Source organism: Moschus berezovskii, chromosome 25, assembly GCF_049115385.1.
Source record: "Moschus berezovskii isolate FMDL1 chromosome 25, NW_MosBer_1.0, whole genome shotgun sequence".
Classification (NCBI taxonomy): Eukaryota; Metazoa; Chordata; class Mammalia; order Artiodactyla; family Moschidae; genus Moschus; species Moschus berezovskii.
Genome location: NC_142484.1, coordinates 8,799,885 through 8,935,050, shown reverse-complemented (window position 1 = coordinate 8,935,050; position 135,166 = coordinate 8,799,885). Strand labels below are relative to the sequence as shown.

The following is a 135,166-nucleotide window of genomic DNA, read 5'->3' as shown; positions in this document are numbered from 1 at the left end:
AAAAACCATATGAAGTTAACAAAAGAAGGGATGCTGAACAACAGAAGTGACAGATGTCTAGTCACTCATGTTGAGAATACATTGTCATTCCCGCTACTAGCAAGACAAGGATGAGGTACATTTGGGGGGCGAGGCACATGCAGGGGTCATGTCTCCCATTCTATCCATCAGTCCTGCTGGAGCTGGCTCTCCAATGGCTATCTGCACAGCTCACCCCTCCCCACCTAGAGTGGGAGCTCCCAGCAGCCATCTTTCCTCCACACATTCCAGCTTAAGAGCCTAGAAGTAGCAGTCCAGCAGAAGTGTCACCCTGACCCATGCGAGGCCAATCAGTTTCTCTCTTCTAACACTTTTCAGGATTTCCAGGCAGCTGGATGATGTCAGAGGATGCATTGATCAGGACCAGCCCTCTCACACTCTGAGGAGCAGAGTGAGGAGACCTCAACTGTGGAAAGGGGGGAAGAGACCATGAACCCTTCCCATTTCCGACCCTGAAGAAGCCTCATTACTTTCCCACTTGGGTTTCCTGGGACACATTTTTCATTTCCTTAAATTAGTTTCTGGTTCTTAGAACAAAAAGCACCTATGATGTGCCAGCAGTGACTGTAAGACATAACCCCTCCCCTCACAAAAGTAGAATTTTCTTACAATTCAGTAAGAAAAACTCATCATACAGTTTAAAGAAGAAAAAAAAAAGGCTCAAAGGTTAAGAATAGGCAATTCACAGTCGAGGAATGACAGGTGGCCAGCTAAGAGTAGCTTGACTTTACTCGTGTTCAGGGAATTTCTGATTAAACAGCAAAAGGACGTCCCTGGCGGTCCAATGATTGAGACTCTGCACTTCCACCTGCAGGGGGCACAGGTTTGATCCTTGGTTGTGGAAGTTCCACATACTGTGCAGTGTAGCAAAAAAAATAAATAAGCAACAAGATACTATTAGCCACCTATCTGATTGGCAAATATTTTAAAGTTTGATACTATCAGAAATGGGAAGCATATAAAGAAAGGGGGACACCCAGCTGAGAATGTGTCAACTAGTAGGGCCACTTTGGAAAGCAATTTGGCCAAATTGATTTATTAATAAATCTAAAAATGCACATACTCCCAAAGGCAATGTGGTATCCTGGATCAGATGCTGGAACAGGTAAAGGACATTAGTGGAAAAGCCAGCACTATAGACTGAATTGTGTCCCCTCCTAAATTCATATGTTGAAGACCTAACCTCCAATGTGACTGTGTGGATACAACCTTGAGAGAGGTAATTAAGGTTAAACGAGGTCATAAGGATGGAGTCCTAATCCCATAGCACTCGTGTCCTCTAAGAGCAAGAGACACCAAAGCACTCGCTCACTCTCCCCGTGCAGGTGTGCACAGAAGAACAGCCGTGTGAGGACACAGTGAGAAGGTGGCTGTCTGCAAGCCAAGGAGAGAGACCTCACCAAACACCAACCCTGATCTTGGATTTCCAGCCCTCAGAACTGTGAGAAAATAAATTTACATTGCTTTCAGTTCAGTTCAATTCATTCGCTCAGTCATGTCCGACTCTTTGCGACCCCATGAATCACAGCACGCCAGGCCTCCCTGTCCATCACCAACTCCCAGAGCTCACTCAAACTCATGTCCATCGAGCCATCTCGTTCTCTGTCGTCCCTGTCTCCTCCCACCCCCAATCCCTCCCAGCATCAGAGTCTTTTCCAGTGAGTCAACTCGTCGCATGAGGTGGCCAAAGTATTGGAGTTTCAGCTTTAGCATCAGTCCTTCCAATGAACACCCAGGACTGATCTCCCTTATGGTTGGATCTCCTTGCAGTCCAAGGGACTCTCAAGAGTCTTCTCCAGCACCACAGTTCAAAAGCATCAATTCTTCGGTGATCAGCTTTCTTCACAGTCCAACTCTCATATCCATACATGACCTTAAGTCACCTAAATCTATGATATTCTGTTGTGGCAGCCTGAGAAGATAATACAACTAATGGAATCCAAATTGGGACCTCCCTGGTGGTCCAGTGGCTAAGACTCCACACTCCCAATGCAAGGGACCCAGGTTCCATCCCTAGTCAGGGGACTAGATCCCACATGCTGCAACTAACAGTTTGCATGCCCCAACTGAAGAGCCTGCATGCCACAACTAAAAAGATCCTGAGTGCTACAGCTAAGACCTGGTGCAGCCACATAAATAAACATTAAAAAAAAAGAAATCCAACTAAAGCCTGGAGTTTAGTTCACAGTAATATGCAAATGTTGGGTTTCTTAGTCTTGACCCGTGTACCATGATAATGTAAGATAACAGCATTAGAGGAAACTGGGTGAAGGATATATGGGGACTGTCAGTACTCTTACAACTTTTCTGTAAATCTAAAATTGTCCCAAAGTTTTTTTTGCAAAATGCCCATACCCTCTGATCCAGCAGTTGTATACTAGAGAAACGTACATATACAGGAATCGTGAATAAAGTGTGTTCCTTGCAGCGTGGCAGGTAATGACAACTCGGGAATTATCTAACTGTCCGTTAGTAGGAAAAGAGTTAAATAAGCCAGAGAATGTTCATGCTATAAATATTATGTGGCAGTAAAAATGAATGAGGTAGAGCTATGTGTATAAAAGTAATAAAAGTAAGACGCAGAAGGATTAAGTTATTCAATAAAATATTATTACGAGACAAATGGGAAGAGTAGGAGGAGCTGGAGCTGCCCGGAGGCTTCTGGGGCTGACTTGTGGGCAGGTGGGCAACTCTACCCCTTGGGCACTCAGCACTCTCTGCCCATTGTACATGCTTCCTCCTTTCTATTTATCTATTTTCTTTCTTCTCCTTAACTGTTCACTAAAAAAGTCATTATATCTCATCAGGTTATATCGCCCAACTCTTAGGGAAAGAGACACTTTTCTGACTATCTCTCCACTTACTCCTGTGGTGTATACCCAATTGCTATTACTTGTATGTGGCTTTCAAGAAGTTCTATGAAACAACAGCCCTCCAATGTCATTTTCTCTATAATTGAGGACTCACCCAGTGTGCAAAGCTGACGGCAGTGCAGAGATACCGAGAAGCTGCCACTTGAACTATTGGGACATTCACATCCTTTGAGGGGGAGAGGTCCTACCGGTTTTATAATGTTGGGGAATGTCAATTGTCCCCAACATTCGATCACACAAATGCTTTTAGATTCTAACTCCTAAGCTTTTTTTCCCTACTGACCAAACCCATTGCACAGTCCATTGTTAAAAGATACTGAGGCGTATTAAAATTTTAGAAATTTATTTGAGCAAAAATCCATTTGAATTGGTCATCATCAAGTGGAAGTGGTTAGAAGCACTCCATAGATGGGAACTGGGGAAAACTTTTATAGGGAAAAGGTGGAAGCAAAGTAAAGAAATTATTGATTGACTCTAGTTGAAACGCGAGTTGTCTATTAATGATTGGTTGTTAGGTTTTGTTTACATAACCTTGAGGTATTTACAGGTTTATATTTTGGTTTGCTTGCATAGGTGCTGAGACATTGGAGCCACCTCAGTCCAATGGCCTCCTTGTTTAACAATTCCCCCTTTTGGTCATTCAGAGGATGAACAAGAGTTTGCTGTTAGCCCCAATCTCAGTCACTATGAGAGTTAAATTACTCTTATCAGGTAATGATGCCAGATCCATAGGTGAATTGCCTTTGCTGTTTATCCCATTGTATATCTTGTTTCTGTTTCTCCAAGCTCAGTGAGACCATCTGATTTGCTGCTGTTGGTTGCAAATGTGCATTTGAGATCTTTAACACAACATAGCCCACCAGAGAGACTTGACTGTGTCTATGTGTGCGTGCATCAACCAGTCGTGTCCAACTCTCTGTGACCCCATGGACTGTAGCCTGCAAGGTTCCTCTGTCCACGGCATTCTCCAGGCAAGAATACTGGAGTGGATTGCCATTCCCTTCTACAAATAACGATGACTACTGGGGTTAATACCAAAAGACTGAGGTATACTTCTTAGGCAGGACCCCATGAACCCAGTATCAAATAAATCAAAGAATGTACCTGATGTGGTACCAATCCATTTTAACCAAGTAGCTTGTTTGTTAATTTCTTATATTTAAGTTTTTACAATACCAGAGGTGTTAATTCAGGTAGAGCGGGAGGTATTAGCTATGGCGCAGACCCTTTGTTCAGTCAACAGATAATCTAAAATAGTTCTTACTATCTGAAATCACCTTAGCTAGAGAGCCCAGGTACTTTTATTGTGCAACCAAGTCCTTAGCGGTGGTAGGCTCAGCTATCACAGCCAGAGTTAAAGATAAGCCTCTAATCATATGTTTGTTTGTACTAACTCTGAGCCGTGGAAGAAGGGACTGTCCAAATGATCCCCATCTGGAGATATTAACATCTGCTGACAAACTTCTTTTTCATCTGTAGTATAAATTCAAGGGAGTGGGCCAATGTTGAGTTTCTGAGGTATTATAAAGGGATAATGAAACAGTAAATGCAGCAAGAGCATGGTGCCGTTTCATTCTCCAGCTGTCAAGACAATGAGCTGCTCAAGCATGAGGGCTAATACCAAAACTTCTGCACACAAAGTCAGGAAGAATACCTAGGACTGCTTCGTAAGTATTATCATTTGTGGACTCATTGGTTGGTTAGCATTATTTTACCAAGACCCAGCGTAGTAAAAGACCACGTAAATGTATAGGCCCATCAGAAACTTACACAAATGATTTTATTTACATTGACTGTTTTGCAGTGTCTTTTATATATATATTCAGTGAATCTCATTTTCCATTCCAGGATTGGGTTAAATTGTGGCAAGAAACAGGGATATGTGGAATTAGTATTTTAACTTTATAAAAAGGACCTGTGGAACAAGTTAGGTACACAGTGGCATTTGGAATTCCAGTGAAATTACTTATAGGGTAAACTGAAGGGTCTCTCCCTTCATGGGCTGATTTTGGTTTAACATGAAGAATCCAGCAGTTAGTTCAGTTTCCTGCAGTAGCTATTGTTGGTGAAATCCTAATTATAGTGTTATCTTCCCATGCATTAGCAAAGAGAAAGCAGACAGCAAATAGGCAAAAGAGATAAAGACCTCATATTGGAGATATAGATTTTGATCTGTAATCTAGAGAGAGCTGTTTACCTCAAAATGTCATTTGCTTCTGGGGAGGGATCTCCCTGGTCAATTTTAGCTTTTGATCTCTGGCTAGGATGTAGTTTCAAGACTCTGGAAGACCACTTTACAACTGGGAGATGTGGACCTAGTGTTCGAGTCTTTGAAGTTTGACTACTATCTGGGTAGTGAGGCGAATATAGATGGTCTCTTCTAACGAGGTTCAAGGGCAGTCTTCAGATGTTTCCAGAATACCCACCCTCCAGGTTCTAAAATGTAGAAGCCTCAACCATCTGTAGAAAAGTCATGGAAAGCTTCTTTTACCTGGTGGAAATTTGCGTTAAAGCTTTACAATACTGAATCATATCAGAATTTGAGTCCAGGAGACAGATGTGATTCTATCATCAAGGGTATCAGTCTTCGCTTTACTATTTCATAATGCATTCCTTTATCCTTTCCCATAGGTGTTGATCTAATTGCCATGCCCAGAAGATTCCTCCCCAGAGGCAAATGACATCTTGAGGTGGTAGATAGCTCTCCCAAGATCACAGATCAAGTTCTTTATCTCCAATACTGGAATTCTAGGCAAGGGCAGTCCAATTGATTCTGTTAATTTAGCTAGCTTTAGTATTTTTTTAATATTTATTTTATTTATTTAGCTGTGTTGGGGCTTAGTTGCAGCACATGGGATCTTTTTGTTACAGCACCCAGACTCTCTAGTTGTGGCTGAGGGGTTTAATTGCTCCCCAGCGTGTGGGATCTTAGTTCCCTGACTAGGGATTGAACCCTTGTCCCCTGCATTGCACGGCAAATTCTCAACCACTGGACCACCAGCAAAGCCCTAGCTAGCTTTAGGTTGTTTTGTTTTTTTTTTAGCTTTAGTTTTAAGATACAGTTTATTTGTTCAACTTCACCAGGTCACTAAGGACAATGATAATGCCTTTGAGTCAGCAGTGCTTTATTTGCTTAATTATTTGTCCAATGAAATGAGTTCCCCTCTCATTGGAGATTTCTCTGGGGAAGCCCCATGAAGAAAATATATTTTCTAAAAGTTTCTCACCTACAGTGGTGGCATCAGCTTTTCTGCATAGGAAGGCTTCAATCCATCTTGAGAACATACAAGCAATTACAAGAACATATTGATAACTGTCCATATAGTCAAAGCTATGGTCTTTCCAGCAGTCATGCATGAATGTGAGAGCAGGAACATAAAGAAGGCTGAGTGCCAAAGAATTGATGCTTTCGAATTGTGCTGAAGAAGACTCCTGAGAGTCCCTTGGATAGCAGGAAGATCAAACCAGTCAATCCTAAAGGAAATCAGTCCTAAATATTCATTGGAAGGACCGATGCTAAAGTTGAAGCTCCCGTACTTTGGCCACTGGATGTGAAGAGCCGACTCATTGGAAAAGATTCTCATGCTGGGAAATAGTGAAGTCAAAAGGAGAAGGGGATGGCAGAGGAGAGGGTTAGACAGCATCACCGACTCAATGGACACAAATGTGAGCAAACTCCAGGAAATAGCAAAGGACAGAGGAGCCTGGAATGCTCAATCTGTGGGGTCGCAAAGAATCGGACATGACTTAGCAACTGAACAACAATTGATAACGCGTTGAGAGAGGCAATTGAATTAAATCCATTTGTAAGTGTTCAAATGGCCTGCTCAGTAGATGATAGGAATGCCCCATCTAATACCTTAATAGTCTTGCCAGGATCATGGATTTGACAAATCAGACATTGGTGGTTAACCAGATTTGTAACCTTGGAGTGATTATGATTTCAGTGTGTCTGCCCTCTGATGCCCCCTAGCAATACCTACCGTCTTATTTGGGTTTCTCTTACCTTGGTTGTGGAAAATCTCTTCACAGCCGCTCCAGCTCCTTGGAAGGAAAGTTATGACCAACCTTGATAGTATATTAAAAAGCAGAGACATTACTTTGCCAACCAAGGTCCGTCTAGTCAAGGCAATGGTTTTTCCCTTGGTCATGTATGGCTGTGAGAGTTGGACTGTGAAGAAAGCTGATCGCCGAAGAATCGATGCTTTTGAACTGTGGTGTTGGAGAAGACTCTTGAGAGTCCCTTATACTGCAAGGAGATCCAACCAGTCTATTCCAAAGGAGATCAGTCCTGGATGTTCATTGGAGGGACTGATGCTAAAGCTGAAACTCCAATACTTTGGCCACCTCATGCGACGAGTTGACTCACTGGAAAAGACTCTGATGCTGGGAAATGTTGGGGGCGGGAGGAGAAGGGGACGACAGAGAATGAGATGGCTGGATGGCATCACCGACTCTGTGGACATGAGTTTGAGTGTACTCTGGGAGTTGGTGATGGACAGGGAGGCCTGGCGTGCTGTGATTCATGGGGTCGTGGAGAGTCGGACACGACTGAGCGACTGAACTGAACTGAACTGAACCTTGGAGTAGTCATTCCACCAATTCTTTTTCATAATTCGGATCATTTTGTCTGTGCCATGATGAGATGCAGAATGTAGGGCTTTTAGTAATGGCATTTTCAAGGATTCAGGAAGAATGAAGCAACTGTCCAGGCCCTCAGTAAATTCTCGTGTAATGTCAGATTTGCACCCTTGTTGGTCCCAAAATTGTTGCTCTAGCTCAGATGCCTGATTTTGTCTTTTATATAAATTATCATAAATAATTTGGTTAGAGTCGATTTTACAGAGTTCATTCAGGTTGTGTCTTGGTACAGTTTTAGCACTGGCTGGTTTAGCATGGAAGTCTGCCACAGCATTTGCCTGATAATCATGTTCTGTCTTTCTAGTATGAGCTTCAGTTTTAATAGTTGCAATTCATGTACACAATAGAATGATAGAGAGCAGTTTCATTTATAAGGGGTGCATTTTTCATCAGCCTTCTACTAGTAGTGAGGAACCTGTTTCCATAATAAACCAGTCATGCACCACCCCAAAGGCATATTTGCTGTTGGTATAAAGGTTTACTGATTTTCCTTTGGATAACTGACAACTCCAAGTGAGAGCATATAGTTCTGCTGGTTGAACAGACTTAAATTGGGAAAGGCTTCCCCTTTGCTGTAAATCCTATTGAGCTGTCATGGCATATCCTGCTTGATTTTCCCCCTCTGCATTCCTAGCATCGGACCCAGCGACAAGTATCAAATCTTGGTTTTTTAATAATGTATCCTGTATGTCAATGCAAGGGGTCAATAACCACACCACCATGTCTATAAGTTACGATGGTCTGTACCATCATCTGCAAGGGCGGCAGAGCTGAGAAAGTTGCAGTGCTCAAGATGCTTAGATAGTGAAAGGAGAAGGGCCTCATGTGAGTCTGCTTGCTGAAAACTGTTGAGTCTGATGGGAGTTTAATAGACTGAAGAGCATGAGGTACTTGAAAGTATAAGTCATATGCTAATACCAACTCACCTAAGTCTTCCACTAATATAGCTGCTATGGCTGCTGCTTTCAAACAGTTTGAATATGCTCTGGCTACTGGGTCTAACTGTAAGTTACAGGAAACAATAACTCTGTTTTCCTCCATGTTCTTGAGTTAGAGTTTCTGGATCCTGGTTATCACTCATGGACAAATAAGATGAAAGGTTTGGGGGCCCTAGGGCTGGAGTTCATTGCACGGCTAATTTTAGTTTGTGACGAACTTGCTCATGATTATCTTCCCAGTGTTAAGTTCTGGCATTGAGATCCTTGCAAGCTCATACAGGGGACTTGGTGATCAGACAAAAATTTGGAACCCAAGATCTACAATATCCTGCAAATCCTAGGAAACTCTTATTTGTTGTTTAGTCATTGGTCTGGGCAAGTTGTGGATAGTCTCTCTTTTTTCAAGTGAAAAGGAAATGCCTTCTGCACTCTAGTTGTGTTCTAGGTAGTAGAACACTTCCTTTGAGAATCGGAGATTTTCCTTGAGGTCTTAGGGCCTTTACAAGCTAATTATTGTAACAGATAAATCAAATCTATTTCTGAGTTCTCCTTTGTAGTGGAACATAGCAATAAGTTATCTACATAGTGAATGAGTGTAGAGTTCTTAAGGAATTGAAAGATGGCCAAGTCTTGATGTAAAACCTGTGAAAAATAAGATGGAGCTCCAGTGAATCTTTGTGGTATTACAGTCCAGGTATGGTGTTGTTTTTTTCCGAGTGAAGACAGGCAAATATTGATTATCCTTGTCAACTGGAATACTAAATAAAGCAGAGCTAAGATCCACTTCTGTGAACCATTTTGAGCGTGTAGGTACATTAGATAACAAGGTCTTGGGATTTGGAATGACATGGAAACTTGGCATCATAATTTTATTAATTGCATGCAGACCCTGGACAGATCTCCAGCCTCATCCATTTGGTTTTCTGATGAGCAAGATCAGAGTGTTACAGAGACTACTGCATGGAATTGTAAGTTCTTCCTTAATTAAGTCTGTATTTGGTGAGAGCCCTAGGATAGCTTCTGGTTTTAGCAGATAGTGAGGCAATTTAGGCAGGAGTTTGGAATGTTCTGTTTGGATTTTTTTATTGATTCAGTGCTCTTCATTTTGCCTGTGTCACTTGAGGAAGAAGCATACAGTCATTCAGGCACTTCTGAGAGTTAAGGGTTTTCATACTTTAGAGTCTCAGTTGCATCAGTTCTTGCTTACAGAGAGCAAGACACCTCAGGTTCAGGGGGATCAGAAAATTCTAAGATCATTTAACCTTCTGAGTTAAATTTTATATAACTCTTCATTTTTAGAAAGCAAACCTCATCCTAACAGGCTTATGGGGGCCATGTCACTCAGAAGGAAAGTATGGTTTCCCAAAAATGTCATCTGGTTCAATTTAGGTTAGACACAAATACCCTTTGCACTTGGTTAGAAACCCCCAATATGGAAATATTCTCTTTACTCCAAGGGAGCTGCTGTTTTATGAAAGGAAGTTTTAATAGCGATAAAGTGGCAATGGTAAACCCCAATACTGTGCAGTATTCTCCACTGTTTATCTTAGGTTCCATTTGCTCATTTAGAGGAATCCTGGGGAGCAACTTACAGGAGGACCCCTCAGAGCCCCATCAGTGTTTATTACTACTTCAGTAATCAAAGTTTTTTAATTCCCCCACTAGAAAAGCCGTCCGGATTAATAAATGGAGGTCTGTGAAACAGTGGGTTCTGCAGGGGGCATTGCTTTTTTCAGTGCCCCAGTGTACAGTGAAGGCAGACACTTCAGAGCAGAGTGTTCCTGAATGGGGGATCTCTAGGTTCTGGCTTGAAATGTGTTTGTGGAGGTCCCCTTGGCCCTTGGAGCTGTTATAACTTCAGGACCATAAATTGGTTGGCTTTTTGAATTTTATCTTTCTCCAAGGTTTTTTCAAAATGCTTAGCTAGGTCTATTAATTCAGCAAGAAAGGTAGCTTCCCAGCCCCGCTCGTGTCTCTTAACTAGGCTACTTGGTTCAGCCAGAGCTTCCTAATGAATAAGGAAGTAAGAGTGTTTTCTGAACCTGCGTTTAATGAAGAATGTTTCACACACAGGGTTTCCAATTTTTGTCTTATAATCTGAGACTGCTTCATTCTTTTCTTGTTTGTTTGCAAGATTGATAGACTAGTCAGTCTCTCTGGGAAATGCCTTATCCATACTTTCAAGTAGGTCTTCAGCTATTTTTCTAGTGCCTTTCAGGCCATCTGTGGCAAATCACAGTTTCTATGTAGGTCTTTATCATCAGTCTCAGGATCTTACCATTTGGCTTCAGTCATCCGTTTTGGGACATTGCCACATCCTGATTCATTTAAATAAACTGGCAGATGTCCAGGAGCCCCATATGGTAGGCTCTAGTTAGACTTCTAAATTCCTCATAAAAAAATTTGAGGATTCTCTTGAGGGTCTCGAGAACTTTGATGATGGCCCGGATTCAGCCTTCGACCAGGAGAAAAGATGGTTACATTTGGTATTCCAGGCTTAGCAAAGGGCCTCAATTTAAAAGGTAATTGAGGGGACCTTCATGGTGGCTCAGCAGTAAAGAATCCACCTGCCAACACAGGAGACACAGGTTTGATCCTTGATCTGGAAAGATCCCACTTGACCAAGAGCAACTAAGCCCATGCACCATAACTACTGAGCCTATGCTGTAGAGCCTGAGAGCTGCAAGTCCTGACGTCCACGCACGCTAGACCCTGTGCTCCACAGCAGGAGAAACTACCGCAATGAGAAGTCCATGCACCGCAACTAGAGAGCAGCCCCCGCAGCTAGGGAAAAGCCCGCGCAGCAGCAAAGACCCAGCACAGCCAAAAATAAATAAAGTTATTTTAAAAAAAAAAGACCACTGAGGGACTTCCCTGGTGATCCAGTGGTTAAAACTCCATGCTCCCAATGCAGGGGGCCTGAGTTCAAACCTTGGTCAGGGAACTAGATCCTCCATGCCACAACTAAAGATCCCATGTGCCGCAACTAAGGCCTGGCGCACCAAATAAATATATGCATGTGTGCTCAGTTACGTCTAACTCTTTGCGACCCCATGAACTGCAACCTACCCTGCTCCTCTGTCCATGGAATTCTCCAGCCAAGAATACTGGAGTGGGTTGCCATGCCCTCCTCCAGGGGATTTTCCCAACCCAAGAATCAAGCCCACATCTCCTGTTTGGCAGGCAGATTCTTTACCGCTGGGCCACCTGGGAAGCCCAAAAGATAGACACAGCCCTTGCTCCCAAGGAGGCTATAGACTACTGGGCATAAATGTGTCATAATCCTGGACCATTCCCTGCAAGGTATTGATGCTGATGTTGTTTAGTCTCTAAATTGTGTCTGAGTCTTTTTGTGACCCCATGGACTATAGCCCACAAGACTCTGCTGTCCATGGGATTTCCCAGGCAAGAATACTGAAGTGCGTTGCCATTTCATTCTCCAGGAATCTTCCAGACCATCTCCTGTGTTGGCAGGTGGATTTTTTACCACTGAGCCACCAGGGAAGCCGTCTAATAAATAAATATATTTAGAAAATAGAAGGCAATTGAGGAAAGGGATTAGTAGGTTCAGGAAATTTAGGAAGGGGAGGGATACCAGAAGGAACAGTTGGAGTCAAGTCAAGCAGTATGCACTTCTTTTTAGATTCACCATCAACTTGTTGCTTAAAGTTTTCAATTGTGTATTGTAAAGAACCTTTTAAAAAGGTAATTTTGATTCCTTTCATTTCTAAGAAGCTTCTGAATACCAGTAAAAAAAAAAAAAATGTACCACACTGTTTTGGGGGAGATTTGGAACTCTTTTTTCTCTGGAGCACCTTGTAAAGATATGCTTATCTAGGTTAAAAATTTCCAGCTATAGCCACTGTAATTCAAGGTTGTCTTTGATAAGATAATACAGGGCCCATAATTTTATACATATAGTTAGCCAGGACCGCAGGTGGAGGAATCCAAGATTTTTTGGACTCAAGGAAAATTTTTGTTCTCTCTCTCTCTCTTTTTTTTCTTTTATGTTTTGTCCATGACATGTAGCATGCAGAATCTTAGTTCTCCAACCAGGGATCAAACTTGTGCCCCTTGCAGTGGAAGCAAGGAATCTTAACCACTGGACTACCAGGGAAGACTCCCCCAGTCCAGTTCCTTTTAAGTCAGCTGATCCCCAGGACGAGTCCAGAGAAAGAAATCCTCAAATAAATTCAGAGAGTTCTTTCAAACACAAAAACTGCAAAGCTCAAATAGGAAAGTAACTTACCTACAACTTCCAAAGGTAACAAGAAAGCAGTGAGCCCAATGGGCTCAGTGGGTAACTGCCTGGTTGTTTGCTCCTGGGGCAATTTGGCATCTCCTTTGGATCCCACTTCTGACATCATAACAGTTAAAAGATAAACTGAGGCATACTAAATTTTTAGGGAATTTATTTCAGTAAAAATATATTCAAATAAGGCCATGCCAAACTGGAAGCAGTTAGAAGTGCTCTGCTGATAGGTGTTGAAGAAAAGCTGTTATAGAGAAAAACTGTAAGGAAAGTATCGATTGGCTATAATTTTAAATGTAGTTGGCTGTTTGTCCTTAGGTTCTGCTTTCATAACCTTGATGTATTCACAGGCTTAGATTTGGCTTTGCTTCCATAGATGATGTGGGCTTCCCTTGTGGCTCAACTGGTAAAGAATCCACTTGCAATGTGGGAGACCTGGGTTGGGAAGATCCCCTGGAGAAGGGAAAGGCTACCCACTCCAGTATTCTGGCCTGGAGAATTCCATGGACTATATAGTCCATGGGGTCACAAAGAGTTGGATACAACTGAGTGGCTTTCACTTTCACTTTCTGTAGACGATGTAGCATTAGAGCCCCCTCAGTCTAATGACCTCCTTGTTGAATTAATTTAACGCCATCATCTGTCCTCCTCTATCTCCCTACCCCAGTGTTGTCCCCTGCAACCCACTCTCCACGCAACACTGGAATGATCTTTCTAAAGCAAATCTGGTGCAGTATCTCCCTTGCTTAAAGCCCCCCGCCCCCCGCCACTGGCTTCCCATTGCCCTCAGATTCAGAATCCATTCCTTCACAGCCCACCTTACCCCTTATTCTTGTCTCTCACCACCAGCACTCCAGGACCCCTCAAGGAGGAGGCTGTGCATATACAGCGCCCTCTGCCTGGAGTGCATTTCTCTCTTAGTTCCTGGTTCCAACTTCCTCATTCTTTAGGTTACCTGTAGGGCTTCCCAGGTGACTCTGGTAAAAAATCCGCCTGCCAATTCAGGAGAGAGTTGTAGGTTTGATCCTTGTGTCTGGAAGATCCCCTGGAGAGGGAACTGGCAACCCATTCCAGTATTCTTGCCTGGGAAATCCCATGGACAGGGGAGCCTGGTGGGCTACAGTCCATGGAGTAAAAGAGTTGGACTCAACTGAGTAACTAAGCAAGGCATTTCAAGGACCTCCCATATCCGGGATGGTCTCCACGTGCGTGTGCGTGCTCAGTCCTGAGTCCTGGCTGACTGACGCTTTCACTTCTTTCAATCGCCTTCTTATTCGTATGTCAAAATAATGTACTGCAATGTTCATTTGTCTTTTGTTCTCACTGCTATGGGAGAATTAGCAGGTCATTGATTTGAAAACGGGTTCACAGATGCAAGGTGACAGGATTGTTCCAGAGGGGAGGGGTGTCAACTGTTGAAGGGAATCCTGGGGGGATTCCAGGGGAAGCAGGGAAGAAATCAGTTCATCATCAGTTCAGTATCTCAGTTGTATCCGACTCTTTGTGACCCCATGGACTGCAGCACACCAGGCCTCCCTATCCATCACCAACTCCCAGAGTTTACTCAAACTTACGTCCATTGAGTCGGTGATGCCATCCAACCATCTCATCCTCTGTCGTTCCCTTCTCCTCCTGCCTTCAATCTTTCCCAGCCTCAGAGTCTTTTCCAATGTGTCAGCTCTTCACATCAGGTACCAAGGTATTAGAACTTTAGCTTCAGCATCAGTCTTTCCAATGAATATTCAGGACTGATTTCCTTTAGGATGGACTGGTTAGATCTCCCTGCAGTTCAAGGGACTCTCAAGAGTCTTCTCCAACACCACAGTTCAAAAGCATCAATTCTTCAGTGCTCTCCTTTCTTGATGGTACAACTCTCACATCCATACCTGACTACCCGTGGGCATCTCCTAGGTGTTGAGAGCAATGGGAGGGTCTCTGAGGACAGGAAAAGACTCACCTGAAAAGCAAGGGTAATGGAGAGATCTGAAGGCAGGGCAGGAGTGGGTAAGGCAAGGGGAAGGGAGGTGGAGAAGATCATTCTAGGCATCCCAGCATGTACAAAGGTTCTGTAGTAGAAGGGGACAGACACATATAAGAGGGAAGCAGCATGGGTGAGGTATGGCTTGAGGCACGCTCAGGCACGCAGGGTCTTAAAGGCTTTGTTAAGGGTTTTAGTCATTTTTCTAAGAGCAAGAGTGTTAGGGGAAATACACAGACTGAAATTGCCCACCCAGGCTGGGCACCATGGTAACCACCTGTAAGTTACTTTATGACAGGAGGTCCTGGTAAGGGACTCCGAACTGCTAGGAACCAAACCGCCACCACCGACTGGAAGAATCCGGGAAAAGTCAAAAGGAAACTCCACGCGTCCTACCCTCCTCCCAGAATCCGTCTCACTGGCATCCATCTTGTCTGAGCAATGTGCGGGCCACCAAGAAGGACCCTGGGTCAGCATGCTTGGCCAGAGCCAGCCCGGAAACTAATCCTGTCAATATAAAACCTGAGACTGAACCACGCGGCAGAGCAGTTCTTCTGGGTTCCCTTGCTCTCCTGCTCTCTGCCCGGGGACCCCTTCCCAATAAAGTCTCTTGGTTGGTCACCATGTGTATCTCCTTGGACAATCCATTTCCCAGTGGAAATGAGCCCCCTTTCAGATCCTGGAAGAGATCCCCCTTGCTGCAACAAGAGGAGGTTTTAAACACTTGCAGGGGGTCAGGGTGGGGCAGGGGTTGACATTATCAGATTTATATTTTGAAAAGATGACTATGAACATGTATTGCAGGGAAAAAAGAGTAGAGGCAGGAGGTAGATAGGAAGCCTTTGAAGTGGACCAGGAGAGAACTGAGGCATTGCCAGCAATACAGCAGCGTACGTGGAAATGTAAAAAGGAGGCAGAGTCCACAGTCCCTGAGGATACTCAACAGAAATGCGGGAGGGACGGCGGGAGGAGAGGGAGGCTCCAGCGATGACACTGAAATTTTGGTTTGCAGGAAAGGAAAGGTGCTGGTATTATTCACTGAGCCCTGGGACATCAGGAGAAAAGCAGGCTGGGGCTGGGGAGGGGGCCGGGGAGGAGCAGATCAACTGGGGAGCACGTGTCTGCAAGCACCAGAAGGCAGAGGCTGAACTGTAAGACCGGCTATTGTTTACAGAAGAAGCCCAGAGATTAGCGTTTCCTGAGTTTTCCCAGATTCTTCCCACTATTCAGCTCCGTCCCCTCTTGTGGGCTGGTTTTTTAGTCCCATGTTTGTTGTCTCATGACTGACATTAGCTCTAAATATCATGCGCTCACACCAGCATTACAAGCAAGCAGTGAGGTGCAGGGGCTCTGTCTTTTTATCTGGAAGGCAAGATCTTCAAAAATTTCCCATGGCCTCTCATGGGCCAGAGTTGGCTGCCTGACCATCACTGAACACAAAGGGAGCTAGGAAGATTTGTATCGGTGACAAAAAGTCTTCCTTGACAGACTCTAATCAAGCTCCTTGGAAGCCTCTTCTCAGCTGGTGCCCTGAATTTTGGACTTCTGTGTTCATCTCTGCGTCGTTCAGTTTTAACAAGAATCTGTTGCGTTGGTCTAGCCAGAATCTTGCCCTTACCCCCTGAGTTTTCCACTTAGTAATTTTCCATCCACTGACTGCTGCCCTGATCCTTGGCTATAAATCCCTACTTTTCTTTATTGTGTTTGAAGTTGACCCCTAATACGAGCCCTCATTGTAGTAGCTCCTTGGAAAAGTTCACCTGATGATCATCAACAAATGTAATGAATGATTTTTCCTTTAACATCAATCATTTGGCAAAAAAAATATATATATATATATATCATTGGTAGTTTAGAGTAATCATAATTTATCCCCCAGGGCAGAGGGCAGAGCCTGTATTCCTAAAATCAAGGGAGCCCATGAAGGAGCTGGAGGAGGGCTAATGGGGTGCAATGAACCGGATGTGCACAGTGTCAAGGTCAGCTCTCATCTGTGCAGCTCACAACCACGCTTCTTTCTGGAAACAGCACTTCCTCTTTTTCTTTTGCAATTGTGCTTCCCACATCCAAACTAAGTGGTTGGGCGTGGCTGATCTCATCCCCCACATTGTGGGGTTGGTGTGTGACCCAGGTGAGGTCGCCAGTACAGGATGCAAACTTGGGACACATGGATCTTCACATTTTATTTATTATTCATCTAAAATTCAAATGCAGCTGAAAGTCTCATTTTAAAATTTTTTTAATTGACATGTACACAGTACTTTATTTATCTATTATTTTTTGTCTGTGCTGGGTCTGCATTGCTGCATGTGGGCTTTCTTGGTGAACAGCAGGGGCTATTCTCTACTTGCGGTGCACGGGATTCTCATTGCGGTGGCCTCTCTTGTTGCGGAGCATGGGCTCGAGGTGCATGGGTTTCAGTAGTTGTGGCACAGATGCTCATCAGTTGTGGCTCCCAGGCCCTCAAGTGCAGGCTTCAGTTGTTGAGGCACATGGGCTTGGTTGCTTGGCTGCATGTGGAACCCTTCTGGACAGGGGATCAAATCCATGTCCCCAGCATTGATAGGCTGATTCTTATCCACTGCGCCATCAGGGAAGTCCTGAATGTCTCATTTTTGTTAACTTTTCTTGTTATACTAGAGTGTGCCCAATTACTAATATCGTGATAGTTTCAGGTGGACAGCAGAGCAACTCAGTCACACACACACATGTATCTATTCTCCCCCAAAACCCGCTCTCATCCAGGCTGCCACCTAACACTGAGCTCCCTCTGCTCTACAGTACGTTCTTATTGGTTACCCATTTTAAATATAGCAGTGTGTACACTGTCTGTCCCAAACTCTCTAACTATCCATTCCCCCCATCCTTACCCCCAGCAACCATAAATTCCTTCTGGAAGACTGTGAGTCTATCTTGTAAATAAGTTCATTTGCATCATTTCTTTTTAGAATCCGCATAGAAGAGATATCATACGATATTTCTCTTTCTCTGTCTGACTTACTCCACTCAGTATGACGATCTCTAGGTCCATCCATGTTGCTGCAAATGTTATTTCATTCTTTTTATGGCTGAGCAATATTCCACTGTATATATGTACCAGATCTTCCTTATACTCATATTTTTATTCATTAAATCTGGCAACTCCAGATCCAGGCCTACCAATAGGACACAGACATTGGTTTGGAAAAGACCGTGAGTCCTAAGCCAGGCTGATGAGAGTCCCTCTTCAAACATTTGATGGAGCGCTCAGGGAGTAGGCTTTTTTAATTGTACTGGGTTGCAAAGCTAGCAGAACATAACTTCAGCTGCAAGAGTGAGCGTCAGACCTAGATCTGGCTCATCCAAAAATTCCTTCTCCAAATTACAATGATTGGGTCATAACTAGGCACAAAACCCAAGCAGAATCAATGAGACGCAAGCCTGGAGCTGATGATGGAATTACTGCGACAGAGAAATCTCTGTTTGTCTGCTGGAGATGCTGAGCTGGAAGCATAGAAGCCTGTTGGTGCTGGCAATTATCTCACCCCCATGTGAGGGAGGGTAAGCGTAGACGTTAAGTCAGCAGAGGGGATTCCCTGGCATTCCAGTGGTTAGGACTCTGCATTTCACTGCAGAGGAACTATGTTCAATCTCTGGTCCAGGACAGAAGATCCCACAAGTGAAGTCAGCAGAGAAAAAAGCAGAAGCAAGAGATGGAAAAACAGATACTGAGACCTGTCAATATCATTGAACTTTTAATATCAATCAGCCAGGCCTCAAGCCATTCTTCCTCTGGACTTTTCAGTTAACTGAGCCATTAACTTTGGTTTATGGCTTAAACTAGTGTGATCTGGAGTTCTGTGACTTGCCACCAAGGGAATACTGATTAGGGGTTCACTTTTGGACATGTTGAGTTGCCTCTGATGTCAAGTAGCTGGTTGGACATGTGAATCTGAGCTAGAGGTTTAAATTAGTAAGTCTACTTTGCATAGATGGCGACTGAATTCCTCATGCCTAGATCCAAGCCTGGTATAAGGTAGGCATTCAGTGAATATTTGATGAATATGTGAATGAATGAATATAGCAATCATTAATTCTTAGCAGCCCTTCAAAAGAAGAAGTGCTCATCAGTCCAGGTAGTTGGGATAAATAGAATGAATACTGCTGAAGAAAAGGACAGTGAGCAGGAAGACCAGATTGAATAACTTCCCCAGATGGGAGAGATTTTAAAAATTGAAAATATTTTTTTTTAAAAATTAGTAAAAGTAGAAGTAAAAATATCCAGATAATAGGATTTCAGGAAGAGAAATATAAAGTTGGAGAAAAAATATTTGAAGAGATAATGAAAGTAAATTTACAGAATATAAGAAAATATCAAAAGACTTCTGTTTGCAGCCAGGATATAGAAATTTTCAGCAGGCCAATGCTCCCACTGCAGAAATTAGAAGAAAAACAAAACAAAAAAACAAGAAAATTGCAAGAATCATCTTTTTGAAATCAGCAGAGTTATGAATGCAAAGCTATGAATGAATGAGATAAAGATTCCAGACATGAACCTTCATTCCCGAATAGGCTGAGAGTCACAGGTCAAATATTTTTCTTTGGAGGGATTTGCCAATTCTGGGCACAAAAGCTTAGCTCAGGCAAAGGAACACTTCTGGGAGGAAGAGAAGCCAGCAGAGCTTTTGGTGGTCATGAGGAACTGGAGATTCCTGGAAGTCCCTAAACTTGGGAGTGAAGTCTTCTGCAGTCTCGGTGTTTGGGAGGCCATGAGACTCCTAAATTAGAGAAAGTGGGACTGCCTGAAACAAAGGGCACTTGCTATGTTGTAAAGATGTGTGGGGTGGGAGATGGGAGTTGTTGTTGGAGGTGGGAAAGTTAAAGCTCCAAACTTCCAAATGGCAGAATAAAACATCCCACAGCCCAAAGACCAAGACAGAGACCTTCTAGGCTCCCATTCAAAAGCCCCAGAATGGAAAATTCCCTGGTGGTCCAATGGTTAATAATCTACCTTCCAATGCAGAGGGTGCTGGTCAGGGAATTAGATCCCACCTGTTGTGGGGCAACGAACTCAGTGTGGGCAACTAGAGAACCCACACGCTGCAACTAAGACTCAACACAGTCAAATAAATAGTTTTTTTTTTTAAAATTAAGTCTTTAAAAATAAAAATAATAAACAGAAACAAAAGCCAGAATGCTCATGCCTAAGAAATGAGGATGAAACAAAAGTAGATAGAATATTCATAAAACTGAAATGTATCCCCAATTCGGTTAATCCTTAACTAACTAAATGTGATCTGTAGTGCAGGAGCCCTACAGAGTGAATGAAGAACATCCTCTAGTGGAGGATAAGATCATCTATATAAAAGCTCATGGTCCTTTGGGAAGTTGCTAGCCTGTCCTAACAGCAAATAGAAAGCTGAGCAAACTGAGAAATCAGCAACTCTTCTTAGATGTGTAAAAGAAGTGAGGTCACAGCAAGTGACGGAAGGTCACAGAGGGCCAGGGACCTGTGACAGTGAGGGCAGCAAAATGCCACACCCCAAGTTGGAGAGACAGACAGGTGAATATAGAGAATCAGATCTACCTGAGCAGAAACCCACAAGCTAAAACCTCCATGGGAGCCCATGCCAGGTAGGGAAACCTGAAGTGTAGCTGATGAATTGCTAGGAGTTCAGTGTGAATGGCCATGGCATCACCGACTCAATGGACATGAGTTTGAGCAAGCTCCAGGAGTTGGTGATAGACAGGGAAGCCTGGCGTGCTACAGTCCATGGGGTTGCAAAGAGTCGGACAAGACTGAGCAACTGAACTGAATGGGACTATTAGAAAAAGGAGAAAGAGTGAAAGGAGCAGAATAAATACTGGAGACAGCAATGACTTTCCCCGACTGAATGTCAGATACCAAACCAGGAGACTTGACATTTCTAAGAAACGTTAAAAGAAGTTCTTCAGAGAAAAGGAAAATAATATAGCTCAGAAAGTTGGATCTACATAAGGAAAGGAAGAATATGGAAGAAAGAATAATGAAGGTAAAATTAAAACCTTCATTTTTCTTTTTCTTAATTGATCTAACAGATAACAGTTTGTTCAAATAGTATACACACACACACACACATAATGTATGTTCATATATAAGTGACACGAATGACAATGAAGGAACAAAATAGAGGAATAATTCCTATATTTTGGTATTATAGGAAACTCGTTACCGAGACTTCCTGGTGGTCCAACAGTTAGGATTCCAGGCTCCTAAGGCAGGGGGCCTGGGTTCCAATCCTTAGTCAGGGAACTAGATACCACATGCCTCAAGGAAGATTGAAGATCCCGAATGCTGCAACTAAAACTGGCAGAACCAAATAAAAAAATACCAAAAAAAAAAAGAGACAAACTTATTACCCATGAGGTTGTACAGTGTTATTAGAAAGTGGACCTGGACTTCCCTGGTGGTACAGTGGATAAGAATCTGACCGCTAATGCAGGGGACACGGGTTCAATCCTTGGTCCGGGAAGAGTCCCCATGCCGCGTAGCAACTAAGGCCGTTCGCCACAACTAGAGTCCAAATGCTGCAACTACTGAAGCCCTTGCGACTGGGCCTGTGCTCCACAGCAAGAGAAGCCACTGCAAAGAGAAGCCCGCGCTGCAGTGAAGACTAGGCCCCTCCCACCACAACTAGAGAAAGCCCGCACCCAGCAACCAGGACCCAGTGCAACTAAAAATAAAACCAACTAAACGAAATTTTTAAAAAAGAAAATGGACCTGGGTTAGTTGTATTGCAAACTCTAGGGCAACCACTAAAAAAAGATTTTTTCTTTATGCTGGGAAAGGAGAGAAACTGGAATCATAAAATGCTCAGTTAAAATCATGAAAGGTAGGAGAAGAATGGAATATAAAACTAGGAATAAAGAAGAAGGGCAATAAGCAGGAAACAGTAACAAATATGGTACATCCGAATACAACGGTACCAGTAACCGCTTTTGCATGTCGGTGGTCTAAAGGAGCTAATCAAAGGACAGATAGGGTGAGAGTGGCTCACACCACTGATGAGTAGGGAAATGCAAATAAAAGCTACATTGAGACACCACCTCACATCCATTAGGATGGCTACTAACAAAAAAGGAAATAAGTGTTGATGAGGACATGGAGAACTGGAACCTTTGTGTGCTATTGATAAAAATGTAAATGGTACGTCTGCTGTGGAAAACAGTATCGCATTTCCTCAAAAAATTAAATTAAATTTCCTCAAAAAATTAAATATAGAAATACCATATGACCCAGCAATTCCATTTCTGGGTATACACCCAAAAGAATTGAAAGCAGAGTCTTGAAGAGATATTTGCACACCTATGTTCATAGTAGCATTATTTACAATATGTGGAAGTAACACAAGTGTTTATGGACAGAAGAATAAGTGAGTGGGGTGTATACATACAATGGAATATTATTCAGTCTTTTAAAAAAAATTAATTGATGTGTAATTGACATATAATATTATGTTAGTTTCTGGTATACAACATAATGATTCAATGTTTGTGTACACTGAGAAATAATCACCACAATAAGTCTAGTTAGCATCTTTTCAGTCTTTAAAAGGAAGGAAATAATATATACTACATGGTTGAGCCTTGAAGATCTTATGCTAAGTAAAATAAGTCAGTCACAAAGGGCAAATACTATTAATATATGATTCCCTTCTGTTTATATGAGAGTAGAAGGGGTAGTCAAGTCCATAGTGACACAAAGTAAGATGGTGATTGCTAGGGGCTGGGCAGAAGAGAAAATAAGGGGACTTCATTTAATAAGTACAGGGATTCCATTTTATAAGATGAAAAGATTTATGGAGATGAATGGTGCTGATGGTTGTATAACATTATGAGTGTATTTAATACCACTGAACCATAAACATAAAATGGTTAACATGATAAGCTTTATGTGTATTTGACCACAATAAAATAATTGGAAAAAAAAGGTCTATGAGAGGAAAACAACCTGATGAAAGAAATCAAAGAGCTAAATAAATGGAGAGATATTCCATGTTTGTGGATAGGAAGACTCAGTATTGTAAAACTGCAGTAATCAAGACAGCGCATTATTGATGAAGGAATAGACAAATAGGTCAGTAGATCAGAACAGAGAGCATATAAATAGACCCACATAAATGTGGTCAATTCATCTCTGATAAAGGGGCAAAGGCAATACAATGGATGGAAGATAGTCTCTTCAATAAATAGAACAACTGGACATCCACAAACAAAAAAAGAAAGACACAAACCTTATGCCCTTCACAAAAGTTAACTCAAAATGGATCACTAACCTCAATGTAAAATACAAAGCTATAAAACTCCAAGAAGATAATATAAGAGATCTAAATGGCCTTAGGTTTCTAAATGACTTTGGCTATGACCCCAAGGGCACAATCCATGAGGAAAAAGTTGAAATCCTGGACATAATTAAAGTTAAAAATTTCTTCTAAGTAGAAGACACTGCTTGGGACTTCCCTAGTAGTCCAGTGGCTTAGATTCTGTGCTCCCAGTGTGGAAGGTGGGCAGAGGCTTCTCCGACTAGGCTCCAACCTGCGCCCCCTGCAGAAGTGCAGAGTGTTAACCACTGGACCGCCGGGGAGGTACCATCACTTATTTCCTCAGGGAGGAAAATATTTCCCAAGAGTCCTCCAGCAGCCTACCCTTTATGTTCTCACTGGCTAAATCCAAGTCACAACCCACAAATCAATCACTGCAGTAGGGATGGGATTCCAGGGCTTTGTTGTTGTTGATATTCAGTCGCTAAGTTGTATCTGACTTTGTGACCCCATGGACTGCAGCACACCAGGCTCCCCTGTCCTTCACTATCTCCCAGAGCTTGCTCAAATTCACGTCCACTGAGTCAGTGATTCAAGGCTTGGGTTAAACCAATTATGATTCATGCCCTGCAGCTGAGTGAGGCTTGCTACCCAACAAAATTTGGATTCTATTAGCAAAGAAGAGGAACACAGCTATTTGTTCAGTTCAGTTCAGTTCAGTCGCTCAGTCGTGTCCGACTCTTTGCGACCCCATGAATCACAGCACGCCAGGCCTCCCTGTCCATCACCAACTCCTGGAATTCACTCAAACTCATGTCCATCGAGTCGGTGATGCCATCCAGCCATCTCCTGTCATCCCCGTCTCCTCCCACCCCTAATCCCTCCCAGCATCAGACTCTTTTTCAGTGAGTCAACTCGTCGCATGAGGTGGCCAAAGCATTGGAGTTTCAGCTTTAGCATCAGTCCTTCCAAGGAACACCCAGAATTGATCTCCTTCAGAATGGAAAAAAAAGCTATTTGTTAGGTGATGGTAAATGCCATATCCTCCTCTTATAATAATGTCATCCCAGATGTTCTCTGTAAATATTCATACATCACTCTCAAAAAGGTCATTCAACTGGGGTGACCCCACCCCCAAGCATCAGGAGTGGACAGTAAGCCACAAGGGTGGTCCAAGGATGAGCATATGACCTATTCTCACTGATAACAGGCATCTTCTGAACTTTCCTGGAACTTTTGGACAAGTTGCATTCACTCCCCATTGAGCTTGCTTAACTACCAGATTATAAACCTGAAGTCACTATGGTGTTCATCTCTGCCACACAGTTGATTCTCCCTGAAAAGGAAGCCAATACAGAGGACAGAGCCTGGAGATGGAGAGAAAAGGCATTCCCCAAAACATGTGCACTCCTGAATCCAGCTGTGCCTGAAGTCAGTGTTGCTCAGGACTTTTCAAATACTTTTTCACCTGACCCAGTGAAAAAGAGAAAATCAGCTTCTATCATGTACAACTGAAGAGTCCTAAATAAACAGAAGACAAGCAGGGGCCAGATCATAAAACGCCTGAATGTGAGGCTAATATTCATTGGAAGGACTGATGCTGATGTTGAAGCTGCAATACTTTGACCACCTGATGCAAACAAATCAACTCATGAAAAAAAGACCCTGATGCTGGAAAAGGTTGAGAGCAGAAGAAGAAGGGCGTGACAGAGGATGAGATGGTTGGATGGCATCATCGACTCAACGGACACGGGTTTGAGCAAACTCTGGGAGATAGTGAAGGACAAGCATGCCTGACATGCTGCAGTCCATGGGGGTCACAAAGAGTCAGACACAACTTAGCGACTGAACAACTGGGAAACATGGATGAATTTTAAGTAAGGGAAAGACACGACCAGATACGTGAGACATGGTCCCTGTTGTAGACACTGGGGAGCCTCTCCCTCTACCAAAGTCAGATCTGCCACATGTTATCCTGTTTCAATCAGGAAAGTAAAAATGTCAGTTGCTCTGTCGTGTCTGACTCTTTGTGACCCCATGAACTATCCAGACTCCTCTGTCCATGGGATTTCCCAGGCAAGAATACTGTAGTGGGTTGCCATTTTCTTCTCCAGATCTTCCCGATCCAGTGATCGAACCTAGGTCTTCCACACGGCAGACAGACTCTTTACCGTCTGAACCAAATCAGGAAGAGGTACCAAATTCCCCAACCCAACCCCTATCGACTTCATCAAAAGAAGACCCTAAATCAAAAGAATTTAATGAAAACCACTCCCTGAGTCATAAGCCAAGTAGCTGTTGAAAGTGGGTATGGATTGGGACTTCACTGATGGTCCAGTGGTTGGGACTCTGAGCTTCCAACGCAGGGGGAACAGGTTCAATCCCTGGTCAGGGAACTCAGATCTTGCATGCTGTGCAGTGTGGCCATAAACAAACAAAAGAAAGTGGATGTGGATTAATGATGTCCCCAAGACCCAGGCAGTGTAGGAAGGAATACTTTCTGAGAAGAGAGCTAGACATGCAAATGGGGAAAACATCTCTTTAGACATTTATCTTTACTGCCTCTAGAAACTTTTTTTGGGGGGGTCTTTGGAAGATGTACTTACTTAGGAAGAAATCTAATAAGGGAGCCATCAGGCCCTGCAGCTTTCACTCTTCCAACTAAGCTAAAATTGGTTGGTCCACTGAGGCATCCTTGCTCTGGGTCCTGGAAGCCATTCATCACCTGGGTTGGGCTGGTAGGAAGCAAACATCAGTGCCCTTCCGGCTCAAGTCCAGGACCCTGCTCTCTTTAGATCGCAGGATACAGGAAGGAACCCAGAAGCAAAACCTTCTCCTGTGGAAAAGGAGTGGAGCCTTCCTTAGGAAGAGAGCATTCATCTTACTGAGACGCTAGGAAGGAAGTTCATGTACGCATGCTGGGCGTACCTAGGATGGGGATGCCAAGTCAGAAGAGATGAATGACATAGAGATGGAGACAGACAGTCATATAATGCTTTTTCGTGTGACACAAGGGAATGTTCAAGTGTGCCAGAACTGTAATCTCTGCTGCTGCTAAGTTGCTCAGTCATATCTAACTCTGTGCAACCCCATAGATGGTAGCCCACCAGGCTCCTCTGTCCCTGGGATTCTCCAGGCAAGAATACTGGAGTGGGTGGCCATTTCCTTCTCCACTGTAATCTCTGCTCCTCTCATTATGTAAATTCCTTCAGAAAATGCCCTAATTCTGTGTTTTGCAAACTTTTTCTAGACTGCATAGGAGTCCCCTACAGGGTTTATTACACATCTAGATTCCTGGGATCCTTCTAAAGATTCTTTTTGAGTAAAAAACATGGGTAGCTGTTGTTTATACCTGTTTAGCATCCTTCACCCCTTCCTTTGGTATCTTTGGGGAAACGACGTGAAGGACAAATGTGTAAGCACTTATTCACTAGTTTCCATCCCTGTTGGTCAGTCATGGCTCCAGGGGCATCCGTTCCACCCACTTCTAGGGTGGGCAAAGTGGTAGTGCTAAAGAGGGCTCCAAGAATCCCACACTGAGGGGTCAGAGAAGCCCCAGAGCAAGAAGCGAGAGGTGCAAAGTGTGGGCAGGGTGCAGTCAGGCTGCTTCTGTATGAAGGGAAGCTGGCAACAGTGACTGGAAAAGAGGCATAGCTGATAAGATGCGAAGTCATGTGCCAGAGTTTCCTGTATGGTCCAAATCCTGAACTCTCAGATCTGTTCAGGCCCTCCATTAAGTCCAATCCATTACGAGGATACACAGAAGAAGCTATATTAATTGTCCTCGTGGTCTATCTTCATCCTTTTTTAAAAACTTATGTATTTATTTCTTTTTGGCTGTGCTGGGTCTTTGTTGCTGTGTGTGGGCTTTCTCTCATTGCGGTAGGCAGGCTTCTGATTGTGGTGGCTTCTCTTGTTTCAGAGCACGTGCTCTAGAGCACAGGCTCAGTAGCTGTGGCACACAGGCTTAGTTGCTCCACGGCATGTGGAATCTTCCCGGACCAGGGATCAAACCCATGACCCTTGAATTGGCAGGCGGATTCTAAACCTCTAGACCACCGGGGAAGTCCCATCTATCCCTGTTCTTGATTTCTCTCACCTACAGCCAGCATTGGTATGGAATTGATGCTTTTGAACTGTGATGTTGGAGAAGATTTGAAAGTCCCCTGGACTGCAAGGAGATCCAACTAGTCCATCCTAAAGGAAATCAGTCCTGAATATGCACTGGAAGGATGGATGTTGAAGCTGAAGCCCCAATACTTTGGCCACCTGATGTGAAGTACTGACTCATTGGAAAATACCCTGATGCCGGGAAAGATTGAAGGCAGGAGGAGAAGGGGAGACAGAGGATGAGATGGTTGGATGGCATCACCGACTCAATGGACGTGAGCTTGAGCAAGCTCCGGGAGTTGGTGATGGAGAGGGAGGCCTGGCGTGCTGCAGTCCATGGGCTCGCAGAGACTTGGACACAACTGAGCGACTGAACTGAACACGCAGCACTGTGCTCACCTGGCAGTGACCCAAGGGCAGAGAAAAACCGTCACTAGGTGGTGGCTCTAGTGGGGATCTGAACCCACGCAGCTTGTCTCCAGAGCAGGGCCTTTTAACCACTACAGTGCCTGTGGCACAATGTTGAGGAAAGTTGCAAAGTAGGTGGCATCCAGTTTCAGTGATTAAAAAGCCCACCATAGCTACTTAGGCACTAGACTACGAACAAGGCTGCTGGTAGACACACCACCAAAAGCAAATGACCAAAGGAAAACAGATTCATTGGACCACATCAAAATTTAAAACTTTCTCGCTGCAAATTAAGATAGTAAAAAGACACCCCCACAGACGAGAAAATATTTACAAATTGTATATCAGAGAAAGGTCTAGTTTCCAGAATATATAACAAACCCTTACAACTCAAACGTACAAAGACTAATAACCTAATTTTAAAATGAGCAAAGGATTTGCATAGTCATTTTTCCAAAGAAAGTATACAGATGGGGAATGGGCACACGAAAAGATGTTCAACATCATCAGTCATTTAGGGAAATGAAAATCAAAACTGTGATATGCCACTGTGTGCCCACTAGGATAGCTGTAATAGAAAAGATGGACAATAACAAGTGTTGGCAAGGATGTGGAGAAATTGGATCCCTCTTACACTGCTGGTAGGAATGTACCTCAGAGCAGCTGTAGGAAAGAGTTTGGCAGCTCCTCAATCAGTTAAACATAAAATTACCATATCACTCAGCAATTCCACTCCTAGGCATACACCCAAAACAACTGAAAACAGATGTGCAAACAAAGACTCGTACATAAATGTTCATAGCAGCGCTATTCACAGCAGCCCAAGGTGGAGACACCCAAATGTCCACAACTGATAGATGAGTAAAATGTGGTCTGTACATACAACTGAATTTTTCCCAGCAATAAAAAGGAATGAATACTGATACATGTTACAGCAGGGATGAACCTGGGAAACATTATGTTAGTTAAGAAAAAAACAGCCACAAAAGGCTGTACTGTCAGATTCCATTTATATGAAATATCCAAAATATACAAATTGACAGAGACAGGAAGTAGTTTAGTGGTTGCTGTGGGATTGCAGGGGAACAATAGGGAGTGACTGCTGATGAGTCTGGAATTTCTTTTAGGAGGGACAAAAATGTTCTCAAATTAGTTTTTTGTGATGGTTGTACAACTCTGTGACTATACTAAAAAAACATTGAATAGTCCACTGTCAAGAGTGAATTGTATGGGATGTAAATTATATCTCAATAAAGCTATTTCTGAAAATCTGAACGCCCCATGTCCTAGGAAACCCCTAAGTCATTCAGGAAAACCAAGAAGGCTGTTCCCCCTTATGCCACTCTCAGCCATATAAAATTTTATTCAAAAAAGAACAAGGGGCTTGGGGAGAAAAGGCAAGGTCTGGAGTATTAGTCAGCTTCTTGCTGTGGCAAGGCTGTGTAACGAACAACCCCAAAATGTAGCTGTTTAGAAAAGCAAACATTCATTTCTCGCTCACAGGTCTTTGGGTCACCTGCGCCTCTATCAGGCCTGCTGTGCTCAACTGGACTTGGGTGTCTCCCATTCTAGGACCCAGGCTGAAGAAGCAGCATTTCCCTGGGGCATGCTCTTCTCATGGTGGGTGGCACAGGCAGAAAAGGCCAAGGCATGCCACACACAAATGCAGGAATCCTCAGCTGGAATATAGATTATCTCATGCCTGCTCACATTTCATTGGCCAAGGCAAGTCCCTCTGCCAAGCTCAAAGTCAGTGGGATGGGTAAATATTCACTAATGAAAGGCGCTAAAAAGTATCCAGGCATAGGGGCTAGGCCTGTAATCTTATTATAGGGGGAGTGGAATAGTTGGAATTAAGCCAATCTACCACAGTTACTGGGCCAAATTCTTGTCATTCCTGCATTATGAGACATTTGTCTAATATCTGCTGCATTGGGAGTCTTTTTTCTTTAATAGAAGTGACTATATTTTAAATTTTGATTACAAAAGTAAATCAAAGAATACAGAAAATGTTAAAATATAAAAACTATAATCCCATCATTCAGGCTTAACCAATATTAAGTGTTTATTTTTATACAATTTCTTACATATACATAATCACACTGATGTTTTAACAAAATTATGATGTACACTGTGTTGCAATTCTCAGTTAAAATTTCATGAATACCTTTTTATATGAAAATGTATATCACCACTATTTTTTTTATCACTGCTATTTTTAATGTTCATGTGAATTTCATGGTACTTACATATTTTGAATGTTTATATATTTCTTCACCAATAATTCTGCCATCATAACAGATTTATTTCCATTTCTCAGGTTTACCTCCAATCTGTATTAATATTATTCAATGTTTTGCTTCAACATAATCATAGTATACGGACTTCCCAGGTAGCATTAGTGGTAAAGAACCTGCCTGCCAATGCAGATGTAAGAGACGCTGGTTCAATCCCTGGGTCAGGAAGATCCCCTGGAGGAGGGCATGCCAACCCACTCCAGTATTCTTGCCTGGAGAATCCCATGGACAGAGGAGCCTAGATGGCTATGGTCCACAGGGTCGCAAAAAGTCAGACTCAACTGAAGCAAGACTTAGCACGCACGCATGTAATCGTAGTGTACAGGTGGTCCCCAGCTCACAATGGTTTGAGTGAAGATATTCAACTTTATGATGGTTGGAAAACAATATGCATTCAGTAGAAACCATACTTTGAGTTTTGACTTTTGATCTTTTCCCAGACTAGCAATATGCAGCCTCTGTCATGATGCTGGGCAGTGGCAGCCACCGCTTCCAGTCAATCATGTGATCACAAGGGTAAAAAACTGATACACTTCCAAGCATTCTGCACCCAGACAACCATTCTGATTTTCACTTTCAGTACAGTATTCAATAAATTACATGAGATACTCAACACTTTGTTAGAAAATAGTTGTTATTGTTGTTTAGTCACTAAGTTGTGTCCAACTCTTGCGACCCCATGGACTGTAGCCCGCGAGGCTCCTCTGTCCATGGGATTTCCCAGGCAAGAATACTGGAGTGGGTTGCCATCTCCTTATCCAGGGATCTTCTTCACCCAGGAATCGAACGTGCATCTCTTGCAAGTCTCCTGCATTGCAGGTGGATTCTTTATCTCTGAGCCACTGGGGATGCTCTTGACATGGCTATAAGACATGACAAAAACTGGTTAGAACCAGTTAGGTCCAAGATGGCAGACAAGTTGACTTCCAGTAGACCTTGAGCCTCAAATGACACCATCAGGACCAGGACAGTTCAGAGGCTAACCATAAAAGGCCAAAAAGTGGGTGATGGCCCAGTCCCTGGCAATCTCCATCCCCTTCCTAAAATAGCCAAAATAATCCTCCCATTTGTTAGCCTATGAAATTATGCAGCCCGTAAAACCAAGCACGTTGTATTTTGGGGCCTCTCGCCTTTTGAGATAGCCGACTCTCTGTCTATGGAATGTGTATCTCTCTGAATAAGTCCACTTCTTAATAAACCGCTTTGTCTCTCACTGAATTCTTTCTGTGATGAGACATGAGCAACCTGAGCTTCATTAAGTCCTGAGAGCAGGTGTGTTATCTCAATTAAAAGATTAAAAAACTATCTGAGTCGTACTATTTTGAACTTATTATAGGTCTATGGGAATAAACCTGTAAGTCAAGGAATATCTGTGCATGTTTGTGGGTTTGCACAGTTAACATTATTCCATAAATGCTTTTCTATGTTGTTACAGTCTGGAAATTTGTTCTTCGTGGTGTTATCACACCATCATTTAATTAGCCAATTCCTGTTACTGGCTGTTGTGATTTTTTGTATTTACTATTATATTAATTTATTCCAAAAATTCCTGTTGCATTCGATTGGCTGTTTGTTTTTTAATATTTATGTATTTATTTGGCTGCATCGGGTCTTTGTGGCACGGGGAACCTTCGTTGAGTCACGTGGGATCTGTGCCAGACTCTCTAGTTGCCCTTTGGCATGTGGGATCTTAGTTCCCTGACCAGGGATCAAACCTGTGTCCCCTACATTGCAAGGCGGATTCTTAACCCCTGGACCACCAGGGAAGTCCCTGGCTGAGTTTTTCTGCCACCTTTTCCACCATTCTTCCCCTCACGTCAAGTGGAAGAGGGATGGCCATTGGCAGTTCTGACTGTTGAGTTCAGCAGCTGTGTAGATCAGTGGGAGGAGTTGTATAAATACACGGCTATAGATGTGTATCGTTCGTAGCCACTTCCTTGTCTAGTTACTAAGAACGGTCCTGAGTGGGCATGGCTTCCAGAAATTCTCCGAATGCCCACTGAGCAGATTCAGCTCACTTTGTGACACCAAAGTGCAGGATCAGAAGTCTTCTGCTGATAGGAGTGTGTTTTACAGTGCCTGGCACACGTGGACGGTGGAGGAGAAACAAGGTTTGAAATGTACCCAGTCCCTGGTCGCTCAGACGGTAAAGAGACCAACTGCAATGTGGGAGACCTGGGTTTGATCCCCGAGTTGGGAAGATCCCCTGGAGGAGGGCATAGCAACCCACTCCAATATTTTTGCCTGCAGAATCCCCATGGACAGAGGTGCCTGGTGGGCTACAGTGCATGCGGTTGCAAAGAGGCGGACACGACTGAGCAACTAAGCACAGAAGCTAGTAGATGGGAAATGGTGGGAAATCTGCTATGTGGGAAAAAGCCATCTACAGGGAGAGAATAAGGCTGACGCACAGAAAAAGGCAAGAATGGAAAGATCAGACTGATGGCATTCGCATCCTGACTGTCTCCCTGCCCTTCGCATGATCAAGTGCTCAACCCTTCCCTGAATTCCATGAGCCAGTAGATCCCCCATTTTGGTGTTTATTTCCTTATTTGCCTGTGCTAGGTGTTCGCTGCTGCCTGGGCTTTTCTCCAGTTGTCCTGAGCGGGGGCTACTCTCCAGTTGCAGTGCTCAGGGTCCCCATTGCGGTAACATCTCTTGTTGCAGAGCACAGGCTCTAGGGCGTACAGGCCTCAGTAGCTGCAGCTCGAGGGCTCAGCCCTTGCAGCTTCTGGGCTCCACAGCGCAGGCTCGGTAGTTGTAGTGCATGGGCTTAGTTCCCGGGCTAGGGATCAAACTCGTGTCTCCTGCATTGGCAGGCGGATTATTTTCCCCTGAGCCACCAGGGAAGCTGCTCCCCGACGCCCCCACCCTGCCCCCTGCCCATTTTGTTTGAACAAGACCCTTGCAGTATAGACACCCAGCTGGTGCTAACACCACAGCTCCTGGGCCAGGGTTGGAACTAGAAAGATGGATGAGAAATGGACCTGCCCTCTGGCAACCCACAGACCAAGAGACTGGAAGATGCTGACAACTGATTAGAGCACAAGTTTCACAATAGAAGTGTTGCTATGAGTACAGAATGCCAAGTAAGTTAAAGTGCAGCCCCACACACCCACTCTTAGCCTTCAAACAGCCCTCTCTTCACTTGGAGCTCTGGCTGGCTTTTATTTCCCACAGCAGCCCACTCCTTGTCCCCTCTCATCACCAAGCCCCCAAATGCCAACAGTGAGAGCTGGATCAAAAGGAAATGCTTCTATTCAATGTCTTATAGTAACCTATCATGGAAAAGAATCTGAAAAAGTATATATGCAAATGGAATAATATAATTTGAAAAAGCTATATATATATATATATATATATAAACTGAATCGGGGCTTCCCAGGTGGCTCAGTGGTAAAAAATCCACCTGCAATGCAGGAGACTTCCCGGAGACATGGGTTTGATCCCTGGGTCAGGAAGATCCCCTGGAGGAGGGCATGGCAACCCACTCCAGTATTCTTGCCTGGAGAATTCCAGAGACAGGGGAGCCTAGCGGGCTACAGTCCGTGGGGGTCACAAAACAGTTGGACAGGACTTTGTGAGTAAACAACAACATAACTGAATCACTTTGCTGTACACCCGAAGCTAACACAACATTGTAAATTAACTATACTTTAATCTTTTCAAAAAGTTAAAAATAAAAAAGGCAATGCTTCATCCCAGCTTGGGCCTCCAGCCCCGGGGATGACGTGGGGAATGGCCTGGAACAGCTAACTACTGGGAAAGAGGCCACTGTTTTCATGTCTCTAATCTCCAGTCTGTCCTTCCCCTGCTCTAGGAATCTCAGAATCCAAGGCCAAATTCACGAGTTGCAGACATATTTGCCTAGTATATCTCTACCCTCTCTCCTCCACACAGGCCAACTCAGCAATTAAAGTCCCAATTCCTTCAGAAAGGACTCAGCACGGACTATGTGTCCGACAGATGGGAACTGGTAACAACTTCCTTTAAGCTGGTCCTGGAGTTTCCCTTGGATGCTCTGTGCAGGGAGGGCTCCCTCAGCAGCAGGTACGATGGAAAAGAGCCCTGGCTTTGCAGTCAGAATCGCTCTGTGACTTGCAAGCTGTTTGATCTCAAGTGACTTATTTCTCTTGGATTCAGTTTCTTTGTATGCATGTATTGGAGCTAATAATATCTACCCTTTCATTCATTTAACACCTATTTAAAGTTCCCAGTGAGGCAGCGTGGTACTGTAGTAGATAGAGCAAGGCCAGTGGATGGGTAGAATGCGCAGAACGGGAGTTGAGTCCTGCTTTTGCAACTGACTGGATTTCACTCAATAGAGCACAAGATGTAAGATGAACCATTATTTTAGGCAACCCTAAAAAAAAAATGCTGCCAAGTTCTGACACAATGATTTATCTCTTGGAATTGTATAGTTATTTAAAGAGCTCTTTGAGACTGACATAGTGACACAGATTGTTAATATGTATCACTCTTTATATGTATAAAAATGGAAAATGTAAGCAAAATAAATTGGTTAAGGTTGTCAAAGCCCTGACCAAAGACCACCAGAAACATACCTGTAGTCAAAAAAAGTCAGGTTTATTTAACTTGCAGGCAGTTAGGAGAGCTTATCCTGAGAACACCCTGTGTGTGTGTCCTTAAATGTGGGCTTTTCCCCCTGGTTCTGTGGAGGGATTAGGGAAGTGGGGACCAGGTCTGGATTGAAGGCTATCAAGAGGCAGGGGCAATTCAGAGACTGGGTATCTTCACAATGCTTACCTAGGAGGCAGGAAGATTCAAACAGGGCTAGATTTGTATCTTCAGTAAAGAAGCACCAATTGGGAATTGTGGCCTAGTGGTTAGGATTCTGGGGGCCCAGGTTCAATCCCTAGTTGGGGAACATCCCACAAGCCACGTGGTGTGGCAAAAGCAAAACAAACCAAAACCAAACCAAAAAAAAAAAAACAAAAACCACCAAAAATCACTCAGAGAAAGGCCAAGTCATTTTTGTGGTCACAAAGTGGCCCCATGTGAGCATCTAAGCATGTCTCATTGTAAGCACTGACAAATAACAAAATTCAACTGAGTAAATTTGAATCTTTAATTGGCTTTATCTAATGATTCAACATCCCATCTAGGGAACAGAAAAGTGCTCCAAGGAACTGTACAAAAAGGAAGGGTTTTACAAAAGGAAGGAGGGGTGAGTGGGGAAATTAGCAAAGAAAGAACTTTTTCAGTCCAGGTTATCTTCTTTTCAGGAGAAAGGGGGCAGAAGGTGTCTTTTATGCAGATTACCTGACTAGTACTGATCAGGAAATTTCAGATTTTCTATTTATAGATCACACTCCTGGGAAAGGATGAAACTGCAATTAAGCCTTGATTTGCTGTCCTGAGAGCAAATGGCTCCATTTTGGGCCTATTTCTTCCTCTTCTTCTTCAAATAGCAATGGTTTATGTTCTGCTGGAAAACATCACTATCCGAATATCAGAAGGGCCATCTTATACTTTCTTGAGTCCTAAAACTTCACACTGGTGTCCATTAGAGAAAAAAGTACCCCCACTTCAAGATGTTAAAATGCAGGGGGAAATGCTCATGCTAGATTTGATGAAATAGGATTCATGCTGATTGACTTGGGCAAGTAATAAAACCTTGTAAGGCTCAACTTCCTGCTAGGTAAAATAGGAACAATACAATCTATCACATAAGACTTGTGAGGTCTAAGAAATAATGTCTACAAAGTGCCTGGTATAATATTGGGTGTATCACTCAAGGTCCAACCAGGCAAACAAGAACCACTCTAAGTATGTAAACCAGAAAATCCAGTGCCCCGTATTGGTGACACAATGACGGGGTGATGGAAGGGCTGAGAAACCCAACAGGGGACAATGAGGCGACCCAAAGATTAGCAAAAACAAGAAGCTGCCCACACACCTAAACTGGAGGGACAAACGGAGGGAGTGGAATTAATGGAGAGTGGGGGAGAGGGTCATCCTTGAGAAGCTGGAACCGCGGGCAAGAGAAATAACCTGGCTTTTTCCTGCCTCCTACCTTCCAGTCTCCTGCCTCTGTCTCCGTTTAGCCAAAGCCAAGGCTGAATGAAGGCAGCTGTCCTGGAAGCCTGAAAAACTGCACCCTGCAGGGCAATACAGAGCAGAGCAAAAAGGCAAGGAAGGGGTCTGCAGCAAAGGGAGCCAACAACCTTAAGATAGAATTAGGGTAAACACACTTAGTAATACCTTTATTCTGATCTGGTACTGTGGCATTTTAAGAGGGATTTTCAGTGTCAGGCCTGAATTCTCCAGCAGACGGAGATGCCCATTCTCTGTCGCAGAGTTCAGAGCTCAGCCAGACCGGAATCATGATGCAGCAGCGTCATGGCAACTGGACTCTGGTCCGGGGCTCTCAAGGGCTTCCGAGTGATCTTAGTGGGGAGGAGCACGATGTCTGGACTCGCGTTTAAAAGATGGAAATCACAACCCTGGGCCGGCTGACGCGCGCTCACACACTCGGCATCTTCATCCTTGTCCAGAAGGCTCCGCGATGTTTAATTTTTTTTTTTAAATAAAGGATGAAATAGTCTAAGAAAACAGATAACGTACGCAAGGTCCCAGAGCTGACAAATCCTAAGGAATTCAGTCTCTGCTCTTCCCACGCCAAAGCCCTTTCCGCTCCCCTACGGGTTCTTCCCTCGCCCGGGGGCATCTTCTGGCGGAGCAAGGCTTGTTCAGGGAAAGGCTAGAGTCGGGGTCGATCAAAATCCCTGGGGCGCCTGGTAGCGCTCCGCGTGCAGGCAGCGTGCCAGTGGGGCGTCTCAGATGGCGGGAGACCCGCCAGGCGCAGCTGGCCGGCTCCGGACGCGCCCGGCCGGGAGGAGCGCAGGGTCCTCTCCCGCCGGCCAGCGACCCCCACCTCGGCGCCCCGGGGCGACCGGAAGCCCGCGGCCCCGCCCGCCCCTGGCGGGTCCCGGGGATTCTAACGGAGCCGCGTGCCCGGGGCGGGGCCGCGCGCGATTGGCTGCGCGGGGCAGGGGGCGGGCCCGCGGCGGGCCGGCCGGGCGGGCGCGACAATGAGCCTCCATAAAAGGGAGCGGCGGGGGGCTGGGGCCCCGGATTGAGCCCTCCCCCCCAAGCCCGGGGTCCCGCCGGTCTAGGTCTCGGGGAGGCCCGGGCGCGCCCGTCCACGGGCTGGGCCGGCGAGCGGCGGGCGGCGGGGAGGGGGCTGCGCGGGGCGCGAAGGGGCAGCCGCCCTCGGCGCCCAGGCCTGCGCGCCCGTCCTCGGCGTCCGGTCACCGAGATCCCACCCCACCCACCCGCCCAGCGCGGCCGCGCCATGGCCCTGAAGGCCGAGGGCGCCGCGCTCGACTGCTTCGAGGTGACGCTCAAATGCGAGGAAGGGGAGGATGACGAGGCCATGGTGGTGGCCGTAATTCCGCGGCCCGAGCCGATGCTCAGAGGTGAGGCGGGGAGGGGATCCCACTTCCGCGTCACGGCCCGGGCTCGGCGTCCTCTCCTTGGCCGGGGGTCCGGGTACCCCTCCCCCGCCTCCAGCCGGGTGCCCAGCCGGCTCCAGCCCGAGGCCCGGGCGCCCCCTTCCTCCGGGAGTCTGGGGCCCTGGCGCGCTTTTGCCCCACCCCCACAGCAGGGTTTGGAATCTCGGGCCTCCCCGAACGCCCCGCTCCCCCGCCCCTGCCCGGGGTCTGGATCCTTCGATCCACGCCCGGCGCTCTCCAGATCTTACGGTGCCCGAGAGCCCCCTCGCCCGGGCCCAGCACGACGGCTTCGAGGTGACGCTGGCGGGTACCCCGCCCGGGGAGGCAGAGGCAGGCCCAGGGGCCAGGCTGTGTTCTAGGCCGAGGGGCGTCAAGGCCTCCAAGCCGGAGGCAGGGGCCCTTCTCCTCGGGGGTTCGGAGCGACTCGGTGGGTGGAGGCAGGCTCCGGTGTAGCCCGCCGAGAGGTGGGTTTTAAGGGCGCCCCAAGCCTAAACCTTTCTTGCGCTTCCTCGCCACCATCCCCAGGCCTTGCACACGCAGAAGCCACAGGTGTCAGATTGTGGCGCTAGAGGGGTGAAAAAGATTGCTTATGGCACCCAGTTTTGGATAAGAAACGTTGGCTACAGGCGCCCTCGGCCACTCTAGAGGGAGATGGGCTTCGAGAGGGGGTTTGAAGAGCACTGTGTAAGCACTCACTCCCTTCCTCCACCGATTTTTCCAGCCCTCAGGATGTTGAGGGCCCTAAGAAGACAAAGGGCCACCTTCGTGGAAGACATACTTTTCATCAAAATGCAGATCTTTGCATTCCTGGATACTTCCTGTGTTAGTGGGGACTCTACCCAAATGCTTGAGAGCAAGGCCATTCATTAAACTTCAGCAGAACATAATGACGTCTCCCTGCACTGCCTCTTTTCCTTTTTGGAGGGCTTTAAAATGAGGGAAATAAAGCATTTTCCATCCGAAAGAGGTTCTGTCCCTACCCTTGCTAGCATTTATTGAGTGCTCATTGCCAGACCGTCTCAGTTAACCCTCTCAACAACTGCGAGAGCATTCTTCTTCCCCAGAGAAGTAGATTCATGCAACAGGTATTTGGGGGCACTTCTTATATGTCAGGGCTTCCCACGTGGTGCAGTAGTGAAGAACCCGCTTTCCAGTGCAGGAGACGCAAGAGACCGTGGGTTTGATCATTGGGTTGGGAAGATCCCATGGAGCAGGAAATGGCAATCCACTCCAGTATTGTTGCCTGGGAAATCCCATGGACAGAGGAGCCTGGCAAGCTCCAGTCCATGGGGTCACAAAGGGTCAGACACGACTGAGCACGCATACTTACATGTCAAGCACTGTTTTAGGCTGGGCATGCTAATTAGTGTAAACAAAGTTGAAACCCTGGTCTTCTGGAACTTGTGTGTATATATTAATGACCAGAGATAGATGAATATATATAAACATATTGTTTGTCAGATGGTGACAAGTAGTTCAGAGAACACTGAATCCAAGATAAGAGTGAGATTGGCTTATTTGTAATATCAAGTGGTCAGGAAAGTCTTCTTAATAAGGTGAATTTTGAACACAGACCAAAGGAAGTGAGGAAGGGAACCCTATAGATAATTGGAGGTAAGGCATTTTAGGCAGAGAGAACAGCAGGTGCACGGGGGTAAGAAAAACACAAATTCAACGTTTTTGACTTGAGTGACTGGAAGGATGGACTTCCCATTTGCTGAGATAAGAAGACTGAGGGGCAGGCCTGTAGGAGGTTACAGTTTGAACAAGGCAAGTGTGAGATGTTTATGGCACATTCAAGCACAGACGTCTGATGAGAAATAAGACACATGAATCTAAATTTCCAAGGGGTGTCTGGCTAGAGGTATAGACATGGGAGTTGTCAGCAGGCAGGCTTTGGGGCAAGATCACCAGAGGACGGTGGTGGACAGAGAAGGGGTCCGAAGACTGAGTCGTGGAATGCTGCAGGAGTTCCTTCCAGCTTGGAGACTGAGTCGATCCTTACCAGACATTGCTGAATGCCACGGTGTGCCAGGCACTGTGCCAGTTGCTGGAGATACAGGTGTGAAGATCAAAAAATCCATGCTGTCACGGACCTGCGGCGAAGTGAGGAGACACAGGGAACAAGGAAAGCATGTGTTTGATGAGGCAGCGTTGTGTGCTCTGGAGGAGGTGAAGTGAGGGGAACAGGACGCTCGGGTGGGGCTGATGGCCGCTTTCTCAGGGATGGCAGACAGGCCTTGGTGAGAAGACAGTTCTCTCGTAGAGAAGGAACTGACACAGGTGCCCAAAAGAGCCCCCCTGAAGTAAGAGAAGAACCAACAGAAGGTGGTGCCCTGGAAACCAGGTGACGAAAGTCAAGATGGAAGAAGTGATCTTGCAGGGGATGAAGTTGAAGCGCTGACCGCTGCGTGTAGCTTTGGTGACCTTGACAAAGCTATTTTGGAGGAGTGGTGGGAAAGAACTACAGCCACCCTCACCTGAGGGAGAGGTGCCGCCCAGCCCTGGAGCTAAACCTGAGACCAAGCCAGTTCTCAGACCTGTTTCAAATGCCACCTCTTCCAGGAAGTCCCCAGGTATTAGGACCACCCATGTTTGTATTTTGTCCCATCCTCTCAGGTGGGAGAGAGGTGCACCCACAAAGGATTAAAAGGTCTGAGCTGCCAGACTCCCAAGAATCTGAGCCTGCATCCTTTGCTAAGCTGAGAACGGTTCCCACCCGTCAAACGTTATGGTCCCATGTGCACAGGGAACAGGCGCTGGGTCCACCCTTGGAGATGGACAGGATCACCGCTGCAAAGGCTTTTTGGGGGAGGCCTCTTGACAGGACCCCAATGAGTGGAGGACCAGACCTGGATGCCCTTTGCTGACCCAAGGCTCATCGAGCATCTCCTCCCTTGCATGCCAGGCCCTGCAGGAGAATAAGGTGACAAAGTTTGCTGTTCTTGTCCTTGAGGAAGTGAGCACTGTCAGAAGTCAGACGCGGATACAATCAACTGCCGGGGGTGGGTGGTCAGAAAGGCTTCACGGGGCCGAGGATTTGAGTAGGGCCATGAAAGAAGTCTGACTTCCTGGTGGCTCAGACGGTAAAGTGTCTGCCTACAATGTGGGAGACCTGGGTTCAATCCCTGGGTTGGGAAGATCTCCTCGAGAGGGAAATGGCAACCCACTCCAGTATTCTTGCCTGGAGAATCCCAGGGATGGAGGAACCTGGTAGGCTACAGTCCATGGGGTCGCAAAGAGTCAGACACGACTGAGCAATTTGAAGAACTGGAGAATGAAAGAAGTAGAGGAGTTTGCCGGACTGATGGGGTGGTCTGAACAGGTGTGCCCAGACCGGAGCCATGCTGGAATGCAGTCTTTGGAAAAACCTGTTGAACCTGTGGTCAGAGACTAGATTGGGCTAGCGGGATGTGGTGGCGTGTCAGCTGCTTTTCTCATGGCTAGTGCCTAGTGGGCTCCAGAGGGGGGAGAAAAGAGACTCTGGGTGGGAGCGGTCCTTGCCTGCACACACCACCAAGCTTGGGGAGCCCTGCTCTCTCTTGTGTGGGCACCTCTACTGATAACGCCTCCCCTTCCTCTCCTCCTCAGTGGCCCAGCAAGAAAAGACCCCACCGCCCAGGCCCAGCCTGCTGGAGGCGGGCAGCGATAGCTCTGAGGAGCCCAAGCAGCAGGTGTCTTGGGAGCAGGAGTTTCTGGTGGGTAACAGCCCGGGAGGCAGCGGGCGGGCGCTGTGCATGGTATGTGGGGCCGAGATCCAGGCCCCCTCGGCAGACACGGCGCGCGCCCACATCCTGGAGCAGCATCCTCACACCCTGGACCTGAGCCCTTCCGAGAAGAGCAACATCCTGGAGGCCTGGAGCGAGGGGGCGGCCCTTGTGCAAGACTTCGGAGCGGAGCAGTCGTCCCCACCCCACTCAGGTAGTGGGGGCAGGGATGGGGGCGGAGGGGAGAGTCGGTGCTCATGGTTGATCACTGGTGTCTTCCCGCTTCAGACTCAGGCCAGGACTCCGACCCGGACCCTGCCAGGATGCCAGCAGAGATCGTCGTTCTCCTCGACTCTGAGGACAACCCATCCCTCCCCAGGAGGACCCGGCCCAGGGGACTTCGCCCTCTGGAACTTCCTGGTCAGTCATCCCAAAGCCAGCGAGGCTGAGTTGGGGTGAGGGTATCATGAGCCCCATGAGCTGGGTGGAGACAGGCTGCTCAGCAGGTACCCTGCAGCCCCGAAGTTGCAGGAGTCAGGCCTCTTCAAAAGTTCTTCTCTTCTGCAGCAGCCCCTGTCCCAGAGCCAGTAAGCAAGAAGCCCCGTGGTCAGAGATGCAAGGAGCCCTCTGGGGAGGAGCCGGTCAGGAAGAAAAGAGGCAGACCTATGACCAAAACCCTGGACCTAGACCCAGACCCTGACCCAGGTGAAGGGGAGGAAGGTGTGGGCTCCAAGGGGAAAGCTGGGGCTGGAGGGGTTGGGGTGGGGGTGGCAGGGGTCACGTGCACCTCAGGCAGGCCTTGGGAGTGTGGCCTCACAGTTTGATCCTGTCCTTCCTTCAGACCCCCCATCGCCGGACTCACCCACGGAGACCTTTGCCGCTCCGGCCGAGGTTCGGCACTTCACAGACGGCAGCTTCCCAGCCGGCTTTGCCCTCCAGCTCTTCTCCCATACCCAGCTCAGGGCCTCAGACCGCAGAGACTTGCCCAAAGAGGGGAGAGGGGCCGAAGGAGGTCTTCTCCAGCCGGAAAGCCCCTCCCCAGGTGAGCACCTGAGCGGGGGTGGCAGGTGTGCAGGGTTGGGAAGGCCGCGTCCTCGGGTTGGAGCCCCGGGCAGAGGTGATCAGCGCTCTGGTCCCCGGGCGGCTGGGCTGAGGGCAGGTGGATTTGAATACAGCAGCCGGCCCAGGAGCTGAGGCTTTGACACGCTCTTTGGGAGCATCCTGGTTGTCAGGTTGAGTTAGGCCAGTGTTCCCCAAAGCCCAACACCCATCCCCGCACTCATGGTTGATTCCATCTGGAGCCTGAGGTGCCCACCAGGGGCCTAAATGGGGCTGATAACAGGAGACGGGGGTCAATGCTCCGCAGACCCTCAGCTCAGGGTATGTCTGGTAATAGCAGTGGTTACTTGTGTTTATATGGTGTTCTCTAATTTTAAGAAACTTTTATATGCAGCTCATTTGGTGCTTATAAAAGTGTCTTTTTCCGAACAGACAGGCTGAGTCTTGGAAAGGTGGTTCCTTTTCCATGCCCAAGTGTTTCCTTCCTGTGGCTGCTGTAACAGATTTCCACAAACCCAATGACTGACAGCAACACAGATATACTGTCTTTTAGTTCAGGAGGCCAGAGGCCTGGTACGGGAGGTGTCAGCGGGTGTCACCCTGCAGGGCCAGTTCCTTTCTGGCTCCTAAAGATGGAGTCTTGCCTCTTGCAGCCTCGCGGCTGCTCCTGTTTCCTCAGCTTGTGCTTGCCTTCCATCTTCAGAGCCAGCCGTGGCCAGGCTTTCGTAGGATACAATCTTTGGTTCTGGCTCTTCGACCTCCTCTTTCCCCTTTCAGAACCTTTGTGGTTACACTGAGCCCGCCTTGGTTATCCAAGGCTCCATTTAATTTTAAACTTGGTTGATAAGCAATGTCAGTTCCTTCTGTAGCCTTAATTCTCCCCTGCCGTGACTGTGTGGTGTTCACAGCCCTGGGGTTAGGACGTGGACATCCTGAGGGACCGGTACTCTCACTGGCACAGTCACCTAACGTGGCAGTAGCAGAATTGAGATGAAACTGGTCTGTGTTCAGTGGGGCCCCTAGTTCCTCTCTCCATCCCGCCAGGCTTGGCCCTGCTCGCAGCATCTCAGGTGCAGAAAGTGGTTCTTGAAGGAGTGAATGTGACACGCACAGCACCTCGTCCCAGCCTGCCCGAAACAGGCACTTGGAGTTGAAGCCCCAAGAAAGATAGCACATGGGGTGCTGGAGGCTCCCCAGAGCAGGGCTCCCAAAAAGGAGGCATGCTTTATGCCTGAAAAAAAAGCTTCACTTCCCTTCAGCCCACGTCACTCAGTGGTGACCACTGTCAAAAATTTGGCTCATGTCCGTCCAACCTCTCACAAAGCTCTGCGTGCACATAGGTGCCCATATACTCCCGTCTGTTTATTTTTTACCCAAAGGGGCTCTGCTGTTTCCAGTCTGAAGGTGGGCCTCACCCCTGTGAGGTTTTAACTGTCTCAGGTTTCAGCATGAGTCATCTTGCAGTCTTGCCTGCCCAGGACCACGCTCTGCCTAGACTTGTGTGTTTCCTGGTCCCCCTCGTGTTGTCAGTGGATCCCTGCTGTACATAGCTGACCTCTCCCACTGGCTAGTGGGTCTTCTGGTCTCATTCTAGAAGGCAGGGGCTTCGTCAAGCCTTGGGGTACCCTGTGCCCAAACTCCACCTGTCTGGAGTGACCAGAAGCTGAGAAGAGCATCCTTGAGGTCTCAGGTTCGTTTGGGGTGACTGGGCATAACCTGAGACTTCAGGGCTCAGCCCTCTGAATGATTTGAAAGGGAAGGAGGCGCTGAGCCGTGTTCTGGCAGCGTCAGGGACCTATGGAGGTTGGGGACAGTCCAGAAAGCGCAGGAGATGGCGAGTAACACAGCGTGTCCTGCAGCCTGACCCAGAAACCACCCTGAGAAATGACACAGGCGGCCCAGCTTTGTCCCTAAGAAACTCTGTCTTCTGAGGGGCCCAAGCCAGCAAATGCAGACTAGTAGGGTACCCATCCACTCCAGTCCTCTTGCCTAGAAAATCCCACGGACAGAGGAGCCTGGTGGGCTGCAGTCCATGGGGTCGCTACTAGTCAGACAAGACTGAGCAACTTCACTTTCACTTTTCACTTTCACATGTTGGAGAAGGAAATGGCAGCCCACTCCAGTGTTCTTGCCTGGAGAATCCCAGGGATGGCGGAGCCTGGTGGGCTGCCGTCCATGGGGTCGCACAGAGTCAGACACGACTGAAGTGACTTAGCAGCAACAGGGTGCCCATGATGGTTCTGTGCAGAGCACAGGCTCCAGACTAGTGACTGCAAACTGGTTTTGGGTTTTAAGAACCCAAAGCTCAGATGTCTCAGAAATCTGTGAGGCTTCAACCAGACTGTTCTACTTTGAGTTGTTTAATTTTTTGAAGTTCTCCAATGGTCTTATTGGATTAGAGATCCAACCACTTTAAAAAAGAAAATTAAAAAATCAAAGATTTAGAAGTTTGGAGGGGGCAGGAAGTCACTGTGGTCAGCTGAGCTGATGGACATGTGTGTGAAGCCATCAGGGAAGACTTGGTGAACATTCTGGGGCCTTACAGGATGAGGGTGTCCAGGCCAGGAGAGGCGGTGACCCCGAGGGCCCACTTGCAAATAGTGGAGAAAAGCCTTGCTGGTGTTTAATTAGAATAAGACCTTGAGACCTGGCTTAGGATACCTCAGCTAGACCAGTGTGTTCCTGAATGGACCAAGGAGAAGACAAGGGGTATGTGTGTGTGTGTGTGTGTGTCTGGACCAAGGAGAAAAATGTGTGTGTGTGTGAGCTTCATGAGTGGCAGGCTTTGTTCACTGCTTGTCCTCCGTACCTGAAACAGGACATGCACAAAGAAAGCCCTTGGAAAAGATTTACTGACAGATTAGTGGATGGCAACTGCCTTCACTTGTCACTCTGGTGGTGACATTTCCAGAGTCTGCTCAGAGATGAGCCTTAGTGAGAAACGAGAGATGGGTCCCAGCCACCCCCCAGAGGCAGTGCTCACATTTGCACACACATGCACAAGTGTGGAGGAAGAGAAGGGGGCTAAGGCTGAGGAAGCAGAGGGATTTGGGCCGGGCCAGGAGGCAAGTGGGGGCGGCTCTGGGCTTGGGGTGCTGAGCCCCCGTTTTACAGAAGAGGAAACAGCCTCGGGCGGTCCAACTGTGTTTCGCCCATGTAGCGCCCAGCCTGCCGTGAGTGCAAGGGATCAAGTCTCCTCTGTTGGACCATGAGCTATTCTTTCCTGCAGGTCTTCCCCATCAGCTTCCACAGAGATGTTATTTCTCCCTCTTAGCCCTCATCCATCATAGCCTCTGTCACATTTGTCCCCAAACCTTTTCAGCAAAGCTGGAGAGCTTTTCTCTATCTTCTGTAGTCTGTCTTTGGAAGCCACTAGATTCAACCTCATGCTTACCACCTACATGTCTTGTTTGGCAAGATTGCCACTGACGTCCATAAAGTTAGACCTGGAGGTCAGTTCTCAGTCCCTGTCTTTGCTGATCCGGAGAAACCAGGAGCCTGTCCCGCCCTCCTTCCTGGAGGCTCATTCTGCCCTTGGCTTCTCGGGCCGCACTGTGAGGGGTTTCCAGTTCTCAAAGTTGGATCCTATGGTGGTTTTACTTCCTGTTTCTAGAGTATTATGCTTCCTTGGGTCTGGAAGTTTGCCTGTTTCATTCACTGTAATATCCCCAGTACCCAGCCCAGAATGGGTGCCGTCTGTGTATTTGGCAAATGAATGAATGACCCAACCATGCATCAGGATCTGTACCCACACCCTTTGTGATCCCAGGCTCGAAGCTTGTCATGGTCCCACCTTCCCCTCCGCCCCCGGGCATGTCCCTTCGGTTCCAGCCTCTCTCTTGCACAGACAGATGTGTCTGGTTGGTTGTATAAAAGATCCCCCAAACTCGGTGTTTCTGAAAGGAACCCCCAGCCTCCTCCCCTGACCCCAGCCCCTTTACTCCCCCGTCCCCGAGCTTCATTCCCCAGGAAGCTGGTGCCAACCTTCTTCAGTTTGCTTGGACCGAAGCCTCAGAGTCGTCATCTCTCTCTCTCTCAGACCCCACTTCAGTCTGTCAGCAAATCCTGTTAGCCCCACCTCCAAGCTGTTAGCTCCACCTCCAAGATGTTAGCCCCACCTCCAAGATGCTCAGGTGTGACACACGCTCACACTCACTCACTCTACTGCTGCTGCCTTCACCCAAGGTTCCTTAACAGCCTGTCTCCTGGCTTCTGATCATTGCCCGCTGTGGTCAGTCTCCTATAGCAGCCAGAGCTCCCGTTGAAAACACAAGTGGGATCCTATCACTGCTCTTCTCAGAGCCCTCCAGCGCTGTCACGGTCACATTCCGAGGAAAGTCAGAGTCCTTGTGGGACCGGTGGTCCTCGCCTTTCCCGCTCACCAGGGCATCCACGTGTCCTCTTCCTCCCACCAGGAATGCTGTTCCCCAGCTAGACACTGCGGACTCCTCACTTCCTGTACACCTTTGCTCACGGGTCAGTTCCAGGTCACCTCTGTGAGATCCTCCCTGATATCCTGTCCCCGACTCTGGTGTGCTTTTTTACTTTGCTTCCATCTGTGTATATCACATTGTGTTTTTAATTTGTTTATCGGCTGTCACTGCTGGAACATAAATTCCAGAAAGGCCACTTGATCTGCCTCATGTTCTGGGGAACCCCCAGCAGCTAGACTAGCGTTGGGCACAGTGTGGTTGCCCAGTAAGTTATTGTTGAATTAAGGAGCCCAACGAGTGGGCCCCACCTGTCCTCAAGCAGCGTAGAGTGTGTCAGGAAGGCAAACCAGCTCATGTGAATACAAAGTAGAGTTTGTTCAGTTGCACAACCCAGTGGCAGCCATTGAGTCGGTTTACATCCCAGCAAACGGTTCAGCAAAATTCTACCCCTTTTCCCTGCCACATTTTCCCTGCCAAATCACTAAGTCTCTGGAAACAGTAAAGGCAAAAAACACAAGTAACGCAGACACTGCAACAGCTGCAGTCACCATTTTCTGTTTTCTGGTTTGGCTTTTTGATGTAACTTTTGTACTTGCTTATGCAATGCACAGGGTGGGGTTGGTCCCTGATATGGCTGTCAGCAGTCCACTTTCCCATCTTGAGATCTGATTTTGCCCATTGTGAGTAGCCTCTCCATGCTGGTAACATGGACATGTGACCCCTGCATGGTCGGTACTGACTCGGGAGATAAAGAGCCTGGTCAGGGTTGCAAAGCAGAACTGGATGTTAACCCCAGCACCCCGTGCAGTTCTCCCTCCTCCCCCCTGCATGTTCACCTGGGAGCTCTTTTGTGGGCAGAGCCCTGTCTCTTTCTCCTTCGGGGTGTTCTCCATCCCACCACCTCTGCCCATGCAGGGCAAAACCCGTCAGGCTAGGATGCCCAGTAAGTTTTAGGTGAAACAGAGTCAGCTGAAGATTGAGGGGAGCGGAGGATAGCACCAAGCATCTGTGTGTGAAATACACACAGGAGGAAGTCTGCAGAGGGCCGGTGGCTGATGCCCCAGGAGGCGTGATGCCCCTGTGGTCAGCACTGGTCCTTGGGTGGACCAGGAGCGAGGCCTCCCACTGTCCTTGGGCTTCCCCTGTGACTGCAGGTCCAGGGCTGTGGAATGGAAGGCCTGGAAAGGGGGGGTGTGCTTTACAGAGACCTTCCAGGAACATCCCTGAGGTGGATGGCCTGGAGGGCCCTGACTCTGCTCTCTGCCCTCACTCCTGCCCAGCTCCCCCTCCAGGGCTTCGTGGGACATTGGATCTCCAGGTCATCCGTGTGCGACTGGAGGAGCCCCCAGAAGTCAGCCTCCTGCAAGACTGGTCCAAGCACCCCCAGGGCGCCAAGGGAGTGGGAGCAGGTGACACCCCAGACTGGCCCGCGGTGCTTTCGGAATCCAGCAGCACTGTGGGGGCACAGCCAGAGGCGGGGAGTGGCCTGTAGGTTCTTGCTTTTCTGGGGTGGGTGGGAGGGAGGGAGGGAGGGAGGAGGCAGTGTCCCCCTTGGGCTCATCACGCAGAGCCCCCCAGCTCGGCCGCCTAATAGAATAGAACCAGGTGCCAAAGTGGGATGGAGGAGAGGAAGGTGGGTAGCATCTGCCATGACTCGGGGTGCTGGGAAAACGTCTCCTCGGGGTGAGGCGTGAGGCTGGGGCTGGGGGGCTGCCAATGGCTGTCATGCGGTAGGGCATTGGGCCTGTGGAGAACACCCTCCTGATCCTTTTGCTGACCCCGACCTCTGCTGTCCCTCCGACCTCCTCCCGCCCTCTCAGCCCCCCCATTCTCCCTCGGCACAGTGCCTTACACAGGAGGTGGTCATGAACTGAGCCCCACTACCTCGGGGGATGCCTCTCCTCCCCCACGCAGGCCCCCAGAGCAGGAGGCCTCCATTACCTCTTCCCGCTCCATCCCCACAGGTGGCCAACTGGTCACTCACTCTCCTGTTCACCTCTTTTCCTGTTGTATATATCTCCTTTGTTGACAATAAATTATTTTTTTTTATTAAGAGAGTTCCGTCTGGGCCATCATTGTGGGGAGGGGTTTGCTAGCAGGCTGTCCGGCCCCCTAGAGTGACCCTGAGAAGCAGGAGAGCTGAGAGGGGGTCCTGGGTGTGGGCCGGAAAGCTGCGGCCTAGAGGCTGGCACAGGGTGGGGGCAGGCCTAGTCAGGCACCTCAGCCCTTCCCCTGACCCCTGCCCTCCAGATGGGGTTAGGAGCGCCTTTTACACATACCTTCTGACTCACTTGGTGAACCTCCGTCTGAGACAGGCTGCACTGGGGCGCCCAGGGAGGAACTGAGACCTAAATCATCTTCCCGGAGCGCCCTGGCTGTGGCCAGCAGGCAGGCGCACCGATGCCTCTCCCCCACCCCACCCGCCCCAGGACAGGAAGGAAGGCAGGCAGGCCGCCTCCAACCTTTCAGCCTCCCGGCCAGCCCCCATCTCCTTCACTTAATTGCAGCAAGCCTTTGCCTGGTTTTCCGGTTCCCTGAACCAGGAGATAACCCACTTTGGATCTCTTCCCCTTATTCTTTACCCCTTCCCTCCTAAACTAGCCATCACCAGCCAGACCTGTGTAGGGTTGTGTTTTTCCTCTGTGGTGATGGGGGCTCTCAAGAGAGGCCCAGAGAGAGCCCTCAGATCCCTAACTTGACTGTCCCATGGAGAATCCAGGGGTGGGTGGGAGAAATAGGGCTGTCCACCCTCTGCCCCTGGCCTGCTCCACTGCTTCTGATGGGTCTTGTGCATCCGGGGGGGGGGGGTGGGAATGGACTCGCAGGGCAGTTGTTCCTGTACCACACTGAGCCCAGCAGGTTCTGAGACCGACCAGAAAGCTGGTCCCTAAATCAGGAAGAGTCTGGGCTGAGCAGGCTGAGCTGTGTGCCTGTCTGAGCTGTATCACCCATGGGCCCAACCAGGTGTGGTTGTTTCATGGGATGTGGCCCTTTCTCCCTATCTGATGAGCTCGGGAGAAAGAGTCCAAGGATGTCAGGGGCCCTTTTCCAGGGGAGACCAGATGTGTGTGGGGTGGAGGAAAACTGAGCAAGGATTCAGGACCCCTGGTGTCTTGGGCGACTCCGCCAGTGCATGAGGGCCACAGAACTCCCCTGTGTCTCTCCCACCATTTCTGCAAATTGGCAGAACTTGTATCCGAGCAAATAGGAATAAATAATGCTGAAAGTCTGGCTCTGAACCACAGACTGAATTATTGCAGGGGGTTGCTGTCTGTGTTTTCAATCGTGTGACTGTTTACATTTATGCCAACGTGCTTTTAAAACAACGTAGCTGTGTTGTTGGGTGTTGACAATTGGGAGAACTTACAGAAAAGCTCACCATACAATTGTGAAGCTAAATGCATCTTCGCAGCCGTTAATTATGATTGAAGGTTTGGCCCGCTAGACTGTGAGCTCCTTCTGGGTGAGGGCTGGATTGCATTGACTTCATTTTCCTAGTGTCCTGCATAGGGCCTGGCGCAGAGTAGGTGCTCAATAAATGTTTGTGAAGTGCCCTATTGGTGTGTATTCCTTTGTGACATTTTTCCTGTGTGAGCTGGTCCTCGGAATGCAGTCCTCTGCTCTCACGAGTTAGCTGTCTAACTGCTGGTGGTGTGGTTCTTCCGTGGCTTAAGCCCCACATCCGGGTGGCAGGGATCTGCCCAGCCTCAGCCGGGACCCCAGGGACTCTATGAGCTTGTGTGACTGGAAGCTGCCTGTGGGCACCTCTAGGCTTCCAGGGAGAGGCAGAGAGTGGAGCCCGGGACATGGCTCCACGCAGAATGCAGAAGGTTTCTGAACAGTGAAGGATTCCTTGGGGTCCACCACCTGGGCCAGAGTCACTGTCCTACAGCCTGCAACACCGAGAAAGCCTCCCTCGCAAATATCAGTGACCCAGATGGTGGCAGCTTTCTCCAGGTGCAATGCTGAAGTCCAGCCACAACTGAGAGAAGAATCGGGACAAGGGTGTCACCACCCAACCCCCTGACCCGTGCCCCTAGTCCCCAGTACTCCTTTGCGCTCTGAGGCAGGCCACCTTCACAACTGCCCTCCTTGGGGTCCAGGTCAGGGAGCTCTTTTTGGAGACCTGTGGGCAGAGCCAGACAGAGAAGGGAAGAAACACCCACTTCTCTCCTTGAGAAGCTGAGCTATGGTTGGACAATGAGGTCACTGGCTGGGCACCTGTGTAGCACCTGGTTCCATCATGGCTCTGGTCCAGATTGTGGCTCTGGCAACCTGACCCCCCTTTTCCAGTGCCCCCCGCTGCAGCTTTCTCACACACACGCTCATGCACACACACAGCCAGGCTGCAGTCTGGCTCAAGTGAGACTGCCTTTGGCCCTCAGTGAACTGGGAAGTCCTGCACTCCCCAGGGTGTGGGGAGGCCTGGGGTGGGAGAGCCTCTCTGAGGGGATCACAGCCTTGCTCTGTCTGTCCCCACAGCCAGTCTGTTGTGAGGGGCAGCCAGCTGACCCCGAAGCAGGATGGGAGCTGCCTTTGCAGGTGCGCTGGCAGGTAAGGTGACCCCACCACAGCCTGTGTGTCTGTTCCGCACCTCACTGGAGCCGGTCACTTTCACATCACTGAATCCAGCCAGTTCCTTTCTGACCTCTTTCGTGGTCAGAGCTCACCTGCCTCCTGAGAGGAAGCAAAGCCACCATGTTGGGCCTCCCCAACACCAACAACAAAGCCTCTGGTCTCCTCAGGCCCCACATCCAGGAGGCCCGGGTCAGCGGGAGCAGAACGGAAGCTGGACCAGACCAAGTGCCCTGCAGGGTCAGACTGCACAGCCGCGAATGAAGGCCCCGGGCAGCCCCGGTGCCAGGAACTGTGGGGGTGGACAGGACACTGCCCTGGTCCCCAGGGTGGGTCACCCCAGGCTGTGCCTGTGATACAGGTGCCTCCAGCTACACGTGGTACCTCGCCTGCCACCCCAGAACGACTACAGCAGCAGAAGCTGGCTGGGCCCAGGTCTGTCTGACCGCAGAGCTGCTGTGTCCGGCGCCCTGCGGCCTGTCTGTACCCTAGGGCAGCCCGACACGTCTCCCCTCCACAGCCTGGGGACCCTCATTAGGTTTGGGGTGGGAGTGGACTCAGGAATCGGGATGCGCATTCGAAACGACAAGCACTCACACCTTAGTTTGTTTTCGTAGTTTCATTTATTTACTTATTTATTTTTGACTATACCGCGTCTTCCTTTCCAGGAGGGCTTTTCTCAATTGTGGTGCCTGGTCTTCTCATCACAGTGCTTATCTTGTGCAGCACAGGCTCTAGGGCACTAGGTCTCAGCAACTGTGGCTCCTGGGCTCTAGAGCACAGGCCCCATAGTCACAGCACACACGGGCTTAGTTGCTCCGAGGCACGTGGGCCTTCCTAGACCAGGGATCGAACCTGTGTCCCCTGCACTGGCAGGCAGATTCTTTACCACTGAGCCACTGGGGAAGCCCACTCATACCTCCTTTGCTCCAGGACCACGATAGTGGTGCCCAGGGCCCTGTTCGTGCCAACTTCCAGAGGCCCCCAGGCCCTGGCCCCTGCTGGGATCATGCCCTGTGCCTGGCAGTGCCCACTGGAGGGGCTCACCACAATGTGGAGGGGTGCTCATCACACCTGTCTCAGGCGATGATGTCTGGGAACCAAGCCGAAGGCTTTGAGGGTGTGGGGAGCCTTCTTCCTCACTGAGCTCTTTCTCCTTAAAGGTGCCTGGGCTCCTGGGTAGGTCCTGCCTGCTGCCCTGGCCTCACTCTGACCTCTGACCCTGGGTCAGGCTGGGCTTGGTATTTGGAGGCTATAAAAGCAATGTGTGGTGTCCACAGGAGCTGGGGCTGCCCTCGGGGACAGGGCATAGGGAGGGGCTTCTCCTTTCCAGACTCTGCCCTGACCCCTCCACTCCTCTCTCATCTGACCACTTCCCCACCCACACCCTCCTGGGTAAGCGGTTGGCCTTGGAGAGACAAGTCCGTGGCCCTCCAAGGTCAAGTTCACTGTACTCTTCAGAGCTCAGGCTCAAGGGGCCACTCGGACCTGGGCCCACAGCTTTCAGCTGGAAGTGAGGCGTTCACTGTTCAGATGTTTTGAATATAGTCGTGACCAAGAGACCGTGCTGCAGTCCTCCCCACACCCTGGATGGCAAACTAGGAACTTCTCCGCGTGTCTAGCAGGGATGCGCACCGGGTGAAAGGGCACTATCTCTTTCTCTTCTTTCATGATCATGGACATCTTTCTTTTTCCTCACCTCTCAGTTTGTGGGATCTTAGTTCCCAAACCAGGGATCAAGTCCAGTAAAAGCATAGAATCCTAACCACTGGACCACCAGGGAAGTCCTGATCACAGACATTTTCACACCCACCCAAAAGAAGAGAGAGAGGGAATAATGAACCATGATGTATCCATGACCCAGTTTGAACAAATATGGCCAATTCTGGTTTATCTTTATCTTCCCCTCCCTTCCGAATTATTTAAAAGCAAATCTCAGGAGTTCCCTGGTCGCGCAGTGGTTAAGAATCCTCCTGCCAGTGCAGGGGACACAGGTTCCATCCCTGGTTGGGGAAGATTCCACGTGCCTTGGAGAAACTAAGCCCATGCACAGCAGCAACTGAGCCTGCGCTCTGGAGCCCACAAGCCACAGCTACTGAAGCCTGTGTGCCTAGAGCAACAACGAGAGCAAGAGAAGCCATCGCAACGAGAAGACTGCAAATTGCAACTCGAGAGGAACCCCTTCTCCCTGCCACCAGAGAAAGCCCACACAGCAATGAAGACCCAGCACAGCCAAAATACGTAAATGAATAATTTTTAAAGTGAAGAAGAGCTGAAGAGCCTCTTGATGAAGATAAAAGAGGAGAGTGAAAAGCCTGGCTTAAAGCTCAGCATTCAAACAACGAAGATCATGGCATCTGGTCCCATTACTTCATTGCAAATAGATGAGGAAAAAGTGGAAACAGTGACAGGGTTCATTTTCTTGTGCTCCAAAATCCCTGCCGATGGTGCCTGCAGCCATGAAATTAAGACACTTGTTCCTTGGAAGGAAAGCTATGACAAACCTAGACAGCATATTAAAAAGCAGAGACATCACTTTACCCACAAAGTCTGTATAGTCAAAGCTATGGTTTTTCCGGTAGTCATGTATGGATGTGAGAGTTGGACCATAAAGAAGGCTGAGCGCTGAAGAATTGATGCTTTGGAACTGTGGTGTTGGAGAAGACTCTCGAGAGTCCCTTGCAGTGCAAGGAGATCCAACCAGTCCATCCTAAAGGAGATCAGTCCTCAATATTCATTGGAAGGACTAATGCTGAAACTGAAGTTCCAACACTTTGGCCACCTGATTGAAGAGCCAACTCATTGGAAAAGACCCTGATTCTGGGAAAGATTGAGGGCAAGGGGAGAAGGGGTGAGGGGAGAGGATGAGATGGTTGGATCGCCTCACTGACTTAATGGACATGTGGACATGAGTTTGAGCAAACTCCAGGAGATAGTGAAGAACAGGGAAGCCTGGCGTGCTGCAGTACATGGGGTCGCAAAAAGTCGGACACAACTTAGGGACTAAGCAACAACAACAACAATTAAAAAAAAAAAAAACAAGGCTCAGATATTGTATCATTTCATCTGTAAATAAGTCTGTATCTCTCAGAAATTCAGACTCTTTTCAGTAAAACATATCATATCACACTTCCAAAATCAATAATTCCTTAATGTCACTTATCAAGAGGCTTTTTAGTTCCTCTTCACTTTCTGCCATAAGGGTAGTGTCATCTGCATATCTGAGGTTATTTTTATTTCTCCCAGCAATCTTGATTCCAGCTGGTGCTTCTTCCAGCCCAGCGTTCCTCATGATATACTCTGCATATAAGTTAAATAAGCAAGGTGACAATATACAGCCTTGACGTACTGCTTTTCCTATTTGGAATCAGTCTGTTGTTCCCTGTCCAGTTCTGACTGTTGCTTCCTGACCTGCATACAGGTTTCTCAAGAGGCAGGTCAGGTGGTCTGGGATTCCCATCTCTTTCAGAATGTTCCACAGTTTATTGTGATCCACACAGTCAAAGGCTTTGGCATAGTCAATGAAGCAGAAATAGATGTTTTTCTGGAACTCTCTCACTTTCTCCATGATCCAGTGGATGTTGGCAATTTGATCTCTGGTGCCTCCGCCTTTTCTAAAACCTGCTTGAACATCTGGGAGTTCACGGTTCACATATTGCTGAAGCCTGGCTTGGAGAATTTTGAGCATGACTTTACTAGCGTGTGAGATGAATGGAATCAAGATTGCTGGGAGAAATAAAAATAACCTCAGATATGCAGATGACACTACCCTTATGGTAGAAAGTGAAGAGGAACTAAAAAGCCTCTTGATGAAAGTGAAAGAGGAGAGTTAAAAGGTTGGCTTGAAGCTCAACATTCAGAAAACAAAGATCATGGCATCTGGTCCCATCACTTCATGGGAAATAGATGGAAAAACAGTGGAAACAGTGTCAGACTTTACTTTTTTGGGCTCCAAAATCACTACAGATGCTGATTGCAGCCATGAAATTAAAAGACGCTTACTCCTTGGAAGGAAAGTTATGACCAACCTTGATAGTATATTAAAAAGCAGAGACATTATTTTGCCAACCAAGGTCCGTCTAGTCAAGGCTATGGTTTTTCCAGTGGTCATGTATGGAAGTGAGAGTTGGACTGTGAAGAAAGCTGATCGCCGAAGAATTGATGCTTTTGAACTGTGGTGTTGGAGAAGACTCTTGAGAGTCCCTTGGAGTGCAAGGAGATCCAACCAGTCCATTCTAAAGGAGATCAATCCTGGGTGTTCATTGGAAGGACTGATGCTAAAGCTGAAATTCCAATACTTTGGCCACCTCATGCAACGAGTTGACTCACTGGAAAAGACTCTGATGCTGGGAAAGGTTGGGGGCAGGAGGAGAAGGGGATGACAGAGAATGATATGGCTGGATGGCATCACCGACTCTGTGGACATGAGTTTGAGTGAACTCCAGGAGTTGGTGATGGACAGGGAGGCCTGGCGTGCTGTGATTCATGGGGTCGCAGAGAGTCAGACACGACTGAGCGACTGAACTGAACTGAACTGAATGTCACTTATGCTGGACATGGGGTATCTCCTCCTGGCCGCTGCTACTGACCCTGAACGTGGGGTATCTCCTCTCTGCTGCCCACCACTCCAGCACTGGGCTTTGCTGGAGGAGCCGTGAAGAGATACCCAACATCCAAGGTAAGAGAAACCCCAATAAGATGGTAGGTGCTCAGAGGGCATCAGAGGGTAGACAGACTGAAACCACAATCACAGAAAACTAACCAATCTAATCACATGGACCAGGGCCTTGTTTACCTCAATGAAACTAAGCCATGCCGTGTGGGGCCACCCAAGACAGATGGGTCATGGTGGAGGGTCCTGACAATGTGGCCCACTGGAGAAGGGAATGGCAAACCACTTCAGTGTTCTTGCCTTGAGAACCCCATGAACAGTATGAAAAGGCAAAAAGATAGGACACTGAAAGAGGAACTCCCCAGGTTGGTAGGTGCCCAATATGCTACTGGAGATCAGTGGAGAAATAACTCTAGAAAGACTGAAGGGACAGAGCCAAAGCAAAAACAACACCCAGTTGTGGATGTGATTGGTGATAGAAGCAAGGTCCGATGCTATAAAGAGCAATATTGCATAGGAACCTGGAATGTTAGGTCCATGAATCAAGGCACATTGAAAGTGGTCAAACAGGAGATGGCAAGAGTGAACGTTGACATTTTAGGAATCAGCGAATTAAAATGGACTGGAATGGGTGAATTTAACTCAGATGACCATTATATCTACTACTGTGGGCAAGAATCCCTTAGAAGAAATGGAGTAGCCATCATGGTCAACAAAAGAGTCCAAAGTGCAGTACTTGGATGCAGTCTCAAAAACGACGGAATGATCTCTATTCGTTTCCAAGGCAAACCATTCAGTGTCACGGTAATCCAAGTCTGTGCCCTGACCAGTAATGCTGAAGAAGCTGAAGTTGAACGGTTCTGTGAAGACCTACAAGACCTTTTAGAACTAACACCAAAAAAAGATGCCCTTTTCATTACAGGGGACTGGAATGCAAAAGTAGGAAGTCAAGAAACACCTTGGAGTACAGAATGAAGCAGGGCAAAGGCAAGAGGACGCGCTGGTCATAGCAAACACCCTCTTCCAACAATACAAGAGAAGACTCTACACATGGACATCACCAGATGGTCAACACCGAAATCAGACTGACTATATTCTTTGCAGCCAAAGATGGAGAAGCTCTGTACAGTCAGCAAAAACAAGACAGGGAGCTGACTGTGGCTCAGATCATGAATTCCTTATTGCCAAATTCATACTGAAATTGAAGAAAGTAGGGAAAACCACTAGACCTTTCAGGTATGACCTAAATCAAATCCCTTATGATTATACAGTGGAAGTGAGAAATAGATTTAAGGGACTAGATCTGATAGACAGAGTGCCTGATGAACTATGGACGGAGGTTTGTGACATTGTACAGGAGACAGGGATCAAGACCATCCCCAAGAAAAAGAAATGCAGAAAAGCAAAATGGCTGTCTGAGGAGGCCTTACAGGTAGCTGTGAAAAGAAGAGAAGTGAAGGGCGAAGGAGGAAAGGAAAGATATACCCATTTGAATGCAGAGTTCCAAAGAATAGCAAGGAGAGATACGAAAGCCTTCCTCAGTGATCAGTGCAAAGAAATAGAGGAAAACAATAGAATGGGAAAAACTAGAGATCTCTTCAAGAAAATTAGAGACACCAAGGGAACATTTCATGCAAAGATGGGCTCAACAAAGGACAGAAATGGTATGGACCTAACAGAAGCAGAAGATATTATGAAGAGGTGGCAAGAATACACAGAACTATACATAAAAGATCTTCACGACCCAGATAATCATGATGGTGTGGTCACTCACCTAAAGCCAGACATCCTGGAATGTGAAGTCAAATGGGCCTTAGGAAGCATCACTACAAACAAAGCTAGTGGAGGTGATGGAATCCAGTTGAGCTATTTCAAATCCTAAAAGATGATGCTGTGAAAGTGCTGCACTCAATATGCCAGCAAATTTGGAAAACTCAGCCATGACCACAGGACTGGAAATGATTAGTTTTCATTCCAATCCCAAAGAAAGGCAATGCGAAAGAATGCTCAAACTACCACACAACTGCACTCATCTCACATGCTAGCAAAGTAATGCTCAAAATTCTCCAAGCCAGGCTTCAGCAGTACATGAACCGTGAATTCCCAAATGTTCAAGCTGTTTTTAAAAAAGGCAGAGGAACCAGAGATCAAATTGCCAACATCCACTGGATCATCGAAAAAGCAAGAGAGTTCCAAAAAAAACATCTTCTATTTCTGCTTTATTGACTATGCCAAAGCCTTTGACTGTGTGGATCACAATAAACTGTAGAAAATTCTGAAAGAGATGGGAATACCAGACCACCTGACCTGCCTCTTGAGAAATCTGTTTGCAGATCAGGAAGCAACAGTTAGAACTGGACAGGGAACAACAGACTGGTTCCAAATAGGAAAAGGAGTACATCAAGGCTGTATATTGTCACCCTGTTTATTTAACTTACATGCAGAGAACATCATGAGAAATGCTGGGCTGGATGAAGCAGAAGCTGGAATCAAGATTGATGGGAGAAATATCAATAACCTCAGATATGCAGATGACACTACCCTTATGGCAGAAAGTGAAGAACTAAACAGCCTCTTGATGAAAGTGAAAGAGGAAAATGAAAAAGATGGCTTAAAGCTCACCATTCAGAAAACTAAGATCATGGCATCCGGTCCCACCACTTCATGGCAAAAAGATGGGGAAATAGTGGCAGACTTTATTTTTGTGGGGGCTCCAAAATCACTGCTGATGTTGACTGCAGCCATTAAATTAAAAGCTACTTACTCCTTGGAAGGTAAGTTATGACCAACCTAGACAGCATATTAAAAAGCAGAGACATTACTTTGTCAACAAAGGTCTGTCTAGTCAAGACTATGTTTTTTCCAGTGGTCATGTATGGATGTGAGAGTTGGAGTATAAAGAAAGCTGAGCGCTGAAGAATTGATGTTTTTGAACTGTGGTGTTGGAGAAGACTCTTGAGAGTCCCTTGAACTGCAAGGAGATCTAACCAGTCCATCCTAAAGGAGATCAGTCTTGAGTGTTCATTGGAAGGACTGATGTTGAAGCTGAAACTCCAATACTTTGGCCACCTGATGCGAAAATCTGACTCATTTGAAAAGACCCTGATGCTGGGAAAGATTGAAGGCAGGAGAAGGGGACGACAGAGGATGAGATGGCTGGATGGCATCACCGACTCGATGGACATGAGTTTGAGTGAACTCCGGGAGTTGGTGATGGACGGGGAGGCCTGGCGTGCTGTGGTCCATGGGGTCGCAGAGAGTCGGACACGACTGAGCGACTGAGCTGAATGTCACTTAGTATCCATTTAGTGTTAACATTCCCCAGTTGGTCCATGAACATCTTTTTTTTTTTAATATTTTGATTGTGGGAAATACACATAGTGAGTACATTCATATTATTGTGCAACCCATCTCCAGAACTCTGCCAGGAATCTTTTTGAAGCTGATTTCTTTGAATCGTGGTCTAAGTATGGTCCACGCGCTGCATTCAGTTGATGGGTTTCAACCTGTAACAGCCTTTCCCTCCTCTTTTTCCCCATACCTTTTCTTCTTTCTTAAGAGCACAGTGGCTTGCTCTGTGGACTGAAGTTCCTCCGTTCTCAATCTGGCAGATCACATTCCCATGATATCCTTACAAGGGATGCAGTTTTGAAATGGAGGCTTGAGAGGGCCTCCTCTGGAGACATTTAAGCAGAGAGAACATGTAGTTACTTAGGGAGGGGAGTTCTCGGAAGAGGGCCCAGGAGGGCCAAAGCCCTGTGGGTTTTGTTTCCCGGGGGTTCACAGACACTATTGGAAGCAGTAAGGACATGGCCTGGGCCAGAAAATGTCCCTGCTGTCCTTGGGGCTGGGGACCTCAGGCACTGCCCTCCCCAGGGATGCTGATGGTAAGGAAAGTAGGAATGTTCCCCCGGACACACCTGCTGTCAGCCAGGAGCAACCCTGCAGCTTTGGGCACAGTGATGAGCCATTGGCCACCCTTCCATGGCCCCCTCCTCTGGGAAGCCAGTTAGAGCCCTGGATGCCCACTGGTAGTGACTCCCCTCTGCTAGCTCCAAGTCTCAGGCTGCTCTTGGCCCATCTGACATCCGCACGAGATGAGATGCGAACTCCTTGAGGGCTGGCCGCCTGTGGGCCCCCATGGGCTGCTCCAATTTCTCCAGTCCTTCCTTGCAGTCCTTTGCTCGTCCTTGGGACCTGACTCAGCATCACCTCCTCTAAGAAGCTCTCCTTGCTGCTTCCTCCCACCGCTGTGCTCCCACAGGCCTCAGACCATCCACTTAGGGTATTCCCCTCTGAGACCCTGGAAAACCTGTCCACTCCTGCTTTCCCCTCTGCTTCCCATCAGCGTTGCTTCTGCCAACATGGCAGCCTGATGCTCAAGGCATCAAGGATGCTCCACCTTCTTAGCCATGGAGGTGGCAGAACCCGGCCTGTGGACAGTGACCCCGTATGGGAGTGTGGGTGGTCCAAAGGGCACCTCACCAGGAGAACAGACTCTGAAGGTGGCCTCCATGCCTACTGCACCTGCCCCTCCCCACTTGCCGTCCCAAGTTGGTATACAGTGGCCTCCATGAGCAGCTGGAATTTCCTACTGCCCTGGGCACATATGAGTGAGGCTGGTAGGGACATGGTCTCCTCCACCCCAGGCACAGTGTCAAGTCCTGGGCGAAGAAGGGCGAGAGTGACATGGTCACTTGATTAGGGTTTGAGACATTGTCTCAGACTGTCCTGGCTGCTGTCACAGAATACCATAGACTCATGGCTTATGGGCTTCCCTGGTGGCCTAGCTGGGAAAGAATCCGCCTGCCAACACAGGAGATGCAAGAGGCACAGTTTCGATCCATGGGTTGGGGAGATCCCCTGGAGAAGGAAATGGCACTCCAATATTCCTGCCTGGGAAATTCCAGGGACAAAGGAGCCTGGTGGGCTATAGTCCATGGGGTCATAAAGAGTCCATGCACACATGGCATACAATAAAAGAAATTTACTCCTCATATCTCTAGAGGCTGAGAAGTCCAAGATCAAGTTGCCAGATTCAGTGTCTGGCGAGAGCCTGCTTCCTGGTTCATAGACAGCTGTCTTCTTACTGTGTCTTCACGTGGTGGAAGGGACCAGGGAGCTCTGTGGAATCTCTTTTATAAGGACCCTCATTCTGGGACTTCCCTGGTGGTCCAGTGATTAAGAATCCACCTGCCAATGCAGGGGACATGGGTTTGATCCCTGTTCCAGGAACTAAGATGCCAGAGGCTGCAGGGCAGCTAAGCCTGTGTGCCACAACTACTGAAGCCAGAGCATTCTGGAGCCTGTGCTCTGAAACAAGAGAAGTCGCCTAATTGAGGAGCCCACGCACTCCAACTAGAGAAAGCCCACGTGGCAACTAACAGCCCCTCGCACTGCAATGAAGACCCGGCACAGCGCATCCAACAATAAATAAATATCATCCCATCCCTTCCTGACTTAATCACCTCCCAGAGGCCACACCTCAAATCCCATCACCTCGGGGGGATTGTTCAGTCATTCAGTCGTGTCTGACTCTTCGCGATCCCACGGACTGTAGCACTCCAGGCTGCCGGACGTTACCTAACGACTCCCCTGATTCATTAGTGAGAGAACTGGGGCCAGGATGGGCTCTCTCACATTTGATTCAGGGTTGCTGTTCTGGGAGGTGGGGAGAACAGAGTAGAGAGATTTAATAGAAGACTCAGGAGGCTAGCTAGAGTCTGCACCCACACACAGCACTGGCTGTCCACCCGGCTCTGTCCCGGCGTGTTTCATGTATTATCTCATGATTGCCTCACAAATCAACCCTGTGAGGTAGGTACTTTTATTATCCCCATTTAACAGATGGGAAAATTAAGGCAGAGCAAGGTTAAGAGGCTTACCTAAGATTACACAGCCACTAAAGAGCAGCCTGGCAGCAGGGGCTATGTGTTTGCTCACTACCCCCACACAAGCTGCCTCTCGTGGGCTCAGAAGCCTGAAGTTCATTGCCGTGTTCCTACTCCCACTGGCAAGGGACCAAGCTTCTCTAGGCTTCAATTTTCTTCTGAGTAAACCTGAGGAAAGAATAGTGCCTCTCGCTTGTAAATGTGATTAAATCCACACAGGACCCAGTGGGTAAGCCCTGAGAAAGGGAAGGCCTGGGAGTTCCTGTCTCTGTGCAGCTCACATCCTGGTGGAATAATAAATGTATTCTCTTCCATCAGTTCTAAGATGCACATTGTCCCTTACCCTAATCTCTGGAATGTCCTCAATTCAATATGAAAAGTGAAAGTCACTCAGTCATGGCTGACTCTTTTAAACCCTGTGGACTGTAGCCCACCAGGCTCCTCTGTGCATGGAATTCTCCAGGCAAAAATACTGGAGTGGGTAGCCATTCCCTTCTCCAGGGGACCTTCCCAACCCAGGGATCAAACCCAGCGTTTGATCCGCATTGCAGACAGATTCTTTACCAGCTGAGCCACCAGGGAAGCCCCAAATTCAATATGGTGTATGGTAATAATGCCTCCCTGGTAGCTCAGCTGGTAGAGAATCCACCTGGAATGCAGGAGACCTGGGTTCAATCCCTGGGTTGGGAAGGTCCCCTGGAGAAGGGAACAGCTACCCACTCCAGTATTCTGGCCTGGAGAATCCCATGGACAGAGGAGCTTGCAGGCTACACTCCACAGGGTCGCAGAGTTGGACACGACTGAGCAGTTTTCATTTCACTTTCGATAATGATAAAGTGAATGATGAAAGTTCAGAGACACAGAGAGAGAGTAAAGCTCATTGAGGTGGGAGGGTCTCTGGTGAGTCAGAGGGCATGCGTGGGTCTTGCCACACCCCGTCATCTGACTCCTGACCAGAAGGCAGTTCTGGGCTGCTCTCCTCACCCACAGGGTGGCCTGCCTGGAATGAACAAGGTCTTTGGCTCCCCTGATTGGGAGGAGAGGATGGAGAACAGCTGCAGCGGTTCACAGGTGTATGAAGGTGCCTTCCATCCTGCCCTGTGGGCTCCACTTGGCCTTTCCTCTCCTGGCTGTGGGAGGGGCTCTGCAGCTGGGACTCTAATCCCTGCCTTCTCCAGTGGGCGTCACAGCCGCCCTGGAGCACTGCTCCTATTGGCTGACTTCTACCTGGTCTGGGGCCTGTGGGAGAAACCTTTATTCTTGCATTTGTTTGCACTTGTTCAGGTTGGAAAGTCTGGAATTATCCTTAACTCTTCTCTCTCACATATCTCCTAAACCAATCCATCAAAAAATCCTTTTGGGGATTTACCTGGTGGTCCAGTGATTAAGGCCCCAGTTCCCAATGCAGGGGGCCTGGGTTCAGCCCCTGGTCAGGGAACTAGACCGCACATGCTGCAACTAAATATCCCACATGCATGCCGCAACAGAAAATTGAAGACCTGAAATAAATAAATAAGATTTTTTAAAAAAATTTAAAAAGAAATCCTGTCGGCTCTATCAATCCTATTAATAAACCACTACTTCACTGCTGCTGCCATCATCATTCCTCACTTGAATTATCCTAAAAGCCTCCTTCAGGGTTTCCAGATTTCTGCTTCTGCTTTGCCCCTCTACTCTTTTCATTTTTTTAATAATTAAAAAATAATTCCTGGATTTATTTATTTGGCTGTGCCGGGTCTTAGTTGCCACTCTTAAGATCTTTAGTTGCAGGACTTGAACTCATAGTTGTGGCATGTGGGATCTAGTTCCACAACCAGGGATCAAAGCCCAGTCCCCTGCATTGGGAGCTCAGAGTCTCAGCCACTGGACCCCCAGGGAAGTCCCCCTCCCTCTACCAGCAATCTGGCGACCAGATTGAGTCACTACAGTGGCTTCCCACCTCGCTCCAAGGAAAAGTCAAAGCAGCGGCACACCAGGTCTGGTTCTACATCACTTTTGACAAACCTAGACATCGTATTAAAGAGCAGAGACATCACTTGGCTGACAAAGGTCCATCTAATCAAAGCTATGGTTTTTCCAGTAGTCATGTATGAATGCGAGAACTGTACCACAAAGAAGGCTGATCACTGAAGAATTGATGTTTTTGAACTGTGGTGCTGGAGAAGACTCTTGAGAGTCCTTTGGACAGCAAGATCAAGCAGTCAGTCCTGAAGGAAATCAGCCCTGAATATTCATTGGAAGGACTGACGTTGAAGTTGAAGCTCCAATACTTTGGCCACCTGATGTGAAGAGCCAACTCATTGGAAAGAGACTCTCATGCTGGGAAAGACTGAAGGCAAAAGGAAAAGGTGGCTGCATAGGATGAGATGTTTAGATAGAATCACCGACTCAGTGGACATGAACTTGAGCAAACTCTGGGAGACAGTGGAGGACAGAGGAGCCTGTCGTGTTGCGGTCCATGGGATCACAAAGAGCCAGACGTGAATTAGCAACTGGACAACAACAACCTCCTACTCACCCTCATGCTCACTCTGCGTCCGTCTCACTGGCCTCCTTGTTCTTCAAACAGCCAGGCCTGCTCCTGCCTCAGGGCCTTTGCACACTCTGCTCAGAATGCTCTTCCCCCAGATAGCTGCAGAACTCCCTTCCTCCCCTCCTCCAAGTCAGCTCAAATGTCACTTTCTCAGTGAAGCCTGCTGCTGCTGCTAAGTCGCTTCAGTCATGTCCAACTCTGTGCAACCCCATAGACGGCAGCCCACCAGGCTCCCCCATCCCTGGGATTCTCCAGGCAAGAACACTGGAGTGGGTGCCATCGCCTTCTCTGAGTGAAGCCTGCACTGACAGCACCTAATACTGCAACTTGTTTTTCATCCCCTCACCTCACCTCTGCAACCCTGATCCCCCTTAGCTGACTCTAGTTCCTTTTTTTTCAGGGGGGCACTTAATATTAACTATTATGTTTGTTGTCTGTCTTTCCCCAGTTGAGATGTAAGTTCCCCAAAGGTGGAGATCTTCGACTGTTTTGTTCACTGATACACCTGAAGAGCTTTGAACTGTGCCTTGCACATATTAGGTGCTCAGAAGAGATTTGTGAATGAGTGAATTTGCAGATTAGAGAGAGGCAAATGTGTGGCAATAAATAATCTTTGAGGAGGTTAGGTGGGTTCAGAGATATGAGAAGATGATATTTGAACTGGATCTTGAGGTATCAATACATCCCGAATTCCAGATGACATAGGTGATGGGCAATTGATCAGCCTGAACTGACTGGCAATTGATCAGAATGAAGGTGAGAGAGCTCGGTGGCAGGGCACGAATTATAGGGAGGTGTCAACCAGTGATATGCAGTTAGAGAGGATATTCACAAGGTAAGCTGAGGTCAGATTGTATAAAGTTTTCTTTTACCTTCTTTTTTTTTTGGTTGTGCCACCTGGCATGTGGAAACTTTGTTCCCCACCCAGAGATCAAATCCACATCCACTGCAGCGGAGGCATAGAGTCTTAACCACTGGGCCACCAGGGAAGTCTTGGGCAAAGTTTTCAATGCAGGCTAAAGTCTTTTCCTACTGCCAGGACCAGCTACAAAATCTGTGGGGCCCAGGGCAATTTGAAAATGCAGGGGCCTCTTGGTAAAAATTTCAAGAGGGTTGACAGTAGAGCATTATATCAAATTTTCAAGAGGGGTGAGAGTAGAGCATTATATCAAGATTCAAGCTTAAGGCCCTTCTAAGAGTGACTTTATGAGACTGCACAGGTCATAGGCCCACAAAGTCAGCCTGCCTAGCCCACAAGGGAGCTGGTGAGAGCCTTCTAGCAGTAGAGATGTAATTGGAGCTGGACTTCAGGAAGATTATTCTGGCTTGTCTGGTGGGGCAGGTTGGAGGGAGTCTAGGCAGGGAGACCGGTTAGGCAGCCTTGTGAGGAAAAGGAATGTAGGATGGGGACAGGGGCCAAGGGGCAGAATACAGGGATGAGAACTCGAGGGGAGTGGAAGCATGCAAGAGGCAGAGTGGGCTTAGTCAAGTCCTTGGACAGGGGCCAGGGAAGCCCGCTGAGTGCAGCTTCATTTGCTTCTCCAACCCTTTCGCCTTTTTCCTTACGGCAGGGACCCCAGCCTCTGAGGTTATCTGCACAGGATTCAGCGGTGAGTCTCCCTTCGGCCACCAGAGGGCAGATCATTCTCACGGATTTTCCGGATGAATTTGGGGTGGGGGTGTGTCCTCCGGCTTCACCTCTTCCTCTTCTTCCCTCTCACCTCCTTCCGTGTTTCTTCATCAGCTTCTTCCTCAAGGGCTGAGTGCCTGAATGGAGCTGAGGTGGAGCATGGAGAGGTGTCCTGGAGTCCCATGCATTTATTAGGACTGTAAGTCTTACTTGTTGCCTTAGGAAGTGCGTTCATACCATCCTCTCATTGCTCTGTCTGGCTGCCTATTTCTCTGGTTGACTTAGCCAAGGGTTCTGCTCAAAATGCTGGAGCTGGAGTTGGAAGTCAAGTGTCAGAGGTCCAATCAGCTTTCCCCACAAGCTCTTGGGCCTCTCTTTCCTGTACCTTCTGCGGATTCGCTGCTTAAGCTTGGTCTTTGGATCTTGTGGGGATTCTGGCTTCTGTCTACCTTAAACTGCGGTTGAACCTAGGGTAGGTTTGAGGGGATGGTTTTCCAGCATGTCTGGGGTACAGTGGATGGGGGCAGCCAGAGGAGCCAGACCTGCCAGTCTACTCACTGTCCTTGGTGAGACAGTCTAGGGGGAAGTGAAGAGTGAACTTAGGTTGCCACATGAACTTCCCGTTAAAGTAAGGGGCTCTCCAGAGATAAGCGGGACCTCAAGCTTAGGAATAGTGACCTCTATTCATTAACAGGAAGACAGGCCCAGGAAGGAAAGGAACGTCTCCAGTTGTTCGTTCTTTGTACCATCATTTTTCCCCATGAGTTTCCTTGTTTTAGAAGGGATAAGTGAAATGTGATTTAAGATGAGAATGTCTCTCCTGCCCAACCTCAGAGAGATATTTAAAAAGGGAACTGGCATGACTCAATATTGTCATAGTGCAATGCCGTTTCGTGCTATTTTGAACAATTAGAAGACTTTTTTTGAAAGCAAAAAATAAAAAAGGTAACAAATCCAAAGATATTATTTAGAATGTCATCACTGGAACAAAGGCACGGATTCTTTCAAGATAGGGACGTTGAGGAGCTAAACAGAGATATTATGTGATTTTTTTCCCAAGATCCCATTGCATTTTCACTGCAAAGAGCTAGAGGTCGAATGCAGGGTTGAGGGAATCTCTGAAGCCTTTGGCAGCTGGGAGCCAAGGACTTTACCTGGTGTTTGCCAGGGACCTTGAGGAGCCCTGTGGGGTACACGGATAGACAAATAGAAGCCAAGATGGAAGACAACAGGTGATGAACGGTATGTAGACAGGTAATAGACTAACGCTGCATCTGACAGGTGACTCACATGTTGATAGATAGGCTGGATGATAAACGAGGTGTATTTTATGAGCTGAGTAACAGAGGAACGGACACACAGATAGGAAGTTGCTTTAGAACCAAAGGATGTCAATAGCAGGGCTTAACAGTTTTATTTTCTACTTAGTCAAATAGTAACACGCACACGTGATCTGCGCTCTCTGTTCAAGATTTGCAAATACCCGAAAACTGACGGAAAGAAACGAAGAGTCAGACTTTGGGTACCATCCGAGGGAATGACCCGAGGCTCGCCCGATCTCGGGTGTTGCCGGAAATGGCCGACGACCGCCGTCCGCTGAGGGGCGGGATGGGGGCGTGGCCCGCTCCCAGTGCGCGGAGCGGCTTCGGGTGTTTCCGGAAACTGCCGAAAACCAGCTTGAAGTGGGCGGGGAAAGGCCTGTAGGCGTGGCTGGAGTACTCGGAGTCTCTTCGTAGATTTCCGTAAACAGAGCCGAAGGTTGGTCTTCGGAATCGCGGAGCCGCGCGCGTCCCCAGGATTACCTTCTTCGGGTGTTTCCGGAATTCACCAGTAGTCGGTGGCTGGGAGGAGAAGGCGCGCCTCCCTCCCGTTTCTAGCCGCTTCGGATGTTTCCGGCTGCTGCCGGCGGAAAGAGCCGAGGACCGGCGGTGGTGGCGGCCATGTTGGGAGCAGCAGGTCCGGCGGCGGCTGCCTGTGTGCCGGGCGCGGAGCAGTGCCGCTGAGGGCAGGGGAGGAGCGAGGCAGGCGGCCGGCTGCGGCGGCAGAGAGTAGGCGGAGCGGCGCGGCCCGGCCGAAAGGCGGCACGGCCCAGCCGGGGGTCGGGGGGGTGCGGTCCGGAGCTGCTCGGAGCCGGCGCGGCCTAGCCCGAGCGGCGCATCCCCGGGCTGGCGTGAACGGCAGCCCGGCCTCCCCGCACCCCCGGCCGGGGCCCATGCGGCTGGTGCTCCTGCTGTGAGAAGCCCCGCCCGGCCGGGCTCCGCGCCTTCCCTTCCCTCCCTTCCTCCAAGCTTCTCGGTTTCCCTCCCTTGAGATACCGGCGCCATGTCCAGCGCTCGGACCCCCCTACCCACGCTGAACGAGAGGGACACCGAGCAGGTAAGGAGCCCTGAGGGCTCCCCACATTCTTTGGCTGGGCCCCTGCACCTTGCAGAGCCTCCTCCCTCCTCAGCTCTCCTCGTGCCCCGGCTGCCATCCCGTAAGCCTCGGCTGCCCTGTCATCTGGCTCCTGGCCCCGTACACCTCCCTTCCGAGAGTCCTGTCCGGGGACCCACCTCGTCCGGACTCCAAGCTGCACACTTGTCTTTCTGCCGACCACCCCCCCCACCGGCCCTTCTCCCTTCACCGCCCTCCTGCGCTCTTCCGTGTTACCTCCCCAGCTTCCTCTTCTCTTCCCTTTTTCTCTCAGGGGCCTTTTTGGTCTTCCTCCACCCACGCTGAAAGCAGCCACCTTCCTGCTCCTCGACCAGCACCCTGCGATTTGCCCCAGATCGTTGTCCACTCTTCCTCCATCCCTCCAGCCTCGCTTCCCCTCCGCCCGCACCGGTTCTTCCAGTCCCAGTTGTTACCCTCAGGGTCCTTGCCCCGGACTGTGACCTCGATCCTTGTCCCCTGTCAGTTCCCCGGCTTTTTACCCTGCCTCCTCCCGTTCCACAGTGTGCGCGCCCTCTTGCCTGCAACCCACCAGCTCCACCCTCATCACCTTTCCAAATCGCTCGCCTACTCTTTGCTCATCACTTTCCCTTCTCTTCTCCAGGAGCTCCCTGGTGCCTCGCGCTGGCATTTGTTGCTTCCGTGTTTCCCCGTACAGCTGTCATGCGCATAGTTTTCCCACAGGTTGTCTCCGGGGTTCCAGTCTTCCCTCCCTTCAGAGTCCTGAGATCCCTCACGTTCTCTTCCTCTGGGGCTTGTTTTTTTAAGTTTTGGTTTGGCCTCCTGTTTCTCACTGCCAGTACTGTACAAGCCTTCTCCCTGGGCTCTTCCTGCCGAGGGAAAGACTCACTATTTCAGCCCTACTCCATTAACGCCACCTGTTGCGCGGTCCTTTCCCAGACCTCGCTTCATCCTGGTCCTTCCCTTTCTGTCTTCTTACACCACGACACAAGCCAAGCCGTGATGCTTTCCTGTTTCTTCACTCGGGAATCTGTCACTTAGTATCTTCCCCTTTGCTTATTGCCTTCCCGTTTCTCTGCCTTCACCCCATCTTACTTAGTACCTTTCCTCTTAATCAGGATTGCCTTTCATCTCCATATTCTTCTCCAGCCTTCTTCACGTCATATTTATTTCCCCTGCGTATGCCCCTGTCCATCCCCTTGTGATTGGGTAGCCTTTGTGACTCCCGGGGCCAGGAATTTTGCATGCTGGTTTCTTGAGCTGCTCCCTTTCCCCTCATCCTGGCAATCACTGCTGTCATTTGTCACCCAAGCCTTAGCCTTTTCTGTGCCATCTCATCTCAGCCGAGAGGCGTCCACTTTCCACCTTTCCCCTCTCTTTCACCGTCTCTAGTGTCCCTTGCTGCCTGCTCTGGAGAGTCCCCTGCCTGTCACACCTTTCCTGGTGGAGAACTTTACTAGGCAAAAAAAAACTCAACTTGGAAAAAGAGCTCTTCACCCGTGGGGCTTGCAGTGCTTTTTTGCATCCTTTTCTCTTGTTACTTACATTCATTATGTTTTCCTCTTGTTCCCTTCTTTCTGGCTAGAGCAATAGAACCACTGTTATATTCTCTTGCATATTATTTCCTTTTGCATATCAACATTAACATCTTAAAAAAATTTTTCCCTCTTTTCATTTTTCCAATGTTTTTCTCTTTTCTTAGCCCCTCAGTCTCTGTCATCTGGACAGTCAGGAACTTAAGAGGAGTTCTGGATAAGTTTTTTCTGCAGTGGTTGACCCTTTCATAACCTATGGACTGATTGACTGCTTCTAGGGGGTGAAACAGGTTGAGAGGGAGAGATGGTTGAGTTCCATTTTATCACTGGGTTTGGCATGGGACTGAGGTCTTTAGAAACAGGAGCATGGTCTCCATCTCAGTCTTGCCCTCACATGCCAGCTGTTTCTCTCCTTCCTGGGAACCACTTTCTCAAGGCCCTCTCGAGGTTACCTGCTCCATTCCTTTTCCTGTCACAACCTTATTTAGCAGGTAAACCCTGCTTAGCCAGAGGACTTTCCCAGACTGTTGATTCTGAGCTGGTAGGAGGCGGCCAAGTGACTGACTGACACCCTCAGGCATCTGGGGCGTGGCGGTGGAGTGCCTGCTCTCTCAGCAAGGCTGTGGGGGCATTGTGCTCGGCAGAGCAGAGTGACTGAGTGCCTCAGTGTGGTTTCTTCGTGTTGTTTGCTCAGTATACATGTGTTCTTGCCACGGTCTTTTTCTTGTGATGTGTGCATTGATTTCCTCTCTTCCCTTCAGGCCTCACACACACCTGAGCATGTTGTGGGAACCTGGTGCTCGTCTCCCACCGATTTTATGGTAGCCAAACTCTGTGAACCATGTGGGAATGTAAGCTGCTTCTTGATAGCTTTGTGCGGAGAACTGGCTGCATACGTTGTCATCTTGTTCCAAATTATGAATTACTCATCCTGTTTCCACTCTGTGGATTTAGGGTCCCCTGAGCCACTTCATTGCTTCTGTTGTCATTCTCAGGGTAGTCCCACTATGGACTTGATATTAAGTCTTATCCTAGAAAAAGCACAGATTTTGAAAAACCTTACAAGCAGATGTGGTATTTTTTAAAACAAGAAAAAACATGTAACAGCTCTTCGGGTTATAAGGCCAGAGAGGCCTGAAGCACTGGCCTCTTTTGGACTAGATCATGCTACCAGGTGAGACCAGAAAGCTCTTCTTGGTTGTGTTGCGAGTTTAACTAAAGTGGTTGTGGTGGAAGCCTTAATGTTGCGAGATAAAAAGCAAGGGATGTGGTTGGGTTGGTTTCTTTCACCCAAAGGTCCTCTGTTACCTTACTTAGATTTAAATTATTTAAATTGGTTTCACTGAAAAACAGGTAAACAGACTCTACTGGTTGTCTTCAAACTCCAGTCTCTTCTCGGTCTTTCTCTCCTTTCTTTAAAATGTGTGGCTGATGAGAACCTGTTTCTAGGAGCTCTTTGATCACATCTGAATTAAACACACATAGACACAGAGAAAATGTTGAAGCATAAAAATAAACCTGGTGTTTCAGAGACATTGCCTGTTTGCTGTCGACTTTGCTTCTAACAGTGAAAGGAGGAGATAAAAGAAAGTTAAGCCCTGCCGTTATTGTGATTTTTGTGGCACCTGATTGCAGATATGCTTTTTCACAGTCATGGACTCTTCTATTTGCAGAAGGAGGGTTGTAACCTGGGTCTGGTAGTTTGGGGCATTCTTAATCTGTGAGCTGAGCTTTCTGTTCACTTTTCCAAATGGCTCTGTTGGCCTGGAGGCTTGGCAGCGGAGGAAGCAATCAGCAGGATGACTGTTTGTCTTCCAGCCAGCAGCAGCAGAAACAGGCAAGTGCAGAGTGGTCCAGCGTGCAGTGTCCACCTGCTGCTGGCGAGCGCTTTCTGTAATACCTGGTGGAGGCCTGCATGGCTCTAGGCCTCCCCCACCTCTGGGCTTCGGGAACCATAAAGGAGAGCTTCTGCGAGAAAGAAGGAGGCTTTCACTGCCAGCCCTGCCTCTGCCTATGCCCCTGCCGCTCTGCGGTGGGTGAGGGCGGGGGCTTCTGTCATCCTTCCAGGGAGTACGTGGCATTGTTTATTCTCTCAGATGATTCTGGGAAGAGGAGTTTGGAAGTCTGGGTGAGAGAGCAGATCTAACTTTTAGGATCCTATAAAGAACCACTGAGCCACTCCAAACACACATAGCTACTCATAGCTCCCAGGGTTGATTCTGGCTGAATGTTTCACTGAATAATCTGGTTTTAGTGTTGTTTCGGCGAGAGCTCAGTTCCCTCTCGTTTCACTCCCTGTCTTGCAAGCTGTGCGGCAAGACCCGTGCTCTGGGTGCTGACTCTGACCTCTGCCCTTTGACTCTGGCAGGGGCCCTTGGTGGTGCTGCCTTCTGGTGAGAGGTGTGGGTGAATTTCAGACCATGTAGTCTTTACTTTCTGCTTTACCCCTGAAATGAGGAAAGAGGCATGGTTAGAGCAATGACACTAGTAGACCCTAGAGTTCATAGAGTTGCCACACTACAGCCTTTGAACCTGGTAAAGGTAACTACCTAGTAAATTGTAATAATTTCTCTCTAGTCTGTGGACTTTGGGAAACAGCTAAGAAGATGGATACAAGGCAGTCATTGAGATTTGGCCTGCTTCATATTACATGGTGACCAAAGACAGGGCCTGATTTTTTTTTTTTCAGCATAAATGTCTTAAACAGAGTTGGTGCCTGTGAGGTAGGGAGAGACTGAGAATTTGTTTTCTGAGAGGTTTGCATGGTTAGAGGTCTTGGGAGTCAAAAACTTCTCAGACTATACTGCTTCCCCTTTGGACTGAACAACCTAATTCTCAGTGGGCACTTGACCAGGACTAAGCCATGCCTTCATGAACTCTTTCCCACTGAGCACTTAGCCACCTAGCTGGCATTTCTCTTCTCCCAGGAGCTTCCATGACTCTCCTACATATGTATTATGTCGACTTAAATAAATATTTTATGCCTAAAGTGCAGCTCAGCCTCAGACTTTGTGGCCCATTATCGACAAGCGAGGTGGGGGCTGGGCGCCACCCTTGGCTCCATGATAGCGTCTCTGCTAAGTGGACTCCCCCAGCAGCACTTTGAAGCCCACTAATGGATTGGGATGAGGTAACCTCAGCAGTTGGAAAGGGCGAGGAGGGTGGTCATCCTTCCTTCTCTGAGGCTGCCTGATGAGGCTTTCCTGCAGCCAACCAGGTCTGGCCCCAGCTCCTTCCGCTTGGTTAAGCTATAGGCTGACCACTAGGCCTCTTCTTTGAGAGGAGTTATGGAAAGCCTTTGGTTCTTTCTTCGTCATGGTGATGCTGCCGTTATTTGCCACTTTCCTCTCAAACCCCAGATTGAGAGGGATGTGGAAAGGGTGGGTAGAGTTTAAACCTGGCCCTTCCTCCTTCAGTGGAAGTTCAGCAGAATGACAAACCAGATAGGTGGCTGGGTTTCCTTTTCTCCATGGTAGATTCCAGTATTTGTACATTTTGCACTTGAAACTTGGATTCTCCGGGCTTTCTCCCAGCCTTCATCAAACAGGCGTGAGTCACTGAAGTGTTATCTCTGCAGGTTCCCGTTCAGTCTCAGCAATGGGAAGAGTAAGCCTTTACAAACCCCATGGGGGAGGAAGCCACCCATTTCCCACTTGTGGCCTGGGAGGAGGCCGTCTGTCCCCATGTTAACTCTGAAAGTTCTTGTCACTCCCCCACCACAGCCCTCTCAGTGTGGGCTATGGAATTTCCCTGCTATTTTTTTAGACTTTAAGATGGTACCTCTGGTTCTGAAAAAACACCAGGAGGAAATCTGGCGCCTCGATTTCCAGTTATCAGTCGGAGGAGGAGGGATCCCAGGCCCTTCTCACAACTAGACCTGCCTCTCCGTTGGGCCGTGTAAATAGGCTGGATCCCTTCACCTGAACCTCTGGAGGGTTTGAAGTTTCCTTGGTCCCTGTGGGGGAGTTCTTCACTCATTCCCCCTTACTTCCATTGATTGTTTCTCATTAGAAAAGGGTAAGTGCTCCCTAAGTTGCTTTAGTCGTGTCCTACCCTTTGCAACCCTGTGGACTGTAGCCCACTGGGTGCCTCTGTCCATGGGACTTCCCAGTTAAGAATACTGGAGTGGATTGCAATGCCCTCTAGGGGATCTTGCCAATCCAGGGATCGAACCTGGATCTCCTACCTACATTGGCAGGCGAGTTCTTAGGGCAAAAACATGTATCAGTATATTTCATCTTGTGCATCTAACTACTGATTTTAGGCTTACAGAGTCATAAGAGTTACAGGTAGGTAGGAGGGAGGGTGAGGTCGATCCTGGGGACAGTGGGGGGTGGGGGAGGGGTGGGTTCAACGACTGGCTCCAAGCCACGTTTTTCTTTTTAACATAAGGAAGGCGGAGCAGACCAGCGATGTCTCTGTAGAACCAGTCAAGCTGGTTTTGAGCCACCTCGGCCTATTTTCCTCTGTGCTGTTTGGGAAGTTGGTGATTCAAAGATCTGCCTCCTCTGGGTTCTGCTCATTGAGGCATGAGTTTGGACGATGTCTGTAAACAACCCCTTTCCCTCCCCTGGTCTCTGAGCTGGGCCTCTCCAATGAGTGGGCTTTCTCCACACCTCATGCTGCTTTGTCTTACACACCTTTCACCAGCATCTCGGAGGTACAGCTTCTTTTCTTTGCAGTTCACAGCTTGGCAGAAGGCCTTCCACCTGGCCAGGAGGTCTGTGCTTGGCTCCCGGTTTGTGGATATGGAAGGGAATCTGGACTTCTGCTTCCTGGCTATTGTGACCTGGCTGCTAAATCCAACCAGACCCCAGACCTTTCGGATTGGTGCATACATAGGAACTGTCTGTCCAAGCCCACTGGAGAAGAAAAAAGGAGGGAGAATAGGTTTTGGTCTTTGGCAGTTCAACAGGTACTTCAGCCATGGGGAACAGTTTGGTTGTCCTTGATGGAGGTACCTGTAGGAAGCATGGGAGACTTCAGTCACCATGTGCTGGCGTTTCCTGAACACAGTAGGGAATCAGTCTCAGGGAGGAGACACAGCAGGATTCTGAGGCCCCTGCGACTGGACTGCTCGTGCTGCTGATGTAGCTGAATTGTTTTCTCAGTCTCCCACTAAGAAAGCTCCCAAGTCTACAGCCTGGTGATTAATGAGTGAAGCTACCTGCAAGCAGCGCTCTAGCTCTGTCCTTGTCGCTGCTGCCATGGTCTCCTTGTTGTCTCTCCTGAGTACCATATGACTGAAGGGTTTTGTTGTGGGTGCTGATGATCCAGTATGCAGCTGCTGCTGCTGCTAAGTCACTTCAGTCGTGTCCGACTCTGTGTGACCCCATAGACGGAAGCCCACCAGCCTCCCCCGTCCCTGGGATTCTCCAGGCAAGAACACTGGAGTGGGTTGCCGTTTCCTTCTCCAATGTGTGAAAGTGAAAAGTGAAAGTGAAGTCGCTCAGTTGTGTCCGAACCTTAGCGACCCCATGGACTGCAGCCTACCAGGCTGCTCCATCCATGGGATTTTCTAGGCAAGAGTACTGGAGTGGCTTGCCATTGCCTTCTCTGCCAGTATGCAGGGCACCCCCTTTTTCCTACCTTCTTTAGACCTGAGGGTCTGCTGGCTTTCCCTCACCCCCTCATGTCCCCACCTCCTCGCCACAGATGGCCACATTTTGATTGTCTTTGCATGTAGCATTGGCAACATCTGTGGCTTGTTGCTTTGCTTTGCCCACAAAAGTCTGAGGTACTGGTTCTCCAGTCACAGGAAGGGGGGCCCTTCAGGGCCCTTTTGGTCTAGTGTAGCATTCTGATGGAGTTGACTTTATGGCAGAGTTGAAAGGGGATCCCAGCGCCTTTGGATTTCCAATGGTGTCGCTGTGGTCAGAGTGGGCGCTACTGCTAGAGTTCCTGAGCTGGAATCTTGGGATAGGCCCCGCTGTGACCTTGGGCTTACTCTGTCCCTATGGGGCTGTTTGTTCTGTAAAGAAAAAGGAGTTATAATAGTTCTGTCTTAGAGGTATAGCTGTTGTGAGCATTAAAAGAATTAATAAACATAAAGCACTTAGAATAGGGCCTGACAGGATGTAATAATTATCGTCATCATTGTTTCGGTTGACCAACTTAATGAATTTTGTCTGAGCGCCATGCAACTCCAGGTTGATAGAAGGGAAATATTTTGGATTATCTCTGTGTTGACTGTGGTTCCATAGGTGCTTTTCCTAGGATTTCTGAGTTTAAAATTTTTATTTTTAATTTTACCAGTCAGCTATCTGAAAGAAAATAGGATGCAGTTGGAGAGATTTAGGAGGAGAAGGGACGACAGAGGTTGAGATGGTTGGATGGCACCACCGACTCAATGGACCTGAGTTTGAGCCAGTGCTGGGAGTTGGTGATGGACAGGGAAGCCTGGCGTGCTGCAGTCCATGGGGTGGCAGAGTTGGAGTGATTGAACTGACTGACTGGAGAGGTTTATATACTTTTGAAAGCAGTTTTTTTAAAGTTCAGGTACTGATAAGATACCAATATTAGGCAGCGTTATTGATTAAAGGAAAAAGAAACACACGACCCTCTGCTGGCCCGTACTTCTGTGTTGTGAATGGTGGTGGTGGGTGTGCAGTCTCTTCATTGGCTGGAAGGCCGGATCTAGTCCCTGGAACCCCGGCTTTTCTGAGTTGCTGAGATCTGGGTGTTAGAGGAGGCCCCACCTAGCGCCGGGATTGGATTTCTTTCCTCAGGTTCCTTTCTTCACGAGCTGTGTCTACCCTTTGGCAGCAAGAGAAAGCTCCCTGTTTCTCTTAAAGACCACATGGGAACCTAGCAGCTGGTGATTTTAGGTTCCTTTTCCACTAGCCGAGGGGCCTGCCAGGGCAGATTCTTGTTACCTTTGTTGGCTTTTCTGAAGTGAGAAGAAAGCCTCCCCTTTGGGAGCCTGGGAGGGTGACAGCCACCTCTCAGCCGTTCCTGTGGATTTGTGGACTTTGAATCTTGAGCCGAGGTTTTGGTCTCAGTTGGCTCCTGTTGATGTTCCTCGCTTGCGCTTCTAAAGCCTAAATGCCTTATCCGAGCAGCAAGTTGCTTAGTTTTCTCATGTTGCCCCTGTGGCGGGCAGGGCTCATCTCAGAATATTTCTTTCACTGCATTTTCCTCTTCCTTTTGACCCCTCTGCTGACTTGTCTCACTTCCTTTTTTTTTTTCTTTTTGGTTTCTTGGAACTCTGTTCCTTCCTTATCACTGTCCTTCTTGGGTTTTCATCTCCATGTCCCACTGCCTTACCTGTTTGTGTGCCTCTTTTGTGGCCTGGCTCAGAAGAGGAATTTTGATACTCTGAGATCTTCTTCACGTATAGAATCCCAGAACCACCCAGTCCTTTCTTTCTCCTAGTCCTCTGATTTGTGTAAAGTTAAGAGCTCCCTGCTTTGGAAAACGTTTTCTTTTTTTGTCTCTGGAGCCACTTTCCTCACTGAAGCCTGACTTGGCATCCCAGTTTCCCTGGTGACAGGGTCTAAGCTAGCTCCGGGCAATCAGGAATGCCAAAACTCCAGACCGTGTCTTGGGAGAGATCTGAGGAGACAATACTTTTGGTAACACTGTGCTGGTTCTCAAAGTGTAGTCTGGGGACCGTTGGGGTCCCTAAGCCCTGATTGGTGCTATACAAAATCCAGATAATTTTCCTTGTGACGTTCATGCTGTATTTGCTTGTCTCGCTCTCGTTCTCTCACCAGTAGACAGTGTTTTCCAGAGGCTAAGTGATGTGTATTGACGTTATCACTCTTGGCTAGTAGAGTATGTGCTGCTTTTTTTTCAATGTGTGCTTTATCTTTGTTTTCCCTAGAATTTTTAGGGTAGTACTTTAAGGTGTAAATACGGAAGTTTTTGTTGATGAACTTGATGTGTTCTCATCACTTCTGCACCGCTTTCTGCAGTGTACTTGCTGTAATTTCTGTAAACCTCATTATTGTCCAATGAATAGTTATTTTAAAATCTCAGCATTTTCCTGGCACCTGTGAAGAAACAAAGGTGAAGTAAGTACAACTTCCAGCACTTACTTGTAAAAACTTTGGAGGAAACTAACAATTCTTAAAATTATATTTATAACTTACTTTAGTCTTAATTCTGTTTTATTTGAAAATAGAGGAAAATTCATAGTATTTTTCTTATATTTAAGGATGAATTGTTGGCTTAAAAAAGGAAGGTTGGAAGTTTTGCTTTCTCAAACATAGCTGCTAGCTCTGTTTACTGCAATTAGAAACGTTATCAACAAGTGAAAGGGAGGGATCTACTCTGAAAAAACTTGGCAAAACTAAGCAAGAAATGAAAAAAAATTTTTAATGAAATCATAATGAAAGGTATCTTCTTATCTTTATAGATGCTAATAATGTAGCTTACTGTGTGTACTTTATTTTTAGTGTTTTCATGTAGTATTAGGGTACCGGTTGGCCTTCCCTGTTGGCTCAGACAGTTCAGAATCTGCCTGCAATGCAGGAGACCAGGGTTTGATCCCTGGGTTAGGAACATCCCTTGGAGAAGGAAATGGCAGCCCACTCCAGTATTCTTGCCTGGAGAATTCCATGGACAGGGAAACCTGGCAGGCTACAGTCCATGGGGTTGCAAAGAGTCAGACATGGCTGAGCAACTTAACACTACAACTGCTACTGCAAGGGTGCCAGTTAAGTTGCAGCATCATTCAAGAGCAGTTGTCAGAGATTAAAGAGAAAGGAATTACGTGTTTTAAGCATACATACCACAGTCTCTTTAAAATCCAAAACTTATTCCAGCGTTTCCAGCTAGAAATGCCAAAGTCACTGAAGCCTCTTAGAGGATGAGAGTTATTGCTTCGTCCAGAGAAGCCCACCCAATAGCTGAGAGACTAATAAAAAGTTTTGAACAGCTGGCATTCCTGAATGAACACTGGATGAAAAGAAAGATTCAGCTGCAAACATGAAGACTGAGTTAATATCTTGTTTATAGAATTTTACTTTCACCTTAGAAATGAGCAGATATATAGGCATGGCTCAACTTGTATCACCAGCACCAACACTTCAAAAAATATTTTCTCTTATGGGAATGCTCAGCAACAAAACACAAGTTGTGGTAAATATGCAAAGGGTTGAATGACTTTTCTGGCTCTCATGGTTTTTCCTGGAGCAGCTTTGTTTCCAGTTGCGTTGTTGGTACAGAAGCAGTGAGCGGCAGAGAAAACTGCTGGCACCGTAACATAAATCAGGGTAGCGGCACCAGACTCTGCTGGTGGTCAGTCATGGCTTTCCTCTACACACTCGTGGTTTAAAAAAAAAACAACTGATTATCACTTAAGAATGTCCTGGATGAAGCACTGAAAATTGTGTGTTAGGTGTTTTTATCATTTTTTAATTAAATCTCAGTCCTACAGTAAAGGTCTCTGATATTCCAAGTGATGAAATGCAGAGTGTCCATGGAGCACTGCTGCTCTTTACCATAGTCCACCTGTCTGGGGAAAATGCTCTTGTGTGTTGGAGCCGACCCAGCTGAGAGGATCATTTTTACTTGAAATAGCAATTGATGGACAAACTGTAGTTATTTGTACTTCAGTGTTTAGTGGACGTCTTCTTGAAATTGAACAGAGTGAGCCTGTCATCACTGCCAGTGGTAAAATTCAAGTTTTCAAGCAAAAATTAGAATTTTGGAAAACTTGCATTTGTCACACTTTTTTTTTATAGATCGGTGGTGAGATTAATGGAGTATGATTTTTTGATATTGTATGAAATCCCAGTATTTGGAAATTCTGCATAGTCAGTGAAGGAATATTTCCTTGGTTCAGTTCAGTCGTTCCTTTGCGACCCCATGGACTGCAACACGCCAGGCCTCCCTGTCCATCACCAACTCCCTGCATTTACTCAAACTCATGTCCATTGAGTCGGTGATGCCATCCAACCATCTCATCCTCTGTTGTCCCCTTCTCCTCCTGCTTTCAATCTTTCCCAGCATCAGGGTCTTTTCCAGTGAGTCAGCTCTTCGAATCAGGTGGCTAGAATATTGGAGTTTCAGCTTCAGCATCAATCCTTCCAGTGGATATTTACAACTGATTTCCTTTAGGATGAACTGGTTGGATCTCCTTGTTATTTCCTCGGTTATCAGTAGGTAAAAGAGCAACTCACAGTGCAAGGTGACCAATAGATTTTAATGTAAAAGTACACAAAAGATTCATTTGATAAAATCTCAGATTGCACATTTCAACTAGCCTTTGAAAACAACCACTTGTGGAGTTTTGGTCTAGTATCAAAGAAGAAAATCCTCAATATTTGAAAGGCCATTAAACTTCATTTTCCAACTACACATCTGTGTAAAATGAGATTTTTGTATTTTTCAACCAACCTATGGAAACACTGAATGCAGAACCAAATACAAGAAATATCTCTTTCATTAAACTTGACGTTAAAGAGATGTCTTGGAGTATAAAACAGTGCAACTCTTGTTATGAATTTCATTTTGTTTTAGAAATAGTTTCTGCATTTAAAAAATCGGTTATTGTGTAAACAGGTAATGGGTTTGTTGTTATTTTAAATGAATAAAAATACTTTTAAAAAATCAGTTTCAGTTTTTAATAAGGTTACTGTTGATAGCTATGACCCACATCAACAAAAGATCTTTGCACTCCTCCATACATTTTTTAAGAATGTGAAGAGTTCTTGAGACCAAAAAGTGAGGAAAACGTTTGTTGTAGACAAAACCTGAGTTGACTGTCCTCCGTCTTGGGCTGGTTATCTGCGATGACTTCATAGGGAACCCTTGTTTGCAGTTCCCAGCCCCTGTAATCATTGCCTGCCTGGGCCTCAGAGACTTTGACCCGAGTGAGCTTATTTCCTTCTTCTATTCAGTATTGCCTGTCAGGTTTTTTGATTGTTGTTTTATCAGTGTTTTGTTTATTTCCCCCATTTTTTTCTCTTTATTCCCTGATTTTTTTCTTTTTCCCATTTTCCCTTTCTCTTATTTGTAATTTTTCTCATTTTTTCTTTTTCTATTCTTTAGTTTGTTAGGTTTTTTTGGGTGGGGGGGTCCTGGCATTGTGTTTTGATTGCATTATAAAAATCAGTTCATCAAGTGGACATCCTTTGGTCTGTGTGAAGTTGTGGTTTGGAAAATACATCATTTTCATTAAACTTAAGTAATGTTTACATGTAATGGGTTTATTAATGTTCTTTTAAATGAATGGAGACGTTGATAGGTATGATTCATATAAACAGAATCTTTTGGGAGATTCAGGTTATTTTTAATACTGCAAAGACTTTCTGAAACCAAGAAGTGTAAGAACCACAGTTCTAGACAAACCAAGTTAATTCTTCCTGGTTTTGTTCGATTGATTTCTTGGTAATTTCATAAAAATTAAAAAAAATTTTTTTTTGCAATTCCCAGAACCTTTTTAGTCCTGACTGGACTCAGGAAGCACTCACTGCCGTGGTTTGCTGTCGTTCTGTCTGAGAAAGCTGGTTCTCTGTGACCAGAGGGACTTTGACCAAAGCTGGCTTGTCTCCTCCTGTGAATACATAACTTTGACCTTATGAGGGTGTTTAAACAGTTAAATTTTATTTCTTTTAAATTTTGAACTTTGAAGAGTTAACAAAAATAATCCAAAGTTGTTGTATGTTCTTCACCCAGCTTCCCCTTATGTTAACATCTGATATCACCATAGAACGCGTATCAGAACTGGTCATTAGTCTTGGTATCCTGCTGTTAAGCAGACAACCTCGGATTTCACCAGTTTCCCTGCTGGTGCACTTTTTCTGTCTAGACCCAGCCCAGGAACCCGTATTGCCTTTAGGTGGCATGTCTCCATAGCTGCCTCTGTCTTTTCATGTCTCATGACATTGACAGTTTTGAAGAATGCGGGTTAGTTATTTTATTCAGTGTTCCTCATTTATGGTAGTCTGAGAGTTTCTCATAGCCTTGTGCTTTGTTTTTTCATGTGGTCAAATATGGATAATACAAAATATACATTTTATTAATTTTTAAGTATATAGTCCAGTGGCATGAAATCCATTAATAGTGTAGCCAGCACCACTATTTGGAGAACTTTTTGGTCATCCCAACAGAAAATCTATATCGATGAACAGTAATTCCCCATCTTTCCCTCCCCTAGCCTTTGGTAACCTTTTTTCTACTTTCTCTGTGAATTTGTTTGTTCTGAACACTTCATATAAGTAGAGTCATAAGTATTTGTCTTTTTGTTTCTGCCTCACTTAGCATAATGTTTTCAGGGTTTCATCCTTGTTGTAGATTTAATAATTAAGTTTTAAAAGTTAACCAAGATTTTACTATGATGATATGTATTAACTTGATATGTTGGATAGTTATTAATATACAGTTGTAATGAGTTCCGTACTATATTTTAAATGAACTGATAGATTTAACATTTTCTCAGTTTAAGTTATAATACAGTAGCTCTAATCCGCATCAGCAAAAGCTATTTGAGACCCTTAGTAATAAGCATAAAGGGTTTTCCAGGAGTGTGAGAATTGCTGTTATAGACAAGTAGGGAGTTGACCATCCCTGTCCTTGATTGGCGGGTTACTGACGATGACCTCATAATGAGCCTTTGTTTTGCAATTCCCAGAGTCCTGGCTGAACTGCAGGAAAGCACTTGCTGCCTTGGTTTGCAGTGTATCTAGCTAAGGAAGCTAGACTTTAACCAAGTTTGGCTCATTTCCTCCTCCTAATAGGGGCTTTTTTTTTTTCCATTAAAAAAATTTGGCTTACTCAGATTTCGTTATGACAGTAGTTTGTGTTTTTTTAAGCTTATATATTGGCTAATGGTCAATTCCAAATTTGAAAACTGCAAAGCTTGCATAGCCTCTATCCTTGAAAAACCTTGGTACCCGTAATAGCTGAAGGCTGGTCGGCTCCAGGCACTCACTAAGGCCAGAACACCCAACGGTCTGTTCTCAGAGTGGCTACAGAGCCTGTACACTTGGTTCCTATTTCTTCTGTAACTTAACTCTTTGTTGGCCCTGTTTCTTAGTGAAACTTACCTGCCAAATCCCACTTTTATGTAAGTGTACTTTGTTTCCTCTTGGAAGAGGTTAAGCGGATTTGTGTGTGTGTAACAGCTTGTGGACTGTTATCTTTGCTTGATGAATCTTTAAGAGATACAGTTGCAGTAAATATATTTCTAAACTACTTTATTGTTTTCCACCTTGTTCTTTTGTTTGTATTCATCCTCTCAACGAAGCACCTCTCACTTTTAAAAGCTTCTCTTAGTACCACTAATAGTAGACCTTTGGGCCTCCTCTAATAGTCACTTGGATCAGCTTTAAACAAATCTGCTTACACTCATCTCATTTGCTCAGGATCACTTCTCATCAGAATCATTAAAAAAGTTTAATCAAGTGATTACCTTATATCAATTTGTGTCTACATATAGACTTGTGGGATTATAGCTCTATTTCCCATCACTCAGCAAGTCCCATAATCCTCTGCTTTTTACACAAAGCATATTTCTTTTCAGATACACATGTGGCTTTCACTTCAATTCCCAAAGTGAACTTGATGTGCTTTTTTCTCTCTCTTCAGCCCCTGGTCTGTATGGAAGACAGACTTTTGCTTTCAAAGGAGATTTGTTCACTGTGTTAGCTAAGGCAGTGACTCAGTAACGGTGCCTCCTGGATGGCCCTCTAAGTACATTACTCTATTCCAAGTGGTTGGGAAACTCTTAAAGGCAATAGATTGAGTACTTGAAGAGTAGACAGTGCCCCCACCCATTCCCATGGGGTGCCATTTGCTCTGAGACTAGTGTCTTTAGCTGTCATATCGTAATAGCCAGCATTTATTGAGCACTTTGTCCCAGATGCTTGTTTAACTAGCTGTTTTACATTCATTAACTCATTTTATCTTTGTGAGATAGTAGATCTTATTATTTTCCCCACTTTGCAGGTGAGGAAACAGAGGCCCAGAAATGTTGAGTAACTCTCTTTAAGGTAACAGACTCATGTAGTCCAGAGTGTGTGTTGGTGTTAGAACAAGACTTTCCTGACCATGAAGAGCACTTTGGCTCTGGCTCCAGTTGTGTCCAGGCGGTAGAAGATGGATACCTTAGGACTCGCTCGCAGTCAGTGTGGGGCAGAACGCGCCTCCCAGGCCGGCTTCAGAGTCCTGCGTGGTCTCTCTGCCCTCTGTGGCCTGTTGTGAAGGTGGCATGGTGTGGAGATGCAGCTCTCTGGATTTATCTCCCTTGTCTTAACAGCTTATGGGAAACTTTTTTTTAACCTTACTATTTAATCCTGGCTTCCGATTTTCCTGTTCATCTCTTCTCATCTTCTAGAATTCCAAGAACCTCTAGAAAAACCAGAGTCTTAAGATCTTAAGTTGGTAACCAGCAAGTAAGTAGCCTAGGACAGTTTGGATTCTTAGATTTGCCGGTCCTGCTTGGTAGCACCTCACTCCCGCCACTCCCCCCTCCCAAGAAAACTTTTTATTTGTGGACCTTAACTATGTTTTATCCTTATAAAATTAATATTTTCTTTTTATATGCCATTATGTACCAGTTTCACACTCAGAGGCGCAGAGCTGCTTGCACTTGGCCTTGACTGCCAGGGACACTGAGCCCTGTAGCTGGCAGTGCCAGGACTCTGTGTGTCGGGCTCGCCGGTTCCGTCCCGGGGGCTGAGCTCTGGCCGTCCTGCTCTATCTCCCTATCCCACTGCTGGTGTGACGTGCCACTGCTTCCTGTGTGCCTTTATCGGTCTTCTGATCACTCCCATCTCCTGAAACTCTGCCTGAGGTCCTCCTTGAGTTTAGGAGTTGTTTCTCAGTGAGAGTGAATCTCTGGAATTTCAGTTAACTGAGTGTGTAAGTTTGTGGTGTAATTTACTTGCTTGCCACTCCTGGTATGATAGTGCCTTTTCTTTTATCTTGTTAAAGGTTTTTATTTTATTAACTACGTTCTAAAATTTTGAGCTGATATTTTTAGGATCCCAGCATGGGGCAAGGGTGAATGGGTGTACTGCTGCCCTGGGTTCAACCACCACACTTCCCCACTTGCGCCCCTCTTGGATGCCCCTAGAAGAAAGTTCAGCTGTGTGATTGTATTTGTGTTCAAACCTGTTTCACTTTTCTAAGATCATGGTTATGTGCCGTTTCTACGTTATTTTAGAATCCATCCTTTTGTTAGAGTGGAAAAACCGCGGCCCATGTGAATTATGGTAAGAAAGGCAGCCTGTTAAGTTTTTTGAGTGGTTCTCCCCCTCCACTCTTCCCGCCACCAGCGCATTTTTATCTGTCCTCAGATGCGGCTGCTGTTCACACACAGGTGTTCTGTAGTGAGGCAGGCCACTGCTTCCTTGGAGAGCGCATGGCGGTATTCTCTCACTAATGAAAAGGCTGTCATAATGGGTTAGGTCCTTAGGGGCTTTGCCCTTCTGTGCTTGTATTCCCAGGGAGAAGAATCTCTTCCTTAATTACCGCATCACACTGGCTAGAGAGGTGTGGCTGCTAATTGATTAGACGACCGTCCTTTGCATTGGTGTGGAACTGTTGGGTGGTTTTATTTTTAAATAGATTTGAGTCAGTTAAGTGTATTTTGAAGAGAAGAAGATTTCCTTTTATCAACCTCATGTCTTTAGTGCCATCCTTATTTTTTAACTTGGTCATAAGAAGTGCTAAATTGACTTTTCTTGGCATTTTGCTGTTTTCCTCTCCTGCACCTCTGATGTGCTCCCTTGATGTTTGGTAGCATCAGAATCCTTTATTTGGTTCAGTTTTCATTCCCTCCTGCTGTCTTGGAGTGGTTGAACCCTGTTCTGAAATACATTTTTTAAGATAGTGTTAAAAGCAAGCACCCTGCCTTTCTTGAAACCTCAGAAGCTGCTTGTGAAACAGCCGATGGGGCAAGCTGCCAAATCTGCAGTTAAACCGATCCCTTAATGCAGAATGTCAGACATTGACGCTGAACCCTCGTTATGATCGTGGTGTGAGAGTTTTCCTCATTAATAAATGTTTAGGTGCTGAACTTGCAGTTTCACATTTGGGATGCTTTCTGTTATAAAATTCTGCATAGTAAACCATCCCAACAGAGTCTCACGTGGCTCATCTGCTATCTGCTGTAGGGAAGATTTTCAGCAAGCCAATCCCCATTCTCCTTCACCTACTGATTTATTTTTCTAATTTCGGGAAATGATTTTCTTTTGAGTGATGTGGACCAAGTCTCACTAGCTTTATCATTTTTAAGATAGAACTATATATAAAGTACAGAAACAAAAAGGACCTACTGTATAGCAGAGGGAACAACATAACTGTATTCAGTATCTTGCAATAACCTCTATTAGAAAAGGATATGAAAAAGAATATGTTTGTGTACACACACACACTTAACTGAATCACTTTCCTGTACACCTGAAATGCTGTAAGTCAAGTTCAGGTTTTTTTTTTTTAATTTATTTTAATTGGAGGATAATTACCTTATAATATTGTGGTGGTTTTTGCCGAACATCAACATGAATCAGCCACAGGCACACGTGTGTCCCCCCCATCCTGAACCCCCTTCCCACCTCCCTCCTCTCAACTTCAGTTTAACAAAAAAAAAAAAGAACTAGCTTCAGAATTATTTTTCTCCCAACGGAGGAGAACCAGGGCCTTAATCTTTATTCCCAGGCCTTGAATTAACTTTGTTTTTTGTTTGTTTCATTTTTAAGACGATACTGAATCTTCTGTTTGTCCAGGGAATTTCTAAGTACTTTAAGGAGTGAGTATTCATTCCTTCTTACAGCCTTCCAGAAGAATTTTGATGTTGCTGGTAGCCTGCTGATTAAGAATACAATTTAAAAACTGATATTAGTGTACAGCAAGCTATAACACTGAATTGATGAGGGAGACCAGGCTTGACAGCTGATAACTGGGAGAGAAAAGGATAAATATGTTAACGTGCCTCCGCAGTCAGGTGGCGCTGAGATTCGGGGCTCTGGATACAGAACTTTAGGAAGTCCTTCCACCAAGAGGACCCTATTCTGTTCTAATGCCAGGGGCATTTTTTGACTTGATTCGCATGACCTTAGCCCCGAACAACTATTTTAACTTTGTGCTTAAGCCTTTCCTGTATCATCTTTGCTTGTATATTGGGCCTGTCTCTCGTTTCTAGATGGGGATGAGACAAGGAAGACTGAATGACTGGTTGTTTAGTGCATCTCCCCGAGTTGATTTCCTCTTAATTAGCATCTCACGGCTCTCATCCCAGCCCACTCTGTGGGCAGGCTTCCCCATTCATTGACGTCTCAGGGTTTAGATAGATCCTGGCAGAACTCATGGTCCTAGCTAGAAGTGGGACCTGGGGGGGTCTCTGAATCTCTCTGAAAAAATAGCAAAGTCCTCTCTTAAACTGCTCTGTGTTCCTGCTACCAGAGGGGGCTTCCCTGGTGGCTCAGCAGTTAAAGTGTCTGTCTGCAATGTGGGAGAGGCAGGTTTGATTCCTGGCTCAGGGAAGATCCCCTGGAGAAGGAAGTGGCCACCCACTCCAGTATTTTTGCCTAGAAAATCCCATGGACAGAGGAGATTGGTGGGCTACAGTCCACGTAGTTGCAAAGAGTTGGACACAACTTGGTGATTAAACAACAAGAAGCTTCTAGTAAATTGGAGGGCATAGGCAGACTGTAACTCTAGTTCCTGGATTTGGTCCTGTGTTAGGCAGTGTGATTTGTGCTTCCCTCTCCTATTAGATAGGCAGCTTTATTGAAGGCTTGGCTGTATTTTATCCTTCTCTGCCTCCCTTTCTTCCCTAGAGTCTATTAGAGTGCTTTGCATGTGATCGTCTCTCAAAGAATTACTTGTGAAATTAAAAAAAATTACAACATGGGTATTCTTCACTTAACCACCACCCTTGGGAAAGTGTGTCTGTATTGATTTGTGAATCAGACATCTGTCTATTCAGTTTTTGACCATGTAAGTCACAGGTCTTAATAGGTTCAATAATGACAAAAAAGAACAACTTTTTCAGGATGAGAGGATAAGGAGGATGTTTTCCCTTATCACTGGATTGTCTTAAGAACCCAGAGAGGAAACCACAAGGAGGGCGTGCACTGCTGAGGGAACCCTGTATGGCTTCCTGAAGTAGGGAGCGGAGCCGAAAAGAAGCCCTCCCAGCTTTGCTGAGTTGTGTTCTTGCCCCAGACACACAGCATCTCTGGCTGCGTTGTCGTCTCTGGTTATAAATTGGCCTCATCTTCCTCGCTTTTGCGATGGGTGAACAGAGGGACACTGTTGGGAATTTAGTCTAGGATTGGATAGGTCATGGGGTCTGTATCAGAAGACTGTGGAGTTATTTTTAGTGGGAGAGCCACTCGGGAGCACGGTACCAGAACTGACTTCACACCACCTCAGCTGCTGGTGGTGGTGCAGACCCAGATTTTTCTGCGAGCGTCTTAGGGGAGATCAGTTACTTTTCTGAACTGCCCGAGACCTGTGAGGTCAGGGACTGCGTTTCCCAGGACTGTTGCAGGTGGGGCAAGAATGAGATGGCTGTTTTCTGTTTTCTTCTTGGTTCCTTGGTCTTGGTGACTCGGGGTGTGAGAGCTATAACTGACGTTTGCGGCTCCTGGTTTTGAAGCCGTGCAGAAGAGACCAGCTGTGTAGGGTGGTGGGAAGAGGACCTGTTGGACGAGTCTGCTTGGACCCGCCTTCCCCTCCCCCCACTCTGGGCAGGGAGGGTGAAACTGCTGCTTGCTGGCTTTCCCCAGTGGGTGTCTCCTCATGGGTGGGCCACCATGGCGGGCAGGTGGGCAGGCAGGCAGCTCCCCACCCAGGAGCCCTCCACGGAGCCGGGCTGCTCGGGAGTCATGCTGAGAGGGGAAGGGGGGGCAGGTGCTGGGCCCTGGATGTGCCACTTGCCCTGCCAGGGGCTCGCCTACTCAGAGCTGCTGTGGCTGAGGCTTCAGAGCTCTCGGGCCTACTGGGAGGACTGTGGGTCACCATGCCTCTCCTTGCACCTTGTGGCCGCATTCGTGGTGTGCAGAGAGGCTGGGAATGGTGAGGAGCTGGTAAATTGTGGGTCAGTGAAGTCTCGAGAGGAAGAGGATTCTGGCCTAGGGCACACTGAGTTCAGAGTTGTAGTGTTTCTAAGTCCAGAGTTGTCACCCAGCTTAACTTGAATTTTCCCAGCCCTAGGAGGAAGAGGTTTTCCAGTGTGTGAGCTTGGTGTCCAAGACATGTTAGGTAAGGGTTAGTTATGGAGTCAGACTTTCAGGCAGGTTGACGCAGTGTAAGGGTCAGGATGTGGTCTGCAGAACGTGCAGACCGTGCCCACTTCCTGCTGGGAGGCTTGTGAGCACAGAGATGCTGAGAGCCCTCACGTCCACCGAGGACAGACCCTCCGAGCTCGCCGCCAGCCCTTCCTTGTGCAAGTGGGGAAACAGGTCCCAGGAGGGTGAACGACTGGCTCAAGCAATACAGCCTGTTTGGGTGGTGCTGGATCTAGACTCACTCTCTCTTGGGGACTTGGAGCTGTGCCCCCATTGCTTCACTGCAGAAGCAGTCCTCTTGCCCAGCAGGCCTGTACAGGGGCTCCCTGCAGCCCTCAGAGCAGAGGGGAGGCTGGGAAAGGACAGGTGGAAGGGCAGTCGGCCCCAGCTCCACACACTGGCCACGAGCTCTGAAATCCTGCCAGAGACTGCGTCTGTAGAGGCACCAGAAGGCCCTGGAGAATGGATTGAAAGCCACGGTGCCAGCTCTCTAGCCCTGGCCTAGGCTGAAGCAGTCCCGTGGAGCGGAGATGTGCTGAGAGCTGTCGGTTACAGAGCCACTCTGAGAAAGGCAGGAAGACCCTGACCCTGGTGCTCGTGAATTAGAAAAACGCGTCTTGAAAGCGTGTGAGGTGCCGGGCACTGGGGACACGGGGTTGACTGAGGCCCTGGAACTTCCCTCAGGTCGCGCCCAGTCTTGCCCCGGAGAAGGCGATGACACCCCACTCCAGTACTCTTGCCTGGAGAATCCCATGGACGGGGGAGCCTGGTGGGCTGCCGTCTGTGGGGTCGCACAGAGTCGGACACGACTGAGGCTGGGCAGCAGCAGCAGCAGGCTTGTGAACGAGACAGCCACCTAGGGCTGTGCAGGAGGCTGGCCACTCCCCAGGAGCTGAGTCCCAGTGCAAGGAGGTTGCTGTCCCCAAGACGCCTGGAGTGACGGGTCAGGACCCCGTGAGGGCAGGGAAAACTTCCCAGAGGATGTGATGTCTGAGCTGAGGCTGACCAGGAAGGAGAATGGGAGCGGGGGATAGAGGCAGTAGGAGGTGGCGGCAGAGGCTGGGGGTCTGGGAGGATGTGAGAAGACAGGTGGCAGGAGCCCAGGGGGAGACTCCAAGAAGGGACAGGGGCAGGGCTGGAGCTGCGGGCAGGGGAAGGCAGCCAGCCAGGTGGAGGGAGCCCCGGGACCTGCGGATCTGGAAACGAGTCTTACACATACATGTGCACTTATTACATGTGTGTACACGTATGTACACATGTGTGTGCATGTTTAAGGGGAGCTGCGACCAGGAAGCCACATAGTGAAGCTCCCTGTGCTGGGTGCCCTGCAGCGATGACTGTTGATGTCCCCCCACTTGTTGTAGAGTTGAAGAGGGACTGGTTTTTCTACACGCAGGTGTGGGTGGAGGGTAGGCCGTCCAAGGTTTCAGTCCTGGCAGATGGGACTGGTTTCAGCTTTGGGGCCAGGCTGGCTCAGGACACTGTGGGGCTTCTTCAGGCTCAGGGGTCAGGCCCCATTTCCCTCTTCTCGTGGGGGAGTGACTCATGGGTCGTCGCTGCCACCGGGTGGGAAGGGGGGAGTTCTGCAGGCTTTTCAGAGGCAGCCTGTGGCGGCCATTTCTCCTGCCCCTCCTGACAGGTGTTTCTGTCACCCCTGTGTGGCAGCCTTGGGCTCTGCTCTCGCCACAGAGGAGCATTTCCTGTCCGTGAGAGGGGCCCTCCTCTGTGGCCAAGGCTCTGCCCTCTACAGCCCGGCCCGTGAGAGGCCCCCCACCCTGTCCTTGGCAGTCGGGCACAGGCACTTGCGTGGTGGACCTTAACTTTCAGGGTCGTGGAGATGACCGTGCTGTGAACTGTAGAGTTCAGGGCACGGCCTGCAAAGTGTGTGAAAGCCAACCTAAGGTTAGTGTGGACACCGTCTGCCTCCAGAAGGTGTAACGGGACAGTGTTTCACTTGCTGACATGGTGGCCGTAGCCGTGGCCTTGCAGGCAGCTGGGCCGTCTGCTCTCCTGCCAGGGAGCAAGTTTCGTTCCCATGCTAGTCCGGCTTTTACTGTTTCCCCTCCTGCCTTTCCCCAGAGACCATAAACCTGCCTACCTCCTGTTGTGTTCTAGTTCTGATAGGAGTGCCATTCAGAGCTCTTGGCAGGAGACCAGCCCACTTCTCCCCTGGTTGGTCTTCCCTCCTCTTCCCAGCGTGTTGGATGTGTTTGCTCCCCAGAGTTCCCTTATGCAGCTAGCTGGCTGGCCCCGTAGTGCCCAGAGATTGGAGCGCTCCTGCAGCGGGAGCCCAGCTGCTTCCCTCCCCGGTTTTAGGGGCTGGGCTTGAAAATAGAGACTCATAATCTCCCTTCCTCCTCCTTCCCCTCCGCCTCCCCCACCACACACCAAGCAAACTGGAGTGACCGGCTCGGGGGCTCAGAGCGGGACTCAGCCCGCCTCAGCGCTCTGCATGGCATGACAGCAGCAATCTGGAGGAAGATTAATGGACGCGTGAGTGTGTGAACTCTGGGGCATGTTACCGTCTCAGACTGGCCCTTGGTGGCAGGTGTGGACTCATTCTGGTGTTAGGGAGACCAGGGCTCCTTCGGGGAGATGATGACCCAACCAGGTGTGTGTCTGCCAAGGCCGCCACCCTTGCTCGTGCGTGGGGAAATGAAAAGTGCTTCTAAATACCCCTGCTCTCCAGAAGAGCTAGGTGGGTGGTTTGGAGAGTTTATTCTTGGCATCTCTTGCAGCACAATATCCCTTTCTTCCATTAGCCATGTTCTTTGGCTCCTAAGCTGGACTTCCTACCTTCACCTCTCATAGGATGGGCCCATGTCCCTGGCCTCAGTGAGACGTGGGTGAAAGGTTAGTGAAGGAGTCACTGCTCTTTTGCTAGAAAGACGAGGTGGGGGAGAGAGCCCAGATTGCCAGCAGGTGTTTTGTGTCCCTCCCTGGCTGGCTAGAGAAGGGTGCCCCTCTAGTGCCCGTCTGCTGACCTCTTCGGATGGCCAGGGGAGCACCCAAATGGAGACCATCCTCTTGCTGCTGAGGCCCGAGTACCCAAGGCAGACAGCAGATGGTAGCCGCCCAGGCCTGCTAAGAGGGGAAGATTGGTTATTTCGGGGCTGTGACAAGCAGCCTCATAGACGAGCACCAGCCAGGGGCCAGTTTCTGCAGTAACCCTGTGGAGAGCCCAGATGGCCAGGAGCTGTGGGGCCACAGGCGCGGGGGTCGACGCCATCCCCCTTCCTGTGTCTGGTGGCTAATGATGTCGTTGTGAAGGGAACCCCTGGTCAGAGAGGACAGCCCTGACACAACTGCTGCCTGAGCTCCTCTGCCCTGGGGTTATTGGTCTCCCAATTCTATGTTTGATTCGGGCAAGAAGTAGTCATAGGAAGTTCTGTTTTGGTAGTTTGACCTCTGAATGGGCATTTAGGCATCTGAGAACTGAGTGCTTTCTTGATGAAAAAGTACCCTGGAAACCTGTTTCTTAAGCCCCACACTACATAGATCTTGGTGAGGCAGAAAGCCTTTGCTTGGACATTAATTTGGGACTCTTAATAGGGTCCTCTGTTGCTCATCCCTCTAATCTCCCTGACTCCTCCCAACCCCCCTCCCCCAAAAGCCAAACCTTTTATACAAAGAACTTTTGGGAAAAATGGAGCAGTGCCTCAAGGTCATTGGATCTTAAGTGGTATTTGGCATAGTGAGCGGGTTTGGTGTTTGGTGAGAGATTTATGCTTTTTATTTGAGCAAAAGATTTCTTGGCGGGAGGCCTCTCTGCTATGTTCCCAGTGCTTGCCCTGTGTACAGGGTTTGCCCCCTTTCCTCCCCGACAGGCCGTTTTAACCCTCTTGCCCGTAAACAAGAGCAGCGGAACGTGTCAGGCCAGCTCACGTGACCTCGGTATCTCTTCACGGGGTAGCCAGCATCAGCTTCAGATGCCACAGTCACTTGACATGGTAGAGCTGTCAGGGTCAAGAGGTGGAGATGCCAGGAGGAAGCCTGGGTCCTCCAGGAATGGGAACCAGGAGTGCCCGTGATTCCTTAGGACCAGGTAGGAGAAGTCAGCTCTCCTGGCACAGGAGTGTGAAAAGGACAGCCAGACCGTTTCATTCCGTCTTGCCTTCCTCATCCCCAGATTCCTACTTCTGGGATCTCCTTTCTCTTTCTCCTGTATCTCAGATCCTGTCTGCAGGGGCCCAGGACATGCAGCTGTGTCAGGAAACTGCCCCTGAGGCAGACACATGCCAGCTCGTAAGATGCAAAACCCAACACTGAGAATCCCATCTTCCCAAACAGTGATCTCGTTCTGTTGTGTGAAGGACAGCTGGTGGTGGGAGCCTGGCTGCCACAGAAGGCTGCTGCGTCTCCAGACCAGCACCGCTCAGGAGCTGGGTGTGTGGCTAGGTTTTCACCCCCATGCTCACCCCCACTGCCACTGCTCTGAGTTTCCGCGTCTCACCACGGAAGAGGCGGGGCTCTTGGTACGTAACAGTCAGGGGCTCTAGCCACACCATGTGAGTGTGTGTGTGTGTGTGTGTGTGAGGTGTGTGTGTGCGCTTCTTAAATACTAGTCACATTTCCCATTGTGACTGTTAATTTGTAACGTTTCCAGTTCCATATACCTAGAAAATCTTGGCAAGATTGTTGACATTGTGTATTTCAAAGCTGTGGTGTACACTCTGGGTTTTTGTGTGTGTGTTTCAAGTGCTTTTGATCAGGGCAAGTAGAGTGGCCTTTTATGGAAGGGATAAAACAGTTGAGCTGCTAGAGCCCTTTCTGGCTCTGCCAGAAAGCCACGTCCAAGTCCGAGCCGTGCAAATAGATGACCAGAACTTGGTCTTCGACTCCAGCGCTCTCCTAGGCCAGTTCAAAAGATCCATCTTATTTTTTTTTGAAAATAGAGAATTTGTGGTAAGCATTGGGTAAAAAGTTAAAGCCAAAAGCCATGTCTTTTTCTGGCAACCTGCAGACTAAGTTAGGAAAGCATGTGGAATTATAGTAATAATAGCATGTCACGAGCATTTAGCATATGCCAGGAATTGTTCTAAGTGTTTTGGATGGTGTTGGATGATTCTGACTTTAGCCCTGCGTCTTCTCTTGATGGAACCCCCTTTATGCCTGTGGGTTCTTTGTCCTTGTCCTGGTGGTGGTGTGGACCAGACAGAACAACAAGCTGGGGAGCAGTGGCCTCCTGCAGCCAGGCATGTTCTTCTAACCAGAGGTATCCCAGCAGGAGGGTGGGGGGGCGGGTTGCACTCAGTCTTCAGGTTTTTAATTAAGCCAGCATGCCGATTGGCAGTTAGTGCTGCCCTTCAGGATTTGTTGGGGGAGGATCTGTGTCTCTTTTGCAGCCATCCTTTCTTCCCTGCCCTCTCTGAGTGAATTTGGGAGTGGAAAGCTAGAAACTTGGCTGCTTGCCTCCTTCAGAACAGCCAGCATTCTCTTGTCTGCAGTCTGTGTAATAAATAGTGCATCTCACAACGCCCTGAAGTGGCCCCCTTCCTCCCCAGCACCACCTGTAGGTCGATGGCTCTAGTCCCTGAGGTCTTCCACCAGCGCAGGAGCTCACCTGTGTCAGAGAGCCCTGCTCCCGGGTTCACGTCACAGACATCAGAAAGCGCAGCACCTCCAGCAGTGCCTTCTGAACCCACGTCTGCCTGCTGCCTCAGCCGGGGCTAAACTGGCCTTTTCTGGACTACTCCTTTTTCTTAGAATCAGTACAGAGTCTCTTTCTTGGATTCTGTCTCTGAAAAGATGAATTAACTATTAAAGTGCTTTTTAAGAAGGCACTTACAATGGAAAATGACTGTCACCTCATTTACCATACTCTCTGCTCCTGGCTCATGCACACAGGTAGCTAGAGCATCCTGGCGTAGAACCGTTGTTGCTGCCAGAAAACAAACAGGGTTTGACTTCCCAGGCAAACCTAGGCCCAGTGTCAGCAGCTGTTTTGTGCTCAGTCCCAGGGAGAAACTTGTGCTTTCCATTCTTCTCCACCCAGCTTCAGACAAATGAGCCCTCCTCTGTTTATCCCACATGCTAACCAAGGCAACATCCCAGGCCATGCTAATGCCATGTAGCAGCATTCAGCAGCCTCTGCCCTTGGCCTTGGTTGAGACTGCAGTGGTAGCGATGGGCCCAGTGAGGTAGAAAAGAGGTGTGTCTGTGACTTCAGTTCCCGAGAAGGGACGACAGTTATGAAAAGCGTTTGCCCCTGCCGTGTCAGGGACTGTCCCAGGCTCCCCTCTACCCACCCTCTCCAGAAGTTCTGCTTGGTCTTCCTTCATTAGCCCTTCTCTCCTGTAAGGCAGCACCTGTCCAGAATTCCTTTCCTCCAGACTTGCTCTTCATCTCCATCTGGGTTTCTGTTTCCTTAGGCCCTCCCTCCTGCCCAGCCACCCTAGATGTTCAAGTCCTCTTATGTCAAGCCCTCACCTGGAGTTTGAAGGTTTAAGAAACCCCGGTCTCTACTGCCCATTCTCCCTGGAGAACAAAGATAATGTTCCTGTCCTGTGCGGGAACGCCGAATTCGCTTTCCTGTTCCGGACTCTGGCTGAAGTGTCGTGTTAGTTGCTCACCCGTGTCCAGCTCTTTGCGACTCCATGGACTGTAGCCCACTAGACTCTGTCCATGGAATTCTCCAGGCATGAATACTGGAGTGGGTATGAATTCTTCAGAAGATTTTCCCAACCCAGGGATTGAACCCAGGTCTGCATTGCAGGTAGATTCTTTACCGTTGAGCCCCCAGGTTTAGGTGTTAAGTATGGTTAATATGGTACTTGAGAGACAGTGGTGGGCCCTGACAGGATGGGCTGGCCTGAGAATACAGCCATCATTTGTAACATGTTCCTATGGGCAAAGGTTCCTCCTCAGAATGGAGCTTTGGGTAAGTTGGGGGTTTCTTGACTAATACGCTACAGCAGATTCGTGTGTGCCTTGTGGGAGCATTCTCATTACTTGTAGCCATAGTGCTGTCTATCACAAAAGTAAGTTGTCTTTCTAGATGCCAAATGCAAAGATAAACATGCGCACGCCACTTCCTATCCAGAAAGTTTTCTGGAGAGCTGTGCTCAGCTCCTGCAGTTGTTCTGGGCACAGGTGAGACTGAGTTCCCCACTCTGACTGATCTGATCCCTTGTCATTTAGCCCCAGTTCAGGGGCAGCCCCATTCCTCAGCCTGTTTGTCCTTTCCTGCTTGGGTTTTTAGTGATCTGCTGAAGGAGGGAGATAACACCTCTACCTGCAGGAACAGCCCAGTGGGCAGTTAATCATGGGAAGAGCAGCCAGTTGGATTTTTAGTGGTCACTTAAGTGGAGCAGCCACCTTGCAGCCTGGCCAGGTGGAGACGGGTGCCAAGAGAGGTGGTGCTGGCCTTGGTGCTTTCTGCTTTTGTCCTGCTTGAGCTCTGAACTTCTGGGCACGGTGACTTCTGGGCAGCAGCCTTTAGGCCCAGTCTTCTTCCTGACGTTTCCTCGTCCTCCTTCAACTCCCTCTTTGAAACTGGAGGAGTCGGGAGGTAGTAGTTTTTCCACTTGCAGAGGAAGATGAAGTGGGAAGAGGCACTTGTCTTATTCAGCACCTTCCAGTGTAGAACTGGAACCAGACAGAACCCAGAAGGCCTGTTTCTGAGCCTCATGAAGACATTTGAAGGAGACTGCATTGGAAGGGTAGAGACACAGGGTTAAACCTGCACCCAGGTAGAAAGACCGTTGCATAAACGCTGAGAGAGGGTTGTTGTGGTTTTTTTAAGATCTCGTGCTTCTTTTTTACTTTGTGTTGGCAAAAACCCCAGGAGAAGATGGGAGATTCTGGGAGGAGATGATTATGCTGGGTGGTGAGTCAACTGAGCTCCCCAGCTGCCGTTTTTAGTTCCTCTGATTTTCTGTAACAGGAGGCAGTTTGAGGAGGGGTGGGAGGCAGGGTGGGGATGCTGATTTTTACAAAGAAACGAGGCAGGTGTGTATGGGTGATCTCTCGGGTCGACTCACTTCATTGGTTCAAGGGGGAATACTGAAGCAGAGCCCTCAGTGTGGTGAACACCACGGAAATTTCTCCTGAAGGCTCTGTCACTTCCCCAGGTCAGCAGCTCTTCGAGTGGCTTCAGCTGCCTTACATCGTCACAGCAAGACACTGTGGTCTGACAGCAGAGCAGTGGAGGGATTGAATGTGGAGAGGCAGAGAGTGCTGTGGGAAGTGGGAAGGCCTGGGGGTTGTGGGGCAGCAGGAAGGTCAAGGAGAGGGAGGCCCCTCTGGGATGAAAGGAGCTGGGGATGGGAGTGGGGGGCAGCTGGTGCTCAGCTCTGCCTATATTCCGAGTCTGTCTCCAGTTCTCCTGGATGACCACCGTGGCTTCAAGCTTTGTGAGAGATGGTGTACCAAGGGCCCTGTCCCCACCGGAGAGAAAGCTTGTTAGTGGGACTAACGCTCCACAGATGTCACCCATCTTTGGGGCACCCAATCCGTGGCCCATTGCCCGCTTGGATGTTGTCTGCAGAGTACACGGGTACGGGTTACTGGTGTAGATCCCAGAAACTGTCATGAAGATGCCCCAACATGTTTTCTTACTTATTCATTCGTACGCATTTATTCATTCATTACCTTACTGAATACTTCCGCTCTGTGCTCTAGGCATTGTTTTGGGCCATAAATCAGACCGACCAGGGGCCTTCCCTGTATGGTGCAGTCTAGTGCGAAGGATGGACAGTAACCAGTCAACTTCAAAGGGCAGTAAACGCCCTGAAAGAGGGGAGAGGGATCTTGCAGCCAGAAGCTTTGATCTTCCTTCATCTGCCCTTGCTTATCTCCTGAGGGAGGAGGGGAGCAACTTTAGGGATCATAAAGCTGTACCACTTTTATTCTGTATAATTTCTTCAAGTATTATAAAGCAGGGGAGCTAGGTGCGCGCCCTGTTAAGCACTCAGGGCACACAAGGGTGACCTCTGACTTCTCAGAGTGCCTAGGGCGGGGTTAAGGCATAGAGGCCTAAAGTCAGAAGAGCTGAGTGGGTACAGACAGGGTGCTGTGAGAGAGAGGGAGAGGTCACTCTCTGCTAAGAGGGTGTCTGGATAACTATTGGAATAAAGGGATTTGGGATAAACAAGGGATAAGAGGGTTACTTACATGGACCACTTAAAAGAAGGTGTTACATGAGAGCCGGTGCCTTTCAGTATGTATATCTGTAGCTCTCCACACCACCGTTCCGATCCGTTCCAATCCATTCCCTACACAGCAACCAGGGTGGTAGAGCTGGGGTCCCACCTCAGGTCTGTCTGACTCCAGAGGGACACCCTGCACCACTTTTACGGCCAGACGGTGTGCTCAAGACAAACTACTGGGCAAAGAAAAGGAACTTAGAGGGTAGCCCAGGCGCCTCGGCCTCTCTGGCTCGTCTCCATCAGCTCCCCACGATCCTGTGTCAAGAGAGCCAGACCGTTCTGCTGCAGACTGCCTTCTGCTTCCCCCAGATCCCTGGGCTGCTGGCAGGCTGGCTCTCCTGTGAGATGGAGGAGCTTGCTGGTCTCCATGGTTACTGTACCCCACTGGTACGGGAGGAGCCGGCTGCAGTGCGAGGCTGGCAGTGTGAGCTTCCCCCAGCCCGTGGCACCATGTGGTACTGGAATGTCGGCTGTCTCTTGGGCCTCTTCGGAAAGGAAGGAGTTAAGGAGCTGACAGGGACAGGAGGAGCCGGCACACCTTCATCCTCTTCTGGGCTGCTCCGAGGGCAGAGGCGTGGCTGCCTTCTCATTCACCCACTTCTGGCAGGAGTGGTTTTATGTTTGGAAGGAGGGTCCTTTTTGTCTGACCTCCTCACCATGGTAGGAATTTAACTTTTCCTCATTCTAGAAGGAATTCCAGCTTTGCCGCACTTGTAATCAAGTTCTTAGAGATTATAGCTCTTCTCAGAGCTCAGAGAACCCCTGTAGATGGGAAACAAAAGTTTTTACCTGAAAGTGAAGAGAGATCACAGAAAACATGCCAGAGACCTTGCTGTGCACCAGGCTTCATGGTCAACACTGGCGTGCATTTTCTCATTTCCTCTTCACACTAATCCTGTGAAGTGGGAGCAGCTAGAGTCCTCATGTCTAGAGATCTGGCGGCTCCAAGTGTTCTTGCTGGTGGTGGTCTGAGCTGGTAAGGAGCAAAGCAGGGCTCCCAGCAGGCCGGGCGCCTCCAGAGCTCTGCCGTGCCATCCACAGATACATGGTGAGTCTCATGTCCGTTCCCCTCCTCTCAGTCTCTGGGAGGCAGAAGCCAAGTCTCTCCAGACTTTATAAACGGGTCCCAGCGGTACGCGCTCAGTGAAGGTGTGCTGAACAGGCCCCAGAAATTGGGGATTGAGACGGAAACCAGGCCCCGGGTGAGCGGATGCCCAGTGATGAAGTGGCCCCAGGTGAGCAGATGCCCAGCGATGAAGTGGCCCCAGGTGAGCGGATGCCCAGCGATGAAGTGGTGTGGGAGACGTCTAAGCTCTGGTTGCTCTGTAGAATCCACCGTGTTCAAAGAGGAGCCCAACATTTCAAGTGACTCAGAAGACAGGAGATTTGAGGGGTGCTCCTGGCACGGTGGCTTTTGTGCATGAAGGGGTGTGAGCTGGAGGATGGCTCAGCTCGGCTGTCACTGTGGTCAGTTCTTGCCCGCCAGACTTCCAGGCAGGCGCTGGCTCTGCTCTGACTGCTGGGAGGCACGTGGTCTCCCTGCGTGGCTTGGACTGCAGTGCCGGTCTCCCACCCTCGGGGTGATACCTGCAGCTCAGACGGCCGGAGGACCGCCAGCCACCTTGCTTTCAGCTTGGCCTCAGTCGCAGGCTCTGCTGGCCTCCTTTGTCAGGGAGGCATCTGCCCTGGCTCGGAGAAGGGAGCAGTTTCGTACAAGCCCACCTCCCCTCTGCAATGGAGTGTTAGGGGATTGCAGGGGTTCCTCAGGCGGAGGGTCACAGTTCGTGGTGGGGGTGCATCCAGGCCCTCCACCCATCAGTGCTTGCCACCTTTCCCAGAGCTCTCCTACCCAGCACGCTCTGCTGGCTTATTGACTCTTGGCAGTTGAAAGGGACAGTTGCTCAGGATGAAAGGGCGCAGAGAAGGCTCCTGGGTGCCGTGAAGGAGGAAGGGTTAAAGAACTAGTGATTTGCCCTGTGACGTGTCAGCTCAGTCCTACCCTGTCTCTCCCCAGCGTCTCTGTTTGAGGTCAGTGCTCAATGCTTCCTCAGTTTACAAAACTTTCACTGCCTCCCACAAATCCAGTTAAGGAAACTATCCCTGTGTCACATCTCGGAATCCTGGAGCCTAGAAAATGAAGCCATTTGACCCCACTCTGGCGTCTTGAGTAGAGGGGGTGGAGGGGCAGGCCTGACTGAGCCCAGGGTCCAGTATAAAGCCTGATCTCTTCCACTGAGTTGAGTGCCCACTTTGAAGGAGCCCCAGAACTGGGGTAACCAGACATTGGTGCTCCTGCTGTCCCAGGCACCCTTTCTGAATCTGCACATCTTTCCCTCCTCCTAGTCTGTGAACGAAGAGCCAGAGATTTCTGCTTCTTTGGGGGAAAAATAAGAGCAGATTAGTTCAAGAAGGGTTGAAGGGAAGCTGGTAAATGCAGCCATGAGGAACAGCAGAGTGCTGGAGTGGGCATGAAAGCACTGGGCCCCAGGCCCAGCTCTGCACTGGCAGGCTGGCCTTGGGCAAGTCTCTTAACTTCTGTGCTTAAATTTCTAGTATGTAAAATGAAGGTGCTACCTACCCTGTAGGTTTATGGTGTGAAGAACACAGGATGTACGTGCCAGCAGACGGTAGTACCAGGGATGTTGAATCTGTTGACCAGGTCTGTGCATAAGGTGAACACGGAGTAGCACCGTCTCCCGTGTGTCTGTGCCAGGTGCTGTGAGGGCACTGGGAGCTCTGCCCTTCCCTGGAGGAGTTTATGGCCTCCTGGCATGAGAGCTTTAAAAGGAGTTGCCTAATGGGAAAGATGCTAGCCTAGAGTAGTGGAATGAATGTGAAGTAGATCTGGCAACCAGAGGAAAAGCCAGTACCAGAACACAGCAAGGAGGGCTCAGCAGGTGCCTAGACCGCAGGGGCTTGGTCAGAGGAAGGTATGAGGAATGGCTGCCCCTGCTGCACGCAGGCCTTGGGGAGGGGGTCACTGGGGGAGCCTGGACATCATCTCCCAGAATCGGGGCTGGAAGGAATTAGAGAAACATTTTGTTTGTACCCAACCTTTGGGCAAAATTTAGGATTAAACATCTCATTGTCTATCAGTGACAAAGGTTCTTCATCTAGAATCCATGGACCTAAGGGGCTTCCCAGGGTTCCTGAATCTCCTGATACTATGTCCAGAACACTCCATACAAGTGGAGTGTGCATTTTTCTAAGGTTGAACGCTGCTTTCTGTGAAGAAGGAGGTCCATCTGCCACTGTTGGACAGCTGGTCCTGCCCCCCCCCCCGCCCCCACCCTTGGTCCTGATGGTGGGTTTGCCGCTGCTCTCTGGGGCAGCCTGTCTGATTCTCACGGAGGCCCCCCCTCTGCTCACAAATGTGAGCCCCTACCCAGGTCCCACCTGCTGCAGGTGTGGTAATGGCTTTATGACAGCCTGGGCTGGAGTAAGTCTCCTCCTCACCCTCTCCCAGCTGTTACCAGCAGAGCACCTTGGGGAGGGTGGGGCAGCCCACTTCCGGGGAGGGGGAGGGAGAAGGAAGTGGATCTAAACCCGCCTCTTTCTCTCTCTGTCTCCCTTCCTTCCCGTTCCCCTCCGGCCCCTTTCTTCCCACCTGGCTCCTGGGTAGTGTCCGAGGGCTGCGTGGGTTTCCTGGCCACCGCCCCGGCCTGCACGAAGCTGCGGGGCCCCGTCCCCGTCCCTCTCCTGGCCAAGCCCGGGCTGTCTCTGCTAGTGGTGGTTTCGGTTGCGACACAGTCCAGGTTCCCAGAGCCGCTCGGCCTGGCTGCTGCGCTCTTTTTCGTTGAGGAGGTGGTGGAAGGTGTCGCCTGCTGCAGCTGAGTAAGGGTGGCTGAGGCGCCAGCAGCCCCCGCCCTGGGCCTGGCTCTTCCAGGCCTCTGTACTTTGCCCTCGCCGCCTGACAGGTTCTGCCCTGGGCCCTGCTGAATGGAAGTCGCCGGTGGTCCTTGTCCCTTTCTCCAGCCCGGTATGTGTCCCCCTGTTTCTGTTTTGCTTTTTGCTGTGGAGTTGCCCTCTCCTCTGTCATCCCTCCCACCCCAAACCCGGGCTCTTTGAGGAGTCGCTCAATGGAGCCAGGCACAAACCAGCACAAGGCAGTGCCCTTCCTGGGAAGAGGCACGGGCTAAGAACCGAAGAGGGGCAAATCCCCAGAGAAGAGGCGACCCTTAGGTGGAGTCCGCAGGCCTGGCCAGAGTGAGAGGAACGGAACGAGACAGGCCGAGGCCCCGGGAGGGTGCACGACTGCCGCGGTAAGGGGGACAGCAGGGGCGGCCACCTCGGGCTGTTCCCTCCATTCCACAGGGCCCAGGCACACTCTGCCTCTGGCCCAGGGGTGCCTGCCACCCTTCCCGGCTTGGCCCCTTTCCGGCCCTGGGGAAGTCAGGACACTCGAGGCCAGCCCTGAGTGCAAGGCCCCAAAGCGTGAGGTTTTCTTGGGAGGAACTGTTGGTCAGAGCCTCCAGCGTTAGGGAAGGGGCCCTGCCTACCTGAGTCAGCGCCGGGCCGCTCGGGGTGGAGACCGTCTTCCGGGCGAACCTGGCAACACGCCTAGGCCAGGTTCTGAGATCCCAGATTGAAGGGCCCACTGGATAGAAGATTTTGTTTTTCTTTATCTTCATGCCCTGAGTTCTGGCCTCTTGTCAAAGGAGGACCCCAAAGCTGCTTAGGCCCGACTTCTCAGTCAGGCCTGCTAAGTAACTTGCATGTTTTGCTATTTGGTTCCAAATCCTACCTCCCAGGGTGACCCCTTGTTCTTTCTGAAAGCTGCCTGAGGGCCATGGTGTCTACTTTCAGCGGACTTCCTGAGACCTTTGAGGCCTGCCCGTTCTGTGGTGTCGGTCAGACCTTGGAGGGTGTCGTGTTCCGTGTCTCGTGCGCAGGGAGGGTGGAGCTGGGGGCAGAGCATGCTTCTCGCCAGACCCGGTTTAGTGGCTAGAGAGACAGCTGGCCACCACGCTCCCACCTTGTTGCCGAGCTCTGTGTCCAGGTTACAGGGGCCCAGTCAGAGCCGTGGACGGGGCCCCGGTCCAAGGAATGTTTCCTCCTGAGGACTTTCTCCTTTCTCGTCTTCCTCCCTGTACCCGCTCCTCCCTCTGTCCCTCATCCCTGCTGTGGGAATGGTATCTCACCATGATAGAGGCAGAAGGGGTGAGAGAAGGACTGTGCCCTTGGCATCCTGAAAGTTGGGTGGTTTGGTCAGAAAGGGGAATGTGTGACTTGTGGAGCGGGGGAATCAAAGAACACGCCCCAGTGTTTTCTGCTTCTTTGGTACCCAGACAGGCGGAACCTTCTCTTTGACTGTCCTGGAGACCTCACTTGGAACTAACCCTTTGCAGCTGCCCTGGCAAGTCCCCTCCTATGAAGGCAAGGTGGCCGATGCCCAGCTGGGACCTCTCCCCAGCAGGGGGACCCTACATCTCTTCGCCTCCATCTGAGCTGCAGCTGGATCAGGAGGATTTGGCTTAGATGTGAAAGTCCTATTGACCGTGAGATTTCTGGCTCTGCAGACAGGCTCTGTAGCATTTGAAGTGAAGTGAAAATCACTCAGTCGTGTCTGACTCTGCAATCCCATGGACCATAGCCTTCCAGGCTCCTCTGTCCATGGAATTCTCCAGGCCAGAATACTGGAGTGGGTCAGCCAGCCGTTCCGTTCTCCAGGGGATCTTCCCAACCCAGGAATTGAACCTAGGTCTCTCTCATTGCAGGCGGATTCTTTACCATCTGAGCCACCAGGGGAACCAAAAATAATGGGAATCGTGGTTGTTGTTTATTAAGCATTGGCTAAGGCATTCTACATGTTTTCTGTCACCTAATGAATGTGAAATAGGACCGTTTTATCACCGCTTCACAAATAAGAAACTAATGCTGGTAAATGGGGGGAGCCTGACCTGGAACCTCGGGCTGTTGGACAGAGCTCCTCGGCACCCACTGGACTATCTACTGGCACCCACACGTGGGATCATCCCATGTCGGTCATCTTTTAGGGTTTCTTCCTGCTGTGTAGTAATCTCATCTCCCTCTTAAGGACGTTGTTGATGGTAGTAACATTACCATGTGTTGAGTAAGAGGCAGATTTGGGACCTGAACCCTGGCAGTCTGTCTCTTCACCTGTACTCTTAATCACACCTCTCTGTTCCAGTATGGAGGACGTTTGTTGCTGTTCCTTGAAGATAGTGTGTAGCTGAGCCTGGGAGTGAGGAGTGGGGAGAGGGTGCTGGCCAGCTGTGCCGCACAGAGCAGCCCCAGGGCTGAGAAACATGGAGACAGAGGGTCCAAGCTCAGGATGGGCAGTCAGACGCCCGGATTTAGCTTCAGAGAGTGAAGGACCCAGACCCTCAGGTCGACACTAAATTCTCATTTCAAACTCTGAGGACTTGGTGACTGCCAGACTCCTGCTGCCTTTGGCTCATATCCTCAGAAAATAGGGGAGTAACCAGAAACTTAGGAGGTGAATTCGAGGTTGCCAAGGAAATGTTTCCACCCATCTTCCTCTCGTGGAAGTGGGGGCAGAGGGAAGTTTTTCCTTGTTCGTGGTCCCTTAGGGCTGAAAAGCAGCTGATTGGGGAAGCATGCTTCTTGTCGAGGAACCCTGGACAGTTCCTTGGGTGGTAGCAAGTCATTTCTTTGTGGTTTTTGAGGGTTTCACCGAGAGCCAGAGAGGACCGTGAAAGAAAGAACTTTGAGGCACGCTTCTCTGGCCCCACTGCTCGCTTCCAGATTGTCTCTGAAGTTTCCAGGGCAGCTCTGGATGGCTCTGGGACAGGGCTCTGGCTGCCCTTAGTCCGCGTGACGCTGGGGCAGTGGCCTCGGGTGCTCTGGAGAGGCAGGTCAGGGCTCTGGACCAGCGTTAGACCAGACTCTCATCAGTTTGAGATGTAATTCGCATCCCGTGCAGTTCACCCTTTAAAGTGTAAGCTTAAGGAGCTTTTAGTAAATTCATGGAGCTGTGTATCCATCACCACAATCAGCATTTCATTAGAATTTTTTCGTTACCGCAGAAAGAAACCTCAGCCCTTAGCTGTCATCCCTAAGGCCCCTCCCCATAGGGGAGTCCCCTCAGCCCTAGACTCATCTCTTTGTTTTGTCTTTCTGGATTTGCCTGCTCCAGAGTAGGCATTTCATATAAAGGGACTTGTACAGCCTGCAGGCCTTCGTGGCCAGTCTTGTTCACGTAGCATAACATTTTCAAGGTTCATCCATGTTGTAGCATGTGTTGGTACTTCTTTTTCTTTCTTTAATTGCCAATGAATATTCCACCGTGTGGATATTTCACAATTTGCATATCTGTTTGTCAGTTAACGGACATTTGTGTTGTTCCCACTGTTTGGCGATTGTGAATGTGGGATATTATGAACGTCCATGGGTGTCAGGTTGTTCTTGGGTGGGTAGCTAGAAGTGGATCACTTGGAACTCCACGTTTAGCCCTCTGAGGGCCGTTCAAGTCTTCGCACAGATGAGTGCTTTCATTTGGACCGTGCCATTTTTGTGTTACGTGTATGCCTGTTGGTGCCAGTTGTTGTCATTTCTGCTTCCTCACACCCTTGTTTGAGCTGGGGTATCTAAGGAGGGCCTTGCTCAGACCATCATTCCACGTTTTCATCACACAAGTGTTCACTGAGCGTCTACCATAACCCAGTCTGCCCAGGTGCTGGGGTGTAGCAGTGAATAAATGATACGTGCCTGCCCTCATGAGCTTCCATTCTTACCAGATAGACAATGAATCAACATCAAGTCATACGCAGTAAAGATTAGTGTAAAGTACTGGGTGACGAGGGCTTTGCAATAATTCTGATCACGTTGCCCCTGCGACTCTTCAGTTTTGGCCTGATTAAAGTTTGAACAGGTAACAGGGAGGGCAGTAGGAGGAACTGTTGGGTTTTTCATGGGGGATGTATTGCCAGAGAGTGGAGCCGGTGATGGGACGGCGCGTAGTAGGATGTTGACACTGGACCCCAGGCTGTGCTCTTTTGGAGTGGAGCGGGGCTCGCTTTCCCTCTTCTCTTACTCCCCTGCCTTATGATTTGCTCTCTGCATGCCTCCCAGCCTCCTGGCGTCTGCCCCAATACCCCAGCCTCTTACAATTTTTTGCAGAGAGCTAAGGGCCAGGGTAGGGAGCTTAAGGGTGGCACACTTCATGGTGTGCATGTTTCTACCCGGCAGCCCCCCTTGGGACACCTCGACTCCAAGCCCAGCAGTAAGTCCAACATGCTGCGGGGCCGCAACTCAGCCACCTCTGCTGACGAGCAGCCCCATATCGGCAACTACCGGCTCCTCAAGACCATCGGCAAGGGTAACTTTGCCAAGGTGAAGCTGGCTCGGCATATCCTGACTGGGAAAGAGGTGAGCGCTGGGCCTGGGGGCGTGGCAGCATCTCCCACTGTTGATACCCCAGCAGTCGTGGTGGGGCTACTCCCCAAGGCGACCTTCTGTTAATTGGGCAGAAATGAGATCTGAGAAGAGAGGGCTGCTTAGAGGGATAGGGCCAGAACAAGGTGGGAATATGAAGGGAGAGGCAGATTTGAGTCCTGATCTTAGCCTGGTCCAGGAGATAATCTTGGGCTTTTTTGTCTCTTGTGCAGGTAGCTGTAAAGATCATTGACAAGACTCAGCTGAATTCCTCCAGCCTCCAGAAAGTAAGCTCACAGTACATCCTGTCCCTTTCTAAACCTCTGTCAGGAGTCACTCATCTGCTGATCCCATTTGGACCTCCTCCTGAACCCCTGGGCTTCCCAGGTGGCACAGTGTAGGAAATGCGGATTCAATCCCTGGGTCGGGAAGATCCCCTGGAGGGAGTGGCAACCCACTCCAGTATTCTTGCCTGGGAAATTCCATGACAGAGGAGCCTGGTGGGCTATGGTCTGTGGGATCCCAAAGAGTCAGACATTATTGAGCATACACACAGACACTTGAACCCCTAGTTCAGATTCTCCGGTTATTTTGTTGTTCCCACTATCCCTCTCCATGGTTCTGCTATCTTCAGGGTTTTGTTGGATCCTCTGTGCTGACTTCTCCTGATTGGGCTTCCTGGCCTCAGGCACTGGCTCGTTAGAAGTCTTTCTGCCCTTTCCCAGCCCCTCGGCCTACCTGTCTGACCTACTTCCTGCATCTTGTTATTTTCTGGCTTGTGACCAGCCCATATGTAAAAACGCATGTATCCAGCTATTATTCGAAACACAAGCAGTTGCTTTAACATCTGGAATGATCCAGGGGAGTGGCTCTAGAAGTACAGGGATAAGAAGAGCCAGAGAACCTGCCCCTGGATTCTGGGCCAGCTCCATTTCAGAGAATGGGAATAGAGGGCTGGGGTTTTTAGAAACCGAACTCCCGTTTCAAGCCTCTGATAACACCTGCAGATTAAGGACAGGTACTCCCAGTTTTCCTTCTGACTTTTAGACTCCTCCTGACTGACAGTTGCAAAGTCGTTTGCATGTAGTCTTTGCAAGGTGAGGCTTTTGCTTCCCTTGACTTACAGTGGAAACTGAGGTCTTACCAGCTGGTCGAGGAACCCTCCAGGTGGCACCACATATGTAGGAGTGAGGAAAGAAGGCTTTCATTTGCAGAGGAGGGACAGCTTACCAGTGACTGGTTGGTGTAGAGCTGGAAACAGCTCTCTCCCCCTGCCCTGGGCTCAGGCAGTTTAGGGGAAGGAAGAAATCGCCCATTGGGCTCCCAGAAAGTGGCCCCTTTTCAGGTCAGTCAGATTTTCTCATTCTCCAGATGACCCTGGCTCAGATTTTCTGAGATCTTTTGATCTCAGGGCAGTTTGAGCTTTCCTTTGCATGAGCACACTGTGTTACGTGGGTTAGGAGAGGGAGAGGGTATAACCTCATGCTAACAGAGCCGACTACAGCGAGACTGGGATGCTTGGGGCTCGGGGCTGGTGGTTTTTCTGAGAGAGACACTCACAGGATTAGTGTGGGTTGAGGAGCTGTGACACACTGACGGCCACAACCAAGGTGTTTCCTATTTTTTTTTGTTACCCCTGGGATCCCCTCAAGGTTCTTTGAGTCAAAGGAAATGTGGCTGTCATCACCAGGGCTTCCCTGCTGGGAGCTTTCCGGAAGGAAGGAAAAGAGGGCTACTCTTGACACGTTGGCTCGGACCCCACAGAGCAGAAGCCAACTTGGTGTGGGCCATTTGGTCTTTGGAGCATCTCAGGCTGCCAGCGTCAGCTCGGCCGTCCTATTTCCCACCTGTCTCTTCTCCCTGCCTCTTCCTGACTGGCTGGAAGTCACCAGCACCAGACAAATGTCGCCTGTTAAACACTCCATGGCCAAGGCCAGACTGATTCCGGCCAGATCACTCTGTTTAAATTTGATCCCAGCAGCAATCCCTAAACGACACACCTTGAAGAAGCTGGCCTCTTCAGGGCTCTAACCAAGCTCAGAAAACTCCAGTCTCTCCTAGGAGGGCACTCTTTGCAGGCCCAGCGAGTGCCCTCAGGGTAGGAGCCCTGGCAGCTGCCTTCAGGCCCCATTTCAGTGCTGCTGTGCACTGCTGCCCATGAGGTGGCGTCCAGGACTTTTTGCCTCTTCATCCACTGTCTCCTGGGCCAGGGAAGAAAGCAGGGAAAAACTTGGACTCTAACAGGAAAAGGGAGTGAAGGTCAGAATCAGGTTCTCAAGAGTTGGAAAGCCTGTCTCCCATTTCCTTTCCAGCTCAGGAAAGCTCTGGGACTTCATTAAAGGGAAAAAAAAGATAGGTTCACTTTCTCCACATAAAATATAGCCTAAATTAGGTCTCCATACCTCCCCCCGCCCCCCACCAAAAAAAATCAAAACACAACACAGCTAGTTCTGCTCCTTGTGCAAGTCGGAAGGCCTAGAAGTTACCAAAACCCCACCCCCAATTTTCTGGCCCCCACAGAGGGGATGGGGTTAATTTCTGTCATTTTTCTTTATGGAAATGTATGGTTTGGAGTCCCTGATTTTGTTTCACAAAGAGAGCGTGAGTGTGTGTAGGTGGATTTGATTAAAATTGGCATCAGCTATATATAGGAGTGGCTTCTTCTGTCACCACCCCGAGGCCCAGGAGAGAAAGGCGCACCCACAAGTGCCGAGCCCTCTGCTTCTGTAGTCAGAAGACGGTGGGGTCCCCCTTCAGGGCTCCCTGCCCCTTCACACAGACCATGCTGGAGTCTGCTTCGTCTATGAACCGTAGAAGCAGCTCAGGTTCTAAATATTCATGTCCATGGGCTCACACTCCCTCCTTTGGAGGCATCCAGCCAAAACCGTCTGCTGTTGGGGGGCTGGATCTGAGCAGACAGCGCCTGAGGGAGCAGCTGGCTCGTCCAGATGCTGCCCCTGAGGGTACAGTTTGGGAGAGCCCCGCTGGCCTCACGCTGACCCTTCTTGCTCTCCTCCTCCCCCTCGGGTCCTTCTCAGCCCTTGGGGACGGGCATGGAAGATCTGGACTGCCACACTGTTTCTTCACCCTGTCTGTTTGTTCTTTCGGAAAAAGCATCCTAGCGATGGATCTGTTTGGAGGGGACCTGAGGGGAGCAAGCTGAGCAGGCATGACCCCTGCTGCTATTTTATTTTCCAGCTGTTCCGTGAAGTAAGAATAATGAAGGTTCTGAACCATCCCAACATAGGTGAGGACCGTCATCATTCCTCTCCTTCCCCCACCACGCGACTCCGGTTCCCACACGTAGTCCTCCCTGAGGCGCAGTGCTGGCCGGAGTCCGGAGTCTTCAAGGATGCCTCTGGGGATGCCCAGCTCAGTCCGGCTCTGCCCCTGGCGCTCAGGGCTGTCCTTAGCGGTGTGGCTGCCACAAGCGGAGCTTGTCCTCGCGAGAGAGAGGGGAGGAGACGTTTGTTCTGAGGACACCCCTGTGCATGTTGGGGCTTGACATGTGGCCCCCTTTTGCTGTTCTGACTCAGAGCTTGGCCCTCTCTCTTGCAGTTAAGTTATTTGAAGTGATCGAGACTGAGAAAACACTCTACCTGGTCATGGAGTACGCCAGTGGAGGTAGGTATGGAATTGCCTCTTGCTCCTGTGTCCCTGCCTTCCCCAGCTCCCGCCAGCTCTGATGTAGACCCCACTCCTGTCACTTGCAGGAGAGGTATTTGATTACCTAGTGGCTCATGGCAGGATGAAAGAAAAAGAGGCTCGAGCCAAATTCCGCCAGGTGGGTGTGACTCCCTCCCTGGACTGTGGGCCCAACCTCCGCTCTGGGGGGTTGGCATGCAGGGAGGAGCTGCCCGTCTTTCAACAGCCTCGGAGGGTCCTGTGGGCTTTGCTTATCAATGTGGCAGATTGGAAGTCGGTCGCAGGACCGCAGCTCCGCCAGCCCGTGCGGCCCGGCTTCCGGTGCCTCCGGGCTGACCCCTCTTCCTTCCTTTCAGATAGTGTCTGCTGTGCAGTACTGTCACCAGAAGTTTATTGTTCACAGAGACCTGAAGGTAAGGCGTGCTCTCGTCTCCCGCCTCTTGGAGTCGGGGCTGGGTCGTTCGCCTCTGTGAGCGGCGACAGGACCGTGACGCCCTGATGTTCAGGGAAGCTCTAGTCTGTAATTATTTTGGAGATGATGAGGAAGCCCCTGGGGCTGCTTCTGATACAGGCCTGTGTGACTGGACTTAGGCTCCCATTCCCGCCAGCGAGCAGAGTCTCTGCCATTTCACCTCTTCCGGTGCTGCCAGGCCTGGCAGCCAGCCAAGGAAGCAGGGTTGACTGTCCCACAGCTGCATCACAGCTGCTTTGCAGATGTGAGCACTCCCACCTCTGTCCCTCAGGTGTTAGTGTGTGAGAGACTACCTCTGGGTCTTCCAGCCCCTGAGTCCTCGCAGGTGACCACGATTAACCCCGGCCTGACAGGGAAGCTTTCCACACACAGCTCACAGCCCTCAGACAGCTGCCTGTATGAGGAGCGGCCTTTGCCACCCTCCTCCAACCCAGCCCAGCCTCTTCACACAGATTGGAGGCTGCCCTGGAGTTGGTGGGAACAAAACAAAGATTGAAGATGACTTCCTGTTTTTTTCTTCCGTTCCCCTCAGCTGCTTCCTGTCCGGTGCCTTGGTGTGGTCCACTTGGTTCCCTGACATTTTCCTTCTTACCTCCCAGGCAGAAAACCTACTCTTGGATGCTGATATGAACATCAAGATTGCAGACTTTGGCTTCAGCAATGAGTTCACCTTTGGGAACAAGCTGGATACCTTCTGTGGCAGTCCTCCGTACGCTGCCCCAGAGCTCTTCCAGGGCAAAAAGTACGACGGGCCCGAGGTGGATGTGTGGAGCCTGGGAGTTATCCTATACACACTGGTCAGCGGATCCCTGCCTTTTGATGGCCAGAACCTCAAGGTGGAGTGAAGTGCAGGCTTAGATCATTTGAACTCTCATCTCTTCTCGTGGCCTCTGGTCTTGTCCCCGACCTCTCACCTTCACTGGTTTTCTACATTTTCCCTGAGCCAGAGCTTCCAAGGGCTTACAAAAGGTAGCAGCTATTAAAAGGCATTATGTACCCAGCAGAATAATCTCAGTTCTTCTCTTGAGAGCTGGGATAAATTGTATGTTTGTTCACCCCTCCAAGGCACTTGGGATTGCAAGCCTCGGGCTCCTCAAGCCCGCGGGCGTGGGGTATTTGACAGCACTGCCTCTCTAGTGAGGGGCCCCGTCCCAGGCCCTCTGCCTCCTATCATACTTCGTTTCTATCTGCCTGGACAATCAGACTATCAGGAGTCTGGATGTTAGGTTTCGTAGACCCTTGGCCTTGGGTGATTTAAATTTCCCTCCTACAGGAGCTGCGGGAGCGGGTACTGAGGGGGAAATACCGTATTCCGTTCTACATGTCCACAGACTGTGAAAACCTGCTCAAGAAATTTCTCATTCTCAATCCCAGCAAGAGAGGCACTTTAGAGGTGAGCAGCCTGAGACCGTCTGGCCAGGTCCTGGGTCCCAAGGAAACCTCCAGGCTGAGTTCTCCCTCTCTGCCCTTCTCCTTCCCTTTGCTCCTCAGCAAATCATGAAAGATCGGTGGATGAATGTGGGTCACGAAGATGATGAATTAAAGCCTTATGTGGAGCCACTCCCTGACTACAAGGACCCCCGGCGGACAGGTGAGGCTGTGCTGGGCAGTGAGGTTGAGCCTGCCTGGGACTCAGGACCTGCCTTAATTGTGTGCCCTCCTGTGCAGAGTTGATGGTGTCCATGGGATACACGCGGGAAGAGATCCAGGACTCATTGGTGGGCCAGAGGTACAACGAGGTGATGGCCACCTATCTGCTCCTGGGCTACAAGAGCTCCGAGGTGTGTGCCCCTACCCCGTTCCCGTGTGTGCCGTCCTCTGGCTGCAGCAACCCCTTGCTTCTAGCAGCTGTCGAGGGCAGACCTCATCTCCGAGTAGCTGTGTAGCTGTGCTCTCTACTGACTAATCTTAAGCCCCACCTCTGGGGGGCACTGAGGCCCCTCTGGCCTTTCATCAGTGGTTCAATAGGAAAGCTGATGGGGTCGGGCCTGGGTCTGGGTTACCACATGGTGAGTATATCTAGTTCATCCTGTGTTGGTTAGGGTCTCGGTCCATCTGGGTCAGTTCTTTGTTGCCCCTAGACGTGTTTCCATGTGTTTTGTGTCTCTCCGTAGCAGGAAGTCTCAGAATTTTGGGTGCTTTGTGTCTTAAAGGAGCCTTGAGTCTATATTGCTTCTGCTTAGTGCTCATGTCTGGGAGTGTGTATCTGGGGGCCTATACGTCCGTCCCTCGCGTCTGTCCATCTGGAGGCGTCATGATTGTTGCTCTGCTTGTCTGGGTCACCATGTTTGCACCCAAACCCATGGGTCTCTGTGGGAGTCGGGTCCTGCTTACCATCTGTGTGTCCCACTTGCACGCACGTGTGGCCTCCCTGTCCCCCTGGTGGTGTTAGACTCCTTTTCTTGATTGTTGGCCTGCTCAGGAGGTATTGGGGTGTGCCTCTGAGTCTGAAGAATGCTCATTCTTGCGCGTGTGTGTCTGTGTCCCTCTGCGGGCAGGGGTCTTTGTGGGGAGGTTGCTGTCTTTGGCTGTTGGTCAGGGTCCGCGTGGCTCCTTGTTTCTCTGTGTTTGTCTGGACGCACTTTGGTCTTGCGGTGGCTCTGTGTCAGGCAGGAGCGGCGTGGGGCTGGGGCCCCGGCAGGAGCCTGCATCGGCACTTTGGTCTTGCGCTGGCTCTGTGTCGGGGAGCCTGGTGGCTCTGTGTCAGGCAGGAGCGGCGTGAGGCTGGGGCCGCCGGCAGGAACCTGCATCGCTCCCTCTTGTGTTCTCGCAGCTGGAGGGCGACACCGTCACCCTGAAGCCCCGGCCTTCCGCTGAGCTGAGCAGCAGCGGCGCCCCGTCCCCCTCCCACAAGGTGCAGCGCAGCGTCTCCGCCAACCCCAAGCAGCGGCGCTTCAGCGACCAGGGTGAGCACTGCCCAGAGTGGCAGGTGTGCGGCTCACCCCTCTCCTGAGGGGCTCTGGGGGCTTCAGATGGCACAGCTGAGTTTCAGTTCCTGCTCAGCCCTTATTAGCGTGTCCTTGGGCAGGTCACTACAGTACACTTCCCTCCAACCCCGTGAAATGGGCTTGCCGGCAACACGGTCGGAAGCATGAAGCACTTGGTGGGTGTTCAGTGTGTCTCCCTTGCCCTTACCCATTCCCACCGTCCCTCTGGCCCAGCAGCTGGCCCTGCCATCCCCACTTCTAATTCCTACTCTAAGAAGACTCAGAGCAACAACGCAGAAAACAAGCGGCCTGAGGAGGACCGGGAGTCAGGACGGAAGGCCAGCAGCACAGCCAAAGTGCCTGCCAGCCCCCTGCCTGGCCTGGAAAGGAAGAAGACCACCCCCACGCCCTCCACGGTGAGCCACGCCCCCTCCCCCCCCACCGTCCTGGCCAGCCCCGCCCTCTTTCCCAGGCCCCCACCCCGCCTTCTTGCTATGGGGCCTGGCCTCTCCAGGCAGCTCCTTCCTTAACCAGACCCGGTTTCCTTTGGCTGCCTACCTGACCTTCCCTCCTGGGCCACTTGTGCTTACTATAGAAAACCCTGCCCCCCAGTGTCAAAGCAACATCCTTTCTCCTCCCCCACCACGCCCACCCAACTGCTCATGGTAGAAAGGGGAGAAGGGAGCTGGTTTTGTGACCACTTTGGTTTTCTGTAATATAGCTCTTCCCCTTCTTCCCCACAGAACAGCGTCCTCTCCACCAGCACAAACCGAAGCAGGAATTCCCCCCTGTTGGAGAGGGCCAGCCTCGGCCAGGCCTCCATCCAGAATGGCAAAGACAGGTGAGCAGGCCTGGGCCCTGCCTGCCATCCCCCCGGAGCCACTGCCCCAGCAGTGACGTCTGTCAGCAGCACCCCTCCTTCCCGCTCCCTGGAGTCCCGTCCTGGGTCTGTCCAGTCCAGCCGTCCATACGCCAGCACCTCCCTGCTCCCCCCCAACTCCTCCTCCCTGTGCTCCCATGACCGCTTCTTGCGGGTTACCCTGTGTGACTCAGTGACCATCTCAGCCGCCTTCTTGCTTCTTGACCGCAGCCAGGGCATGGCAACTGTGCTGTTTTGGGCATCAGTGCCCCAGGGACCCCGCCTCAGGCCACAACCCAGAGATGCCCACCTGAAGGGTGTGCACATTGAGGGTGACTCCAGCTGTGCCTGTGAGAGCAGAACCCCCTGACCTTGACTGTCGGTGTTGAGCTCCTGGCTCCTTGTCTTCTGAGCTTAATAAAAACTCCCCTTGGTTGCACCCTGCTCTTTCTGGCAACAGCACATCTTTGTTCTTACAATTCATAGGAGATCGGTGCAGCCCAGGGGCAGTGGCCTCCTGTCAACTTAACCTGCACTCTGGGTTTCCTTCCCCAGGCTCCGGCCCGCTCGCCTTCCTTGCCCTGCCCTCCGCTCCCCAGCCTTGCCTCCCTGGGCTCTGACTTGTGCCCCATTGCTGCTTCTGGGCCTGACGTGCATCCTGCCGAGGCTCCCCTCTGGCCCTTCCCACCCCGCCCTTGCTTCCTAACCAAGCCTCCTGCCCCCACCCGCCCCTAACCCATGCCTCTCCGCTGCTTTTGTCTCCTAGCCTAACCATGCCAGGGTCCCGGGCCTCCACGGCTTCTGCTTCCGCCGCGGTCTCTGCGGCCCGGCCCCGCCAGCACCAGAAATCCATGTCGGCCTCCGTGCACCCCAACAAGGCCACTGGGCTGCCCCCCACGGACAGTAACTGTGAGGTGCCGCGGCCCAGGCAAGTGTGCTGGGGCAGCTGCCGCACCGCTGCCCTCAGCCTGCCCCCCCTCCGCCCCCATGATTTCTTCCCACCTGGGGGTCCTGCTTTGTTCTTGTCATTTTAGCCACAAGAGGTGGCTGTCTCCTGCAGCCAGGAAGTAGAGGGAAGCAAAAGTAGCTTACCGACCCTCCAGTTCTCCCTCTCAGAACAGACATGCACGAAGCCGCCCCAAGGCTCCAGAAGGAAGCCTTTTTGTTCTGAGCCTTCCTGGACTTCCTTAGGATCCAGGGACAGTCAGCATCACAGGGACTCAGTCCTTGAGGGTTGGTCAACATTGTCCCCTGGAGGTTCCAGTCTGCCTGGCTCCCAGGGAGCCACTCCTGTCCAGCCTGTACTGCTCTCCACACGCGTATCCTTCCCTGCCTCCCTCCCTCCCCGAAACCATCTCCTCCCCCTTCCACCTTACTGGTGTCCTCAGTGGTCAAATCCCTTCCTTCTGTGTCCTCTGTGATGGCTGCCTCCCCCTGCCTTAGCTTCTCCCTTCCCTTTTCCCTCCCCAGGGTGCTCCAGCCGCTGGCGGGGCCGCCACCTTGTGCCCTGATGCGTTTCCCCCACCCCCACCTCTCTTCCCACAGCACAGCCCCCCAGCGTGTCCCTGTCGCCTCCCCCTCCGCCCACAACATCAGCAGCAGTGGTGGAGCCCCAGACCGAACTAATTTCCCCCGGGGTGTGTCCAGTCGAAGCACCTTCCACGCTGGACAGCTCCGGCAGGTGCGGGACCAGCAGAATTTGCCCTACGGTGTCACCCCGGCCTCTCCCTCTGGCAACAGCCAGGGCCGGCGGGGGGCCTCAGGGAGCATCTTCAGCAAATTCACCTCCAAGTTTGTACGCAGGTGAGTAGGGGGCCTAGGGCAGCAGAGAGGCTGAGGCCAGGCCCTGCACCTGCCTGAGGGAGGGGATGAGAACACCTGGGGTTAGAGCTGGGATTAGGTCCCTAGGGGGTTAGAAGCAGCCTCAGGAAGCCTCAGAAATTGAGTCTTGTTGGCACCTGAGGCGCTCAGACCTGTCCATCCCTCTCAGGCCTCCCCAGCTCCTCACACAACACCCCTTGTTCTCTGGCCCAAGCAGATGGCCGATGCCGCCTCCTCTCTAGGAGAGTGTGAACTCAGATGCTAAAATAAAAGCCCCCCTCTTCTCTCCTGGGTTCCCATGGAAACTTATATTTGGTGACGCAGCTGCAAAGTCATGAGGCCTGAGCCAGGCTGGGCCGGCAAGGAGAGTTTCTCCTGGTCTCTTGTCTCGCCCCGTTTGACCTCCTTGCTCCCCACCCAGTTGGTTTTGTCTGTCGCAGCCATATTCGTCTGCTGGGCTGGAGGGGGTGGTGGGTGGGGCAGTGTGCCAGGATGAAGGCCACGAGCTAAGTAACTGCTGGGGGCCCAGGGTAGCTCCCATGCAGGCTGCTGCACTCTGACGCTTCCCTGTGTGGGAACCAGGGTGGAGATCCTCTTCATGAGGTTTCTCACTTCTGGCCCCTGATGACCCATAGAAACAGCGTTCATCCTTGAGGGGCGTCCAGCAGTCCGGCCTCGTGGGGTGCTCCCTGTCTCCATCCCCCTGCCACCTCAGCCATCTTAGCGTAGCTCAGGATACAGCAAGCAGGCGGCTTGGAGAGAGTGGGTTTGCCTGCCCTTCCTCCTGTACTTTGCTCTACTCAGCCAGTGTAGCCAGGCTGGGCCCCCTTCCACCTCGGGCTGCAGCTGTGGGGCTGCAGGGTGGGGCGTGAGCAGATGGGGGTGTCTGGGACTCTAGTCTCGCTGAGCGGCTCCTCCGAAAGTGGGGGTGACCCTTGAACCTGTAAAGCCCACTCCCCACCTGCTTATCCACATACCGTCTTGTTGGTTTTTTTTTTTTATTTCTTTTTTTATTTTGTCTTTTTTTGTTTGTTTTTTTAGAAATCTGTCTTTCAGGTTTGCCAGAAGGTAGGCGTTGAGCCCGCTGTGTGTGTGTGTCTGTGTCCTGTGTCCTGCCTCCATCACTAATGCCCCTCTCTGGCTCTCGCGCCCTCCTCCATCTGCTAACCACGTCCGTGTGGCACTCTCTGCCATCTTAAAGGGAAGACGACGACCTCTGACAGGGTGGCCCGCGAGGCCATGGTTGCCCACTGAGGGCAGATGGCTCTGAAAACGATGGGCCCGTCCCCCAGCAAGGGGAACCTTCTCAGGGAATTCTCCCTTTAAGATTGGCTCCTCCCCCTAGCCCCCTACCCCGGGTTTTGGTCACAAGCGTGGTGGGCTCCTCTTCTGGCCGTTTCCCGTGTCTGTGCATGCGCTCTGAAGAAGCTCCACCCGGGTCAGAAGTGTGTCTGGGATGGTGTCTCACTCTGGGTCTCCTGGGCCTCCTCTTCCCTGGTGCCCTGAACTGCAGGTCCTCTGGGATGGCAGGACTTCAGGGACCCTGCAGGGACACTGGGGTGTCTCGGCTTCTGCCTGACACCTCAGGCCCGAGGAGCCTTTGCCTCTCGAGCGGGGCACAGCACCCCCTTCTGGCAGCTCCGTGGAACAAGACCACCCCTCCCCCACCCCAGCAGGCCTTGGGCCTCCAGCCTTTGCTGGGCGGCTGGAGCCGCATCCTCTGTGGACTGTGTTCTCCAGTTATGGCCTGTGGCTTCCCAAGAGCCAGGAGCTGGGATGTCCTACCCCTTCGCCCTGGCGGCAGAGGGAGATCCCCCCGCACTCAGGCGCCTGCCTTCCTGGGCCGACTCCTGGCTCTGTCGCCCCCAGCCCTGCCTTCGTCCTGTCTGGAGGCCTAAGTGGGCCGTATACCAAGCTGAGGAGCAGGCTGGAGCCGTGGTTCCCCAAGGCCGTCAGCCCAGGCCCTACCCTGGGGCGGGGACACCTGACAGGCACCCGGTGCCTGGCTGACAGACGGCCGAGACAGGGTCTCCAGGCTTTCCCCCTTCCGCCCGCCACTCCCCACCCAGCTCTTCAGTGCATGGCTGGCTGTTGACTCATGGGGCCCCAGTGGGGGCCTGCCCTGCAGGGTGCCTCCACCCACGGGGCAGGATCCAGGTGGGGCCCGAGAGAGCAGCCAGGCTCCCTCCCCTGCTCAGCGCAGGCGCCTGCTCGAGGCGCGCTGGTCTGCGTTCGTGTGTCTGTTGTCTCTTTGTGTTCCTTTTACATGTGCCGCTGCTGCTCGCTCTCTCCTCCGTCCTTGCTCTCCTCCGCACTCCCAGTTCCCCGGCTCCAGGCACCCGTCTTCCAGCCAGGAGCTGGAGAAGCCGCTCAGCGGGGCCAGACCTCTTCCCCACCCACCCTCCCAAGGTGTCTGCCCTGCCCTGCCCTCGTCTCCCTTCTGTATCAGCAGATGGCCTGGCAGGCAGGGGAGTTATAAAAGAGGGAGGCAGGCCTGTCTCCAGCAGGCCTCAGGGCCCTTCTCCCCACCATCCAGCCCCAGGCACTGAGCCCCAGGCATACTCCCAGCAGGTTTTAGCCCTTTGAGCCTCCTGAGAGAGGCCTCTGTTTATCCCCTCGCCCCTTTCCTCTAAGAGGACCACAGTTCTGAGACCCAGCCCTGGGGCCCTAGAGCAGGAACCCCCTCCCCAGAGCCCTGGCTGTGGGCTGTGTGCTCCATGAGTGCCCACACGTCTACTCTCCTCCCCGGCTCCTCCTCGCTGGCACGGATCTCTGTGTGGGGAGGGGCAGCCCCCCCACCATGCTGGGCTCCCCTGGAGAGGGACGGTCAAGCTGCTAGCGTGAGGGGCCGCGGGCCACCGAGCCTCACAGCCTGCCAGTGATGGGCAAGTGGCCTTCTGGGCTTGGGTCCCGCCCACCCACTGGTGGCACCTCCCTGGACCCACCCTCACAGAGGTCCCAGCACTAAACTCTCCCTCGCTCTGTTTTTTGAGGAACCTGAATGAACCTGAAAGCAAAGACCGAGTGGAGACGCTCAGGTGAGAGAGGGCTGGAGCCGGCGCCGGCCCCGCGCGGGCCACCAGGCTCGCCACGAGCCTCCTGCTCCTCTCTTCCTTCTGCCACATGGCTCTTCCTCCCGTGCTTCTGCCCTGTCCCCACCCTCGTAGGGCCTCCGTCTGCTCAGAGCACCCCTCACCTCCACTGCAGCAGGTGTGGGCCCTTCTCCTGAGATCCGGTAGATTCTGGAAGCAGGAAGCCCCAGGCCGGGTGGTTGGGGCTACGGACTCCCACCCACGGACAGCCTCAGCTCTCGTGAAGCAGCTGCTTTTCTCTGTCCGGTCTGTGAACTTGTTCAGGGCTGCTGTGTGGTGCTCCCCATTCTTCCCCGACCCTCTCCTCTTTGAAGGAAAGCATGGAGCTATCACCTCGTCAGTCCTGGCCAGGGGCTTGGCTTCTCCTCCCTGCTGCTCTGCCCTGAGAGATGGGGGTGCAGGACTGCCCACCCTCCTTGCCCGCCTGCGCTCCCCGGGACAGCTCTAACGCTCTGTCTTCCAGCACCGCTGCCTCCGGGGCACCCTCCCGCTGTCCTCTCTGGTCTCAGGGTCCATCCAGGGGGGTGCTCCTGTGGGTGGGACACCGCGGCGCCTGCCTGACGCCCTCTCTGCCCTCTCCGCAGACCTCACGTGGTGGGCAGCGGCGGCAACGACAAAGAGAAGGAAGAGTTTCGGGAGGCCAAGCCCCGCTCACTGCGCTTCACGTGGAGCATGAAGACCACAAGCTCCATGGAGCCCAACGAGATGATGCGGGAGATCCGCAAGGTGCTGGACGCCAACAGCTGCCAGAGCGAGCTGCACGAGAAGTACATGCTGCTGTGCATGCACGGCACGCCCGGCCACGAGAACTTCGTGCAGTGGGAGATGGAGGTGTGCAAACTGCCGCGGCTGTCTCTCAACGGTGTTCGGTTTAAGCGGATATCGGGCACCTCCATGGCCTTCAAAAACATTGCCTCCAAAATAGCCAACGAGCTTAAGCTTTAATAGGCTGCCAGGAGTGGGGGGCGCGGAGGCGGCCAGCTGGACTTAGCTGCTGGGGCCGGCGCTCCGCCCGCCCGGGCCAGACTGCAGAGATGGATCGGTGTGTCTCCCCTGCTGGCACTTCTCCCCTCCCCGCCCTCCTCAGTTTTTCCTCCATGTTTGTGGGGGATGGGAGATGGTTCTCTCCCCCTCCCCACGGTTACCCCTGCCCAGATAGCCCCTCTTCCCCCCTCTCTCCCACAGGAGGCAAAGGAAGGGGAGGGAGGGGTGGGGGGGCAGGGCTCCCCCTCGGTACTGCGGTTGCACAGAGTATTTCGCCTAAACCAAGAAATTTTTTATTACCAAAAAGAAAAAAGAAAAAAAAAAATCCCAGCGGCCACCTTTCCCTCCCTGCCCCATTGGGACAGTTGAGACTGGATCTGTGGGGTTTCCCGGGAGGGTGGCTCAGGGCTGGAACACTCTCAGGCAAGAGTGGTGGAGTTCCCTGTCAGGCCCTCCGCCAGGCCCACTTTGGGCTTCTCCCCTCTCCTCTCCTCCTTCCCCTCCAAGCAAACCACCAGAGGTGGCCTTCCCCTGACCTCAGGCCCCTGGGCTGGAGGCCTGGGCGGCTGGGGGCTGGGGCGGGGGTGCCGCGCAGCCCAGAAGCGAGGGGCTGGTGGCGGCCTGGGGCTGGCAGGCTAGGCGCGGGGCTCGGCCTCCCTCCACACTGAATCCTCTGCCCCTCCTTCCCCAGAGGCTGGGCATTTCCTTCCACAAGCTGCTGTGGGGACGTTCGTTCCCCTCCTCAAGAAGTCTGTGCCATCTTCTCCCACCCTCTCCTGGGTAGAAGGCGGGGCTGACCCCAGGGCTGGGAGAGGGGAGGGGACCGCAGGGCAGATGGGCTCCCCGGCCCCCCGGGGCCACCTGGGCTGCTAGTCTCTGGAATAGGGACGATGGCATCCTCCTTTCTGGGAGAGCCTTTGTCTGAAAGCACAGCCCCCTCGCCGGTCCTCTCCCCGCTGCTCCTCTCCATTGGCATTAATCTGGGCACCAGCTAGTTCCATAGCAGTGACTTCCCTCACCACTCATCTCGGCCTTGCCTTCTCTTCCTCACACTGTCGCCCCTCCTCTCAGGAGACACTGCCCGGGGCCTCCAGGGCTGCCTGGCCAAGGCTGCGGAGGGCAGCGGGGCTGGGAGCCTCTGCCCTCCACGGGGTTGGGGGGCAGATGGGCCAAGGGCCTCCCAGCTCGCCGACCTCCGCAGCCAGTGTGGAAGTGGCTGGTTATGGGCGCTTGGCTGGTGGCAGCCGCTGCATCCCTTAATTTATTTCTCTGCTGTTTCTGTTCTTGAGAAATTGGGGGAGGGGGTCCTAAACAGAGGCTGCCTCTACCCTCACCTGAGTTGTACATTTTTTGTGATGGGTTTTATTTTTTATTTTATTATTTTATGGTTTTTTTTTTTTTTTTTGATTTATGATGACTCCACCCCTACTCATCACCCCACTCCCAGGCCTGGCTCCATGGCAAGTTGAGCCCTTGGGTCCCAGGAAGGGGCCTCGCCAACCTCAGCCCTCCCACCCCAAGCCCTGACTGTGGGCTCCGGCTCCTACCAAGGGCTTCCCCCTCCCTCCTTCCCTCCCACTTCCTGCCCTATGGAACAGCCCGGGTGCTCCCAGGGGCCCGGAGGGCAAGGCTTGGCTCCCAAAGGGGGTGGTGGTCGAGGGGGGGCTCCCAGGCAAGGTGGCCCCTCCCCACCCAGCCCCCCTTCCTGCACTTAGTTTCTCCTCTGGATCAAACACGTAATAAAGAGAATGTTTGGAATCTGAGCTGCCTCCTCCTGCTTCTTATCCCAACTGGGCAGGGACCCAGTCCCCATGGGCAAGATATGGCCCAGCCCACCTGCCTTGCTGGGGAGAACTAACTTCTGTCTGGGGGGGAAGGGGCAGTGCCGGGTGGACCCATGGCCCTGACAAAGACACTAAGCCTGGGACCCTTAAACCAAAAGAAGATTCAGTGTGCTTGAACGTTTTATTTTTAAAAAACATTGAAAAATAAACCCATGTCTGCATATGTTCCCAACCCTCCTTTCTGTAGGCTTGTGGGCAGGGGGGCACCCTCAGAGCTCCTCAGCATCCCCTCCCGGACCCTGAAGACAGGAGAGCTACCCCCTCCGGCCCCAAGGGACCTCTCTGCCCACCTCCCCCCTCCAGCACCCTCCCCACCTCACCCAGACTTATTGCTACAAGAAGGAAAAGAGGAAGAACAGCCAACACATTAAACTGTCCTCGCCCCCAGCTCTCACACTATGGTCACTACCCCCTACACACGAAGGGCAGGACCAAAGGCCAAGCCCTGGCAGCCTAGGATGCAGCCATTCCAGTCCCAGCCAGGAAAACAGTACCCCTAGACCCTGGCTGGGCTTGGCCACCAGAAATAACGTGCGGAACCCACAGGGCCAGCTGTGCCTATCGCGGCAGCTCCGGGTCCTCGGAAGGCCTGGCGCAAGCTCTAGTCGCTTCTGTCCTTGGTGAAGCTGGAGGTTCCCAAGGACGCCCAGCCGAGGGGTTCTGGAGCCTCTGGTTGGCGGAGAGCCTCGGGGCTCAGAGCGAGGGTGCTGGAGGCTCCAGAGGAGGGGCTCCAATCAGGGTGGGTGGGGGCTGTGGACCAGGGCGGGCACTGTGGCGGGAGGCAGCCAGGGCAGGGCGGATGAGAGGTGGTGGCGGCTGGTTGGGGGCCAGCCGGGGCTGAAGGAAACGGCCCTGCTGGAGTGGAGGTGGCTGGCGAAGCAGGGTGGGGGCCGTGGGCAAGGGTGGCCTCAGCAGTGGGGGTGGCTGGGACAGCGAGGTGGGAGGGGGAGGAGGGGCCGGCGGAGGGGGCCCCGATCGGGGTCCCGACGTGGAGACGGATGTAATCTGGACCTGAGAGGAGACAGGAGCGTGAGGAACCAGGGTCGAGCACACCCTCAGCCCAGCCTTTAAGGACGGAGGTGGTTCCTCTCCTCTCTCCTCTGCAGCATTTCTCTCTCCCCTTCTCACCTCATCATCTTCCTCTAGGGCTGGGGCTGGCAAGGGAGCCCCTCTCCTAGCCTCCTCCATGGGGACCGGGGCTCCAGGGGCCCCATCCTGCTCGGCCTCCCACTCCTGCAGCACCTCCTCCAGATTGAAGCGGCGCCGGTAGCTCACAAAGAAGGTCTTCACCTGGGTCAGAGTCTTGTTCCCAATCACCTCTGCAATAGCCCCAAAGTCTTTGCCATACCTACGGATGGCTGCAAGGGTCAAAAGGGCAGCAGAGCATGAATACCGCCTTAGATCTAGTTACTTCCCTGATCCTTCCCCTCTGCCCCAGCTCCCTGGGGGGAAGGAAACACTCCTGGGGCCCTCTGTTCTCCCCAGAGCCTCACCCACCTTGTACAGCCAAGAGCTGCTCATCGGTGGTCCAGCGGGAGTTGAACTTGGTACTGGCCTGCAGAGCAAGGCATGGATGCTTGAGACTCAATAGGGAACAGAGAGCCTGCTCTCCAAACAAAACTCCCCTTTCTTGCTCTGCCGCCAACCAGAATCCCTCCTGTCCCCCGAACTTGGAAGAGCAGCCTCACCTCAGGGGGGCGGAGTGGATCAATGCCGCCCTCCAGGGCTTGGCGGAGGCTGCTATTGGTCTGCTTCATGCTTTGCACCTGGGAAGGTTAAGTCAAAGGAGGGCCATCAAACTCCACCCCAGGAGGCCATCAATAGCAACCCTCACCCAGCCATCTACCTCATCTAATCGCTCACAACGATTCAGTAGGGGAGACACTGGGGTTCGCCCTTTTCAAAGACCAGCGTTATTTATTTTTTAATGACCAAAAAAGAACATCAAGTTACCCAGAAGCCCAGAGGATGGGGAAGATGCAGGCTTGGCAACCACACAAACTCCCTTACAGCCCAGCTGCCAACTGTCCTCTCTCACAGCTCCTCCTTTCCCTGGGCCCCCTACCTGGCGCTTGAGGGAGATGAGCTGGGAGTCAAGGCCTCGAAGCGTGAGGTTGGCAAGGTCCGGGCTCCCCGACACTGCGGTGAGGCCCTCGGGGCTGAGGTACATGCCTTTGGGCGGGCGCCTCCGAGTTCTCAGCGGATGGTGGCGGTACTGGGAGCCCTGGGCCTCCTTCTTTCCTGGCCCCGGGCGGGCATTCAGGGGCCGAGAGGGGAGAGGCTGCCAGGAAAAGAAGAGGAGGTGGGCGGTGCAGAGCCCAAGGAGAGGGTGGGCCAGCGGGCGGGCCAGCAGAGCTCTGCCCCCTCACCTCTCTCTTGGGGTCTCCAGCGTCCGGCTCCCCCTCACTCACGGCTCCTCGTCCCTCTTCAAGCTCATCGCTGCTTACACAGGGGCCAAGGAGCGGGTGAGGCAGGGGTTAGGGCCTGCAGGAGCGCCGTCTACCCCCACCTACAGCTTCCCAGGCCCCCACCTGTCTTCCTTGTCCTTTCGGCCCCCAAGCCGCCGAGCCTGTCTGTCCATCACACTGGTCCGGCTGCGGGTCTTCTTCCAAGAGTAGTAATACTTCACCAGGCTGGGAATCAGCTTGTCAGGCAGCTGGGGGCAGGGGGCAACACCAGAGGCTGGAGCCCACCCTTATAAGACTCCAGGCCCCAGAAAGGCTTATCAGAAAGAAGGAGCCAAGGAGCAGCAACAGGGGTGGAGGGCTTTACCATCTGCTGGATCCGCTGGAAGCACTTGCCATGGAAGCCAAAGGCCTGTTCAAACAGCACCTTGTCCTCTACCGTCCACTCATCTGGGAATGGGGTGAAGTTGGCCAGGTCAGCCAACGACTTCTCTACGTCGTGTTTATGCCACAGGAGCATGCCCAGTGCCTGGCCCAGGAGAGAGGAGGACTCAGGCTCAGCTGCCCCCAGCACCGTGCTGTCTCCTCCCCAAATCCCTGTGGGGCCAAGGCTCACCTGCTCGATGTTGTAACCGTGCTTCTCCTTGGCCATCGCAATGTACTTGTCAACTGCAGAGGCGGGAGGAGCCAGCTCTTGGAGGAGGGGTTACAACTCCTAACCCAGGCCTGTCCAGACAGGGGTATGCCCCCAGGGACTAGGCCCCTGACCCTGAGCCCCAGGGCAGGGGTTGAACCCACATGTCTCAGCCTCTAGCCCACTTCTGAGAAGAGCCGGCTGGCGGCTGATAGGAGAACCAGGCCCCCAGCTCCCAAGGGTATGCATGAACCCAGGGTCCCACCCCACTCACGCTTGGCATCTGACACACAGTGGTTGGGGGACCACACCAACATCCCCTTCAGCTCCTTGTTACTGTAGCGTGCGGGGCTCTCTGAAAGGCAGAGGATACCATCACCCGGCTGGCCCTGGCCTGGACCCATGGCCAGAGGGCGGCGGAGTGAGGCCTGTGAGGTGAGGCCCAGAGGGGAAGGAGGGGCAGAGAACCAGACAGGAAGGCAGAACAGGAAAACTAACCATGCCACAGGGCCGGCCACCCACCCCCGCCTGTCCCACCAGTGGGCGCCAGTCAAGGGCTCCCCCAGGTGGGCCCAGGGCCAAGCCACTGGCCCTCAAGTCCCCTCCCTTCACAGCCTGTCCTGCCACTCACCAGGCTTGCACTCCGGAATTACGGCCTGGTAATTGGTTCCAACGCGGATCATGCTGTCTGTGGAGCCAAGGGGAGGCAGTCAGGACTCCAGGGAGGGAGGGCGGGAGGATGGGAGGATGTGGCGGGGGAGGTGGCTGGCCTGGAGTTCTTCCTGACCACCCAGGACACCCACCTTCCAGGAGGCTCACTTTTCCCTGATCATCTCCTCAGTTACCCTCAATCACAGAAGGAACTGGAAAAAGGAGAGACCTTGCCTAGCTATAGCCCTGGGGGGTGGGGGGGAAGGATAGGGGCCAGTTTTAAAGCCCAGGCCCAGCAGAGCCCTTTGTTCTGAGTTGGTGGGGGGGGGGGGAGGTGAGGGGTTGCAGGGCTGCCCCTAGACCTGGACCACAGCCCTGCAGGGAATCCAAGGCTCCTCCCCACCACATGAGCCTCACGGCTTGGTGTGGAAGTGTCTTTCCAGCTCCTGCCCCAGCCAGCCCTCAGTCCCCTGCAAGGTGGTAAGGTATGAGGAGCCTAAGCTGTGAAAGGGAGGGACGGCTGAGTACCTCGGGGGCTGAGGGCAGGGAGGAGGCAGGCAGGACCGCCTCCCCGGCAGCTAGGGGCCCAGCCTCCAGATTCCCGGTGCCGGCTTGTGGGGAGCAAAGCAGAGGCTACGATTCAGGGAGGGCAGGAACCATGCCTAACAGTACCCCTGGGGTCGGCAACTGTCCCCCGCGCCCCCCACCCCGGGCCGGTGCGCCTTTAACCCCAGGCAACCGGGCTCACCGTGCGAATGCTCCTCCTCGCTGCTGTCATCCTCCGAGTGCGGCTGTCCGCCGTTGGGCGCCGTCTTGGCCCGGCTGCGGGACAGGATCCCGGAGCCCGCACTCGGCTTCTCCATCACAGAGGGCATTACCCCCGCCCAGCCGCCCCAGGGGGCGCGGGAGCCTTCGCAGAGCCGCGGTGGTGGCCGCGCTCGCCTGGAGTGCCGTGCCCGGCCCGGCCTGGAGGGGTCGCCACTGAGGCTACGAGAGGCAGGAGGTCAAGCGTGGCCAGGGTCCGGCGGGGCAGGAGCCCGGCGGGCAGCCCGGCGCTCTCCGCGACCCCCGGAGGTGAGGGCTTCAGAAAAGTTTGTGTAGAAGTGGGGTACGCGGCGGAAGAGCCGCAAGGTCCGGTGCGGCTGCGGCGCGCTCGCTCTGTACGCCCCCACGGAATTGGGGGCTCCCCGGAGAAGTCGGGGCAACCTGCCCTCGGGGCGCCCTGGAGCCCCCGCTGCCCGCCTGCCCACGCAGTTCGGCGACCCGGCGCTGCGGCGCAACTGCCGCCCGCCCCCGCCCCCGCCCCTCCCCGCGAGCTCCGCGGCTCTCGGCTGCACCAGGACGCCCCAGCCCCCGGGCGGGGACCCCTGTCCGGACCCGACCCCCGCCTGCGACGGCGGCCGGCGGCCGCGGCGGCGGGACGGCGCGCACGGCGCGCGGCGCTGGGGCAGAGTTGCCGGGAGGCGGGGGAGCGCAGCCGCGGGCGCCGCCTCGCACCCTAGCCGGCGCGCTCGCTCGCTCGCTCGCTCTCCCCGGCGCGCTCGGCGGCCCGCCCGCTCTCCGCCGCCGCTCGCTCCTCGCGCACACAATGAAGCTGCTGGCAGGGAAGTAGTGCCGGCTGCGGCCTCAGCACCCCTCCCCCAGCCGATGCCTCCGCCAGCTGAACATCTGGCCCTGGGGTGGGAGGCAGGGCCCGGGGGGCGGGGCCTGGGGGCCGGGGCTAGACCTCCGCGGGGTGGGGTCAGGACCCGGGTGGCGCGCACTTCCCTCCGTCGGCCCCCGGGGCTCGTAGACTTGCCCCACAGGGGGAGACCCCCTGCCCCCCCACCCCACCCCCAGGAGTAGCCAGGGGTCAGCCCCACCCACGTGCACACCAGCCCCACACAGCAGCGGGCTCGGGTTACCGCCGCCTGCCCCGGGGGCCCTGAGGCCGCCTGCCCGCCCGCCCGCCCGGGTGGAGCCCAGCTTTTCCTTCCATTTCCCTTCCTGCCAAGGAACTCCCCGCACCCCCCCTTCCGCAGGGGGTACCCCCCCACACACACACACTTCATGCGCCCTTGGGGGCCAGAGCGGATGGGAGGCCGGACAGCCGAGGATTGAATTCCTCCAAGAGCTACCGGGCCAAGGAGCCTGGCTTCTGGTGTGCATCTGTGGGTCCCCAGGGGTCACCTCAATTCCCTTTAACGGCTGCAGTGCGCACCCTAAAACAGTGGCCCATGGGGTTGCGGGATGGGGCGTGGGAAATGCAGGGGAAGACCTGCACTGCAGAGTTGGGGGGGAAGCTGGGGGTCTGTCCTCCCCGCCCCCTCACGCCCGCCCCGAGTTCACTGTCACCCCAGCTGGGAGGAGAGCCCCCTCCCCCAGGACGAGCACGGGCAGAGTGACAGACCGGGAAGCGGGTAGCGCGGCACAGACGGAGAGGGGGGAGGGGGTGGGCAGAGACTTTCAAAGCCAGACCCAGCCACCCTGCCAGGCACACAAAGAGCCAGCACACACACCGGCGGCGGCGGCTCGGAGCCCGCGAGCCGCGCCGGTGCCCGTCCCCGCCGCCCCAGGCACGTGCTGCGGCGCACACAGGCCGAGGCCCCCTCCCGCCCGCGGCCCCTCCCACTCGAACCCCGGACTCCCAGACGCACCTCCGCCCGGGCACACCCCGCTGTGCCCAGGCTGAGCCGAGCCGGCGCTCGCACCCTCCTCTCCCCTTCCCTTCCTCGGCCACTCTGTAATCAGATTCCTAAATTTAGAAGCAACCCCGGGCCCAGCCAGGGGTCCCCGCCCCCACACGCTGCCTGCGGCCAGCCGGCCGGGGTCCTGCGGTCGGGCCACGACCCGGCCGGGGCCTCCAGGTCCCCGGGGCTCCTGAGGGCGGCCGTGCAGAGTCAGGCCCGACCCCACCCGGCTGCGGTGCTGTCGGGCCACAACTGGGGCCACCCAGCCGGCGGCCACGTTGTCCGCCACACCTCCGGCCAGAGCGCTGGGGCCTTTTTCCTCCTCTTAAATCATGGTTTGGGCACCAAGCCCCAGGGTGGGGAGGTCTGGATAGAGGAGAAGGAATAGGCCAAGGGCAGGTCTGAGCTGTGAGGTCTGCTACAAATGAAAAGAGCCTCCTCAGCCTAAGCCCTCCTGAGTGGCAGGGTGCCACCCCACCCCCAGCACCTCCAATCTTTAGGGAGCCTCTCATCTCTGTCCCCTCCCGCCTGGCAGGCAGCCAGAGCTGCTCACAGCTCTCTCCTATGATGGAGTCTTCCATTTTGCCCACAGCAGCCCCCCATTAGGCAGGGCCTCGGCTGAGTCCTCCAATTCCCCCTTGCCTCTTTTCCATACTCAGGGTCCAGAGCCCAGCAACTCACCTCACCCCCAGACCTCAGCATCATGCTCATTCTGGCCTCCTCCCAAGCTGCCCCAGGAACCCCCAGCCACCAGCATCCTGCCATCCTTTGCACCCTGCCCCCCATAAGGAGGTAGCTGCGTTCTCACTTCTCCCTGGAGCCTGGAGCTCAGGGCCAGAGAAGATTCTACTCTGGAGGTGGGGGCAGGGAGAGAAGGTTTATGCCTTGGAGTTAGGGGGGCGGGGGGAGGAGGGGAGTCCGCAGACCCTGGTGTGATGAGGCTTCTGCCCAGGAGGTGGGACACCACATGGGAAGGGTATCCTAGGAATTCGGGGATGATGTGGGGGCCACGCTGTCCAGAGAAGAGATACATTCCTAGTGAACAAACCTCCCCAAGGGGCATCCTTGCAGGGTTAGGAGGGGGAGGGGCAAGGCCCCACCCTCCCACCTGCTGCAGCTGCCCCCCCTCCCCAGCTGGCCCCCTCTTTTGTGCAAAGCCACACAAAGGACAAGGGGCCCCGGCCGGCCTGGCCATCTGCTCCCAGCAGCCAGAAGGCTCTTAAAGAGACAGCACCCCCTCCCTGCCCTGGGGCTGTAGGGTGTGATAGAGCGGGTGCTCCAACCGAACCTGGTCTCAGCGGTACCCCACATGCCGCCCACTTTTCCCTGGCTTCCCCAGCCCCAGGTGAGGAATCCTCCTCTCCCGGGGCACGGAGGTGCCACATGGCCTGGAAACAGGGGTGTGGGAGGGGGAGCAAGGAGGCAGCCAGGGACCAGCCCCTCCTCTCCTGCCTTAGGCGGAGGGGCCGGGGGGAGCTCAGCACGGGGGTCCCTCGGCTCCCTGAGGCCACCTCGGAGCTTTGTGAGGGCCGCTGGTCTCCTGGAGTGCCCTCCCCCTGGGAGCTCCCCTCGCCCTTCCTCAGGGAGGATGCTGGTGCTTGCTTTTTGAGGCCTGCAGGCCGCTGGGCATATTTATTTCCTGCGTTTTCCAGTTGAGGAAACTGAGGCTTAGCATAGCCCCCACCAGGGCCTCCACAAAACTAAAGCCACAGGTTGTGTCCAAAGGCGGCCTCCCACTGCCCACCCAGGCCAGATAAGGCTCCTCACCCCTGAGATCTCCAGGGAAGCCAGAGCCTTTGCCACACTGCTAGGAATACAAGTTTACAATATTTGTGTGATTGTTTATTTCTCCACTGCCTCCCTGCTGAGCCACAGGCGGGGATTAGGTCCCCTGTGTTCACTGCTGTGTTCACTGCTGTGTTCTCAGCGCCTGGTATATAGTAGGCACTCAATATTTGCTGAATAAATAAATAACCAGAAGCTCCCAAATGCTTCCTCTTCACTGTTCCTCTCTCCTCTGTGTGTTAGGCATCTCACCCCCTGCCTCCTCCTCGAGGTGAGGCAGAGGGGACAAAGGTCGAAGCAGGATGCTGGGAGAGAAAAGGAGGGTGACCTTGAACAAGCCATCAGCCTCCCCTCTCCCTCCTCCCAAAGGCGGGGGCGGCTCCAGCCAATCCCCAACCCGTAGCCCCGCCAGACAGACTGGGACTGTCCTGAGCTCTGGCCAGGCCAGCCTGGCCGCTGCAGCGTGGTGCCTGGGACCCTGGCCAGGCCCTCGGTGGCCACAGCCAAGGGGCTCAGCTTGGGGAGGGTGGCAGGCAGGCAGGCCCTTGGGTGGGGGAGGGAGGGTGGCAAGATCTCAGGAGAAACCTGACTAAGCAGCTGGGGGAGTTGGACAGGAGGCTGGGGGAGATGAAGCTGGGGAAGTGGAGAAGGTGGGCTATAGCCTTGAAGGAGGGTGGGGGGGCGGGGGGGCCGCTCCCTTCGGGGCCCCCATCCCTCAACCTGCCCAGACAGGACCTTGGTTCCTCCGTCCCTCCCAGGGCGGCCCCCCACCGGGCCCACTGGCAGGCTGTGTAGCCCAGGCACTGCCCTCCTCCCTTCTCGGTCCTGAACGGGCCAACACTCCCACCCGGGGCTGTGAAGAGACTGTGAGGTGACAGCGGTGACAATCCGGTGCTTGGCACCGCCTCGGCACTGTGGCCGCGTGAGGAGGCCAGGCCCGCGCATCTGTGAGCGGTGCTCACCGAAGCAGGAGCAGGCAGGAGTCAGCAAGGAGAGACCCCAGGCTTCCTGACACCCACGCCGAGGAAATCTGACTCCCCCGAGCAGAGCAGGAACGAGGGTGGAGGGTCAGCGAGACCTGAGCGGAGAGACAAGACGAGACGAAGGGGCAGCTTCGCGATGGGGCAGCTTCCAGACCTGGGAGCCCACTCTGCTCCTCTGGAAGCCAGGAAAGGAGCCTCCTCCCCTCGCCCTCACCTGGGCCGCACCTGGCGCCCTCTGGCGGTGACAGCGTGGACCAAGGGGTCCACCTCAGCTAGGCCACAAATGTCTTCCCAGGGAGTCTGAACACGGCCCCCTGAGAAGCCCACTCTCTGGGGTACAAGGGCATGGGGTTAAGATCCTCCAGGACCAACAGTGCTTTCTATCCAATCCCCAGGACCTCCCCTTGGCCCATAGCCCCCCAGAACCACCCAGAACAAAGTGGGGTGGAGCTGAAACCCCTGGGGAAATGGCAGAGGACAGGGGAATCACAGGGAACGTGCAGGAGCTCCCTGCCAGCCAAGAAGCTCAGACCCGGGGTGAGTCGTGGCTCTGCTTCTTGCTTGCTGTGTGGCCCGGGGTGGGTTACTTGGCCTCTCTGAGCCTCAGGTCCTCTATCTCTCAAAGGGAACAGTAACTCTGACTTCATCTGATTGTTGGGAAGATCCAACAAGCATCATTTCAGATGGCATGTCTTTCAAGTCTCCATCAATGTTAGTTTCCTTCTGAAACAAGAGTCCCCTCTTGAACAGCCCCCAGCAGAGCTAGAGAAGCCCCTTGCTGCTCTGTGGACCAGCCGAAGGCCATCGCTATGTGGCGTTCCTAGGCCTCTGAACTAAAAGCTCTTCCTCTGTGACATTTGACCCTTGACAGCCTCCCTCTGACTGCTCTTCTGTTCCAGATTCCTGCCTTCAATGTGATCTCTCCATGGAAATAGAGCTGGAGAAAGAGCCTCAGATACTGCTTTGGTCAGGCCCCATTCTTGCTCAATAACTTTCCATGGTTCCCTGTTGCCTTCTGGGCAAAGTGGAAACTTCTCTCTCAACCCAGTACTCAAGGCCTTTCCAGCCTGTATCTGATCCAGCTGAACAGGTCTGCTCACTACTTGCTGAGCCCTACCCAGAATACCCCATTCCCCCTGCAGACCCTGGCCCACTCACTTGCACACCCACCTCCTGCCTGGAGGAGGTCCCTTGGAACTGCTGGCTCCTTTGGTGGTTGGCTCTGCTCTGACATGGCCCATCCATGGCTCCTGGCTTAGCTGTGAGCACCCCTCCTGCCCCCGCTCAACCTACCCTGTTCATGCTCCCCTTCCATCACCCCAGCCACTGCATGGCTGCTAGCCCATGACCTGGCCTCCAGCTTCCAGAGGGAATTGAAGCCTCTGGGAAAACCCACTCCAAGGCCCGCCCTTGTACTCCAAGATTCCACTCCTTCCCCCTGACCTCCAGTTGCCGCTGTGCCATCCCCCTTCAAAGCCAGCCTCCCTCCCAGGCTCTGCATCTCCCAGACACACACACACACACACTCCTGTGAGTACTCGGGGCCTAGTGCCTTGGTTTGGTCATTTACCTCTCCTCCCTCATGGTTTCGGCTCCACCCTACTTTGTTCTGGGAGGTTCTGGGGATTGCACAGGGCTAAGGCCCTTCATCCCAAAACACTCCCATCCCCCATGTACACCAACATGCTAACACACAATCACCCCTCCAACCCAAGCTCACCTTTAGCTACCTTCAACTGGGCTTCCCTGGTGGCTCAACTGGTAAAGAATCTGCCTGCAATGCGGGAGACCTGGGTTCAATCCCCGGGTTGGGAAGATCCCCTGGAGAAGGGAAAGGCTACCCACTTCAGTATTCTGGCCTAGAGAATTCCTTGGACTGCATAGTCCATGGGGTAGCAAAGAGCTGGACACGACTGAGCGACTTTCACTTTCAGCTAAAGCTGCTGCTGCCTTTCTGCTCTTTTAAAAGCTGGGCTTTCTAGAAAAGGCTGTTCACATCCACCAACCTTGTCTTCACCTCCCACTCAATCCGCAGCCTGTACAGGGTTCTGTCCCCCTCGACCACTCCACGGAGACTGCTCCTGCCAAGGTCACTAGTGGCTGTCACCTCTAAACCCAAAGGACCTTTGACAGGCCTGGACTCAGTCCACCTCTGGGCCAGACAGAGAGGACACGAGCTCCCAGCTGACTCCCATCCTCTCTGCCACCAAACCCTTGCTGGTGAGAATTTGATCCCAGGCCACACCCTTAACCCCCTGGGCTGTGGACACTGCAACCTCCATCTCTAGCCTTGGCCTCTGCCCTTGGGTCTGGACCCCATACCCTACCAGCTGCCTTCTGGACTTCTGGGCTCAACTTTCTCTTAGACACCACAAGTTCAACTTGCCCAAATTGGATTTCCACCTTTGTCAGACACTCAAAGTCATGTCAGACTATTTGTGACCCCCATGGACTGCTGCATGCAGGCCTTCTGTGTCCTTCTCTATTTCCCGGAGCTTGCTCAAACTCATATCCATTGAGTCGGTGATGCCATCCAACCATCTCATCCTCTGTCATCCCTTTCTCCTCCCGTCTTCAATCTTTCCCAGCATCATGGTCTTTCCCAATGAATTGGCTCTTCTCATCAGCCAAAGTATTGAGATTTGCTTCAGCATCAGTCCTTCCAATGAATGTTCAGGATTGATTTCCTTTAGGATTGACTGTTTTGTTCTCCTCGCTGTCCAAGGGACTCTCCAGCAGTAAGGTAGGTAGATAGATACAGATATTTAGTTTTCTTTATTTACTTATTTGGCTGTGCCAGGTCTTTAATTGCAGACGCAAAATCTTCCATCTTCCCTGCAGCATGGGGGAATCTAGTTCGCTGACCTGGGATCAAAGCTGGGCCCCTCGCATTCAGAGGAAGGAATGTTAGCCCCTGGACCACCAGGGAAGTCTCAGGTGTCTGCCTCCTGACTACCTATTTGCACTGCCTGCCCCCTCTCCCCACCAGTCCCCAAAGTAGAAACTTGGAAGATACTCTGGACTCCTTCTGTTTCACTTCCAAGTCCAACGGTCTCCTATTTTTGTCAGTCTCCTTACCCATGGCCGCTGCCTCTCACTCCATGAATGAAACAGCACCCCAGCAGGCCTCCCTGCCTCCTCTTTTGGTCCCCTCTGAACTATTCTTTCTTTCATCAGCCAGGGAAATCTTTCTCAAGTCCAATCTAATCAAGTCAGCCCTCTGCTTTTCAATATCTTTTGATAATCGCCTTCAAAACCGGGCCTCCTGACATCCCTTCCACCTTTGCCTTTCTCCTTTGGGGATCCATGTGGTGCTGTGGAGTTGATCCCACCCCAGTGTCATCCCTGGGTATCATGATTGGTTCAGAAGTGGACTAGAGACCTAAGCTGGTCCCAACAGTGTGTTACAAATATGGACGAAGGCCAGGAAGCTGAGTCAAGAGGGCACCAGGAAGAGATGGGGAAAAACTGGTTTCTCAGTGACTTCAGCTTCACCTGGAGCCACGGAACCGCAGAACTTTTTGGTCACACGAGCCAATACCTTCCCTTGGTTGTCTGAGCCTGGTCGATTTCAGTTTTCCATCACTTGCAACTGCAGCTTCTGAAATAACACATCTCTCCAGATTACCCGCTTGGACTTACATGCCAGCCGCGCCCAGCCACCTGCAGTTCCCTTGGAGTCTGTAGACTCAAGCCCTGACCCCAGGCTTGCTGCTTCTTTCCTTATTGACTCATTCTCATTTGCCTTGTAAAACGAAGCTCAATTTCACCCCGTCTAGGACATCTTTCCCTCCCCATCCCAGCACTGATCACACGCTAATGTGATCACATACTTGTTTTCCTGTCTGTCCCCTCCTTGAGGCTGCAAGTCCTAAGAGGGCAGGGCGTCTGTCTTACTCACCTGGGCCCTCTCATTCCACAGGTGCCTATACTGCCAGGTCCCAGGAAACCACTTCTGCCAAATTTCTCCTGATTTTACCAACCTATTAGGAGTCCCTTGTAGGCAAAGATTTAAAATAACAACAGAAAGTGCCAACTTTTG

The 135,166-nt window shown here is 50.9% G+C and overlaps 3 protein-coding genes across 14 annotated transcripts; 2 read left to right on the top strand and 1 right to left on the bottom strand.

Moving 5' to 3' along the window:
- The first annotated feature begins 36,921 nt into the window (after positions 1-36,921).
- SPINDOC (spindlin interactor and repressor of chromatin binding) lies at positions 36,922-48,521 on the top strand. 2 transcript variants are annotated; one of them, XM_055415686.2, is made up of 6 exons: positions 36,922-37,257; positions 40,885-41,214; positions 41,289-41,420; positions 41,571-41,705; positions 41,842-42,042; positions 47,773-48,521. In XM_055415686.2, the coding sequence occupies exons 1-6, from the start codon at positions 37,134-37,136 to the stop codon at positions 47,982-47,984; spliced, it is 1,134 nt and encodes a 377-aa protein (XP_055271661.1). In that variant the 5' UTR covers positions 36,922-37,133; the 3' UTR covers positions 47,985-48,521. The 2 variants fall into 2 exon arrangements, with proteins under 2 accessions (XP_055271661.1, XP_055271659.1); XM_055415684.2 differs by having other exon boundaries at positions 36,929-37,257; positions 41,568-41,705.
- A 17,389-nt stretch (positions 48,522-65,910) lies between these two features.
- Positions 65,911-121,916, top strand: MARK2 (microtubule affinity regulating kinase 2). Of its 9 annotated transcripts, none has more exons than XM_088832378.1 (19): positions 65,911-65,932; positions 106,168-106,347; positions 106,587-106,640; positions 109,552-109,600; positions 109,912-109,977; positions 110,067-110,137; positions 110,355-110,411; positions 111,070-111,306; positions 111,744-111,863; positions 111,962-112,061; positions 112,139-112,251; positions 113,244-113,376; positions 113,632-113,813; positions 114,141-114,238; positions 115,023-115,184; positions 115,802-116,059; positions 117,119-117,145; positions 119,071-119,115; positions 119,754-121,916. In XM_088832378.1, the coding sequence occupies exons 2-19, from the start codon at positions 106,213-106,215 to the stop codon at positions 120,112-120,114; spliced, it is 2,268 nt and encodes a 755-aa protein (XP_088688504.1). In that variant the 5' UTR covers positions 65,911-65,932; positions 106,168-106,212; the 3' UTR covers positions 120,115-121,916. The 9 variants fall into 9 exon arrangements, with proteins under 9 accessions (XP_088688504.1, XP_055271648.1, XP_055271647.1 ...); XM_055415673.2 differs by lacking the exon at positions 65,911-65,932 and adding an exon at positions 67,969-68,109 and having other exon boundaries at positions 113,635-113,813; XM_055415672.2 differs by lacking the exon at positions 65,911-65,932 and adding an exon at positions 67,969-68,109.
- Positions 121,917-122,592: 676 nt separating this feature from the next.
- Positions 122,593-126,966, bottom strand: RCOR2 (REST corepressor 2). 3 transcript variants are annotated; one of them, XM_055415682.2, is made up of 12 exons: positions 126,436-126,966; positions 125,668-125,724; positions 125,311-125,391; positions 125,019-125,071; positions 124,770-124,931; positions 124,529-124,653; positions 124,367-124,436; positions 124,063-124,278; positions 123,686-123,763; positions 123,495-123,552; positions 123,126-123,355; positions 122,593-123,008 (listed from the first exon to the last, which is right to left on the bottom strand). In XM_055415682.2, exons 1-12 carry the CDS (start codon positions 126,560-126,562, stop codon positions 122,691-122,693), a joined length of 1,575 nt encoding a protein of 524 aa, XP_055271657.1. In that variant the 5' UTR covers positions 126,563-126,966; the 3' UTR covers positions 122,593-122,690. The 3 variants fall into 3 exon arrangements, with proteins under 3 accessions (XP_055271657.1, XP_088688505.1, XP_055271658.1); XM_088832379.1 differs by having other exon boundaries at positions 122,593-123,355; XM_055415683.2 differs by lacking the exon at positions 123,126-123,355.
- Between the last annotated feature and the right edge of the window lie 8,200 nt (positions 126,967-135,166).

Coding starts and splice junctions, on each gene's coding strand:
- MARK2 (XM_055415672.2), top strand. CDS start 68,056: ATGTCCAGCGCTCGGACCCCCCTACCCACGCTGAACGAGAGGGACACC. Junction 112,252..113,243: donor TGGGCTACAAGAGCTCCGAG/GTGTGTGCCCCT, acceptor GTGTTCTCGCAG/CTGGAGGGCGACACCGTCAC. Junction 113,377..113,631: donor GCGGCGCTTCAGCGACCAGG/GTGAGCACTGCC, acceptor CCTCTGGCCCAG/CAGCTGGCCCTGCCATCCCC.
- RCOR2 (XM_088832379.1), bottom strand. CDS start 126,562: ATGCCCTCTGTGATGGAGAAGCCGAGTGCGGGCTCCGGGATCCTGTCC. Junction 125,392..125,667: donor AATTCCGGAGTGCAAGCCTG/GTGAGTGGCAGG, acceptor TCTGCCTTTCAG/AGAGCCCCGCACGCTACAGT. Junction 124,279..124,366: donor CTGGAGACCCCAAGAGAGAG/GTGAGGGGGCAG, acceptor TTTTCCTGGCAG/CCTCTCCCCTCTCGGCCCCT.
- SPINDOC (XM_055415684.2), top strand. CDS start 37,134: ATGGCCCTGAAGGCCGAGGGCGCCGCGCTCGACTGCTTCGAGGTGACG. Junction 41,215..41,288: donor GTCGTCCCCACCCCACTCAG/GTAGTGGGGGCA, acceptor TTCCCGCTTCAG/ACTCAGGCCAGGACTCCGAC. Junction 41,706..41,841: donor AGACCCAGACCCTGACCCAG/GTGAAGGGGAGG, acceptor TCCTTCCTTCAG/ACCCCCCATCGCCGGACTCA.